Here is a 121,896-nt window from a genome sequence, read left to right as displayed (position 1 = left end):
GCTTATGGAGTTGTGATGAGGATTAAGTGAATTAATGGCTCTAAATTTCAAAGCACGGTGCTAGGCACCTAGTACGGCCTCCAAGGCTGGTAGTCCTTGTTACCAGGTGACGGCTAAGCTCTTTTCAAGCTCATAGGTCTCAGATACTTCCCCAGCTCACTTTTTCTCCACTTTGCAGAGATAATCATTGGCTAGAACTACCATGATATGATACTATATAAGTTATTCTAGAACTTCTACTAGGAAATACTTCGTTTACTTTTTTTTTTTTAACATCTTTATTGGAGTATAATTGCTTTACAATGGTGTGTTAGTTTCTGCTTTATAACAAAGTGAATCCGCTATACATATACATATATCCCCATATCTCCTCCCTCTTGCGTCTCCCTCCCACCCTTCCTATCCCATCCCTCTAGGTGGTCACAAAGCACCGAGCTGATCTCCCTGTGCTATGCGGCTGCTTCCCACTAGCTAGCTATTTTACATTTGGTAGTGTATATATGTCCATGACACTCTCTCACTTCGTCCCAGCTTACCCTTCCCCTTCCCCGTGTCCTCAAGTCTGTTCTGTACGTCTGTGTCTTTACTCCTGTCCTGCCCCTAGGTTCATCAGAACCACTTTTTTTTTTTAGATTCCATATATATGTGTTAGCATATGGTACTTGCTTTTCTCTTTCTGACTTCACTCTGTATGACAGACTCTAGGTCCATCCACCTCACTACAAATAACTCAATTTCATTTCTTTTTATGGCTGAGTAATATTCCATTGTATTCATGTGCCACATCTTCTTTATCCATTCATCTGTCGATAGACAGTTTGTATTTTTTACAGATTTTTTCCCCTGTAATTGATATGTAGTCTCATAGCGTTGTGGTCGGAAAAGATACTTGATATGATTTCAATTTTCTTAAATTTACCAAGGCTTGATTTGTGACCCCAGATATGATCTATCTTGGAGAATGTTCCATGAGCACTTGAGAAGAAAGTGTATTCTGTTGTTTTTGAATGGAACATCCTATAAATATCAATTAAGTCCATCTTGTTTAATGTGTCATTTAAAGCTTGTTTTTCCTTACTTATTTTCATTTTGGGCGATCTGTCCATTGGTGAAAGTGGGGTGTTGAAGTCCCCTACTATGATTGTGTTCCTGTCTATTTCCCCTTTTATGGCTGTTAGCATTTGCCTTATGTATTGAGGTGCTCCTATGTTGGGTGCATAAATATTTACAATTGTTATATCTTCTTGGATTGATCCCTTGATCACTATGTAGTGTCCTTCTTTGTCTCTTGTAATAGTCTCTATTTTAAAGTCTATTTTGTCTGGTATGAGAATTGCTACTCCAGGTTTCTTTACTCTGTTTACTTTTATTATTATCCTGTAGACCTTGATGAATTACAGTTTTTGCTGTAATTGTGTTCAATGTGTATTATGAAAAATTCCACCATGTTCACAAATGCAAAATCTATCATCTGACTAAACGTGGGAAATACCTAGATTTTACACTTGGTCAATCTGTAGACAGACAGGTAGTGGGTGCTTTTTTATGCCAGTAACCTGGGAGGGAGCAAAACTGCCCTTTAGTAACCTCACTCGCTTCCTGTTTTCTACAGTAACAATTACACTGGGCAATATTATTACACATATAATTGCATCATGCCTATTGTATAATAATTCTCCTTGTAGTATGAAACAGAAACTGAATCATGGTTTGGGGTTTGGGGTTTTTCACATGTCTACAGTGGTGACAGCTCAAACCTGCCCTACATAAGGCAGGGACTTCTTCCCTTTATTAGTTGCAAGATAAATATACTTCATCTCAGAGGGGTCTGTTTTGCAGCAGAAGGGCTCCTTGGGAAGTGTTTATATCTAAGCTGTGGGTAAGTCACTGACAAAATGCATTTTATGAAAAAATGTTTAATATAAATTCATGGAGTAAATGTAACTAACTAGATGTGTATCAGGGAAAATATGTCATGTCTCCTAGTACACGCAGCCAACAGGAATTTGGAATTTAAACTTTGATGTAAAGTGTCTGAGACTTAAGTCAGCCAGTCAACAAATATTGGAGAGCCTCCTAGGAGGCAGGTACCTGCTAGATGTTGGGGACCAGTGAGAAACAGTCAGAGTGACTCCATCCTCTAGATCCAGAGACCAGTGGGGGACAGAACAAATGTGTAAATTCAGATGAGTTAAGAGTCAGCAAAAATATTTTTTTCCAGGTGTACTGAGAAATCATTGATATATAACATTATATTAGTTTAAGGTGAACAAGATAATGCTTTGATATAGGTATAGACTGCAATATGATCACCACAATAAGTTTAGTTAACGTCAGTCACCTCACATAGTTACAGATGCTTTTTCTTGTGATGAGACCTTTTAAGATTTATTCTCTTATCAATTTTCAAATATACAATACAGTATTATTAACTCTAGCCACCATGCTGTACATTAGATCCCCAGGACTTATTTATCTTACAACTGGAAGTTTTTACCTTTGTCCACCATATTGATGTCTTCATATTTAATACTGAAATGTGTCATTCTGAGGTTGGTGACAATGTTCCTTTGTACATTTATCCACATATTTTTTCTTTGCAGGATATCCCACACAGCAGTTCATCATAGGAGGCAAAGAAGAATAAAGCCACTTGGCCAGATGGTGAGCAGTGAAAGCAATGGAGGAAGGAGGAGGGGGGGAGATGGAGGGTCAGGGTCTCAAGATGTGGAAAATGTTAGATGCATACGAAACACCCTCTCTTCTTGGCTCCCAGGCACCTTAACTACCCTATCTTATTTTTATTATTGCTTTTTAATTTTTTGGCCACACTGTGTGGCATATGGGATCTTAGTTCCCCGACCAGGGATCGAACCCGTGCCCCCTGCAGTGGAAGTGCGGAGTCTTAACCACTGTACCGCCGGGGAAACCCCCTTAACTACCCTATCTTATTCAACCACCACAGTGGTACCCTTTTTATTCCCATTTTATCGATGAAGATGAAGGCTTTGAGAGGTTAGGTACCAGCTCAGCACCACAGACAGCCAGTGATGGGGCTGCCATCCCACCCACCGCTGTCTGTCTGCAGATGCCTGGGCGTGGGTGCGTGTGTGCGCGTGCACACACACACACACACACACACTCAGAGTTCTAGGGAGGGGGAAGAGCATCATCCCTGGTCTTCACCTTCTCAAGCTGACAGTTGACAAAGAATGGTCACAAACAGGCCCTTGCCCTGCAGACCAGTTGTCTGGTTCTGGGTGAGCTGAAGCCCTCTCATTCTGGGTCCTCTCCCTGTTCGTCTCCAAAGCTCCTCCACGCACTTTCTTCCTCCTCACACTCCATGTAAGTCCCCCCACTGCCAGAGTGGCCTCACTCAGGACTGTCCTGCGACTTGAAAAAATTAATGTTTGTACTTTGAGACAGTTGTAGTTGTAAGAAAGAACACAGAGAGATCCCAGGTAGCCTTTACCTTGTTTCCCCCAGTGGTAACACTTGTAACACTGTAGCACAGTTTTATCACAACTGGGATGCTGACCTTGATGCAGCCCAGATACAGAACATTCCACGCCCACAGAGATGCCTCCTATGGTCCTCTTATAGTCACATCATCTGTGCTTCCACTCCAGCCCCTCCTTAACCTCTGACAGTCACTAACTTCTTCCCCATTTGTATAATTTTGTCATTTCAAGAATCTTACATCAGTGGAACCACACAATGTATAACCTCTTGGGATTGGCTTTTCCATGAGAATTCTCTGGTGATCCATCCAGGTGGTTGCATGTGTCAATAGTTGATTCCTTTTTATGGCTGAGTAATGTTCCATGGTGTGGATGGGCCACACTTGGTTTAACCATTCACCTGTTGAAGGACATCTGGGTCGTTGGCAGGTTTTGGTTATTACACATAAAACTGCTGTAAACATCTGTGTTCAGATTTTTGTGTGAATGTAAGTTTTTGTGTCTCTGGGATAAATGTCCAGTAGTGCAATGGCTGGGTCGAATGGTAGTTGAATGCTCAGTTTTTGAAGAAACTACCAGACTGCTTTCCAGAGTGGCTGTATATTTTACGTTCCCACCACCGTAAGGTACTGGTGATCCAGCTTATCTACATACTCCAATTTGGTGGTGTTGCACCATTTTTTATCCTAGCCATTCCTATAGGCGTGTAGTGTCATCTAATTGTGATTTTAACTTGCATTTCTTTAATGGTTAATGATGCTGAACTTCTGTTCATGTGCGTATTTGCTGTATGTATATCTTTTTGGGTGAAAAGTCTATTCATGTCTTTTGCCCATTTTCTATTGGATTGTTTGGGTTTTTTCACTGTTGAGTGTTGAGAGTGCTTTATACATTCTAGATACTAGTTCTTTGTTGGATATGAGGTTTAGACCTATTTTCTCCCAGGCTGTAGCTTGTCTTTTCATCTTTCTAACAGGGTCTTTGTCCAAATCAAGGTTTTTCATATTGATGTAGTTCAATTTACTAATATTTTATTCCATGGATCATGCTTTTGATATTTAAAACCTCCTTGCCTTGCCCTAGATCCCAGATTTTCTCCTACTTTTTTCTGAAAAGGTTTATTGTTTTATATTTAAATCTGTGATCCATTTTGAGTTAATTTTTACACAAGGCATGAGACTTAGACCCAGTTTCTTTTTCTTCCTGCCTATGGATGTCCAGTTGCTTCAGCACTATTTATTGAAAAAGCTGTCCTTCTTCCACTGAAGTGCTTTGAACCTATGTCAAAATCAGCTGGGCATGTCTGTGTGGGTACAGTTCCAGATTTCCTATTCTGCTCCATTGATCTTTGTGTCTCTCCCTTTGCCAATACCAAACAGTCTTGATTCCTGTAGCTATAATTAGTTTTGAAATCAGGTAGAACAATTTCCCCTACTTTATTCTTCTTCCATAAAAAATGTTTTAACTATTCTAATTCTAAGGCAAAGTCTTTTCCAAAAATTTTAGACTACTCATGTTTATGTCTACAAAAAAAATGTCGGGATTTTGATAAGAATTGTATCAAACCTATATATCAATCTGGGAATAATTGACATCTTTACTATGTTAAGTCTTCCAACCCATGAACATGATCTGTCTCTCCATTTTAAAATATTTTCTTTGATTTCTTCCATTACCATTTTGTAGTTTTTAGTACACAAGCCCTCTACATGTTTTCATTAAGTTTATTCCTAAGTATTTACTTTTGTTTGAACAATTGTAAATCACACACTATTGTTAATATCAGTGTCCATATGTTAATTGTTAAGATATAGAAATAAAATTTATTTTTGTACATTTATCTTATATACTGCAAGCTTGCTGGTCTCACTTATTGTTCTAGGGGTGTTTTTGTTGATTCCTTGGAATTTCCTATGAAGACAAGGATGTCATTTGCAGATGGAGACAGTTTTATATTCTCCTTTCCAATCTGTATGCCTTTTACTTCTTTTTTCCTTACCACAGTGGCTAGAACTTCCAGTGCTATGTTGCATAAGAGTGGTGATTGCATTATTCTTGATCTTAAGGGGAAAGCATTCAGTCTTTCACCATTCATTAGAATGTTAGCTGTAGGTTTCTTATAGATGTCCTTTATCAAGTTAAGGAAATTGCCCTCTACTCCTCTTTTCCTGATAGCCTTTTTAAAAACATAATAAATGGGTCTTGAATTCTGCCAAGTGGGTTTTCTGCATCAAATGGCAAGATCGTGTGATTTTTCTTCTTTACTCTGTTAATACAATGTACTACATTAAGTGACTTTCAAACATTGAAGCAGCCTGGTAAGCCCAGAATAAACCCCACTTGAGCATATTCTTAAGTTTTAAAATATATTGTTGAATTCTACTTTCTAATATTTTGTTAAGGATTTTTGCATCTATATTTATAAGGGATATTGGTCTGTAGTTTTCTTTTTTTCATACTATCATTGTCTGGTGCCAGAGTAATACTAGCCAAATTAAATGAATTGGGAAATATTCCTTCCTAAGCCATCTGGGCCTGGAGAGTTCTTTATTTGGTGTTTTAAAATTATTAATTTAATTTCCTTAATAGTTATAGGGCTATTCAAATAACCTATTTTATGTTCAGTGAATTGTAGTTTTTAGAGGAATTGGTTCATTTCATCTAAGTTGTCAAAACTATGTGTGTAGAGTTATTGGTACTCTTCCCTTATTACCCTTTGGATGCCTGTGGGATATGTAATGATATCCCCTGTTCCATCTTTAATATTGGTAATTTGTGTCCTCTCTCTCTCTCTCTTTTTTTTTGTCAGTCTTGATAAAGTTTTGTCAATTATATTGATCACTTCTAAGAACCAGCTTTGTGTTTCATTGACTTTCTTTAATGTTCTTCTATTTTTAATTTGATTGTTTTCTGCTCTTATCTTTATTATTTTCTTTTGGCTTATTTAGCCCTTTTTTTTTCCTGCATTCCTGAAGTGGGAGTTTAGATTATTGATTTGAAACTTTTAGATTATTGATTTGAAACTTTTAGATTATTGATTTGAAAAAGTTTCGTTTGGATCAGAGAACACACTCTGTATAATTTCAGTTCTTTTATGTTTGTTGAGGTTTGTCTTATGGCCCAGGATAGAGTCTGTCTTGCTATACGTTCTAGGAACATTTGAAAAGAATGTGTATTCTCCTGCTGTTGAGTGGAGTGTTCTATAAATGTTATTGGATCCTCTTGTCCAGTGGTGTTGTTGAGTACTTCTCTATACTTGCTGATTTTCTGTCTAGTTGTTCTAGCAATTATTGAGAGAGAGGTGTTGAAATGTCCAACTGTAATTGTCGGTTTATCTATTTCTCTTTTCAGTTCTATCAGTTTTTGCTTCACGTATTTTATAGTTGTTTGGTTCATGCATATTTAGAATTGCTATATTTTCATGGTGGATTGGTCATTTTATAATTATATAATGTCCCTTTCTATCTCTGGTAATTTTCTTTGCCTGAAGTCTACTTTATATGGTATTAATATAGCCATCCCTGATTTCTTTTGATTAATATTTGCACGATACACCATTTCCATCTTTTTACTTTCAAACTGCTTATAACATTATATTTGAAGTGAATTTCTTATAGATAGTATGTAGTTGGGACATGTTTTTAACCCACTCTGCCAATCATTCTTTTTTTTTTTCTTTTTAAAGCAAGCAAATTTTTTTTTTATTAAGTATAGTTGGTTTACATAAAGGGAACAATTTTTTTTTTTTTGATGGACATAGTGGTTCTTTTTTATTTATTTATTTATTTTTGGCTGTGTTGGGTCTTCGTTTCTGTGCGAGGGCTTTCTCTAGCTGTGGCAAGCGGGGGCCACTCTTCATCGCGGTGCGCGGGCCTTTCACTATCGCGGCCTCTCTTGTTGCGGAGCACAGGCTCCAGACGCGCAGGCTCAATAGTTGTGGCTCACGGGCCTAGTTGCTCCGCGGCATGTGGGATCTTCCCAGACCAGGGCTCGAACCCGTGTCCCCTGCATTGGCAGGCAGATTCTCAACCACTGTGCCACCAGGGAAGCCCCATTCTGTTTTTTTGATTGGTGTAGTCTATTTACATTTAATGTAAGTACTAACACGGTACGCTTAGGTATGCATTTAAATTTTTGTTTTCTCTGTGTTCTCCCTTTTTCAATGCCCTGCTTTCTTTTTTCTGCTCTCATGTTTATTGTTATCTATATAACTCCTTCTTGGGACTTGAACATTTTTAAAAATTCCATTTTGATTTATCTATAGTGTTTTTGAGTGTACCTCTTTGTATAGCTCTTTTACTGGTTTCTTGGTATTTTATTACATATACATGACTTATCAGTCTACTGGTGTTATAGTTTTATAAGTTTGAGTGCTGTGTAGAAATCTTACCTCCCTTTATATGTATTTACTCTCCTTTGTTTATAATATAATTGTCTTAACTATTTACACACATTTAGAAGCACATCGGAGAGTATTACCATTTTTGCTTTAACCAGCAAACAAAATTTGGAAAATTCAATAGCAGAAGGAAAATCCACCTTACTTACTCATTTTCATTTATAGTGTTCTCTCTTCCTCCTTGATGTGCAAAGTTTCCTTATTTTACCATTTTATTTATGTTTAAAGAACTTCCTTTAACTTTTCTTTTATGGTATGTCTACTGGTGACAAATTCTCTTAGCTTTCCTTCATCTGAGAATGTCTTGATTTCCCCTTCATTCCTGGATATTTTTCCTGGATATAGGAATCTGAGCTGGCAGGTTTTTTTCTTTCAACAGGTGAAAAGTGTTGTGCTAATTCCTTCTGACCTCTATTATTTTTAATGAGAAATCTGCTGTCATTGGAGTGGCTTTTCCCCTCCGGGTAAGATACCATGTCTCTCTCACTGCCTTCAAGACTACTTCTTTGTCTTTAGTTCTCAGAAGTTTGACTATAGTGTGTCTTGTTGTAGATTGCTTTAGGTTATCATGTTTGGAGTTCACCCAACTTCTTGAATCTGTAGGTTTCTGTCTTCTGCCAAATTTAGGAAGTTTTTTGCCATTATTTCTTTGAGTACATTTTCAGCCTCCCAACCCCCTTCTGGGACTGTCAGATCTTCTGTTAGATCTTCTGTTATGGTCCCACAGGTCCCTCAGACTCTGCCCAATTTTTGTACAGCCTATTTTCCCTATGTTGTTCAGACTGGGTAATTTATATTGTTCTACTTTCCAATTCATCGATTCTTTCCTTTCTCCCCTCCATTCTGCTGTTGAGCCCATCCACTGAGTTTTTCATTTTGGTTATTGTATTTTTCAGTTCTAAAATGTCCATTTTATTCTTCTTTACATCTTCTATTTCTCTGCTGAGACTTTCTGTTTTTTCATTTGTTTCAAGTGTGTTCCCAATTGCTCACTAAAGCATTTTTATGATGGCTGCTTTTAAATCTTTGTTGGGTAATTGTGACATTTTTTCATCTTGGTGTTGGTGTCTATTGATCGGCTTTTATTTTTTTTTCATTTAAATTGTGATTCTCTCTCTCTCTTTTTTTTTTAATGTTTCTGAAAAGATCTTTATTCCAACAGGGCTCTTTATAGCAGTTATTTTTTTTTTAGCATCTTTATTGGAGTATAATTGCTTTACAATGGTGTGTTAGTTTCTGCTTTACAACAAAGTGAATCAGCTATACATATACATGTATCCCCATATCTCCTCCCTCTTGCATCTCCCTCCCATCCTCCAAATCCCATCCCTCTAGGTGGTCACAAAGCACCGAGCTGATCTCCCTGTGCTATGCAGCTGCTTCCCACTAGCTATCTATTTTACATTTGGTAGTGTATGTATGTCCATGCCACTCTCTCACTTCGTCCCAGCTTACCCATCCTCCTCCCTGTGTCCTCAAGTCCATTTTCTACATCTGTCTTTATACCTGTCCTGCCCCGAGGTTCTACAGAACCATTTTTTTTTTGTTTTTTAAGATTCCATATATATGTGTTAGCATACGGTATTTGCATTTCTCTTTCTGACTTACTTCACTCTGTGTGACAGACTCTAGGTCCATCCACCTCACTACAAATAAGTCAATTTCATTTCTTTTTATGGCTGAGTAATATTCCATTGTATACATGTGCCACATCTTCTTTATCCATTCATCTGTCAATGGACACTTAGGTTGCTTCCACGTTTTGGCTATTGTAAATAGAGCTGCAATGAACATTGTGGTATATGACTCTTTTTGAATTATGGTTTTCTCAGGGTATATGCCCAGTAGTGGGACTGCTGGGTTGTATGGTAGTTCTATTTTTAGTTTTTTAAGGAACCTCCATACTGTTCTCCATAGTGGCTGTGTCAATTTACATTCCCACCAACAGTGCAAGAGGGTCCCCTTTTCTCCACACCCTCTCCAGCATTTATTGTTTGTAGATTTTTTGATGATGACCATTTTGACTGGTGTGAGGTGATACCTCATTGTAGTTTTGATTTGCATTTCTCTAATGATTAGTGATGTTGAGCATCCTTTCATGTGTTTGTTGGCCATCTGTATATCTTCTTTGGAGAAATGTCTATTTAGGTCTTCTGCCCATTTTTGGATTGGGTTGTTTGTTTTTTTGATATTGATATAGCAGTTAATTTTAGAATTAAAATGGGCAAAAATTCAAAGAGTCATGCTCCAATTATAAACCTCTGTTATCTAAATTGTGAATCCCTTGGGTTTTAGATGATGAATGATTTTTGATGGAAACCTAGATATTTTTGGTGTTATGTTACAAGACGCTAGATCTTATTTAAGCCTTCTGTTTTAGCTGGCTTCTTCTGACGTCACTAGGGCAGGGGAGGGAGAAGGAGCACTGCCTCATTACTGACAGGTGAGGATAGAAGTCCAGGCTCCCTGTTCAGCCTTTTTTGACATCCAAGGGAGGGACTCCTCGTTACTGCTGGGAAGGGCTGGAGTCCTGGCTCTCCACCTGGTCACCACCCACACCCCCCTGGCTGCGAGAGGTGAACCTCATTACTGCTCCCCACATGCTATCCACTGGCATCACGGCTTGGGGGGTAGTATTGTGTTCTTGTTACCACTGAACGGTGGTGAGAGTCCTGATTCTGCTGGGTCTCCTCAGCCACCACCCCCGTGAGAAGGGGAGGGGCTCCTCATTCCTGCCAGTAGGGGTGTGGTCCAGACTCCCTGTTTGGCCTGCTCTGACACCACTTTAAATGGGGATGGGGCAGGTTTTGGTGCCTCATTACAGCTTGAGGAGGGTGGACATCTAGACTCCCCCTTCATCTTTGCTGGTGTGGGTGGTGCGGGGAGTTTATTGCATGGTATTTGGCTGGAATAGAGCAGTAATTGGCTACCAATTTTCTATAGTGCTAGGCTGCTCCTTTTCTATTCCCATGGTGAGAGAGGACAGTCTTTTGTGGGGGCTTTTGTTGTTCGTGTCCATTGGCACTTCCAGGTTATTGCTTTCTTCAGCGGAAATTCTGAAGACTATCTATGTGGCAAAAAGAAAACCCGGGACCTCACCATCGTGTGCTTCCTTGGGTCCCAGGGTCCTGACCACCCTGTCTTCTCCTCTCCACCTTTCAGAGTCTCCTTGGGTTTGTTTGGCATAATGTCCAGAGTTTTTAGTTGTGTTGGGGGGAAGAAGAGAGAAAAGCATGTCTACTCCATCTCCCTACTAGCTTGCCTGTGACTTTTAAAAGATTGAACTTGGACTTCTTGTAGCTGTCTCCCTATTTGAAATAGGTTTGGGTTATTCTCAACAAACGTTTGGCAGCTGTAAAAAAGTGGAAAATGTGCTCAGCCGGAGTTGGGAGAGCTGGGTCCTTGCCTGGGCATCATGGCCCTGGGCAGGTTTCAAACCTTATGCTCCATCTCCTTATTTTCTGTGGCAGGAAATAATTTGCTGAAATAATCTCTGACACTGATTTCCCTGCTCAAGCTATTTTCCCTTCCCCTCCCTTAAAAAGTAGCCAAGACTTTTTTTTTTTTTAATTAAATTGATTCTCTCTCACCCTGGGGACTTTTGAGTTGCAGGGCTCTGCCCAGAAGTTTCCAAGCATGCAGAAGATAATCTCCCTAACCAGACTTTTGCTTTCAAAAGCCAAGGCTCAACAAAGTGACCGCCAGGTCTTCCTGGAGGGGAGGGGATGGGATGGAGCTGGGGCTCTGGAGGGGAGAGGCAGGAGGTAGAGGAAGCATTTTCCAGGCCTGGAGAGGGGAGAGGTGGGTGGGCAGACGCCAGGAGAGCTCAGTTGTCTTGTGGGGGCAAGAGGGCTTCTGCCCGTGGCCAGGATGCTGAGCACACTGGACTTGAGCTGTGGTCTTTGGAGGCGCGGAGAGTCTCTTTGGGTCCCGGGGGGCATGGCCTGTGCTGCATCTGTGGCTTGGGAATCAAATTCACACGTGTTCCGGTGATGGCATCTGCCCTCCGATCCCGCAGGGGTAATGCATGTTACAGCGTTTTTCAAACCATTAGATGGCATCATCCAATGGATCTGGGTAGGGGTTGCTTTGTAGGACTGAGCACATGGAGTCTGAGAGGGCAGCTTCCCAGAGGACAAGTGGGTGCCCAGTGGCCTGGGGGTTCCAGCTATGTCCCAGCTGGGACCTTTTGTGGGGGATGGGAGGCCTCTGGTAATTTTCCAGGGTCCACCTCTGAGACTTCTCTCCTAATCTTCAGCTTTGAAGGTCATCTCATTGCCAGATGCTATTCCCTCTTCATTTGTCTCCTGCATCTTTCCCACCACTCTGTGTTTCATGCTAACAGAAGAAAGCAGAAATAATCTGTTTGCAATGGTGAACTTGCCTCTTGCTAACCTAGCTTATGAAATACTTACTTGCCTTGTCCTCTCCCTCATTCATCTCAACCTTCCTTCTTACCTTCTGGGCTCTTCCCTCTCTCTCCTTCCACTCTGCGCTGCACTCTCAGCCGATGGCCCCTCCTCTGCCCCCACCTCCGGGCAGGCTGGGGAGGGAGGGGCCCCTCTCTGGAGCTGGGCCGGCGCCCACACGTGATGGAAGCAACTGGGTGGAGACAGAAGCTGGAGGAGTCAGGAGGGCCAGCAAACTAGGGATCAAGCAAACCACAGAGAGGGAAATAACGTTGCTTTATAATACGCCAATTTACAGAGTCCCCATTTAGTGTGTGACTTGACCTCAGGCTGTCACCCTCCCTGACGGACTGTCTCTGCGTCTGTCTGCTCAGCTGCTCCGCTTTCTACCCTTTCCCCGTCAAGGGCTAAGGCGCCTATTCTCACCACTTAAGGGTCTTTTTTCTCTCCCTCCCCTCTCTTCCTTCTTTCCTGTGTTCCTCCCTCCCTCCCTCCCTCCCACCTCCTCTCTCTGTCTTTCTCATTCTCTCTCTCTCTTCCTTTTTAAAAGTGGAGGCAATGGCTTCCTTGTGAACAGAGCTAGAAAGGGCCTGATGGCCACTAATTCTCTGCTAACACAAGTAGAAGTATCAGAGAAGCCGAGAAGGCAGGGGCCATGACCCGAAGGCAGGTCTCCAGCCCAGATAAGGGCAAGTGTCCCCCAGCGAAGCCTCTGGTACCTGTTGTGTTGTCGTGAGCCTGGGGATATAATAGGGCAGGGTTCCTCCCCACCCCCACACCTCCCAGGAGTCCCCACCATGTCTCCCACCACTGCCAGCCTGGGGAAGGGACTAGCCCCTCTTTATTACTGGCTGTGGCGGCACCAGATTTTGCTTTCATTTGACTGAAAACATTTACTTTCAGAGTCAGAGCTTTGGGTTGGGGTCGACGTGGTGAGAGGAGCTGGGGATGGGGCAGGGGGACCAGGCTTCTGCGGGTTTTTATTTTCCTCTCGGAAATGGTGGGGTACCAGAGAAGTTCCCCTGATGGAACATTGCAGGGCAGGCACTTTCCACACTGGGGGCTTCATGCACACTGGAAACAGCCAGGCTGGGGGACCCAGAGGGATGGGGGTGGGAGGTATCAACCAAATAGTTGATGAGCCGGGACAAAATCCCTTACCAGGCACCGTTCTTGGGGCTGGAGATCCATCAGTGGATGGACATTCCTGCCGGTGTGGAGCTTACATTCTCAAGGGGTATGGTGGGCAGTAAGCACAATCAATAGTAAATTAATTATGTGATATGTGATGCCTAGATTACAAGGGGGCATAGCATTGGGGATGAGGCAGTTTGGGGGGATGCAACTGCAGATATCAAGTCTCTAGGGTGGGACACCTGAAAGGCTGACTCCAAAAGGGCTGGACCGCGGTAAACCAAGAGGCCCCTGTGGCACCAGTTTACCTCTGGCAGGGTCTCCCTTAAACTACACAGCGAGAGTTCCTCTAACGATTTACAAAATACGTTGAGCTCATGGAACAAGTTAAAAACATACCCAATTTAGATAAGAATGTCAGCTTTCCAATCTCTCCCCGTTACTGTCTGACCACACCTGAGGCCTGGTTTCCCCCATCTCGTCCACCCTGGGTTCCCAGCGTTGAGGCCAGATGCCAGTGAAGCAGGTATTTCTGTCTGCTGAAAGGCATGGCTGAAATCGTAGGTCTTGGAAGGAAAACAAAGCTCAGGTTGGTGGAGCTCTACAGTCGAACAGAAGAAAGTCAGCCGAGCAGGGTCCACTTAGGTTAATCACTTAGGTTAATTCAGAGCTGGCCACCCTGTAATCAAATAAGGCTCAAGGTCAAATTATCGAAAGCCAGATCACCCAGATGTGAAGAAGACTGTGTTCATTAGATTTCTTCCTAGCCAGCTGGGAGCGGGGAGGCCGGGAAGCCATGGGATGTGCCCAAAGGTTCCTCTGGAGGGATCAGAGACCTTTTGTTCTGGACCTCCAGTGCTGGGGCCATCCAAGATGCCAAGCCATGCTCACCCCCTGTGGCCAGCTCCCTGCAGAAGTACACCTGGGTCAATCCACAGACCTGCCGCAAGGCCACCTGGACATCTGATTTACCTGAACCCGCCCCCCCTCCCCAGGCACCAAGAGCAGAATCCTTGCACCAGAGACGAAGTCCTCAGGGTGTCCCCTCCATTTCCCAGCCTCGGGGGCTGTATGTCTGGCATAGATAAATTGGACACTCCTTAACATGGGATTTGGGGGATAAAGTGCAAACCAGGCAACTGAAACTACACAATTACAAGGAAAGTGAATTGAGTTGGCTGCTGATTGAGTCCACTGACCTGCTTGCTCCCAGGACATCAGGCAGTTGGTTCTGCAGCATGGAAGCAGGTCCTTACCAACAATTTGAGGGAGCAAATGCTCATTAGCGAGGGGAGGAGTTACCTGGAGTAGGTGCTTGGTTGTGGACCCCAAGTTTCACAGGGGACACTGAGAAAACGAACTCACAGAGAGAAAGGTGAACAGGAAGAAGGGGCGTCTTCTACAGAACAATGTCGGAGGGACCAGGCACGATCTGTCCAGGGAAGCTAAGGCCTGGAGAGAAATATGGCGCCATGATTGAAGAGCTCAAGGCCTGTTGTGTGGAGGCAGGGCTCACTGACACGGTGGAACACAGAGCCCTCGGGGCGACAGGGAGTCCCATTAGGCACAGGGACCGCTCCCGGCAATGACAACTACTTCAAACTGGTACGGGCTGCCCTTTGAGGCAGAAAGTGCTTTCCCACTGGACATTCTCAAGCCCAGCCTGGTCCACCTGCCTGTGATGTCCTGTCGAAATTCCTGTTGGGGTTGGGGTCTGGACTGGGCAGTCCTGTGATGAGGCCCTCTTATGTTTGCCTGCTTGGCACCCACATTGGGCTCTGAGTTCCCCAAAATGGTCTTGAGGAAGCACCCATGTCCCAATCTTTCTGCATGTTTCCATTAGGGCCGGCATTCCCTTTGGCCTGTTTGGTTCCCTGGGATTCAAGCCGGGCCAGTCAGTGTTTGGTTCCCCCTCACTGGGCATCGTGGTTGGTTGCCAGCTGATGAAACCCAGTTCCCTAAAACCAAGTTCCTTTACCAAGTTTAGGATTCATCTCTCTATCCAAAACTTTATCTCCTTTCTGTCCCCTCTGACCTCAAGCCTGGGCTAACAACACTGGTCACCAGAGTCAGATGCTTAAGGTTACTGTTGCCCATAACATCGTTAACGTACTTAAATTGCTATTATAGATTCGTCATTAATGTACAAACTCAGGTTGTTTCTCCAGGGCAAGGTGAGCTCACAGACCCCTGGGGTCTGAGCTGGGGACCACCTGGGACACCCTGACTCCCAAAACCATGATTCAGAAATGTCACAAGAAGAGGATTCACCCCAGTTTCTTTGTTCTTCCCCTTAAACACATCCCCCAACCCAAAGACCAGGTGGGAGTGGCTCTGAGGCTTGTCTCCCCTTCCCTCGCTTGATGCCCTGCAATTAATGCTGTACTTTCCTTCACCACAACCCAGTGTCAGTAGATTGGCTTTGCTGTGTGGCAGGCGAGTGGACCCGAATTTGGTTTGGTAATACTGATGGGATGCAGGCTTGGAGCTGCCAGGAGGGCCATGGTGACAGCCTCACGGAGCAGAAAGCCAGCAGATGGAAGGCAGAGCCATGGAGAGAGCTAGAGATCAAGGGATGAAAACCCAGAATGGGTGCTTGGTCCTGGCAGGCCTGAAACCAGTGCACCCTGAGCCTTCCCTTTAGCCATTTGGAGCAGAGTTTTGGTCACTTACAACCAAAAGTTCCAATAGCAATGTCACAGATCCGACCTACTTTACCATTTGCTTATTCTCAGCTTTGGCACAAGGGGGATAACATTGGTAAGGATTGGAACTGGAGTGCTAGCTATGTGCCATGCACAGCGCAGAGCACTTGACAGGCACTATTTCCCATGTGGCTGAGATGATTATTACCCCAACGTATAGATGTATAAGTGGGACTCTTTCCATGCCTGTAAGTGGAAAGCCAGCAGCTCAAGCCACGGCAATAAGGACCCACTTTATCACTGTCTGCCCTCTCTGGCTTCATCCTAGGCTCTACGTATTGTCCCCCTGGCTATTCCCAGGAGCCCGGCAAGCATCGCCTTACACTTCTGGTTCCTGACCAACCACTGAACAGATCACATGGTGTAGAACTGGGGGCAAGGGGAGTTCCAGAAGGAAATTCTGAACACATTCCTAGCAGCATGGAGAATGGATATTGGGCAGAGAATAGATGCCAGTGCAACAGGACCACACTGTCACTTGTCCCAGCCACACAGCTGGGCAGTGACCAGCCGGGTTCTCATAGAGAATCTCTCCCCGGCCGCGTTCTGTGTCTTTCTCCCCTGCTTTATGTCCCATCTGCCCCTGGAGCAAGTGGTGGGCTTCAGTGCCGGCCACCAATCCTGGGTCCCAGAGATGAGGCACCTCTGTCTCTGCCTTTTGGCCTAAACTCTCCCAGGGAGGTTTGTGGATTTGAATCCTCTTTCCAGAACACTCAGAGTTTGTTGGCCTCCCTGTTCAGCATGTTTAAGGCACCACACAGCCCCGTGGGCCCAGCATGTAGAGGGTGGCACCTGGAAATGCAGCAGTCAGATTTCCTAACAATAGAATAGAGGTAATGCGTGGACTCTTCAAGTGAACTATGCAGACAAAAGCAGGGCCCTCTCCCCCTTGAAATCATTCATTATACTTCCTTGCCCTCCTTTGATTTGAGGGGAGAATTTGCCTGTGGTCATCAGGCTGTGGTGTGAAGTCCTCCTGCCTGGCATGAAAAGCCGTGCTCTCTTTCTAGGTGAGGAGAAGGACAGGGGCTTTGCTCATCTGAGGGGTAGTGGGGAGGGGCGATCCAGGTGTGCTGGAGGGGAGAAGAGATGCATTCCTACCTGCGGTCCCCACATGCAAACCACTGAATAAAAGCATTAGCCTCTGAGATTGGGAGTAAGGAATGTCTTATCACCATGGTTACCGGGAAATGGTCCCACTTATATATAATAAGGGCTTTAGCAGAGGCCAGGCCATCTGATGCTCCCATCTGGGGCCAAATGACAGGGTGCCTGAAGTGTCACTCCTTATGAAGTTACATGAACACAGCTCTGGGCCAGGTGCTGGGCCACGTACTGGGAACATCGTGTCTGAAAAAAAAAAAAAAAGGCTTTTCTCTTTTTGTTGGGGTCGGGGGGTGGGAGCCAGGGGAGGACAGAGGCCTGGGCATCTTCACCTAGTCACCCCTTTGCTACCCAGCACTTGGCTCTGCGTCTGGCACACAGCAATGCTGCATTAATGAGTGAGTGTGCTGCCTCAGTATGGGGGTACCACCCCAGATATGGAGCTGCAGTGGCGGGGGAGGGGGCGTTGGAGCGGCCATCTCTCCTTTAGTTCTCACGCTCCTACGTGGCAGAGAGATGCCCAACAAGGAAAAATGTGCCCCTCCACCCTCCCCCGCCAGACGCCTCCCCTGGCCCCCCCTGGCCCAGCACTGCAGGCTTTGAGGTGGCAGTTCTGGAGGGGGACCCCCACTGACTGACCGCAGGGGGCCCGGGGTCGCTGGCCCAGGCCCCGCGAGTTTCCGAGCTCGGCGCCTCCGGGGCCGGGGCGGACCCTCGGCACCTGCCAGGCCAGGGGCGCGGGCAGCGGGAGGAGCTGGACTGCCTGGAACTGGGGCAGCCGCGCCGCACAGGAGCAAAACAAGAGCACGCGCACCTGCCGGCTCCGCCCCGCCCCTGCGCGCCGGCCAATCGCGGGTCGTGGGCGGGTCCGACGCGGGCGGGTCGTGGGCGGGGCCGGGGCCCCAGCTGCGGCCGGTGCTGGAGCCGGAGCCGGAGCCCGCGTCGGGCGCAGCCGCCGAGCCTGGGGCGAGCGCAGCCTTTTGCCCGCTGCCCGTCCCCGCCGCCCGCAGCCTCGTCCCCGCAGCCGCCGCCCCCGGGGCATGGCCTGTCTGACGGCCGCTTTCTCGGTCGGCACCGCCATGGTGAGTGAGCGCATCCTTCGGCCTCGGGGCTTGGTTCTGTTCTCTAGAAGAATAAGAAACGCACAAAGACCTGCACCCGCACCCTGACACCTGTCCCCCGAGACCCGGGAGAGGCGCCCGGCTCCCATCGCCCCCCGCCCTGGCTACCTGGCTCCTCGGGATGCCCCTTGCAGCCGAGGATGCGGGGAAGGCGGAGGGGCCAGGAGAGGCAGGGAGGAAGGAGGCCAGCAGCCTCACAAGTGTACTGATGGCCTTGACCTCGTCTGCCTCCGGGTGAGGGGCCTGGGGACCCGGAGTGTACAGGCGCGGGGCGGCAGCCTGGGCCAGAGGGAAAGGGGGCCCCATCCCTCTGCCGGCGCGAGCGGCCAGAGCCTGGGGAGCGGGCGCCTCTCGCGCTACTCTCCGGAGCGCCGGCACTGTCTGGGGGAACAAAAGAGAGAGGCGGTGGAGAGCCGGAGCCCGCGCTGCCCCGTCGCCCTCGGGGACAGCCTCTCCCGAACCTGCTCAGGAGGGGGCGGCGGAGTCATGGGGAGGCACATGAGGGGCGAGCCTGGGTACCTCTGGCCACATTTCTGCACCCTGTAGAGAGAATAGGGTGGGGACAGAGGCACGCATCTCACTTCTCCCAAGGGTGCCAGCTCCGTAGGGGGACCACCGGCTGCAGGCGCATTCTTTGCTAGACACTCTTACAGTAAGTGCTATTCCTCTGAGTGGTCAAGAGTCTCCTCTTGCCCCTTTAAAATAGCTCCATAAAGTCACATTAGGGGAAAAAAAAAAAACTAACCATCTTCTCACCCATCCTAGGGCCTTTCTATGCCTAGCACGCCGACAGTGCAGTTAGGCACCTCTGGACCGATTTCAGGTCATCTAAAGTACAAATAGAAAGCATTCCGTATTCCAAGCCCTCTCGCCCTCCCTATCCATCCCCCTTCTATCCTTTGTCTATGTATTTACTATCCTGCTAGTCACTTCCCATGAGCTGTAACCCCACCATGCACATCGGGTTTTCACCTCCACCCCTCGCCTTTATTTCATTTTTAGCATCCTGTATTTGAAGTCAGCAGGGCTCAGCAGGATTTGACCGACAGTTACCTCTTGCCTTGAGCTCAAGAAAAAAAAAAAGTAGCCGGGTTTCTGCGCATGCTCTGCTCTGACAACTGCATCCTATGATTCCAAACAGGTTACTGTAGAACATACCGAGCCTCGGCAGCTCATTATATAATGATTTTGTGTAAACCGATAGAATGGGGCCTCGGACACATTAAGGAGGTTGGTAGAGCAGGAAAAAGCCAGGGGCAGGGGGACCCACAGGCCGGGTCCCATCTCTGGGCATGTTCTGCCTTTATGACTTAGCTTCTTCCATATAAGAGGGATCAAAAAATAAAAGAGGCAGTCCCCTCCTCATGACATTTGCTTTTATCTGGTTTCATGTTTGGGTAACACTTGGCCATTCTTCATTTTACCCGTGTTCATTTCTTTGGGATTCCTAAATGATGGTGGTAATGGAAAATGAAGGAGGTTAGTATTGTTAGTTGTGGGTAAAGAAAGTTTCAGGTCTTGGAGGTACTGGGTAACTAACTCTTGAAGCCCTTTCAGAGCTGCAAAAGTAGCTCATAGATGTGGGACAATAATGAAGCAGAATGTTTTAAGGTACAGGTGTTTCTATGTCAAGATATTTTGGATGTTACGTTATGGTTTGAGACAGCCCCAGAACTCAGGTGTTTTCGTTCGTGTGGAGGTGCTAATGGCTGAGCTCATTTTTTCAGAGAATGTTGTTTTGTGTGAAAACCATTCTCCCTGAAAACCTTGTGCTTTTTTTTTTTTTTTAAACAGAAAGCCTTATTTCTATTTTTTTTTTTTAAATTTATTTATTTATTTATTTTTGGCTGTGTTGGGTCTTTGTTTCTGTGCGAGGGCTTTCTCTAGTTGCGGCAAGCGGGGGCCACTCTTCATCACGGTGTGCGGGCCTCTCACTATCGCGGCCTCTCTTGTTGCGGGGCACAGGCTCCACACGCGCAGGCTGAGTAATTGTGGCTCACGGGCCCAGCTGCTCCGCGGCATGTGGGATCTTCCCAGACCAGAGCTCGAACCCGTGTCCCCTGCATTAGCAGGCAGATTCTCAACCACTGCGCCACCAGGGAAGCCCTGCTTTTTTGTTTTTAATTTAAAAAATTCTACCCAAGTCATAAACAGAGCCCTTGAGAGATACCCAGGATCCTAAACTTTGCTCTGCGGTCCAGCCCGGGACTGACTGCCAGGTGTGAGTCTGGAGAAGGTGCCTTGGAGGATGGAAGAAGCACCCACATGGTGTTTCAGAATCCCTGAGCTGGGCCGGGCAGGGCAGGCAAGGGCTCCCAATGGGACTGGTATTTGGGGCTGTTAGAAGCCAGATTTTGGAGACAATGAGGTTGGCATTCTGAGTGACCATGCCAGTGACACCTACCCTTTGCTTAGTTAAGGGCGTGACGTTTGGGTTCTTTTCCCTTAGGCGGTGGCCTTGAGGATTCTGGACCAGTATGTTTTCCTCTCATGTGCCCAGGGTCCCAGGGAGGGATCTGCCCTTCAACTGCAGGGTCCGCTGGTCTAGGTGGGCACCATAGCTGGCAGCAGTGAGAGAAGTGAGAGAGAGTGAATGCCTGGAGCCTGTGAGTTCCCCTTGGCTTTCCTCCCTTCCCCAAGATGCTGTGGGGAAAGTTTCTATCTCCAACTGGACTTCCCTGGGTAAAGGAGAGTGAAGCAGCCTCACAATGGCTCAGGGGCTCTCTGACCATTAGAGACCCTCCCCAGCTAAACAAGCATCTCAATATATTAGCATTCAAATTGAAGTCAGTGCCCAAGAAAATATTCTTACCAACAGCAGGCAGAAACAGTCCAAATAGGGTCTCCTCTGCATTCAACACCTATGAATGGACTCACTAGTATTTACCACTTATTATGCAGCACAAATTGTGTGTGGAAGGGGAGGTCAAAGAGAATGCTTCAGCAAGATAGGGAAGCAAACAAAGAAAGGGAACGAATGGGGAGGGAGGGTGTATTTGTTTCATCTTTAATGAGCTCAGGAGGCTGAGGACAAGCTAGCTGTAACCTGCATCGCCAGCGGCTCTCATCTGAGGATGTGTTTCCAGAGAGCTGGTCTATTTTGGGGTGACAGCCACTGCCACCCATCAGACAGGATTTCAGGATTTTATTAATTGGACACCCATGGCGGAAAGGTGGGTGATGGCATGCACCGCTTTGGTGTCGGTTGCTTTGCGGGTATAGGGTTGTGTGGTTTCCCCATTCTCTTGTGGATTTCCCTGTAAGGGCTGGGGGCTGGGGTGACCCAGGGTCCACTACAGCTTGCCTACAGAAAGCCAAGCAACGTCCCAGCACTGCTGGGGACTGTTTGGGAGGACCCGTGCCGGCAGGGAAGCCGCACAGAGCTGGACCCCAGCTTGGCTACTCCTTAACGGTGGGGTCTCAGGCAGGCGAGGTGGTCTCCTTGTGAAATGGAGCGGAAGAGGGTCATACCCCACCCGGCCCCCGCCCACGGAGAGCTGTGGAGACAGAGGAGGAGTAACCTGTGCAGTCTGGAGTTTAAGGAGCGCATTGTAATTGTGCGTTGCTGAATGAATAGTCGCTACTGTTCATAATTGCTTACCTACTACGCGGGAGGTATTATAATGCAAAACTGTAATTATAAGTACGGGCCTCTGGCTTCACTCTCTCGCTCCTAAATCAGTTTACTCCCCCAGCTTTGTCCCACTGGCCCGTCCACTTGTCTCCCTCCCCACTGCCCCCCGCTGGTGAAGGCCACGCACCCTCCCCACTGCAGGCTGCTGCAGGAGACGGTTCTCACCGGCCGGCTGGTCTGCTACTTCCGCCATGAGATGCCTCCTCGGCCCCACAGAGACCTCGGGATAAAGTGCACATCCCCTAACAAGCTTTGCAAGCCCTCCACCGTGCGGACCCCGTGTGCCTCGCTAGTCCCACCTTGTTCCAAAAGCCCCTCCCCCCCGCCCCAAATCGGAGCTCCAGCCCCTGAATTTCAGATCTCCAGCTGTTCTGCTCTCTTGCTGCCAAGCCTTTGCACATGCTGTTCCCTCGCAGGGAATGACGGTCGTGAACGAGCACCCCTTCCCCACCCCACCTCGCTAAGCTCAGCTTACAGTTTATTTCCGCAGAAACACCGTGTATCCCCACCCAGGGCCCCCACTGCATTGCGTGACCCTCGTGGGTCCCTGCATCGTCTTGTTCTAGCTCTTGCCCCTTGGTATTGAAATTGCTTGCGGCCCAGTCTTGGACTTGAGCTTGCTGAGGCCACAGGCCAGGTCTGTCTGGCTGACTACTGATCCCCAGGGCTTTATCTGGGCTGTGAGTGAGTGAGTGAGAGGATAGATAGGCTTGGAGTCTAGACGGGCAAGTCAGACCCTCTTCATAATCCAGGTCTGGCATCTGCTCCAGCTGGCAGGTGGGTGGAGTCATGGCTGTTCGTCCCTGTATTCGTGTAGGTTTCATTAAAGAGGGAAGACCCGACCTGTCCCTGGGCTTCCTCGGGGTGATGCGAGTGGTGGGTGCTGGGGGAGGGTGTGGATGGTCCAAGGTGGTTGGAGGTGGAGGGGGCCACGCCCTGGGGAGGGGCTGCTGGAAGCTCCCGCCCCCAACTGAACACAGAGCAATTGGCTCTCCCGGCGTTAGAGCCAGTGCCCCGGCAGGACGTGGGTCCGGAAGCAGACGTCTCACCTTTCCAGGTGGGGGTGAGGATGGACTTTGGGGACCAGGCCTGGAGCTAACTGTCTCACCCATTGCTCTGTCCACTACCCACCCCGCCCCCAGCAAAGCCAGGATTTGGTGCTTCCGGGGGCCCTTGTGGAGTCAAACGGGGTTATAACCCTGGGACAGCAGCTCGTGTTCCCCAAGAGCAAGACAGGTGGGCCCAGGGATGGCATTTGGTGCTGCTCTGGGTGCTGGAGCTGCAGGTGCACGTTCTTACCCGCAGGTCAAAGCCAAGAGCGTGCTGAGCTGGGGCAGGGTCTCCGGTTGCTCCTTCAAGGGGCCCTGACGCAGAAGGCACCAGACGAGCCCGGATGCAGAGGCCGCGCCCTGCAGCGCCCTCCCGGGAGCAGGAGAGGCTCGTTCTCAGCCCAGGCTCTGAGGAGGCCCGTTGTCAGGCTAAGACAAACCTCCCCAATTATGCGGAGGGTGCACGAACCTACTCCTGCTTGTGTTTGAAGCATTTCTCATGCTCCGTGCCAGCGGCAAACCAAGACTAATTTTGTCAGAATTTTACTCCGCACTTTAATTTTTAGCCACAGAATGTTAGAATCAGTGAGCTAAGACTTGATGCGGTGAAGCTTTCCAGAGGTAGGAGATGCCTGGGAGGTGTGTGTCTTTTTCTTAAACAGCAAAAAGCAACATTTTCAAACAGCACAAGAACCGGAAACCCCTGTGCCCACAGCTCCCCATCCCATTTGTGTTTTAAAGATTCAAAACCTCCAAATCGTCCAAGGTTTCCACGATGGAAATAATGTGGAATAATAATAATGGAAATCCTCTTCAAGGATGCAGTCACGTACCCTCAAGAGGCCACTCTAACGCGGGGGAGGGCTTGTTCAGGTCACTAGAGTTGCTGGAGTTTATAAGGATGTTTATAAACATGGATGATCCAGTCTCTGGTTTTGTTTTAGCTTTTTGTTGGGAACAATAATGATCAAAAAGCCATCAACTTTAAAGAAGTACCTCACAAGCTGTGGAAAAATAACAGTATGATGTTATTTAGAACAAATAGCAGTATGGCAGTGTCTCCCCAGTCCTACGGCCATCAGAAGGGCCTGAATTATCAGAGGTGGTTGTGCACGGGCTCTCTGGATCAGGCTGACTGCCTTCAACAGTATGGAGGAGTGTCGCCAGAGGCCCACGCTTTTGGCACTGTGGAATGTTCTGTCTTGATTCAAGAGGCAGCTGGAAAAAGCACAGCACATTATTCATCCACCCCAGGGTTCTTCTGTGTTTTGGAGGTGCCTGAAGCATATTGACTTGTCCAGCGTTGCCAAGCCATTAGAAAGGATATTCCTTTCTTTGCTTAAATACCTTTGGTTCTTGGCTTATCTGTAACAGTTCAGTGGGCTCCCATGGAAGCTTGAAAAGCCAATGTAGCTACGTATTAGGTATCCAGGTGATGCAGTGGAAGAGGCACCTGTTGTTTTTTTTTTTTTAATTTTTTTATAGCAACTTTATTTATTTATTATTTATTTTTGGCTGTGTTGGGTCTTCGGTTCGTGCGAGGGCTTTCTCTAGTTGCGGCAAGCGGGGGCCACTCTTTATCGCGGTGCGGGGACCGCTCTTCATCGCGGTGCGCGGGCCTTTCACTATCGCGGCCCCTCCCGTTGCGGGGCACAGGCTCCAGATGCGCAGGCTCAGTAGTTGTGGCTCACGGGCCTAGTTGCTCCGCGGCATGTGGGATCTTCCCAGGCCAGGGCTCGAACCCGTGTCCCCTGCATTAGCAGGCAGATTCTCAACCACTGCGCCACCAGGGAAGCCCGAGGCACCTGTTTTTTAAGTGACTCATACCCTGGGATCACTTCTGCCCCTCACTTGATCGTAGAGCTCAGAGCAAGTTCCTTAAAGTAGTCTGTGCCTCAGTTTCCTTGTCTGTATCCCAGAGAAAAACAAATTAACCTTTCCAACACTTCAGTGCTATTATGAAGATACAGTGAGAGAGGAGCGCTGTAAGGGATTTGGAAAATTTACAAGGAGAACACAAAGGCCATCTCCTACAAGCCCCATCGGTCCAAGTGGTATCATTGCTCTTGAGAAATGTTTATGAGATTACGCCAGGAAGGGACTAAAAGAGCTCATTGTAAAGCTTTTTCAGTTGTGCATTTCTTAGCAGCCTCATGCATTTTCATGGGATTTTTTTAATGAGTGGACTGTAGGTAGATCATTTTTAGGGTGGCTGGTGTTTCATTCTTTGAGACAGGTGATGTGTTTATCAGTTTTATGATCAGATGTTATGATTCCTAAATAAGACGGTAGATCATAGTTTATCTTTAGCACGTTTTTAGTAGAAGAATAAGTGAGGGCTGGGGAGGAGGAATTCCTCTAGGTGAGCATTCTTCCTGTGATGCTGAGGGCACCGTGGAGGGTGAGAAGCATTGATCGATGACGCTGACTGATCGATGGCCCTGAGCCTAATGGTGAGTACCTGTGGTCCTTCCCGTGATGCAACTTATACCTGCCCTTGGTGCTTCCTCCCCATCTTTCTAGAATGGCACCAGTTACTCTGCAGCAATGACAGAGCCCAAGTCAGTGTGCGTCTCTGTGGACGAGGTGGTCTCCAGCAACAGGGAGGTCACGGAGACGGAGCTGCTGAACGGACATCTGAAGAAAGAGGACAACAATCTCACAGAGGCCCAGCGCCTCTCCTCCCTGCCGCGGAGGGCGGCTGTGAACATCGAATTCAAGGACCTTTCCTACTCGGTCCCAGAAGGCCCCTGGTGGAGGAAGAAAGGTAGGGCGGGGGCTGCTGTGTGCATCCAGAGGCGCAGGCACCTCGGAGGAAGGAACAGGTTGTTTGGGAAGATCTGGGTCTGGAAGCTGGGGGGCTGATTTCTCTTTCCAGACTCTGGCTCTGCTGTGGCCAATGTATGTAATTGCTTTATGCCCGATTTTTCCTCACTTATGATACGAACAGATCAGATTAGATGACTCAAGATTCACAGCGTTTGTTTTTTTTTGACTGAAGTATAGTTGATTTACAATGTTGTGTTAGTTTCAGGTGTATAGAAAGGTGACCAGTTATACGTATATATATATGCACTTTTCCAGATTCTTTTCCATTATAGGTTATTACAAGATATTGAATATAGTTCCCTGTGCTATACAGTAGGTCCTTGTTGTTTATCCATTTTATATATAGTAGCGTGTATCTGTTAACCCCAAACTCCTAATTTATCCCCCCCCCGTTTCCCCTTTGGTAACCATAAGATTGTTTTCTATGTCTGTGAGTCACACACTGGTTCTTAAACTCTGATATGATCACAGACTTTGACCAGGGTCCATGTGTGCTGGTTTCCTGTCTGCACTCGGAGGGTCCTCTTTACTGGATGCTGTTAATGTTAGTCTTTCGAGATAGGACTCTTTTTTTAATGTTTCAGAGCAAAGTGGAAGCCAGGTGTTTCCTCCCAAGCTTGAAGTGTTGAAAAGTAACCAGTGACCTATAGTAACCTCTCTGGAAACCAGTCACGTATGTTTACAGATCTTGAAAGGACTGTCTCATGGGGGGCGTTGGTGGGCTGTCCATAAAAACAGAAGAGATGATGGAGCAGGTGGGACTCGGAGGTCTCGGGAGAGCCGCACACACAGGAGTTTGCCGCCGGCCTGTTGCATGTTAATGGGAATTGATGACTGATGGTATTTTGAGTTTTCTTAGCAACGTGGATGCTCCTTTGCCAGCTCTAGATTTTCAACGTGTGTAGAGTTAATGCCTCCCTGGGTTGGTATTTCTTTCTCGAGCCTGACCGACTTCTTCCCGTGGAACTCAACCCTCATCCCCCCCTGCTCCGTGCACCCTCCATCTGTCCATCTTTGAGGGGGGGTGACTGGGAGAGGACGTGTTACACATCACCCAGAAACAGTGGTCCTCAGTTTCTAATGAATCATTTAAAACAACTTGAAAATCTATGAGGAATTTGGAACAAAGTGACTCAGGTACCCCCGGAATATCCTGGAATATTGGGGTTTAGAGCTCTCAACTTAAATCTAGATTCAGTCCTTCTTCCTTTTTGAAGAAGATCCACCAAGACTCACTTGTTTACTTTTCATCTTTCTGCCCCTTATTGCCTTCATTTTGCTTCCTACTCTCTTGACGTGAAGCAGTTGAGACGGTTGGCGTGGGCACCCTGGAATTCCTTGGAGCCATGATTTTAGAACCTTGATTGACTGGTCCCTGGGACCTTTGAGCCAAGCTGGTTGTGGGATGATTTTGTGTCTGTTTGCACAAATGGGAACAGATCCCAAACCTTCTCAGCGGCTGATACTATAGCATTGTTATCTGAGACTCAACATTTTCAGAGTGTGCCGGCCTGTTTTGTTAACAAAGAAATTCTGTGAGAGGCTCAGGGTTGGGCCCATTTGTTTGAGCCTCTTGAAATTTCAACGTAAGATTCCAGCCTTTTCCTTCTCCACTTGAACAAAGATCTTACCAAAAAAAATGCACTGAGCGACCAGGAGGGTGTTGTGAGGTTTTGGCCTGATATGTCTCTGTAGATAAACTGAGGCAGACATGTGGGCCACGTGGGCAGGTTTCTGTCCACGTGTTACGTGTGGCCTTAGAAACGTGGTCCTGATGCTGAAAACGCTTGGATGGGTATCCTCTCAGGTGAAGGCTTGAAATGCAGAAATGCACATATTTGAAAACCATGGCAGAATCTTGGTTTGAAATCCAACCCAGCAGGTGTTCACCTGGGGCTGGCAGGTGAAGAATACCATTTCCTGGTCAGGTGTGCGGCTTGCCCACCCTATGTTCTCTACATGTTAGAACTGGTCACACTGATTGTCAACGGCGAAGGCCTCTTAATTAATGAGGGAGGGGCCACTACTGTCCATGGCCGGTTGCCTCCTAGGGAGCCCCGCTCAGATGGCTGCCGGATAGACACTTGCCCTGCAGTAACCTCTGTGGGCTCAAGCAGGGAGGCGTAGAAAGTGGGCCCCAGGGACCTGCCTGTGAGTCAGAGATGGCTACGGCTGGAGAGGAAGTCAGGCACCATCAGTCTGGTGTGTCCAGGTTTTTGGTTTCTCAACCAACGGGGCCCTGACTTCTCTGTCTGGCTTCCTCCTGGCCTCTTTCTCAGCCCCAGCGCCTGTGTCCACTTCCCTCTTTGTGCCCCTCCTCCCGTGCCGCCCATCGTTTCCTTTGTTCTTGGTACCCTCGCAGTTCAGAATTTAGATGGTTTATCACTCCCGCATACCTTGAGGGTGTGGGATACTCGTCCACCTTCACACTGAATAGAAAGGAAGCCACGTGTGAAGGGCTTGCCCCCAGCCTGAGCTGGGGGGTAGGCCGGGGGCTGGGTGGTGGTTTCCGACTCTGTGGTCCAGCTTGGGCCCCCGGGCAGCGCCTGGTGCAGGGCCTCAGGGTGCCAGGGTCCCCACGGCCATGGGGAAGCTGTGCTCCTTCTCCAGGCTTGGTGCCCACAAATGCTTGCCGAGCTGGCAAGCATTTCCCTTTTCTCTTGGCAGTTTTGTATTTCGTGTCGCCTCTGTGTGATGCCCAGCGTGATGCCAAGTGTGACCAAACTTCGGGGCAGGAGCTTTTGTTCTTACGTCTCTGACCATATTCTGTTTTTCTGTCTGTATCAAGTCATTAGCGTTTTTTTTTGTTTTTTTTAATTCAACCTTATGTGCTGAGCTCATTGTAATGACCACAGTGAAGTGTGTAGTGAAGGACAAAGGAGCCTGAGGGCTGGAGGGATTCGCTCAAGGTCGGAGCCAGCAAGGTCCGCCACCCAGCCGTCGGATTCCTAGTCCAGGCGTCTTTCCATCACGAAGACACTGGGCCACTCCAGTAAACTCTAGGAAAGCCTTTTTTCTCCCAGAACATGGTGCTACAACACAAACTCAACACAGAATGCTGTAGCAAAGCCTGGCACTGGGATTAGAATAATATTAAAAACTCCTACACAATTATTTTAAAGAAAGAAGACGGAGAAAGAGAGCTTCATAATCCTCAGTAGAAAGGTCATAAGTGACTCCATAGCGGTGTTTTTAAGAAGGCAGTGTCAGGCACTGATGCTTTATAATTCTCGAGCTTGACAATTGCCAGGCAGTGACTTCAGCGTCTCAGAAAACATCTTGTATTTTCAATTGTAGCTCCATTTTCACCATATGATTAATGATGTCTTGAGAGGAAAAACTGGATCGTATAATAGATTCCTAGTAGACAACATAATTGTGAAAGGAACTGTTCTCAGGAGAAAAAAAGTACACCCCAAGGATGATTTCCCTGGCTTCTGATACAGTAATGACTTTCCCTCAAGGAATTCACTCACGTAGCCTAAGTTGATGGGACAGATGATTTGGAACAATGTGGAGTCTGGTGCCGTTACACAAACTATTGTGTCGAGGGACGTAGGGGAACAATCTGGTTTGATTGTCCTCACTCACCCCAGTGTGACTTATTTTTGAAAGCAGCTGTTGCTGCCTGGATGGTAGACACTGCGTTGGTGTTGGTAACATTTAGGACCCCTTGTGAAGAAGAGAATCCACGTTGTGAAATGCTGAGGTGGAGCGGAGAAAATTCTACACTCAGACAGCACTCTCTGTCTTTCAGAGCTCGCCCACACAGTGGAGTTAAGGGGGTACTCTGTCCCCCAAGGAGACTGGAGCCATTTCCATTTATACAATTCAAGCAGTCCTTTGGTCCAGTTGGCTCAGGGGCCAATTCTGTCCTTCCAATGTGTGGAGTACACGAGGCTCAGAGATATATCCCGGGTCACAGGAGCAGGGGAGGTGGGACGTGAAGGCAGGTCTGGGGGGCTTGAGGCTAGGACCTGACAAGACACCTAGTAAACATCCGGCCCTGACGTGGGCACACAACGGGACCATGATGGCACGGATGTGCCTTACCCCATTTTACAAAACCACTGGGGGTGGCCTTGACTGTTACCTCTGACTCATTTCCCCTTTAATCGGCCTGCTTGGATGTCAGTCACCTCTGCCTTTCACAAGGACCCATAAAGAGGTTTCCTAATCCCATGGAGACGCTTGGCTGTCCTGTCTCCTCCCCAGGGAGGTGAGGCTGGCACGTATGGCATGCTTTGCACAAACAGGTGACATGATTCTTAGAAATGAAATAACACCTCCCAAGATTACCTTGTGGGTTGAGAACAAAAGTAATCATATCTGAGGGTTTGGAGAGTTTTCTTTACTCTTCCCCAGCCCGGCTGGGGCCTCAACACAGTAACACTCCGATGGAATGGGACAGTACCTCCTACTTTGAAACCGGACCCTCCAGCCTCATCCTTGCCAAATGCCAGGATGGAGTTAAATATTCTGGGCAGCCCCACATCAGATTATCTGTATTGGTTTGCTTTGAGCTATAAAAATGCATTGGAACACCCTTCTCAAATTGAAGTTTGCTTTCCCTTAATTTCCATGGCAATTTCACAAGGCCTGCACTGACAGCCTGGCGAAAGTGAGTAGAATGTGCCATTAAAATCCCTTGCAGTGATTCCATTAAGGGAAGACTGGATTCCAACCCAGCGCTGGGTGACTTGATCCAAGCGGCTGGGACAGGGGTGGAGAGGGAAGGCCAGAGAAAGGGGGACTCTAGAAATCCCAGAGCAGAGAGGGGGCTCCAGAGGGTGGGCTGCTCGAGCGCAAAGGTGGCTTTATGCTCCCCTAGCATGAATGAATTACTTTTGTACTTCTTGGAAACCATCATGCTAGGGTGGGCTTTCTTTGGGGTGCAAAAGAAATGGCTTTTGATACTGTGCCTTTGTCTCTATTTGAGGCTCTGACTGGTCTTATAGTGCAGTGTGGCAAACCTAAACCTTGCTTGCCAGGGCTCCCTGCTTGAGGCTGGGGATTTACAGAGCCCAATGACCCCAGGTCACCTTGGTGAACGCAGATGGCTGGAGAGCTCCTCCCATCCCCTCCGGGGCCAGTTCTCAGGCTCTCAGTGGCTTCCTCTCAGGCCCATTTGGTGATGAGGTCTTCTGGAATAGTTCTGTACCTCCGTCTTATATGCTCCGAAAGAGGCTTTGAAAAACTGTGGAGGATGGGCTCTCAGGACAGATGGATGTAGTGTGACCATCTACAAAACCACGAGGGTTTGCTAGTTTACAGGCAGAACTTGAACATCCAAGGGGTCTAGGCGCCCCTTCTCCGGCCAGGCCCCCGTCTCGCCCTTGGAGCACGCTGCATGGAAGCCAGACCGTCACCAGCTGGGACCTGGAATCGGGGGTGCGTGATTCAAGTGTGGCTCCATCAGGCTCAACAGCCCCCGTAGACACGGCACAAGTGGCCCTGCCGACACTCGCTCTCCTCCTTTGCTTCACTGTCAGGCCACCCCCGTTGCCTTCCGATTGGCAAGGCACAGTAACACGTTGCTGTTTTTCCAGAGAGTGTGCCTGGTCTGGAGACATCTGGTCTCTTCAGTGTGACTTTGCAGGACTGTGTTCTGCTCAGTGGGGGGTTGGTGTCACTGTATCACTTTTCAAGGACATTCTCGGACACTCATTTTCACCTGCTGGGGGGGGGTGCCCTCCTGCCTTCCTTTAACACCCCAAATATGCTGACATCTTGAAAACTTCACATGCCGGAACTAACGTCCTCTCTTATAAACCAGAACCGAATCCATCAAGGCCAAGAAATAACACAGGGTGACATTCTGCTGAACACGAAACCATTTCTTTTGTCTATCAATTGGCAGAAGAAAATGTTTAGTAACCATACACCTGCTCTATTTGAGTTTAGTTCTAGAGTCAACAGATTTGCTTATTTAAGGAACAAAGGTAACCACGTGGGTCAGATTAAAAAACATTTGGAAAGACTGAACCGTACAAACCAGGGGTTTGTAGAATGGAGGTACATGCTCTATAAAACCCTTGCTGATGGAGCTCCAAAACCTCTATAGGAAAGCTTACGTTCAAGTAAAATATCTCTGATACTGAGTGTTTTTGCCCCTAATTTGAGAAGAGGCATCAAGAGGAGTTTTCAGAGTGAAGGATGGAGGCTGATGAACCTGCAGGGACCTGGCCTGACCCACAGCCCTTAGTTTTACTTCGCACTTTGTCAGCTGTATTGTCGTTAGTCACCTTTGTGCTTGTGGGGTAAATGGCGTTCGGTGTCAAAATGAAGACATGCCAGAGTGATTTCAAGACTGTGATTATGTCCAGCTGAGACCTATATTTAGAGCCTGAATCTTGGAGCCCAAAGGGGCCTGGGAGCTCCCTCATCTGGCCTCTCACCCGTGGAGCAGTCCCTCTCGCCCCACGACAACGGGCGGCCAGCCTCTGTCTGGGCAGCAGCCAGAGCCTGCCATCTCCCTGCGTGGCCAGGTCCATGTTTGCACAACTCTCATTCTTAGAATTCTGTCTGTTGAGCTGAAATCTCAATTCGAGTCATGTTCATTTGTTGATCCAAGTTCTGCTTTTTGGAATTCTGCAGAACGCGTACAATCTTGGTCTTGAAATGAGCTCACGAATTGGGAGGAGAAAAGCCTAACCATGTACAAAACAGGTACATCAAGATCCAGGGCTACCTGGAAAGGAGGAAATAAGAAGCCTGTGGTTCGTGGAGGAGATGAGGCTGGAGTCCTGCTTTGGGAGTAGGTACCACAGTGGCGTCCCTGGGGGCAGGGCAGTGAGCAGGGGCCCCTGCTGGAATGTTCTTGGTCTTGCTTGTGAACTGGTAAGGGTGGAGATCAACGGAAAAACAGAACCTGAGTGACTCTGTCTGTTTCTTTTACTGTCATAAGGTGAGCTGATGGGCCCCGACAAAAAAGTCCCTCGCCTTGATAGCTCCACTGCCTATCTTGAAAGCGAACCTTTTAGCAGGAATTTTATGGGATTTCTCAGTTTTTATTTCTTCCCTCCCACTTTTTTGGCGGGAGAAGTGTCTATTTATTTCTTAATTAAAAATAACTGTTTACTAAGCAAATGCTGTTTGCTTTAGCACATTGTCTCATTAAGTGTTCCCCGGAAAGCCACGAGGCATTATCAGTGTGGACATTACCCAGGAGGAGAGGAGGCTTAGAAGGAGACAGAGCTCAGGTTCAGGCTTAGACCGCGAGTCCTAACGACCTGCCTCTCAACAAGCTCTGCTGAGAACCCTTCTCCCTTTTGTCATTTCGCAGGTCCACGTAAGATGAAATGTTTTTCTCACCTTTTCTTTGCGGATGACAGACACAACCCCAGACCCCGGCGGCAGCTGGGGTGCCACAAAAGCCCTCATCTGCTGGGGAAGGGGACCCCCAGATTTCCTTCATGAGCTGGGCTGGGGGCAGTTTTGGCTTCCATCGTGAATCAGAACTCCGTCCAGCTGGCTGGGGTCTGTGCGGGGCGCCTCTGCTCGCCCTGCCTCTCCAGGACGGGGTTATCGGGCCCCCTGTCGTCCACCCCTACGTTCCTTCCAAGGGCGACCTGACCGGCTTGTCTCGAAGGAGCGAATTCATTCTGGCCAGTCCCCACCCCCCACCCCCCCCCCCACCCCGCCCGCCGAGAGGGCTCTTCCGCCGGCTTTAAAAATGGAGTAAAAACCCATCTCTTTTCTTGGCCGGGGCGGACGCTGACTCTGCAGGCATGGGGCCCAGGGCGACGTTTGCGCTGTCCCAGCCAAGCGGCAGGGACACACCTGCTTTCAGATATAGATCTGGCTGAGGGTCCGGCAGAGGCTCCCTGGAGGTTTTCGTGCTCCTCGGGAATCCTAAATTTTCAATGGTTGAAAGGGAAGAGCACGGCCGGCCTAGCTGCGGGCCCGGCAGGTGCGCCCCGCTGCGCGTGCGCAGTGGCCGCCGGCGCAGCCACCGCCGCCGCCGCCCGCGCCGGGGTTACTACCGGTCAACGCTCGCGGGTAACCTCGGCGGCGCCGCGCGATTGGCTGCGTGCCGGGCGCTGTTGCTAAGCGCGAGCAGAGGATGCCGAGCTCCTAGATCCGGATGCTGTGGCCCCTCCGAGCCGGCCGGGGTCTCCGCCTACCCCCGACTGGGGCTGCCCTGTGCACAGCGGACCCCCGGGCATGCACTCCCCACTGCTCCAGCCCAGATCCGACGAACACCTGGGCCCGGAAAGTGGGAGAACCTTTCCAGTAGCCTAATTTTGCTCTGGAGGCATCACTAAAATGCATCTGAGGAATGGAGATATTTCGTACCCAGTGATTGTTATTTTGATGTCTTTAAGCATAATTGGGAAACTTCACTGGAATAGAAATAGCACATAGATATTTAGAAAGGCTGTCCTCAGGAAAGTGGCTGGCGTCCTGTGCAGTGAGTGTCTCAGTCCTTATCGCTTTCATCAGAATGGGGAGGCTTCAGGAATTTTCCAGACTTCTATTTAAAGTGGCAAGTGGGGCCATTAGGTCAGGTGCATGCGTTTCCTGTGAGACAACCGATACCTGAATCCTCATGAAATATTCTTGTTTTGCTTTGTTTTAGGTTCTCCCCGTGGGTGAAGTAATGAGAGGCAGGGCCTTCTGGTTTGGGCCAAGCAGATGAAGCAGTCAGCGTTTACAAATGACCAGGGTGGATTTTGGAATCCTGGAATTCCCTTAGGAATCTGAGTGGCAGGTCCAGTAAGTGGGCTGGAATCCAGAGTGTCACGCTGCAAGGCTGCAGCTTCCCTGATCCCTGCTGACTCACTTCCATCCTGGGCATGTTAGCGAAGTTTAAAGAAATAGCAGCTGAACTTTAGGTGTGCTTCCCGTAGCATCCAGTACACATCGTGTGTGTGTGTGTGTGTGTGTGTGTGTGAGAATCCATACATGCGATCATGAATATAAACGTGATTTCTACAAGTTGGGCTCCGTTCCAGCGCCTCAAAGGCCTGGGATGCCTCGATGGGACTGGAGGTGCCATGCTTTGCCTCTCCCTGGGAACCAGGGTCTTCCCTAGACACCCAGCCGGTCTGGTTCCTATGGGCTGAGTTTAGGTGAGTTATGAAACGTTCAATGCCATCATTCATATGGCTCCTGACCAAACACAAGAAGACCGGGAGCTAATGATTGTTCTTATGAGAATAGTCTTGGGTTTTACTTGGTTGCTTATTTGATTTTGTGATTGTACAGTTGACATTTTTATAAACCTACCTAGAAAGTATGGTTCTCAAATCTCTGAGACTCACTGACCTGAAGGTAGGATACAGGAATCAGAGATGGTGGTGGGTAACTTTTACACATAAATTCCCTCTTGTGTTTTCCTGAGGTGCTGCCGGTGAGGTGGGTGAAAAACCTTTGGAATAAAGAAGGAAGTGCACATTTATGAAGCTGAGACGTTCCATTGCTATAAACAATAGCAGTGCTTATTGCCAACACAAGAACAGACTATATCCAAAAGCTGGTTGAAAAGTGGGGAGCCCTTACATTTAGTTTCACATTTCATGAGAGTCCCCATTGAGACCTGGAAAGGAAGCTTGTGGGTTTCCTGTTTCTAAGACCTGCATGTCGGCCTGTCCAGAAAATGGCTATGTCCTAAATGGTATGAGAGGGCGCTGTCTAATCATGGGCTTCTGGTCTACCCTGTAAGTTGTCACAAATGTGCTGCATGCCATGGTCCAAACCCCACACCCTTTCCTCATCTCTGATTTTTGTCTGGCTTAGAGAGGAGGATGACAACTGTCATCTTGTCACTTTGTCTCTTCTTAAGAGTGTTCTTAGTTTCAGGATTGGATAAGTCTCGTGTTCTTAGTTTCAGGATTGGATAAGTCTCTATAAGTCTCAAAGTGCTTAGCCTGGCCGAAAGTCTCTCTGTGGGCCCTTTCCTGCTTGTCTCTTTTCTCCGCAGCCACCCTGCATGTGCCAGCCAGCTGGACCGCCTGCTGCGAAAGGGTCTGCTTACCCAGTATCTGTGTGTTCTCTGCCTGGGCCACACCCTCTGCCAGGAACCCTCCCTGCCTCCCCAAGCTGGCGGAAAGCCTGCCTTCATCCATCCTTACCTCCGGGGCCAGGGTCCTTCCTGGGCACCTCCCTACTCCTCTGCCCTACGATCATAGAACTCAGTGCATGATTTTATGTGTTTCTTCTGAGCTTCCAAGCAGGGGCTGTGTCAGTCACCCCTCATCTCTGCCACCTACCCCAGGCTTCACTCAGAGTCGGCACCCTCTAGGTGTCTGCCAAATGAATGAATGAAATAACAAAAATCTGAATCACAGTAGAAGAGCATATGCTTTTACCCCAGAAGAGGTCTTAGGAGAAGTGGGGAGGAAAAGCAAGAGCCCCGAGGAGATGGAGTGTTTTGATCTTCCCTTGCTGTGTCAAGCCCGTGAGCCATCTCTGACTAGCCATGTAGGAAGTGGTTTCTAGGTGCTGCTTCCTTGGGGCAGCTCAACTGCTGGCCTCAGCTACAGCATCGTGGGTGGGCAGGCGGGGTGCCGGGCAGTGCGGAGAGCCTGGATTCTGGGTCAGGCAGCCTGCTGTTGAAGCCTGGCTCCACATGGTTTGGGGGCCTCGGTTTCTCATCTGCAGAATGGGGCTGATAAGAGTGCCAGTCTCAGAGGGTCGGAGTGGGGAGTGACTGTGACCCACGTGCACACAGTGGGGCTCAATGCTTTTTAGTGTGTGGGTCAAAGGTCTCTGAAGGGTTGGGTTCTTGGCTTCATTAAAGATTTGGTATAATAAAAAAAAATAATAATAATAACACAGCTCATGCGCAGTAACTTACCCCGTCTTCCCAGCAACCCCGTGGGAAGGTTTGCTTACCCTTGCCCTGTGGTTCAGAGCAGTTAAGTCCCTTACGCACTTGCCCAGCAGCACAGAAGTGCCATCTCTTGCACAGCCTCCGGGATCTCTCATCCAAATGCCTGGAGCTTCCTGCCCTCCCAGAGGGAGACAGCTGACAAGCTTCCCCAGAGTTGTTCTCCGAGAGAATTTCTATACTGTTCCTTCTCTACCGTGCCCCTGGGTTTCCTGCTCGTGGCAACAACTAGGACTAAATCAACTGAGCGTTTCAGAGATGTGAACAAATGCCTCTTGTTAAGATGCATGTGCCTTCGTGGACCAGCTAGGTAGAGTTTATTCTATCCGGGAGGTCTTCCAAGAGCTTTAGGTTACCACCCGAGGAGGGTTGCATGGTCCAGACATTTACATGGAAGCATCTACACTTGTCGTTACTGGATGGAAATTTCCACCGTTGGAACGAAGCTCCCCACAACCTTACACTTTAGAGCTTGGCCTCAGGAGTGAGGTTTGTGTAGGTTACCTTAGGAGGATGTGAGATTTTATTAGGTGCCGTGCATTTTAGTCTGGTGGCTAGACTTTGACGACTGAACATTAAGGATGTTGTACCCACTGCTCCAACTGGCAGCCGCGGGGGTGTCGGTGGTGAGCGAGGTCTCAGCGTGGCAGCGGCATGGCCAGCACGTGAAGGCTGTTCTTGGATTTGCAGATATTTAACGTGAAATCCCACTGGCTGTAGTTTTGTAGAAAATGTATTTTCCTTCCTTTACAGTAATTCTGAATTAATGTGTACCAAGAAGGAGACTAAGATGAATTGAATTGTATGTGGGGATTAGTTAACATTTTCCTTCTTTCTCTCTCTGTTTATTTTAATAAAATGATTCCCGGTCTAGCGCCTTTTAGCAACATGCACTCAGCAGAGAAGGGGGTGGGGCTGGAAACGTGGCCTCCAGACTAAAAGAGTCAGGGTTCAAAACCCGGCTCTACTGCTTACTAGCTGGACAACTGACTGAGTCACGTAACCTCCCTGTAGAAAGGGAGGTTATTATTAATAATAATAATACCCATCTTATTGGACCAAATATCTTGATACAGGTGAAGCTCTGTGCCCAACATGTAACATTTAATAAATAGTAGCTACAGTCCTTATGAATGGTATTATATGGGATATAATAAAATAATAATAGCCTAGAGTCAACAGGATGTTATCATTCTAAAAGTAAGTTGGGGGTAAAATCTGAGGCTTTAGAAATAAAAGGAGTGAAGCTGCTGCACAGTTATGGTGAATGTTGACTTAGATGAGCGCTTCCTGGGCGCGAGGGAGGAGGGGGAGGTGTTCGGGACCTCCCGAGGTCACAGGGCTGTAAGTCTTGTGTTAGAGGGAGGGTCCAGCCCTGTGTACCTGCCTTGGGCTGCGAGGCCCCCCAGTGGGCAGAGGAGGATGGCAGTGGTGTGACCAGCCTTGTGGCATCCCCACCGCCTTGTCATTGACGAGGGAACCGCTGCTGGAGAAGCGTGAACGACACATTCAGAGTTCCTACGAGGGCCACTAGGACCCCAGGCTCCTCCTCTCTGTCCTGCATCCTGTCAAAAGATCCTTTGACCTCCCAGGTCCACGGGCATTTTGAATGAACTTGAAACGTTAAAATATTTCCTTCTTTCACGCATGTGCCCTGCTGCGTTGTCTTCATCGAGAACGAGGTAGTGTCATCAGAGAGAAATCTGATGAGCTTGGAGGCTGTGGTGTGGGGATCCTGCAACCAGGGCTCACATCCGGCCCAGATTAAGCCTGCTCTGCGTCTCTGGGGACAGCAGACGGCCGTGACAAGTGGACACCACACTCGCGCACGCAGGGCAGTGCGGGGTGAATCCGCTGCTCTGGGACTTTGTCAGCATCGCGGGGGTGGGGTGGCCACGTGGGCAGACTTCCCAGCGGGAATCGGGGGCCCGGGGGCCTGCAATGGCCAGGAAGGGGCACGTGGATCTCTGGGAGTTTCGTGACTCTGACGCTCAAGGACTTGCTCTGAGAGCCCTGCCCACTTCCAGAAGTGACTGGACGCGGAATGTGAGCCGGACGACCCGGCTGGGCCACCAGGTTTCATGAAAACCTGTGCAAAGTGGGCCTTCTTGGTTCACATGACGTCAGTGAGCTTGCTGTAGACTGAAGGGGGACACATCAGAGCTGTGTTTCTGGGGGGAGTTTGAAAATCCGTAGGGTTTGATAATGTTGTACTGTTTGGTAAATGATTCCGTTGTGTGCAGAAGGCCCCAGGGTGCTGTGGTCACTTGTTTTACAAACGTGCCTGCCATGGACAGTACAGCGGAGCCAGATACCTCCCTAAGGAACGTGGGGCAGTGAGGTTTCATTTTATTTTGTGCAAAATTATCAAAGCATGTGCTATGCTTACTACTATATTTGGACTTTCTGCGTTCCCATGAGGGATTAGTGGCTTTTCAAAAACTGTGCTGTGAGAGGGGAGGAGGGTGCTGGAGCAGTTACGGGCAGCAGTGCCTGGTACCCAGAACCGGGTGGTCAATCTGGGGATGGAGAGAAGTGCCGAGAGGTTAGGGGTGAGTTTGCTGCTGGGAGAAGGCCGACCTCTCGGGGGGCTGTTTCACACCTCACACGTCCACAGCTGCTCTCAGAGCTGGTGAGGGTGCGACGGCCCAGGAGGTGGCACTTTGGCTGTTTCATGCCCCCAGAAGCTGACGTGGCAGGAGTCCATCACAGTGAGCAGCGGTCCCAAACCGAGTGAGCACCAAAGTGGCCCGGAGGGTGACCGGCCCCCTGCCCTGCCCCGAGGCTCTTCTTTGGGGGTCTGAGGCTGGCAAGCCTCGGTGTGTCCTGCAAGTGCCGAGTGACACTGATGCCGGCCCGGGGACCCTGCTCTGAGAGCCGCTGGGGTAGAGCAGAGAAGCTGGCGGCCACTTGAGAACCACACTTGACCTTTTAAAAGCCGGAGCCGGAAACGGCCCTGCCCACACAGTCGGCTTCCCTGGGGATGAGGGTGGTGGGACAAGGAGGCAGACCTTACTTCGTGGGAGATGCAGGGCCAGGCATAGCTTCTGAGCCCCCCACTCTGTGGACTTGGGGAGCCTGCAGGCCCCTCCCCTCCACAGCGACCTGTAGAAGTTCACTGTCCCTCAGGGCGTCTCTGTGCTTCCAGACGCTGGATAACAGGGCAGGAATGCCTGGATTCAGCAATTTATTTATTTATTCATTTTTGGCCACGCCGTGCGGCTTGTGGGATCTTAGTTCCCTGACCAGGGATTGAACCCGGGACCTCGGCAGTGAAAGCGCAGAGTCCTAACCACTGGACCACCAAGGAATTCCCAGGATTTAGCAATTTATACCATTATTTAAGAGAGCACAGATTGTATTTTTATCTTCATCTGATCCAGAGAACCGTGTTCTAGGTACCCATCCCTGTGTGTGTGTGTGTGTGTGTGTGTGTGTGTGTGTGTGTGTGTGTTTATTCATGCTCCCTGGTTTGCAGTATCATCTGTGCGGGATAAAGAAGATAAAGTTTCCTTCTGCTTACTTGCAAAACCTGGTCAAGCCCCCAAGTAAAGCTGTTTTGATCTCTGTCACTGTCTGACTTATCCCCTGGCCAGTTCCTCTGTGAAATCTGGGGAGAGGGCTGGTGGGAAGGACTTCGCAGCACTGCCCAGACGGACGGTGGGAACATGGTCGGCGGGAGCCAGACGCGCGCACTCCTACCCTGGCTGTCCTCTCTCCTTGTCTGTAAACCTCCTTATCTTTGACTGAAAGAAGAATTGTCCTCTTCTGGCTAAAACCGCACAGCAAGTAGCAAAATCATTTGCAGAGGCTGGAGCCTGCGGTCAGTCTGGGGTGGGGAGAGCACGGCAGGAGCAACTGCGGGGCTCGTGGGTGATTAGGATGGGGCACTGGACCTGAGCCTCTCCGTCCCCTCCCGGTGCTGTGTTCTGACATGAGCCTGTCTGAGCCCTTCTCTCGGTATTTTGTATGTGGTGATACCGGTCACTGCAGAATGAGGTCGGCATGTCCACAGTCCTTTGCAGCAGCTCCAGGGACCAGATAGGAAACACGGGCAGCTGATGCTGTCACTGATTTGCCAATCAATCGGCACATCCGAGAGGCCTCAAAAGTCTGTCCTCTTGCGCACCGGGTACCCACAGTCTAACGGACAGCATTGTCTTACTTTGTGATCCCCACTCTCTTTCTGGCAAAGAACTGGAGCCTCTTCCTCGTCTCCCAGATGGCAGATTCTGAATTGCAGGGATAGTAATTCATGAATTTTAAAAATTCTACTTGGAGCACAGAGGTGTCCTAGTGGTTAGAGCATGAGCTGGGTGATTGGAAGCCTTCTTGCCTCTGTGCTGAAGGGAGGGCCTGTTTCCAGGAAGTCCGTTCCCCCAACACAAAAATAATTGACTCTACAAAAGGCTTGGAAAACACCTGCTGAGAGCTGACTGTGACCTGCACCCCTGGGGAAGCACCTTCCCTTTGGGGGGGCGGTGACCTTAGGCAGAGAAAACGCCAAACTTGATGGAGGAGCTTCAGGTTCAGAGAGAGTCATTCCGGGAGGGGGAGGAGAAACCAGAAATGTGGGCGCCATCATTTCCCAACTCACTTGTGGAGGGTGACCTCCAAGGAAGACTACCCCGTGCCTGGCAGGTCCTGAATCCCCCAGTCACCGGCCCGGCTCTGCCCTTCAGGTGCCTCCTGAAATTCAGCCCCATCCTAGGAGCTGACTTTCTGGAGTGTGTCCCCTGGGGCTGCCTCTGGGCCTCCTCCAGTAAATTCTAGACACCCTGTGCTTTGTACCGGAGGGTGTAGGATGAAGCCGACTTTAGGATCAGAAGACTTTTTTTTTTCCTGGCTGCATTGGGTCTTCGTTGCTGTGCGTGGGCTTTCTGTAGTTGCAGCGAGCGGGGGCTACTCTTCGTTGCGGTGCATGTGTTTCTCATTGCGGTGGCTTCTCTTGTTGCATAGCACAGGCTCTAGGCGTGCGGGCTTCAGTAGTTGTGGCACATGGGCTCAGTAGTTGTGGCTCGAGGGCTCTAGAACGCAGGCCTAGTAGTTGTGGCGCACGGGCTTAGTTGCTCTGCGGCATGTGGGATCTTCCCAGGTCAGGGCTCGAACCTGTGTCCCCTGACTTGGCAGACGGATTCTTAACCACTGTGCCACCAGGGAAGCCCCAGGGTCAGAAGACTTTTGAAAGTCCATAGATGGAAGAACCAAAGAAAAAGGGGTTTATGTAAAAGCTTGAGCCTTTCCGTTGGTTTGTGTATAAGCCTGATTCATAAGGGAAACGTTGGTCTGGGGTTTTTGTAGTCATAAAAATTATAAAGACACCGGAAATTGCATTTTTCTCCAGTTGACTTTAGGCATTCGGGCCAGATAAAGGGATTACCCAATGAGGGAAGCAGGACACCTTCATCCTGATTTGCTTCACGACAGTGACATTGCCTGGACGAGGCGCTCTCGTGAACACTGGGGTCCCCTCATTTGTAAGCTGGGCCACACATCCTGCAATCCGGCACAGATGAGATGGCCAGCCAGGGAACAGGACAGATGGCAAAGCAGAAGCAAAAACAAGCCGAGTCCCCTCGTGGGAGGGAGGCATGGAGAGATCCGGGGAGAGGGAGTGGGCTGGACAGGCGGGCGGACGTCCCGTCAGGGCAGGGACGAGAGTGGCTCAGTGGTTCCCCGTTGGGTGGGAACTAAGCTCACTGGCCAAACTCTGGGGGAAGCCAGGCGATCCAGCATTTCCCATCTGTTTCTGAGCACCCCCTTTCTCGAAGGCACCTCCACATCTGAGCGTCTTGTTGGAGCTCTGACGACTGGCAGACGGGGCTCAAGGCGGGGAAAGTGCTAGCGGGGCAGCATGAGACACCTTGCCTGCGTCTGTTCCACAAAATGTCCCGGAATAAGATCAGGGACAGGATCCCTGGGCAGGAGCATCCCAGAGAGGCCAGGGCAGTGGGACACCTGTCACCGGAGGAGGTAGCAGCTCTGGGAGAGGGGACAGGAGCCGATGGCCAGGGGGCAGGAGGTCGCTGTCTCACCAAGTAGCTCCCACCTCTGGGCAGCTCACTGGCTCATCTGTCAGCTTCCAGACTTGGGAGGTGGCAGGGACTGAATTTGCCATCCAAGCGCTTCCGAGGAATTAATATGGGGATTTTTAGAGGCTGTTGCTCGAGGGGGAACATAGTCATCAAGGGATGTAAGATAGCTTTTAAAAGGAATTATTACTATCGAGACATTTTTCACCTAAGATACTGGCAAAGACAATAAAGCTGTTCTAATAATTTGCCTGTGAATGAATATTTTCATAACTGAAGCTCAGTCCAGTGCAAAAAGAGTAAACAGAGCTGCTTTGGTGAAGAGAAAAGTCATCAGGCACGGCTTTTCCTCACTGACATAAAGGAATGAAATACAACTCCATGAGCTTTTTAGTTTCTTTTTCATAAATTTGCCTTGCAGAAAGGAAGAAATGTAACTTCAGGATACAAGAGCATGTGCATATATTTGTGCTTGTATTTATAAATACATTCATGTGTGATTATATTTATATATGAGTATTTTTTTTAAGTTAGGAAAAGCCGTTAAAGATTCCTGTAGTTCGGTCTTCTCATTTTATAGATTAGAAAACCAAGTCGCAGGTTGAGAGATTTTTGGTTTAAGATAAACCAGCTTTTGAGATCAAGTCCTATTTCTGCCACATCTAAATTTGTGTCATATACATGTATTTATTTTGTTCTGAGTGAGAAAGTGAAATATTGATGATTCTTCTGTCAGTACTAAAGCCTCATGTAACCAGATTAGGATAAGTCAAAAAAAATCAAACACCTACAATTACAACAGAGCCACAAAACTGTAGCCTTGACCCTGATTTTACAATGACACTGGGGAAACCTTGTACTTCAGATTAGTCATGAACGTCTAAGGTAAGAAAGTGAGGGATTATAAACTCTCAAGAAGCAATTTCTAGCTGAGTCTTTTCCTACCTCTTGTTGAGTTTGCTTCTTTCTCAATCTGAGTAATTTTCAAGGTAGAAAATATTTGAATTTTTTTTCCATTTTCATTCTGTGGGATAAAGCATCTGTTTGTCATTCAACACGTTTTTATTTTAATTATCTGTTATAAGCAAAGTACTTTTGCTAAGTGTTGGGGAGGAAAAAGTGGATGAACCATGGCCCTCAATGAGTTTCTCTTTGGCACGGAGAAGGTCTCTGGGCATTGGGAGGGGGGACTTGGATGACCTGGGAAGACAGCGCACAGATGCAGTTGGTGAGGAAGAGGGGGCTGGGGACCGAATGTCCAGGGGGAGCAGAGGCCGGCAGCCTCTTTAGAACAGAAGGCGGGTGGGAGCCACATGGAAAGACCCCGCTGAGGGCTTGGCTGTGGAGTTGAGATTTGGTGCTGGGAGAGGTCAGTGGTACCTGGTGATGGAAATGGGCTTTCCGGAGGCTGCCTGATCAGGGTGCAGGGTGCCTGGGAGGAGAGAGGCTGGAGGCCCATTAAAGGTGTTTCACCACAATTCGGGTGAAGATCTTGGACTCGAGTGTGACGTTGATTGAAAAAAAATGCACGACCTAAAGGATGAGAGCTGATTATTTGGTGAACTTTCTGAGGACTCATGCCCGCCTAGGAGGCAGCCTCCCAGATGGATCCGAAGAGGTCAGGGGGGAGCCAGGATATAGAGGAGTTTTTGCAACAAAACCGGGTAGTTGGACCATCAAAAGATTACTGATAATTAAAGAAAACCAGATATCTCAAGTTAATGCATTTAGTGCTTTTCTATGTATGGGAAGATGCTAGAGTCTGGGCTCATGGAAATCGTTCCTTGCATAGGCACCTTAGCTATCTGGGGCCAGCATCCTGTTCTTTCCCATCCTGAGTCCCCTCAGGATGCAAGGTTGGGGTCGCCCGCAGGGGCTGCTGGCTTCATGGCCGCAACATCCTTTGTTTACTCATGTGGCAGGTGACATTCTTCATCCACAGTGACAATGGGGTAGTGGGTTGAATGGTGACCCTGAAAATTGATGACTCTATGTTCTAACCCTGGACCCTGTAAATGGGACCTTACTGGGAATAAGGGTGTTGGCAGATTTATTAAGTTAAGGATCTGGAGGTGAGATCATTCTGGATTAGGGTGGACTTGAAATCCAAAGACAAGGTCTTAGGAGAGAAAGGGACACTCTGAGCTCAAAGACACAGGGACACAGGGCAGAAGGCAGGTGAAGACAGAGGCAGAAATTGAAGATGCGGCCACCAGCCAGGGGGGCATGGAGCCACCGGAGCTGGAAGAGGCAGGAAGGACCCTCCCCTCGAGCCTTTGGAGGGAGCGCGGCCCTGCTCACAGCTTGATTTCAGACTTCTGGCCTCCAGACTGTGAGAGAATACATTTCTGTTGTTTTAAGCAGCAAACTTTGGGGTAACTTATTGAGGCAGCTCCAGGAAACGACTACAAAAGAAAAGAAGGGATCAACATTTTGACAAAGAACCTTACTGCGGAGCGTTGGTGAGGATGTAGAAGGAGCATGCTCTTCCAGACCGGCCCCTCTCTTCCGGGGGCGTGGAGGGGTGCAGCCCCGGGGAACATATCTGGCTCTATGAAGCCAAGTCGAAGACGCATACGCTTGGTGACCCAGCACTTTCCCTCCTAGGTGTGTGCAATGCAGATATGTTTTTCGTAATAGCAGAAAGACTGGAGACAGCCCAAACGCTCATCGAAGGAAGAGTGGGTAACAAACGGTGGTTAACTCCACGGTGGAACATTGTAGAAGTGTGAAAGAAAATGAGCACAGTCATACCATCAACAAGAATGAATCTTACGGACAAAATAAAGTGGAGAGGAGAAAAAAGCAATTCTTGGAAGACACACATTATGATACAATTTATATAAGTCCCCCAAACATGCAAAACTTACCAACATTATTTAAGGATAAATACAAATGTGATACAATAGAGACAAAAGGGAATAATACAATTCAAGACAATGGTGACATTTGGAGTGAGGCAGGGGACTGAGGTCAGGAGGGGCACAGCGTATGTCTTCATTTATTTTTCTTCTTTAAACCTCCCAAACGTGCAATCTGCGTTAGAGAATTAGTATAGTGTCAAGTATGGGCTTAGAGCCTGACTGCTTGGTGTTAAGTTCTGGCCCTCCACCTGTTAGCCATGGTACCTTAAGAAAGTTATTTTAGCTCTCTGTGCCTCAATTTTCTCACCTATAAAATGGGGATATTAAGGTCTGTACCACATAGGGCTGTGGTGAGAGTCAAAGTTAATACGCGTGAGAGCTCAGAAGAGTGCAGGGTATATATAGTGCGTCTGGATACGCCTCGGCTATCGTAGTTGTCATCACATCATCATCGTCATCTTGTAAATGTAAAGTACACTGAAATTTAAAAAAGGAAGGGATGGGACCGTGCAGAAATGAGGTGAGTGCACACGGGGACGGGGCGGTGGGGATCCTGTCAGCCTGGGTGACCAGGAACCACAGGAGGCAGTGACACAAAATGAAGACAGAGGGGTGAGGCCTGGCAGGAGCTGGTGATCCTATTTGGGTGGTGGGCGTTCTCCTGGGGTGAATCCCGCCACTCTGCTGGCCGGTGCTGTAGGGGCCCTGTTGAAGGCATGTTCCCAGGGGAAAGCAGGGGCTGGAGCTGAGCTGGGACTTGCAGGGGTTTGGCCCTTCTGGTCACATTTTGAAAGCATTTAAATGGACAGAAGGCAGCTTGAAACCCAGTTCGCCCTCCCCGTGCTGCTGGGCGCTGCACCGTCCTCTGGTCTCCTCGGGGGCTCCTGTGGATGTCCTGCACCGGGAGGGTGGCTCCGGGCTCCCCAGGGACAGGCAGCTGCCTGCAGTGGCGCTCAGACGTTGAGAAGCCACACGCAAGCTCGCTCCTTGGAAGGGGCGCCTGAAGATGGGCACTGGGGCGTCCGTGGGAATGAGTCAAGGCCATTCGGGAGAAACGCCTCCTCCTGGCCTGCTCGTGGGTTCCCCCGTGGCTGTTCTTGGTCCTCTGGGGTCACTCATGGTGTCAGCAGAAGGCACGCTTGTCTGCATCAGGGTCTCTCACACGGTACCGTGAGCCCAGGCCGGTTCTATGCCTCGTGTTCACCGAACTGAGGGTAACACAAGCTTTTTTGTCTCTCTTGCAATTGTACCTTTCCTCCTATCATGCCTGATTGCTGGCTTGGGGATTTGTTCAGGAGTCAGACCAGGGAACAGACAGCGGTGTGTGGAAGGCCTGCTCCCGGTACCTGGGAGGATTGGGCTTCCAGGGGGAGACCCGCCAGCCACCTGGGAAGGGGAGCCACGGCAGAGCTAATAAGTACACTGCTGCCAGCGATAGATGTGATCGCAACACAAGGTCGATAATAGTAACTAGCGTGATGAGCACCCACTCGGTGCCAGGCTGTGTCCCCGCCTGACACCTGCAGCCTTATTTACCCACCTACAGCCCGGATGGAGCTGTACCGCCCTCCCCTTGAAGGCGAGGAGCCTGGGGCCCAGGGGACTCTGTCACTGGCCCAGGAGGGAGGCGGGCATGGGATCAGCTGGCTTGCCTCCAGGCCTCCCATTTTGACTCTCAAGGTGGTGAAATGATGAATTGGCAAATTGAACAAATGGATGAAAATGGCCCAGTTGCTTGGAGGAAGAAGCCATTGCTTTAGGTTTGTGGGGGGCGGTCTCTGAGACCCAACCACGGATGGAATGCTTCCCAGTCCTCATGTCATTTCATCTTCCAGCAGCACCCAGTGGTAGGAGGTATGTGTATCCCCAATTTATGGATGAGAAAACAGAGGCTCACAGAGCTACATCAAGTTGCCCCAAGTCCTGTGATACGCGAGGGGTGGGTTTAAGATTTGAGCTGTTGTCACCCTATAAAGGTCATTCTCTTCCTCGGGGGCCAGGAAACTGGTTTGAAGAACAGGTAGGCAAGTTTGAGAGAGGACGGTGTGCATTTTCTCAGTGGAGGAAGTGCACCAGCACGGGCGGGTTGCGGAGACCCCAAGCAGACCAGCCCGGCGTGCAGGGAAATTGAGGCAGTGGGTAAAGGGGGGTAAAGGGAGATGGGCCTAGAAGGGCTCACCTGTACTGTGGAAGGAAGGCCGTGAACCCCAGGCTGGGGCACGTAGAGTCGGTCCTGGAGGGAGATGGGGGGCCCCATCCAGGGGGAGCCTTGAGAGGCCCAGCATCCCACCCGGGAGCCCCACTGGTCCAGGATGTGTCCCCGGAGCCCGTCGAGGACACATAACGGACACACAGCCAGCTCTGTGTGCAGCGTTCTCTCCCCAGGACACAGGGCAAGTTCACGACGCAGGTGGCAGCCGCCTCGGCCAGGTCACTGAGCTCTTGAAAATCCCCATTGTGGAAATACAGCAGCTCTCTGAGCTGCTGCTTCTAAAACTGCCCCCAAAATGCTCTCACACAGCAGCCAGTGGCTGAGCCGAGCATCTCCAGCTCTGCCTGGCTACTTGGAGGTGCATCAGCTGGGGGCTGCCGGTCTCTGAAAAATGTCATTAACGTAAACATTCGGGGAAGCGCCAAAGCCCAGTGGTGGTCAGCCAAGCCCTGCTTCCAATGTGCTCTGCACCTGCCTTTGTGTGCGTGCTGATTTTTGCTTTGTTTTCTCTTTCTCTTTCACAGTATGAATTTGGGGCCAGGAGTACAGCCATTGGCTGTATCAGAGCAGTGATCCCGGCTCTCGTGAAATAGAGACCCCCTACTGCGAATCGGCCAGCGGGGCTGGGAAGCCGAGCTCAGAGGCACAGAGCCTGGGTGGCTGTTGGGTGCGGGGCATTTTGGCTCACCTTCTGGGCTGTCCTGTTCGAGAGTCTTACCTGTGCCTTTCTTGAGAGTCTGTGGCTTCTGGTTGGGGTTGCACTGTGATCTTCCTTTAATAGAAGGTGGCTCCGATGTCATTCAGCTTTGAAATGCGTCCCAAGAGAAAGCTTTATTCACAGATGAGTTGCTTGGGGACCTGGAGCATCTCCCCGGCTGGGTGACTGCAGGTTGAAGGTGACCTTTCCTCCCTCCTCCCGGCAACCTTGGATTTCAAGGTTCACCGCTTGGATTTTAACCCGCTTTGGGGACGGGGTTTGGGAAGTCATTGGAGGGAAGGCCACCTCTCGATGTCGTCCCAGGCCAGGTGGTGGCGGCAGTGAGCGAGGTTCAGGGGCAGCTGCTGCTTGGGCACAGCAGTGGAAGGGACTTTTGTGCTGGGGCTGCCACCTGTGTGCTCTGCCTTCCAGAGTCCCCACATGCCCGCATGTGACAGCGACACGTGGGGACGGGTGTGGCCAGAGCTTCAGGAAGCAGCAGACGAGACATCTAAATCCAGATCCCAGCCTGGGGGCAGCTGGTCCCCAGGGAGTACGCCTGCTCTGCCCTGAATCGAGGGCTGGTCACTGCTCCAGCGGGAGACGCCAGGGTCGGCGTGGGCATGTCAGCCGGGAGCACAGGCGAGGGGCAGAGACCACAGCACCTGTCAGGCAGGTGCCCAGAGCAGGTCGCAGGATCAGACCAGGGGAGCGCAGGTGCCCCCTCGGCGGGTGGGGAGTGGGCCAGAACAGTGCCGGGCTCAGCTCAGCAAGGCCTGGGATGCAGCCCACTGCATCGTTTGCTCACAGAGCCCCTTGGATCCTGGTAGGGAGGGAGGCCCCCATCTGATGGGACCCGTCGGGCAGTTGCAGCCAGCATCCCACTGTCCCCAGGCCAGGAGCCCGCCTGGGAGGAGCTGGGCTCCACCCTCGGTGCTATGACTTTTTTCTGGGGAACACGAAAGGGAAATTGCATTTTAGCGACTCTGCCGAGTGGCCCCTGACGTGCCACTGTCCTCCAGGTCTGCAGAGTAGTGGGCTTTGAAGGACAGGCAATCAGCTCTGTGTTGCAGGGGTGCATTTTAAGGTGGTGGGTTTCCCAGCAGTGTTGTGGGATGAGAGGCGAGAGGAGGTCGTGTGCGCCCCCTTGGCGGTGCTGTGGGCACAGCATCATTGTGCACGATACCTACTGACGTGATAATGGCCAGCGAAATTCAGAGTACTTAGACCCCCTCAGCAGAAGGATGAGAGGCTGTTTCTCCTCGGGGTCGGGGCAGAAGTGGAACCTGGCGGGGCACTGGGTTTGTGGGGGGCGGGGGCAGGCAGACAGACTGACAGGGACCCCGAAACGTGAGGGAGATTGGGGTGGTGAAGCGGGGAGAGGCTCTCAGGAAAAAAGGAGGGAAAGCATCCCTGAGCTATGGTCAGGGGACCATCTTTTTTTTAAAAGCGTGGGGACCCACTGTGATTGGGTGTCCCTGGAGGTTTTGTGTGTTTTTAAAAAATATTTATTTATTTAGTCTGTGCCAGGTCTTAGTTGCGGCATTCGGGATCTAGTTCCCTGACCAGGGATTGAACCCAGGCCCCCTGCACTGGGGGCGCGGGGTCTTAACCGCTGGACCGCCAGGGAAGTCCCCAGGGGACCATTTTACGTCCATTAAAGTCGCGCCTCGGGAGAACCGTCCAGAAAGCTTGCCGCCGTGTCTGTTGCCCTGTCGACTTCCAGAGCGTGAGCGCCTGCTAAAAATCCAGGGGTCCGTGTTCACAGCCCGACAGATTGAGCAGCTGTTCTGAAGGCAGAGTGGACTTCCTGCTGTAACTTCCCCCGGGGGTTGGCAGCGGGTGACGTGCTCTCTGCGCGGTTTGGGGACAAATGAAGGTGTCCTCATTTCACGAGTGGTGTTCCCTCCCCGTGACTCAGAAGCCTCCACATGTTATGGTCGGGTCCATGTTGATATTTTTAAGCCCAGCTTCCCAGACCTGGTTCTTGTTGTTATTGTCAGCGAAAAAGCCCCCTTTCAATTTCAGAAGGTGCGAAAAACAAGAAGAGGTCTGAGCTGTGGGTGTGGCTTTGCCCCTTAATAAGGAGAAGTGAGGCATTGATGAGCCGCCCCTTGGGCATTAGGGGGAAGAAGCAGGCGGGGGAGAAGGAAATGTCACCGGTGTTTGGAGTATGGACCTTTGTCCTTTTTGCCTTGAGCTTTCTCTTGGAGAGGGAGGAAGAGGGCTCTGGAGAATAAGGCTGTCTGTTCTCACCAAGAGCCCCTTTCAGCTCCAAGGGGAGACTGATGGGGAGGGGGAAGGGGGAGCGGGTAGGGGTGGGGAGTGCAGCTGGGCTTATCTGGTCAATGTTGGCATCTAGAGGAAAAGCACGACTTTGGGTGCAGAAATGGACCTGCTGTGTTGATTTCAGATTGAAGTTGACGTGATACTAGGAGATTATTTGGCAACCTTATTGGTGCTTTTGGCATAATTTAAGTAATCAGAAGGATGTTTTTTTCTTCATCGTTCTAGCAGGTTTAGAAACTTGTGAAAAAGACCAGTTCTTCTTTTAGAAGGATAAAAATACTGCAGTGATACAAAACTGCTTCATGCCTGACAAGCAGATGTGAATAACTCCCGTCTATATTTTAGTATCTGCACTGGGGCAGGGGCTCCACTGCCAGTGTGCTGATGAACTAGCTGCCTGTGGGGCATGGGCGTGTGTGTACATGGTGTGTGTGTGTACACAGTGTATGTACATGGTGTGTATGTGTACATGGTGTGTGTGTGTGTATATACAGTGTGTGTACAAGGTGTGTGTATGTACAGTGTGTGTATGTACACGGTATGTGTGTGTATGTACATGGTATGTATGGGTACGTGGTGTGTGTGTACACAGTATGTGTGTACACAGTGTGTGTACAAGGTGTGCATATGTACACAGTGTATGTATGTATGCAGTATGTGTGTGTGCATGGTGTGTATGTGTGTACACAGTGTATGTAGTGTGTGTACATGGTATGTGTGTGTACATGGTATGTGTGTACACGGTGTGTGTGTACATGGTGTGTGTATACACATTATGTGTGTGTACACAGTGTGTGGACAAGGTGTGTGTATGTACACAGTGTGTGTGTGTACACGGTATGTGTGTGTGCATGGTGTGTATGTGTGTACACAGTGTATGTAGTGCGTGTACATGGTATGTGTGTGTACACGGTATGTGTGTACATGGTGTGTGTGTGCACGTAGCGGTGCACAGCATGTTGTCTTGGCATTAGCATCAGAGCTGCTCTGAGCACCCAACCCAGCAGTGCTGGCTTGAGGGGGCTGTGATTCCAGGTGACCTGTGTAGCCTGGGTGACAGGAAATGATTTCCCAGCAATGTCCCATCAGTGTTCTCTGGGACCCTGAGCCACTGAGAGACAGCGGTTCTCATGGTGTAAACAGATGCAGGTCCTCTCCTGGGGAGGCTGGGGTCAAGGTTCCCAGGCAGCCCTGTCCCTCCTCACAGAGGCTGACCAGCCTCTTTGCACCCAGCAGCATTTGGAGGCATTCTGGAGCCTTCCAGAAATGGGCTCTGGCTCATTGAAAATGATCACAAGCCTGAGCAGCCAAATCCAGGATGTTAACCCTGAGGTGGGCGCTGTTGGTGGACGCCCCTTCCCCGCAGATGCGCCAGGACACATGTGGCATCCTCAGTCCACGTGAATGAGGATGGTGGTCCAGCTGTTCCTCCTCAGGTGAAGAGACACTGCTGTCACATGGCTTGCGGTTCCCGGGATGCGTTTGGTCCCAGTTGCATCTCTAGCGACCACTGCTTATTACATCATCTACCTGCAGCTCCTTGTGACATTCTTCAAACACGTGATCTCGTTCTATCTTCACAAACACCCTTAAGGTCAAGTACTCTTTCCTGCCCATCACCAGGTGAGGAAGGTGAGTCTAGGAAGCCGAAGAAACTGGCCCCAGTCACACAGCAAACTAGAAGCACAGCTGTAGGGCGATGGAGGGGCCCCTGGGGCCAGACCGACTCCATCAGAATTGTTTCCAAAGCTCCAGGAAGACTCCACATGCAGGCGATATTGGGGACCACGGGGCTGGCGGCTCTGCAGAATTATTTCCCATTCAGTGTCTGGTCTGGATTATCCCTCGTTGTTTACGGAGTTATTATTAAGGAGGCACAGGGCTGGTGAAGAGAGACGCAGCTTCAAGAGGACACATGCTGGAGTTTGCTTGGTGCTGGGGATAGATGAGCTGAGACCCACTGTCCGTCCCCCCTCCTCTAAGCAGCCTCATCCCAAAGCTTGTTGCTGGGTCAGTGTGAGGGCATAGACACCGACCGCGGGAAGGCACGATGCTGGGACATCCAGACTCTGGCCGACCCCTCCCTCAGGCCACCCACCCGCTGTGCTCATCCCCCCACAGTGGATACAACACTCCAGAAATTGGAATGTGTTTAAATTCGTGGTCAAGAAGAATTTCACACACATTAGAATGTGATGGAACTGGCCACCGAAACGCCTGCAGTCCAGAGGTGCTTCCCTGCATGGCGAGAGTGAAACCAGCTATCACACCAGCAAAGGAGTTCTCGAAAATGACGCTTCATGAGGATGGAGCATGTGCATATGGGCTGAATTGCTCCATGCCAGTTGGGTACAATGGACAACACTGGCGAGCACAGGAGACATTTACACTTCCTCCCAGAGGCGACTGGACAACCAGAACACGACTTGTTCTCTCTTGAGCCGCCGAGGCAGCCTCTTCTGTGTCCCGCAGTCCCACTTCCCTCTCCCAGCATTCAGCCGATGTTCCCTTCCTGGTTTCCAAACATTGAGAAGGATCCGGAGTGATTCGTGCTCACCACATCAGACAATCCTTTGATTGCCGTAATTTTCGCATCCCATGACATCGACGTTAATTTTCATCAGCCGGGTAGGAATGTCTGCCTCATTTCTACCTCTCAGCAGAGAAAATACACAGTCAATGAGCACAGTTCCGGGTAGTGGAGAGCCAGTGATGTGTGTGGTATGAGGGCAGTGCATTGGGGTTGGGCAAGTGTTCTTTGGCACAACTAGGAAATGTCTCACTCTAGAATCCTGTGAGTCTGCTGTGCAAAAATTTACCATTTAAAAAAAAAAATTAAAGACACACATCCATTTGAAAATAGTCAGTGATCTGGGTTTATTGCCTGGTTCTTTGTAATTTGCTTGGGCTCCCTTGTTTCTTTTTAGTTGTCATTGTTTAGAACCAACTGAAAAACATCTCTGTGAAATGAAAGACCTGCTTCATATTGAGGAAAGGTTCTGGGCCAGGCTCTGCACGCCGGTAAACTTGGGTTCAGCCTCAATAGCAACGTTTGCCGTGAGCGTTGAGTCTGCAGATGGAATTCCGTGTCTCCGGCCCTTAGGTTGGGACTCTTGGCCGTTTCAATAAAAGCCCACACCTGAACCTCAGCTGACATTTGGTTGTCCAGGGAAGAAAGCCCCACGTGATGCACACCTGGTGAATTCTGGGTCTTTGGAGGGTAGACCTCTTCTTTCATCAGGGGAAACTGAGGCCAGGATGGTGGACGGCCTGTGCGTGGCCACTGTCCAGCCATGAGCACGGCTGGGAATGAGGCCCGGGCTGCCACCCACCCCCGTGCTCCCCCCTCTCCCGAGGTCCCCACTGGAAACTCGAAGGTCGATCATCTTTCCTTTCACATTTAATTGGACAGAGCTTAATCGGCTCCTTTAACCTCATTATGAAAAGCCTGCACTGGCTTCGTGCCCATGTGGGCTGCACAGGAAAGTCTGAGAATGACCCTGGATTGGAGAAGGACCCCTGGAAAAGCTGCAAGATGGCAGCTCTCATTGCCTCTAGAACATTCCTTCTCAGGACACTGCCCCTTGTGAAGGCTTGCTGGCTAAAAAGTGCAACTTTTACATAATGTTCATGTAGGAAGCAGGAAGTTATCTTCAGAGGGAAGTGGTCCCCCAGGGAGGACCCAGGAGGCCTGGCGGGGGCGTGGCTGGTGTGGGCAGTGGGAGGCTGGGCGTGTTCGTTTCGTGTGGCTGCTATAACAAATTGCTGAAAACTAGGTGGCTTAAAAACACACACAAGTTTACTACCTGAAAGTTTCGAAGTTCAGAAATCTAAAATCAAAGTGTTAGCAGGGCTGTGTTCCTCTGCAGGCTTCGGGGAAGAATCCCTTCCCTTCCTCTTCTCCCTCTGGAGGCACCTGCATTCCTGGTCCAGTGGCCTCCTCCTCCACCTTCAAAGCTAACAGAGTTGCATCTTCCAATTTCTCTCTCTTGTTCTCTGCATCTATCGTCATATCTCCGTACTGCTGCCTCTGATTCTCCTGCTACTTCTTTCCCTTGTAAAGACCCTTGTGATGATTTTGGAACCCCCAGGATAATGCAGAATAATCTCTCCATCTCAAGATTCTTCATTTAATCCCATCTGCAAAGTCTCTTTTGCCATGTAAGACAACGTATTCACAGATGCCAAGGGTTAGGATGTGGCCATCCTTGGGGACTATTATTCTGCCCCACCCCCAGTGAGGCAGAGCATGAATCCCACCCCCCCTCCCTCTGTCCATCCACCCACCCATCCATCCTTCCCTCCCTCCTCCCTCCACCCAGAATTCTCCTCACCCTGAGTCTCCAACAATCTGGGCCTGTAAACAACCCTGGGGGTTGCAGTTGGAGATTGCTCTGAACGTGTTCCTGCTGTTGACGGGAAAAAAAAAAAGTGCAATGTAAGAATTGTGAGTTAAGTTTTATTTGGGGCAAAATGAGGACAGCATCTCAGATAGCTCTGAGAAGCTGCTCCAAAGAGGTAGGGGGAAGGTCAGTACATATGTGGTTTTGGTGAAGGGGGAGTCCATGCCATCAAGAGCATATTTTTTGCAGAAGGTTCTACTAGTCTTGTGAAGGTTACTGCTAGGCACGAGGAGCAGATGTCAGCATGAAGGATTTTAGTGCTTTTCTAGATAACGAGGAGATGCCAGAATTGGGCTCATAAAATCTTCTCCCGAAAATATCTAACTATCTGAAGGCCTGTTCTGCCAGTTTTTCCCAGAGCACAGAGTGCCTCATTCCCGTTCTCCACCCTGAACTCCTTTCAGGCGGTGTTGAAGGTCAGTGGCTGCAGTGGCTCATAATTTAATCCTTGTAGAGGTAGATGGCAAGTGACAATTTGTAGGTGACACTGCTGTTCCTGGTGAGCTTTGGAGACACGGTCTAGAACATTCTATCAGAGGAGGGGCCACTGGAGCAGGACAGCTGCAGCACCTGCTCTCAGGATGTCTGATGAGGGCTGCCCCACAGGTGGCCCTCGAGGCCGTGGCTCCGGTGGTGCCCCTGGCAGTGGCTTCGTGTCCCAACTGGGGTGACACAGTGGGGAGTCTGGGAGGGATGGGAGAGCAGCCAGCCCAAAGCGTTCCTAGCGGCTTGTACGCCCGCAGGCCGTCCCCTCTCTCTCTCGTGCTGGCCGAGCTGGCGTCATTCATTCCAGAATGCTGGAGAACGTGCCGTCCAGAGCTCCTTGAGGCCTAGGTGACTGCTCGTCCTTGTTTCTGGGTGTAAAGTGGGCAGCTTGCTCTCAGACCCGCCTCAGCCCTCCTGTTCTGCCCCGAGAACTGGTGCCCCCTCCTTAACTGGAGGGATAACGTGATAGGAAGTGGCTGTAGCTGGTGCTGGACCTCACCCCACGCCAGGGTCCTAGGGCAGGGCCGGCAAACAATGGCCTGGGGACCAAACTGACCCACCGCTTGGTTCTCTAAGTAAAATTTTATGGGAATATAGTTAACGTCTGTTCGTTACATCTGGCTGCTTTTGTGGCAAAACCACAGAGTTGAGTGGTTCTGACAGGCTGTGCATCCTGCAGAGCCTGAAATATTGATGATCCAGCCCCCTACAGGAAAGCGTCACCAACGCCTGGTCTGCAGGGTTCGAACCTTGTCATTGCTGCCACCTGACCGGTCATTCAAGGAGCGCTTCCTGGAGGCCTCCCTGGTAGGGGCGCCGTGCTGGCCTGGGGACTATGGAGGTGACCGGAGCCAGTGTGGTTTTGAGGAGCTGGCCATTGTCTGGCTTACCTAACTGTCACTCATCTTGTGAAATTGGCTGGATTGCTGGAAGCACGTCTTTGCGCTTGTCAGGCAGTTGTACGTGCGTTTATTTACTTATTTATTTTATTTCTTTATTTTTGGCTGCGTTGGGTCTTTGTTGCTGTGTGCGGGCTTTCTCTAGTTGCAGCGAGGGGGGGCTACTCTTCGTTACGGTGCACAGGCTTCTCATTGCGGTGGCTTCTCATGTTGCGGAGCACGGGCTCTAAGTGCGTGGGCTTCAGTAGTTGCAGCACTGGGGCTCAGGAGTTGCGGCTCGCATGCCCTAGCACGCAGGCTTCAGTAGTTGCAGTGCATGGGCTCAGTAGTTGTGGCACGCGAGCTCAATAGCTGTGGTGCACGGGTTTAGTTGCTCCGTGGCATGTGGGATCTTCCCGGACCAGGGCTCGAACCCGTGTCCCCTGCATTGGCAGGCGGATTCTTAACCACTGCGCCACCAGGGAAGTCCCTCTGTGTGCATTTACTGCGCAAGGTCATGGCCTCTGGAGGCACTGCTTCCACGCTGTCAGTCCCCCTACAGTGAGGGTCACTGTATCCCGGACGTGTTGTTCTGTCAACACCAGTCATGCCAGGGCTCACAGGGCAGGAAGGGCAAAGGATTGCGGTTTCCTGGACCAACCCGTGGAGGAAGGTGAGGACCGTGTGCCACCTGTCGGGTAAAGCCGGTGACACGGGCCGCATGTTTAGAGCGGACGCTTACCTCTACCCTGAGGTGAGATCTGGAGATGGGGCAGCGATTATTTCTGGGAACTGGCCCGAGTCCCACAGCTCGATGGTGGCCGAGCTGGGACCAGACTCCTCCCGAAGGGCCTGAGATGTGAGTTGTCAGCACTTGACCAGCCAGGGTCTTGTCCCTGGATGACACATGAACTGTGCTGAAACCGGGAGGTGACTGAAAGTCGCATATTCTCCCCTCCCCCTGTTCCCTCTGAATGATTTTGCTGTGGTCCTTTCAGAGTTGAGACATTTAAAAAGAGCTTGCTTGCTCAAATATCTAAAAGCTCGCTATTTGCAAGGAGGCGGGAGTGTGGATACGCGTGCGTGGAATCCTGGACAATTAGAGACCTGGATCTGAACCCGCCCACCCAGCTGACGGGCGACACCAGAGGTGGCAGCAGAAGGCAGGACGGGGGTCTCCTGTGCCCACCCCTCCTCCTCCCCAGCCCCGCTTCTGCCAGTGAGCCAAGGAGCTGATGGCAGGAAAATATCCATCAGCAGGAAGAAACAACGGAAAGACGTCCCGGGAACGGGGAAAGCACCCAGAGGCCGGCGTCCCTCGATTCGACGTGGGCTGCTGGCCCATCACCAGTGTCCTCCTGCCCCCTCCCCTTCCAACACGGAGTCCCCGAGCACCGTCTTCAGACGGCGCGGGGCACCCCCAGCCCGCCCCGGTAGCTTAGGCGCCTCCTTGTAGCTGCAGGGGGTCTCGACAAGGAGGCATCCGTAGGGGTTTCGGGTGTCCCCGGTGGTCAGGTGGTCAGTGCTGACAGTGATCTGTTTTTTTACTTGGAAAACTGACCTCCTGGATGTGCAGAGATGGGGGTGGGCTTAGAGGGGGCAGTTCGGTGTGTGCTTTAGCCTCTCCCGTGTGAGAGGGGGTCTCCCAGTGAGGGTACGAACCAGCGGGATCTGGAACTCTGTCTCGGAGCCTGGCTGATGGGTGTGGAGACCCTGGGGGTGGATGAGAGGGGACCAGGTGGGGGATGGGAGGGGAATCTGGGAGGCCCCCTCCCCCTCTCCCCTGCAGGCCGGCTTCTCCGCCCACTGGGGACCCTCCTCTGTGATGAAACTCACCTCTTTGCCACGAGGCTCAGAGGAGGAAGGTTCTGTGTGGCCCAGTCACCTCTGTGAGCTGTACACACGCTGGCTGTGGTCCCTGTGGTTTACGTCCAATATTTTTGTGGCACACTTATCCCCCCGATGCCGCCGAGGGTCCCAAGGGCAGAGCTGCCGCTGTGGCACTGGACCTTCAGATAGCCTGCCTGGGAGGGTGCCCGCGGGCCGGCCCGGCCCCGCTGCGCGGTCAGACCACTGGCCTCTGTGCAGTGCGGCTCGGAAACAGACTGACCGACCCTGGCATCTCCCTAGAAGAGCTGCCCCTTGTTACAAAGACCGCAGCTTGTTAAAATGAAACCTGAGTGAGCAGGCCACTGGCTGGAGTCTGAGGGACCAGCCGCTTATTATTTTCTGCAGGTAATGGGGTCGGGGGCCTAACGGTTCCCGAGGGGTTCAGGCAACAGGCCCCAGGTTGCCGGCGACACTGCTGCTCTGCCCCTTCTTCACGAATCTGTATGTGGCCCCCGCCAACCCCGCTCCTGACCGTGAAGGCGAGAGGGGTTCATGAGAAGCAACCACAGGGAGCGTCCACGTGGGCTGGAGACTGGACATGCAGTGAGGGTCCTTAATAGAAGTGGGGCTTGAGTCCCCCGCTCCGGCAAAAGAAGCTTCCCACATCCTGGCAAGAAGCGTTTGGTTTTCTTTCTTTCCTTTTTTTTTTTTTTAAACTTGAGGACATTTCATAAAAATGAAAAAGAAATTGAAAGATGAGGGACGATTGGACGAGTCAGGAGCCCTTTGGACGCACAGAGGGATCTGGGGAGCTTGGCTTTCAGAACATCTTGCCACTGGGAGAGGCTGCTGGCACCCAGGTGGCAACCACGGCCTTCGGTGACCAAGGGCATCTCATGTTTTGGGGAAGGAAGGTGTGTGGTTTCTTCCCATCCTCTGTTAAATATTTCATGCAACAGCAGACTAAATGCGCATTCCCGAATTGAGCTGACCTTCGGGATTCACTGGGAGCAGGCCTGCACGTGGAAGGAGGGACGGGTGAGGCTGCCTGGACCCCCCCGGCTGTGCTCCCCAGGCTGGCAGAGGCTCCTGGCCGTTCTGGAGTCGGGCAGAAGTGGTTGGAATGTTGGCTCCTCTGCTGAGCCGCTGTGTGGCCTCAGGCAGGTCACGAACCCTCTCTGAGCCCTTGTTTCTCCTCTGCGCAATATGGAGAGGCACCCGGGACTCAGCCTGCTGTGGGGCGTGGAGGGGAAGACGTCTCAAAGCTGGCCTGTGCTGACCTTGAGTGAGGGCGCCCAGGGCTGGCGCTTCCCGAGGGTGGGGCTGCCCCCCGGCCCCTCCTTCAAGGGCGCGTGTCTACAGTGAGATCCGTCCCCCTACCCGACCAACCTTACAGAACCTCGGAGGTGTTGACAAGGACCGTTTTTCTTTAAAGCGCCGTTAGCTGACGTAGGAAATGTGACAGTCGCTCTCTCTGTTTCTCCCTGGTTTCCTGACGTACGTTCTGGGCAAGAATCAGCTCATCCCAGGAACTGCTGTCTGGCCGGAGGAGGGCAGGGGCCACACGCCCGCAAACAGGCACTCACCGCCGGACACTGGGAAGTGGTTTCCCATCTAAGGGGTTATCCTTGACTCGTCCGTAGCAAAGGAGGGGTGTCTTCATTTCCAAGGGAGAAAATTACCTTTTTTTTTTCTCTGTTTGGGAAAGATGTGTTCCTGTGATAAAAAATCAACGCCCTAGGGGTTCTATTTAAGATTCAAAAGCAGTTACGCACTGAACGAATGGGACCTGAGGGGCCTCCAGAGGCTCTGTGCCTCCTGCTTCTTGATCTGGGGGCTGGTTCCGTGGGTGGTTCTGTCTGGGGGCGTATATTGAGCCGTGTGTACACTTAAGACATGTGCACTTTTCTCTGTGTATTCTATACTTCAATAAAATTTGCATCAAAAGTGATTACTCAGAAATGATGGAATGTGCACATTTTGATTGCTGTTACGTAAGAGTTTACTGGCCACTGGGCGTGGGTTTATACTTACAGGATGTGAGACACAGGGACACCACGGCCCCTCCATAAGGCAGTGCCCGCCCTGTGAGTTGATCTCAGAGACCATCCAGACAGCTGGTCCTCCGGGAGCTCCTGGCCGCTTTCTGCTGGCCCAGCATTCGCCAGAGGGGTCTGGTCCTGTTGGGGGTGGCTTGGAAAGAAGTGGCAACCAAACGGCAATGCCCGAGGCAGTGGCTGTCACTCTGAATTCACTTGTGCAAAGAGTTCACCTTCTCATTATTAACGTCATAGACGCTTTTTCAGTGACCACTACGTGCCAAGCACCGCTCCACACACAGGACACGGTGCTTCAGAAGGCTGTTCTGGTCATGTCTTCGTGGAGCTGGTGTTCACGGCCTCTAGGGGCAATGCTAGGGCCGGGGCACAAAAGGAGGTGTGCGTTGGGGGCAGGTATCAGGCGCTGGGCTCCTGTCGGGCACTCGGTTTGGCGCTAGCACGCGGGCGTCGCCTTTAGAAGAAGTAGCCTGCTCAGATGTCTCCTTCATTCTCAAAACTCAGGATGTCTGGACAGGTTTTTTCCAAACTGGTAACATTCTAAAAGTAAGTCACTGCAGGCATAACTAAGAAAGCCCTTCAGTTTCACTTAACGCTAGCTGTTAATAAGCATCTTTATCTCCATGTCTTAATAGACAATTACAGCCCCACCAGGTAGGTGCTGAATGGATGTGTGGATTTTCTGTACATGTCACAACTCCCCTTGAAAAGGATTAGATCATGGACAAGTCACTTCCAGTTGGCTTCATTTTCGTGTCACTAGCGGGGTTTATGGAGAAAGCCTTTACCGGTTTTACCATCGTGGTTTTCCTTCCTGATGCCCACTGGGCAAGGCACAGGGCCGGCCCCTCCACCAGCTCCGAGTTTAGTGGATCCGTGGGATAGTTTGAAATGCTGTGGCATGTCTGTCGCTCCCCTTACAAAACACACCGTGTGTAGCAAGGGCATTTGTAAAGCAGAACCCTGGAAAGCGAATCTTGCTTCTCACAGACTATTCTTGAACACCAAAGACGAACCAGGCGAGATGGTCCTTGGGCTGCCCTTAGGGCCAGTGGGGCTGCGAGGATTCTCAGGCACGTCTGCTCCTCTGCATCGGGCCTCTCTTCGCCCTCAGACGCATGGTCCTCCCGTGTGCTGGGTACCTGCTCTAGCCACCCTTCCAACAATAGTATTTCCTCCAAATGTCCGGGTGTGACTGGTCTTTCAGCCAGACCCAAACATCACACTTTACTTTTGTCCTCTTCCCCAGGAAGACCCCTCTCAACATCCCCTAGATGTAAAGCATCGGGGGCTGTGAGACAACCTGACTGATGGGCATTCGTGGCCCTGCCTCTCAGGAGGTTTCTGTGCTTTAGATCCCAAGGGCTCACTGTCCCGACCAGGAGAGCAGCCCAGGACGAGCACCCGTGTAAACAAGCGCCCGCAGCACACAGAGGAGGCGGCTTATCCATTACGCCAAGAACTGGGCTGAGCAGAGCTTATGGCGGGAAAGTAGGGCTGGGGGGGCGGAGCATCTCCATTTCCTATTTCTATGAGGGGACAAGCCGCGAGGCTCTGCAGTGAAGGACGATCTCCTTGCATGAACACAGGGATGCCCCCGTGTTCACAAACTCAGCTCCAACGAGAGAGCCCCTGACCAGCTCCCGGGCCCTCAGCCCGGTTCAGAGCGCGCACTGTCTCCTCGTCCCATCTCTGTGGGTCCGGGAGGACACAGGTGGACGGACGCCTTCTGGACTTCTGAGTCCAGTGCCACTTTAGAGATTCTTCAATCCCAAATGCAAGTCTGTCGTTTTAAAAGAAAAACAGGTTTGTGATATTAGAGAGACACCGCCCGAGAGGGGGGGCTGCACGTGAGGACGCTTCTCAGCTGGCCGGCCTTGCATCACGTCACACATACTCCCTGCCCCTCGCTCCGCGTCCCCCTGGGAGCCCACGCCCCTCCAGAGCAAGAGCTGGGGGGCTGGTAACTCGCTTGGCTCCACGTGTATCACTTTGGCTCTGGGGTCCACAGCCAGACCCCCGACTCCAGTTTGCTGGCTGTAAATGACAAAACCGTGGTCTATAACCCCGGTCTGCCTGCCTTGTCCCCTGAAAGGCCTGACGCTCCCCCAACTCCCAGACCCATGTCTGTTCCTGGCGTCCTGGCCGTGGGTGTCACAGCCTGTGGGAGCTCCCTGGCAGTGTTATTAGCCGGTGCCCCCATGTGGACGCCAACACCACGGGTCACCGTGAGAGCAGCAGCCGTGGGCCCCGCTGGAGGGAAGGGACCCCTCAGATCCCCAAGGTGAGGCTGTCCTCAGGCGTCATGACCCAGGGGCAGGCTGCACGTGGCCTCTAAGTGGCCAGTGGTCACCTCAGCCATCCGTTTCCCTAACTGGGCGGCTCCCGGTTGCCAGGGGACCAGCCGGGGATCGGCTCTGAGCTAGGGGAAGAACAGCCTAAAGGAAGGTTTGCTCCGGAGTAACCCCGATGCCGCCTGAACCCCCAGGAGGCCAGTAATGAGCAGATGCCCGGCATTACTGCTCCCTCGGCAATGTCACACAGGTCCCCTGGGCCCGGGGCCCGGAGCACCTGGCCCCCCTCCGCAGAGCTCCATCCCATGAGGAGCCCACGCTGGGGCTTGGCCCTGCAGAGGAGGGGGCCCTGCTGTCCCCCAGCTCTTCCCTCCATCTGTCCACCACGTGGCAGACATGATCTTTCAGGGTCCCCGACCCCCAACCCTGGTCTCCCTTGGCTTCCCTGCCGTGTGTTTGCCCACCTGCCATCACCCACGTCCCGGGGGTAGGAGTCTGACTCACGTGTGGTCCTGAGCTGCTCCCCCAGGCCCCCCTGCCCCCGTCTGTCTGCTCCGCGGCCCCTTCCCCCCCAGCCTGGGGTGACCGCCGCCCCCCGTAACGAGTCAGCTCGCAGGGCCGCGTGCTTCCTGCCTTTTGCTTCCGCTTCTCTCTGCCTGATTGAAAGGTCCTCAGGGACTTGCCATCCAGATCAGGGAGGCAGCTGGTGACAGGCTGGGTGTTTAGGGTGTCCCATCTGTGAAAGAGGAGAGGCGGCTGGGAGGAGACTCCCCAGACCCAGGCTGGGGCTCGAGTAGACACACAGGTTTGGGGGTCCAGGGAGCGACTAGGTGCAGAGCCCAAGACCAGGGTTCAGTCAAGGGCTCCACAGGCCCTTTCCTCATCAGGCGCCTTTCAGCTCTGTGTGGGAAGCCAAAGTACCGCTTTTGCCCGATTCTGATCATTTAAGGGTATGTCCTTGGAATGTTTCTCAGGGACTGAGAAGTGTTTCTTCTTTTTTTAATTTAATTTTTATTTTATTTTATTGACTGCGCCTCACAGCATGCGGGATCTTAGTTCCCCAACCAGGCATCGAACCTGTGCCCCCTGCAGTGGAAGTGCAGAGTCTTAACCACTGGACCGCCAGGGAAGTCCCTGAAAAATGTTTCTGAATTAGGAGTCTTTAGATGAATCCAGTTGCTTCTATTTGATTCTTTGTAGCTCATTTGAGCAGTCTGCTTGAGAAAAAGTAATGTGACTCCATCTGGCATGTGTAGTTTTTTTTTCCTTTCACAAATCTCTCGGATGGAGATTTGGCAGAAAGTCCAAAGCAATGTGATGCAACTGCAAAATGATAAACTTTGAATTATTAATGAATTATTAATATATGAATCATTTAATTATAAAGTAATGATTTGTGAATAAATTCTATACAAATAATTTATACCGGTAGAGATGAGAAATAGAACATTCATACATGAAATAATAAATTAATCACTTAATTGATAAAGGCATGAGTTGACCATTGTGGTGGGTGGTGCAGCCTTGGGTTAGGATCTGTTCACACTGGCTCTGGGGTCCTGGACAAGTCGCCCAGGCCCACTGGACATCCAGTTCCTCAATCCGAAATGAGAATGGTGGAGTCCTCGTACCCTAGATGATGTCCACGAAAGGGCTTTGTAAACTCTAAAGCGTTGTACGTGCACTGGTACTTATCACTGATACACCCATGACATGCAATCGAGGAAGTAGGCAGAGGCATCCAAAAGACCTGAGGTCCATTTTCTTGCCCAGAACTCAGCATTTTCATAAATACTATGGCAGGGGTCCCCAACCCCGCCCCCCAGCCAGGCCGCAGAGCAGGAGGTGAGCAGCGGGGGAGCGAGCGAAGCTTCATCTGTATTTACAGCTGCTCCCCATGGCTCGCGTTACCGCCTGAGCTCCGCCTCCTGTCAGCCCAGCTGCGGCGTTAGAGTCTCATAGGAGTGCGAACCTTACTGTGAACTGCGCATGTGAGGGATCTAGGATGTGCGCTCCTTATGAGAATCTAACGCCTGATGATCTGAGGTGGAGCCGAGGCAGTGATGCTAGTGCTGGGGAGTGGGTGCAAATACAGATCAGCATCAGCAGAGAAGTTTGACTGCACAGAGACCATAATAAATCAGTTGATTGCAGACTCATATCAAAAGCCTATCAGTGAGTGGCAAGTGACAATCAAGGGGCGTCTTATGGAGTAGACTGAACATAGCAACACACTTCGGGTGTCACTGTCTCCCATCACCCCCAGATGGGACCCTCTAGTTGCAGGAAAACAAGCTCAGGCCTCCCACTGATTCTGCATTGTGGTGAGTTGTATAATTATTTCGCTATATATTACACTGTAATAATAATAGAAATAAAGTGCACAATAAATGGAATGCGCTTGAATCATCCCGAAACCATCCCCCCCACCATCCGTGGAAAAATTGTCTCCCACGAAACCAGTCCCTGGTGCCAAAAAGGTTGGGGAACGCTGTACTATGGTGTGAAAAACCTTGCCTTTGGCCTTGGTTCTGCAGCCAAGTGTACTGCGTGTTTGCCTCTGCGGTACTGGGGGCAAAACCAGTGAGTCCTGGTTTGAAAATGAATGTGATCTGCTTTTCACAGGATACAAGACCCTTCTGAAAGGAATTTCTGGGAAGTTCAACAGTGGAGAGCTGGTGGCCATCATGGGCCCTTCTGGGGCTGGGAAGTCCACGTTCATGAACATCCTGGCCGGATACAGGTGAGCAGACCCTCGCCCAGCGGTCAGCCAGGGGCCAGCAGTATGAATGGTCCATCCCGTCACTTCTTAAGGCTCTGGGCAGGCCCCCGGGAAGCCTGAGGGGTGTCCCACATTAAGAGGCTTTGGAATCTGTGAAGGGAACAGAGCTCCGGCCTTGGGGGCGTCAGAAGGCAGCACCTGCTGGTTGTCACCTGGTGGATACTGTGCTCAGGAGAGGGAGGTCCTGGGGCAGAAGGGCCGGGCCTTACGGGACAGGAAGTAATGGAGAGGTCCAGGCTGGGGAGGGGGACGGCAGGAGAACGCTGAGACAAGTACGAATGAAGGTCAAAGGTAAGATGAGCCATTTTCAGAAGAAAAGCAGCAGCGTCAGGCTGGGGCCCAGAGCTCACGCGACTCTTGCTTGTGGCCACGTTAGCTGCTCCGACGTTTGGTAACCACAGCTCTTGACATCCTGTCCGGTGACATTCCTGTAAGAATGATTTGAAAACTGAATCTTCAGAAGTGTTAACAAAATGCTCTCTTAAAGCCAGTTCTCTTCAGGTCTCATGGCTTCCATTTGCTACTTCAGCAAATACATTTTAAAAATAACTTCATTTCCTGGCAAAGAAAGATAAATTCCACCCCCCCCCTTTCCTTAGGACTTACGAATTACTCTTTAAAGATGAAAATTAGGATTTTTAAAAGTCTCACTTATGGCGGATTCCTGTCTGTTGTATTCACTTCTAAAGGTGAGAGCCAAACTTCCAACACCCAGTGTCATGCTGGGGACACGGGAGGGGAGAGTAGCTTCTGTTCGGTGGGAGCAGCCGTTTCTCAGCTCATCGCACACCCTCAGCTGCTGTCCAACCTGCGTGGCACGTGGCCGTCCTGGAGCCACAGAGGGCAACCTGGAGACAACTGAGCTCCCAGCCTGGTTCCCTGGAACGTCAGTTGATCCCCCCCATTCCCTGGAGGAAAGAAGGGACCCACCACAGGGCCCACGGTCACAGCAGTGGGCTGGAGGAAGTTGGAGACCAGATATAACTGCACTGGTCTCCACAGACCCTCTGTGTTTCTGTTCTTCATGGCATGGAGGAGGCAGGGCTGGAGAAAGGGGATCCTTAGTAGGATGCCCATGGCTCCCACTGTGTCCCTGGGCTGAGATGATGCACCCAGAAGAGCGTCGGGCCATAGCGATGCCCGGTGGGTCTGTGGGTGAGGGAGTGAGCGTGGCTGGCGGGGCCGTGCCCTTCCGTCTCCACAGCACACATAGGATGCCCCGCCTCCACTGTGGTCAGAGAGAACCACTTCCCATCGCTTGGCCGAGGAGGCTCAGGGCGCAGACCCCCTCCTCTTTGAGCCGCCTGGGCCCAGGGGGCCTGCAGTGGTCCTCCCAATCAGCGTCATAGTCGTGCAACCCCCAGGAACTGGTTCTGATGTAGTGGCCACACCCCAGACTGAAGATTCTTGGCCTCTGGGGCCTTTGGGGCGGTTGGTGTAGCCTCGGCTACACACAGGATTGTTCATACGCCCACCTTATAAAACCCTGCAAAGCCAGAGGTGTGCGTGAGACCTCGTGGCTGCGTGTAGCGGTGTCCATGTGTATCTCCATTGGTTTGGTCCACAGGCGCCTGTTACGAGTGTGCTATCCCAGAGAGGCCCCACGCTTGCCTCTCCCTTTCCACGCTGAGTGTTTTCTTCGTGCAGTTCCCTCCTCTGAGTTCTGGTGCTGTTCTGGGCCTCCCGTCCCTGCCTGGCTTGGTGTCCCTACTGGTCCAGTGAGAAGATGCTGGGAGGGGCCGTCCTCTCTCCCCTCCCCAGGCCCTGGAAGAGGAGGAGGAGGAGGTGCAGGAGGGATCGGGCTGATGCGTCCTCTTGCTGGCCTTGCAGGGAGACTGGCATGAAGGGCGAGGTCCTCATCAACGGCCTCCCGCGGGACCTACGCTGCTTCCGGAAGGTGTCCTGTTACATCATGCAGGACGACATGCTGCTGCCACACCTGACCGTGCAGGAGGCCATGATGGTGAGCGTCCTGGGGCCTGCAGTCCCTCACCTGGCCGCCCCCCCCTCCTCGCATGAGACAGCGCGGCGCCCAGCACCCTTCCCTCACACGGAGTCCTGGCACCGGGTGTGCTATTTGGACAGCTTTGCCCAAGGCAACCCCTCAGGGCCCTGGGTTCTATAGACCCTGGATGACGAAATCGAGGTCAGGTTTCTGAGAAGGTTATTAACCTGGCTGATGTGAGGGACCGTTTCCAGGGTGACCACAGTCCTGTGCCCCAGCTGAGGCTCTTCCCTTCTCATCAGGGTTCTGTGGCTTTGGGCCCAAGTTCCAGGCAGTCTGGTGCCTGGGTTAGGGCCCCGAGGGTCTCGTCCTCTGACTCACCTGCCCGCCAGGTGGGGATGAAACCAGAGTTTGCTGCACACCGGTTGGGTCCCAGGCCTTCACCTTCACAGCCCGGCACAGTCATCAGACATGTAATCCTGCAAAAGCACACGAGGAAGGGCGCCTCTGAGAGTTTAGCAGTTAGTCCGGGCGTCCTGTACAGTGTGGTCCAGGATGGCCTGGCCCAGCTGTGCTCTTTGGACAGACCGTGACCCAGCCAAGTGCCAGGGGGACAGGGGCCACACTGACCCACCGTGGGCCACGGGAGCCACTAGAGAGCCTCGCAGCCAGAGGAGATGGGAAGGTCAGGGGGCCGCCCTTGTCCGTCACGGAGCGTGTGCGCCCGGGGCTGCCTGCTGTTCTGCTGCCTCGTCCACGGCACGAGGCGGTGCCTGACCTCTGGGCCTCTCCTGGCACGTTTGGGACCTTCCCAGCTGGTTTGCCTTGTACTTGGGCAGTAGATGGGCATTCCTCTTGGGCTACTACGGGCGAAGTGTTGCCCTGCGCTCTTGACTCGGATGGGGCAAGGCTTCCTCTCTGGGGGGGTCGCATCTTGTCCGAAGGGCAATTCCAGGAGATCCTTAGCTGAGCAAAGAGAAGCAGGGAAGGTGTCGGGTACGTGATCTGCCCTCTAACGGGCTCCCCCGGCAGCCATGAGCGCCGGGCACCCCGACCACGTAGCTTCTCTGGCCTCCAAGTGGGCATACTGATGGGGGCACAGGGAGCTCAGGAGGCATTTGAAAATAGGGTGATAAAGTTAGGAAATACAAGATTTCTACCGACCCTGTGGATTCCTTAATCGCTACTTCACCTTCATCTGGGGTGACCAGAGTTTGGCTTGTCAGAGTTACTGCATGAAGTCCTTGGTTACTTGTTTGAGAAACTTCACTTTGATTTCCAGCTCAATCACTGCTTTCTTTTGCAAACAAGATTGGTGACTCCTGCTGTCACCTCCATCCTCCCCCAACCTGTCACCAGGCTCTGCTGTGAAATCCATTTATTTTTCAGAGTTAAAATCAATTAGATTTTGATTTTGAGAATTTCACGATTCCTTTGATAAATACAGTTAACCTGAGTTAATGAGAAAAAGGGTACCTTTCACTCTGCAAGGTCCTGTGCCACGTGTAGGGATGATATTGGCCACCAGCCATTGGGGGTACATTTCCATGTGCTGCTTCTGACCCGCCACCACCAGGCAAGCCAAGATGTGACACTTGGTGTCACATGGCCAGCGGCTGGCCCTGTCTGACTCTGGGACCATGGCCCTTTGGCCCCTCGCCCCTGCATCTTAGTCTCTCATGGAGCCTCGGGACAACCTCACTAGCTCACCGGCTGGGCAGGTTCTAACCTCGCCACTGTGCTGATGAGGAAGCCAGGGGTCCTTGCTTCCCAAGGTCACAGGCGTTGGCAGAGAAGAACCAAGGCTGATGCTGGGCACGGTGATGGTTACTCAGGGTTTCACCAAGCAGGGTCAGAGGCCCCATGGTGTGCTAGCAGGCAGGATCTCAAACAAAACAAGACAACACAAAACAAAACAACAGCAACAACAAAACTGGAGTTCTTATATGTACCACTTGCCAATTTCTGTGGCATAAGTACTCCGCTATGGATAACTATAAGCTATCAGTGGCTTAGCAGGTGGCTTGTGAAATTCCTGAATATGCACCAGTCGGCTTCAAGCCCTCGATGCCTGGGGATTCCTCATCTCTCAATTGCCCACATCTAGCTTCCCTCGGGGCACAGCAGAGACTCCTGAGGTAACAGGGTGCACCCCAGGCTTCACTGCTCTCCTGGACCTACCTGAGTTAACCAAGGAAGCTTGGAAGCCCAGGCCTCAGAGGATTTCCTCCGTCATCTGGCGGCTCAGCCCCTGGGCACTGGGCCTGTGGTCGCTGAGTGAGTTTGTCCTGTTGCCGGCCACCTGTTCTGATTCCACACTGTTGCCTTCATCCCCTGCAGGTGTCTGCACATCTGAAACTCCAGGAGAAGGACAAAGGCCGAAGGGAGATGGTAAGTGTGTTTGCTTAGGCCACAGGTGGTCCAGAATTGCATGAAATCCACTCAGCGCACACGCGTGGAGGGGCCTTTGGGGGCTGGTTGAGTTTGTGGCTTGGCCCCGGCTGTCCTCGTGTGGGTGACGGTGGCATCGCGGTGTGCGCCTGGGCTGGCACACACCCGGAGTGACCACGCCGCCAGAGGCTCTCAGACGCAGACACACGGACGCAGTGAGGATGTGCAGGACACCGGCCTGAGGACCCAGCCTCAGGGTTAGACCCAGCGCTCTGCCCTTTCAGTGTTTAATACACGTTATGCTCCATTGTTTTTTTTTTTTTTTTTTTTTATACAACACCAACAATGAAGATGCTTAATCATTCATTTAAAAATAACCAGAGTCCACCCCAACACATTTGCAAGAAGAAACTGTGTTCTTACGTGTTATTAACCAGCCTTTTAAAAATAACACAGACAAGTTTCTGGGATGATGGAGATCTCCTAATCCTTTTCATTGCTTGTTTCTGCTTCCCTAAAACCCCAGGGAGCACGAGGGTGTTGGGTAAGCGGACCCCGCAGGGAGTGCCGGAAGCCCCGACTTAGTGGGGAGGCCTGGTTTATATTTACACATCCCTTCACGTTTACGCGTCGTCTAAGGGAAACTCAACTCAACCCTAACCCTGTACTTCTCTGCAGAGGGCTCTGCCGCTGGACTGAACGAGGCCGGGAGCATCCCGCAGGGCACCTGCGCACGCTTCCCACCGGAAGCTCCCAGCTCAGCTGGGCTGACCCCTCCTCCCGGTCCTCAGCGGGGCCTGCCCCCCCCCCCCCCAGAGCCCATCAGCAGGACTGTGTGACTGTCTAAGCAGAGGTCTGCTGCTGAGGGCACGCCCTGACTCATTTCCCTCCAGCCCCTGTGTGTGCCTAGGTCCTGGTTGTTTACTTCTCGAGGAAACACAGTAGAATGGAATGTTCCAGCAGGTGGTAGAATGTTGCGCACCTCCCTCATTTCCCAGAAAAGCAGCCTCAACCCTCGAGAACCCCCAGCGAGGAGCCTTCCTCAGTTCTCCCAAGGCCGGAACATTGTTCTTTCTGATTAATTTTAAAACAAAACCAGCCTTCAGGGCGTCACTCTTGAGAACCCGGGACCAGAGGCCGGCACAGGGCGGAAACGGGAAGAGCTTACCTTGACCTCCACCTCCAGCATCCTTCCGGTGGGGCTGAGGGCAGGTGGGGGTGTGGTCTTCGTTCTGCACCTTCCGCCTGGGTTCCCGGGGACCGCTGGAGCCGTGTTGTCCTGGGAAGGCCAGCAGACGGTCCACGCGAGGGAAAGTGTGCCTGAAAGATGGCCTTTTCTGGGCGACCGCGCTGACCTGCCTTCCGGGGAAGAGGCAGTGGAGCTGGGTTAGGGAGAGGCCAAGCAGGATTCAAACCCAGATCTGTCTGACCCGCCTGCTTCCCGGCCCGTGGAACCGCTATCCCCTGACTCTTCCCGTCACCAAAGCCACATTTTGTCCTGACCATGCAGGTAATTCAGGAGCTGGGGTGGAAATTTTCTTCCTTGTGAGTTTCTTCTCCTTTTGGATAACCTCATCTCCCCAGAGAAGCCGCCGGACTGGGGTCCCCCCCGCTGCTGCCAGGAGCTGGGACGATGGCCCAGTGAATGCTGGCAGGGCCTCCGTGGCAGGCTGTCCCCTGAGAGGTGAACCTGGAGTTGGAGGCAGGGAGGACTGCTGCCCCGGGGAGATGCCGGGATGGACCCTGAATGCTGAACACTGTGGTGGAAACCCACGCCCCAGCCTGCACCGAAGTCCACTGACCTTCCTGCTCCCCGCGTCGATACCGCATCAATGACCGGGAGCAGCCGGGGAGGGCTCAGTGCGCAGCGGGCTGTTTATATCTTGGTGCCCAGGCTGCTTCCAGGGTGGCATCGGCAGGGCCGCTGAGGGAGGTGGGGGCAGCTTTAAGCAGTTTCCTCGGCTTGCTGCTGAATCAGAGACCTTCTTTGCCTGTTTACAAGTGTGAAAGGGGCTTCACCCCTTCTTTCCGAGAGGCCCGGCCTGCGTGATTGTGCCTACAGGAGCTGTGTACACTAGTAACAGTGTCACTAATAGCTGCCTTCAAGTAAATGCTTACTGTGTGCCAAGCATCTTATCCGCTGCGCTGAGTCCCCTACTTACAAACGAGTTCTGTTCCGAGAGCATGTTCGTAAGTCCAATCTGTTCATAAGTCCGACAAAGTTAGCCTAGGGACCCAACTAACATGATAGGCTCTATGGTACTGTACTGTAATAGGTTTATAATACTTTTCACAGAAATAATACATAAAAAACAAACACACACAAAAAATAAAGAAAACATTTTAAATATCACAGTACAGTACCTTGAAAAGTACCGTAGTACAGTATAACAGCTGGCACACAGGGGCACGTTCGCATCTTTGAAAGTTCGCAACTTGAAGGTTCATATGTAGGGGACTTACTGTATTACATCAAACCATCAGGGAGGCCCTCCCCTTTGTGCTGGTCAGACACCTGGTCACTCGTCCACCTATGTGTTCACTGATCCACACTTTCTGCAGTGTTTATCCAACATCTTCCCTGACCCGGGCCCTGAGCGAGGCTTACAAGTGAAGGGACTTGACAGGTGACCGGCAGGGGGCAGGACCAGGACTCCAGCCCGGGACGGGCTGGCCCCAGCACTGCCTCTCAGCCTCCTGGGCTCACGCTTGCCGAGCGTCTGCCGCCTTGGCCAAGGGCAGGCGTGCGAGTGGGCTTGGGGAGGCAGCTGGGGCTTCCACGTGGGCCCTGTAGGTGGCTAGGGGGGCAGGTGATCCCTGACGCCACTCTGGCTCCACTGTCCCCCAGGTCAAGGAGATCCTGACGGCCCTGGGCCTGCTGTCTTGCACCAACACGCGGACCGGCAGCCTCTCGGGCGGCCAGAGGAAGCGCCTGGCCATCGCGCTGGAGCTGGTGAACAACCCTCCGGTCATGTTCTTCGATGAGCCCACCAGGTAAGCAGGAGCCATGGAGGCAGGACCCCTGCCCTCCCTGCCGGCAGGAGGGGATACCTCCTGAATCCCCTCCCCTCCCTGCGCAGACCCAGCCGGGACACTCTAAACGCGGGGTCTGGTTGGGGACCGCAGGCGTCTCACGGTGCCCCTTGCCTTGCAGCGGCCTGGACAGCACCTCCTGCTTCCAGGTGGTCTCCCTGATGAAGGGGCTGGCCCAGGGCGGGCGGTCCATCATCTGCACCATCCACCAGCCCAGCGCCAAGCTCTTTGAGCTGTTCGACCAGGTACGTAGGCCTTGCTGTGATCAGCCCAGGTGAAGCCAAATCCGGGTACTCATGGCTTCCCCTTAGTTCATTGCAGTGTCTTCATTTCTGAGTGGCTTTAAGTGTTATGTTTCTTAAGATTTTGGCTCCATAAGCAGCTCAGGTGGCAGGACCAGAGGGGGTAGGAAGAGTTGGCCAGTATCCTCTCTGGGGTTGGTGTCCGGCTACGGGATCTTGGGCGAGTCACTGACATTACTGTGGCTTCCTTCCCCACCCCCTGGTGACAGTGGGGGAGTACTTGCCATACAGAATTAGATAGCAGGTTGTGATATGTGGACAATATCATCTCTTTTATAAATCTTAGGTTTTGATATTATCATGAGCAAAAGAAATGTCCCAAGGAATGAAATGTGTATAGCTCCAAAATCTTTCCTAAGCAGGTGGTTAGCATGAAGGGAAAAAAGCAACATAATAATAATTCCTGGTCATATGATATCTTCTGTCTTCCCTGACTTATCATGGATTTCCCTTTGAACTTTGAGACCTTGGGAGGTAACATAACGCTCTCCTGAGAGAGAAATTGATGGATTGATGGATGGGTGAATGAATGGCTGGATGAATGTATGGGTGGTTGGGTGGATGGATGGATGGATGGATGGATTGAGAGTTTCTCTTGCTTTACAGAGGAAGGCGGAGTTGATGTTTCCCTTCTCCTTACTCTTTTCCAGCTTTATGTCCTCAGTCAAGGACAGTGTGTGTACCGGGGAAAAGTCTCAAATCTTGTACCGTATTTGAGGGATTTAGGTCTGAATTGCCCAACCTACCACAACCCGGCCGATTTTGGTAAGTAGAGCCTTGACCAGCCGGAAAGAAAAGAAAGGGGGTCTTTTTTATTCTTGGTGGGTTTCTGCTTTTACCTGAAGCCTCCAAATCAAGAATTACTTGAATATTCCACAGATAGCTCAAGTGCCATACTGAGGTAGAACTTTTAGGACCAAGTCAAAAGAGGTTTTGTTTGCTCCAGATAAAATAACCTGGGAACTACAACAAGGGATCTATTGTTAGGAGAAATATTTCCTCATACTTTACTCTGTGATGTTTCTAGTCTAAAGGAAGTTATTTCTGAAAAGAAATAACCTTAGAAAAAAACCCTTTTGCATTGATTAACGGAGACGTTAAAATGCTGATTTAAATTTTGACCAAACCCAACAAAAAATGTGGCCCTGGGAGTCCAGAGACCAGGCTAATGGTCCGAGTTACTCCTCCTGACTCGGAGGTCCTGAGGCTGGCGCTTCCGTGCTTTGCAGCTTGTGATTTATGGGCTCCACCTCCGGTGCCCCCGGGGCTCCTGCTCTGGCCTCCCCTCTTGGCCCAGGCCCTCCAGAGCACTGACACCGACGTCTGAAGTCACTTTCCCACCGGATCTGCCCATTGTGCGGCACACACGTTTACCTGCAAATGACAGCCTTTTCAAGTCCCATACCTCCGTCTTCCTCCTGTCAGATCTGCCCTTCCTCACCCTGCCCTCCAAGCGGGAGACTTTGCACCCCCCTTGCCTTCTCTTTCTCTCGAGCTCATATTTACTAGACCACCAAGTGCTCAAACACCCCGACCCAATCTTGTTCTCTCCCTTTGCCACTGTATCCGGGGTCCCTTCCTGGCCATCGCATCCTGCTTTCCTGGCACTGCTATAACAAAGCACCACGAACTGGGTGGCCTAAAACAAGAGAAATTCATTTGATCATGGCTCTGGAGGTCAGAAGTCAAGGTGTCTACAGGGCGAGGCTCCCTCCTAAGGCTCCGGGGGAGGGTCCTTTCTTGCCTCTTCCAGCTTCTGGAGGCTCCAGCATTCCTTGGCTTGTGGCTGCACCCCTCCAGTCTCTGCCCCTTGTCTTCCCACGGCTCTTTTTCTGTGTGTCCTCTCCTCTTATTATAAGGGCACCAGTCTTTGGATTCAGGGCCCATCCTAAATCCAGGATAATTTCATCTCAAGATCCATAACCATAAAATTACATCTGCAAAGAACCTTCTCCAAATAAGGCCACGTTCTGAGGTTCCAGGTGGACATGAATTTTGGGGGAACACCCTTCAACCCACCACAATTCTCCTCCTTGGTCTCCTGGTCACCAGCCTTTCTCACTCAGTTGTTTTACGCTCAAGCATCCAGACCCCACATTCTCTACATGTCATCTCCCAAATTGTGTTCCACGGGACACTGTTGCTGGGAAATGCTTCTCTCTTAAAAGAAGGGGGCTCTGACGAAGCAGAACCAGAGTGCCGGGAGCTGGAAGGACATGAGAGCCCGGGGAGAGGGGGAGAAGGCTTGAGCATCTTTAAAGGCGGGGATGGATCAGGTTGGTAGCTGCACAGTCGTTCAGGAGCGAGGACGGTCGGGGACAGGTGCTGCTGAACAGGGAAGGGCAGTGAGGTCCGTGACCTGGAAAGAGGTGAGATCCTAGAGAGAAGGATGATGGGAGAAGGAACAGGGCACGTGGGACTGCAAGGGGGGCCCGAGAAGGGGAAGGTGTGCCCTTCTGGTGGCTTCTAGCTCCTCAGTTATCACACCTGAGGAGAGGGGGAGAGATGAGGAGAGAGTGGCCCTTTGGAGGGTGGTGGGTGTGAGTGGCCAGCAGAGTGGTCAGTGCTGGCTCGTTTGGTGTCATCGATCGTGACATTCTGGTGAGGACAGCCTCTCCTGGTGTGTGACCAGATGGAGGATGGCTTAGCGCCCCCCGGGCTCAGGAAACAGATGGCTGGTTTTGCCAGAGGGGGCATCCCTGGGGGCTTTGCATTAGCAAGAGTCTTATTCAGGTGAGGGGCTGGGACCCACACCAGGAGGGACAGGATGGGGGAGAGGAGAGGGCAGGTGGGAGGACAGCAGGAGCAGCGGTCGCCAGGGGGCGTGTGGAGCCAGGAGAGAAGGAGCAGCGTGGGGCCTTGGACAGTTTGGGGTGCAGAGGTGTGACACCGGGGCCAAGGAGGGAAGGCGGAGGAGATGGTCCCTGGGGATCTGAGAGGTGGGGCCTGTGGTCCATGATCTCTAGGTCCCCAGGATGCCGAACGCACCTCCCTCAGGACCCCCGGCACTTCTCCTTGGTCCCAGAGAGCTGCCACAGCGCCCATCACTCACCCCCGCCCTGGGAACTGCCTTCCCAGCAGGAATCCTGCTCCCTTCTGCTCTCCTCCCAGCTTCAACCCTGGTGCTTGAATGCCCGTGGCCGGCACTCAGTACATATTGGACAGATGAATAAGTTAACAGATGCAAGAGCTCCTGACTTCCCGGGCTCTCCGACATCACAATCCAGATTTGCGTTTTCAGGCTCCTGACGTGATAAATGGCCTTGCTGGGCGTTTAGAGCCAAAAGAACATTGGTCACTAAATGGTTTTTATCATATCATTAGCATCATCACACAGCATCTACATAATCAGTTAAAAATATTCCTGCTAGATGAATGATTTTGCTGCAAAGCAAAGAGGCCCGCCGTTCACATGAACGATGCCTAGGGTGACCTTGTCTGTGTCTCATGGTGCAGTCATGGAAGTCGCATCCGGTGAATATGGCGATCAGAACGGCCGCCTGGTGAGAGCCGTCCGGGAGGGCATGTGTGACTCTGAGTACAGGAGAGAGCCCGGAGGTGATGGCGAGGTGAACCCTTTTCTTTGGCACCGGCCCTCTGAAGAGGTAAAGCAGGCAAAACGATTGAAGGGGTGGAGAAAGGTAATGCAAAGCCCCAGCCCCCAGCAGCACTGCACGCCCCCTCGTGCGCCCGCTGCGTGAGAACTTTTCTTAGCCGAGAGGGGAGGCGTCCCAGGGCTGGGGTCTCACCCCTCCTCCCTCCTTGGTGTGTCCTCAGGACTCCACTTCCATGGAAGGCTGTCACAGCTTCTCTGCCAGCTGCCTCACCCAGTTCTGCATCCTCTTCAAAAGGACTTTTCTCAGCATCATGAGGGATTCGGTAAGGCGGTCTGCAGTACTCTCCGTGGCAAAGGAAGCTGTAGGGTCATTTTCAAACACTCCCCAGATGCCAGTGGCTGGGACAGTAAATACTTATGTCTGGTTCGTGTAACGTGTTGTGGGTCATGGCCTTGCCCCACGAGTCTTCTCTTCCTGGGACCCAGAATGGAGGACCGGCTACTTTCTGGAACATGGCAGAGGGAAAGTGCAGGAGAAACCAAATTGCAGCCCTTACAGCTCTGGCTCCTGGAGGGAAACGGTCACTGGTGCTCACATGCCGTTGGCCAAGGCTGACATCGGAAAGTGTGTTCCTCCCTCCAGAAAGCTCCGCCCGACACAGGGCATGGCGGGTTGTGCAGGCACTTACAGGAAGGAGTTGGTGAAGGACTGGGAACCATGACGATATCCACCCTTTCGAGTGGATGATATGACAACCTGTGTAGGGGGCTGAGTGCCCAGGGCCCTCTGGGACCCAGTTCGAAAGACGTAGGGGCTGGTGGCCACCAGGTGGAGCTCTGCACGGGTGGGCCTGTCATGTATCCATTCTTTGCCCCCTTCACCACCATCGTTGTCCTTTGCCCTCCCCTCTGAAGGTACACTGCCCTCCCTGGTTTGCCACTTTTGAAGGGGATTTCACAAAGGATGGCAATTCCTTCTGTTTTAACAGCAGTAAAATGCTTCCATGCGTGTGTGTGTGTGTGTGCGCGCGAGCTGGTTTAGGGTCGGGGGATTGTTTCGTGGGGGGAAGGGGCAGGACAGAGCTTGTGATCCGCCTTGGCCGCCGCCTCGGGGGACCTTGGCCGCCTTGTTCTTTCACCGCCCACCTCCGAGCTTCCGCACACCTGAGTGTGAACCACTTCTGCCCCCAGGTCCTGACGCACCTGCGGATCACCTCCCACATTGGCATCGGCCTCCTCATTGGGCTGCTCTACTTGGGGATCGGGAACGAGGCCAAGAAGGTCCTGAGCAACTCCGGCTTCCTTTTCTTCTCCATGCTCTTCCTCATGTTCGCAGCCCTCATGCCCACCGTCCTCACGTGTGAGTGCCTGGCGGACCCCACGCCCACCTCTCCCTCCTTATCTGCCACGGAGGCCATGGCTTGCTTGGCCACGAACACATAGCATCTTATGTTTTTAACTACCGTTTTCTTTGTTGACAGGTGTAGGTATTATTGTATTTTCTGTTAGACAAGAAAATACATGCCATGTTTAAGCCAAAGAAATGAACCACTAGGAAGACTTGTAAGCCTGGTGGAAGGCTGATGAGATATTTCTAAAAGGTTTTCTAATCAGGATCCCCTTAAACACTACTGCATGAGCATTACCTCGTTCAGTTAAGACAGCCCTGGTGCGGCCAAGTTTGTGAATGGGTAAAGCTATTCTAGGTGGATTTCCATGCAATTCTAGACTGTTTGCAAAGTTGGCTGCCCTTGGCCAATTCAGGGAGACAGTGTAGAAAGCTGTTGCTTCACCAGCTCTCCAGCCTAAACACCCGCTCCCGGCAATGCCTCCTCCTTAAATTGCCCTGAATTTCCAAGAGCAGCTTGCGAGGTCTTGTCCAGGAAGGGAATCACATGGTTACAGTTGCTCAGTGAAAATAAGGGCAAAACCGTAGATATTTGCACCCATCACTACAGCGATGCTCCCCACTTGGATTCTCCCCTTCATGACGCTTCCGTTCTAGAAACGATGGGCAGTTTTTCCAGACGGGTAAATCATTTCACACCTTTGCATTCAAACTTCAGGTGCTTTTAGTACTGCATGGTCCACAGGGAGGTGTAGGACAGGTTGGGGCTACAGAGGGCTCGGCAGGAGACCACCTGTTTGAGGTGGTGATCCCACTGCGATGTCTGCCTGACCCTCTCCGTTTTCCCGCCCCCTAGTTCCCCTGGAGATGGGAGTGTTTCTTCGAGAACACCTGAATTACTGGTACAGCCTGAAGGCCTACTACCTGGCCAAGACCATGGCCGACGTGCCCTTCCAGGTATGCGAGTGGCAGTGGCAGGATGTGAAGAGGGGCGGGGGTTCTCCAGTACCCCCCGTGGGGGAGAGGGAGGTACGGCTTGCAGGAGAGGGTGACAGGCCCTGTGTTTCCAGATCATGTTCCCCGTGGCCTACTGCAGCATCGTGTACTGGATGACGTCCCAGCCGTCCGACGCCGTGCGCTTCGTCCTCTTCGCGGCCCTGGGCACCATGACCTCGCTGGTGGCGCAGTCTCTGGGCCTGCTGATCGGAGCCGCCTCCACGTCCCTGCAGGTACCAGCCGAGGACGCACCCCAGGACAGGCCTCGCTTCTCCACCCTGGCCCGTGCGACCAGGGCTGTGGCTCTGGTGGGGCTCAGCACCCGCTCCTGTGACCCTCCTCCTGATTCTGCCCTAAGTTCCTAGACTGGCTTCAGTAGGTCGATTGACCCCCCAGGGAAGGGATCGAGTGGTCCTGGCTGCTCAGGATGGGCAGATTGACAGCAGCAGGTGCCCTTGTGTGGAGCCTGGGGCACACCCGGTGCTGGTCCCAGTGCTTTCTGAACGTCAGCTCATCGAGTCCAAGCACACCCGTGAGCTACGTGCAATGCTCCCCATTTCACAGATGGGGAGACTGAGGCCCAGAGGGGCAACGTGATTTTGTCAGAGTCGCACAGCCGGCTCAGAGGCCAAGCTCTCAATGCCTACGTTTTGTTGCCTCTGCGGGATCCACTCAGCTGTCCCCTAGACGCTCCCCTTTGCACCCCATGCTCCCACCCTCCTGAGCCCCTCCAGGTGTCCCTTCTGGATGCCTGGTACCACCCACCCGCAACCTGCCAAACCCGCTGCGTTTGCAGTTTCTGCACCTCTGGGGCTTCCTGGTGCTCAGGCCAGTCCGAACCTTAGAAAACAAAGCCAGAACCCTGGGGAGTCAGCACCACCGTGGCCTTCTGACGCCCCCCTCCCCGGCGTGTGATGGACTCCTTCCTGTGTTCAGAGCCTCTGGGCGGTACCCTCATCTGTGGATGGGAATAGCGATGGCATCCACCCCACAGCCGACAGCCGTAGAAAGTGCTCGGCCCACGCCAGCTGCAGTCAGCACCCAGGGAATCGCGCTCCCGACCCTTCCTCCCTGACACGCTTCCTTCCTCCCTGACACGCTGACGTCAGGTCCTGGGATGCTGTGCCTCCCTCACAACCATGTCCAGCGTCATGCTACCCCTGCTCTGTGGGGTTTCTACTCTTTTTTACCTTCTGTCCCCTCTGCTGGGCCCAGCTGGGCCTCTGGGCACAAACCCCAGCCCCTCCCTGTGCCAGAGACCAGCCAGCTCGCTCCCCAAACAGGGTGCTTCTCTGCGCCGTCCTGGCCCTGCTGTGACCCGTCCTGAAATCTCTGGCCCTTTCCCAGCTGCTGACGACTGTCCAGAAACATGGGCTGTGGCCTCTGGGCCACCTGAGCAGGAGGTGGAGGATGGGAGTAAGTCCCCTTTGTGTCCCCTCTCAGGTGGCAACCTTCGTGGGCCCCGTCACAGCCATCCCTGTCCTCCTCTTCTCAGGATTCTTCGTCAGCTTCGACACAATCCCCACCTACCTGCAGTGGATGTCCTACATTTCCTACGTCAGGTAACGTGCGGGGGCCCCTTACGACTCAGGGACTTTAGGGCGACAGAGAGAAGGGACTGGGGGACGTGCAGAGGCTCACAAAAGCCCCTTGTTAGCTGTCAGCTAGATGACGGCATGTTTCTTGGATCATGAACCCAAAGAGTATCGGTGCCTTTTGGTTTTTTCCTAGTTGTGCGTGTGCCTCACACACACACACACACACTCGTGGCTCCGTGTCCTGCACGCTTTGGAGAGCTGCCTTGCGTATTTCCACCTTTTAGGAACTTCATTCCTCTCTGGGATAAACACTGCTTATAACAAGGTCCTGAACTCGTAAAACCTTAGAAAGCAATCCAGTGGAAAACAGGTCACATTTCAAGCGTCCTAATATTCTTGAACAAGACGGTTCTGGTGCCTCAGCACTTAGGCGATCAGATTTCACACTCTCGGCTCAGAGGTGCTTCGGCACATTGGCCCTCGGCAGGCGGGGCCGGTCGTTAGAGCTTTTTTCCCCAGCCACAGCCATTCCACGTGAGAGCCAGAGTCCCCAGTTGTGAACAAGCTTGTCTTCTCTAGAATGTCAATTCAGACCCAGGTATATTGTTCCGGAGAACAAAATCAAAACAAAGCACTTGTACAGAGTTTCAGCCATCGGTGCACTTTCCAAGACCAAGAAATCAGAAACCCGTGTCTTTCTTCTCAGAATTAGCGTTTTTGTTCTGATGATGCAGGGCTGGAACAGAATGAAAGGTGATGCAGAAATGTTTTATTTAAATGCTCCCCAGTCCTTGGAAAGCTGTCGGACCCTTTATTATATTTAACTGTTAAAAAAAAAAGTATGATATCAGAAGTAATCAAAGCGCTTTTCCATTCGTAAAACCCTTGAACAATACCTACTCTTGGTTCAATTTGTTTTTTTGGTGTTTTTTTGTGGGTTTTTTTTTGTGGAGACTTTGGAGGAAACAAAATTGGAAAACACGTCGTCAAGCCGTTGGATGGATTTATCTTAGGAAGGTGTGGAGCGGTTAGGAAGTGTTCCAGGGAGAAAGATCTCCGGGGAGGGAGGGGAGTCAGGCTGAGGATGGGGGGATGGTGGTGGTACCTTACCCTCCGCAGACGTGGGCAGAGGCCGGGGTGAGGGTACCTGAGCCGTCCTCACGCTGGCACTTCCCTCCTCAGGTATGGGTTTGAAGGGGTCATCCTCTCCATCTATGGCCTCGACCGGGAAGACCTACACTGTGACATCGATGATACGTGCCACTTCCAGAAGTCGGAGGCCATTCTCAGAGAGCTGGACGTGGAGAACGCCAAGCTCTACCTGGACTTCATCGTCCTGGGGATTTTCTTCATCTCCCTGCGTCTCATTGCCTACTTTGTGCTGAGATACAAAATCCGGGCAGAGAGGTAAAGCACTGGAAAGCCAGAGAGAGGAAAATTGGACACAGTGGCCAAGGGCCACTTGCAGAACCTGTGGCAAGCCCGGGCCCGAGGACACAGACACTCCTGGGACCCAACCCCTGGGACCACGTTTGGTTGTTGGGCGTCCAGTGCTGGACATCGCCGCCCTGCTGGGTTGGGCCTTCTCTCCATTACCCTTTCTAGCTGTAACTAAGAAGAAGATGTAGAAAGGTTTTTTTTCCCACGTGCAGGATTTTAGAATACCACCCCTCAGGCAGAATTTAAAACTGCAACAAAGCTGGTGACGAGGGGGTTCCTCGGCAAAATTCTTCCTTCTGACCAGGGAGCTCTGGTCCTGGACGGGGGATTCAGGCAGCTTCCTGGGGATCCCTGTGCAGTCAGACGTCCAGGGGCAGAAAGGCGAAGCCAGGAGCCGATTCCATTCTGTGACTGGTGTTTTCGTAGTTTCACCTTTCTACGGTTTGTCTCTTTTTCCAGTGAGGTCATTTTCCAAGCCAAAAGTCGATAAATTTCATTCATTTCCAGAAACTGTACCTTTTTAGTACTTGGTGAAGAAAATTATTCAGGGTAAATACACTTTGTTTAGAGATGAGAGGGGTTTGACTTGATCGCTGAGCTGGTCTCATTTACAGACAGAACTTGGGAAAGACGCAGATGCCGGCTCCAGGTTGAAGGATGACCTTGGAACCGTATGCACTAAGCCGTGTGGAAATCTTTTAAAGTTACACAGAAAGTTGTAAGGTGAAATTGGCCATCTCTTTCAAAGTCTTTTATTTTCCCCATGCTTCTTACTTTAAGCAAAATATATTGGTTTTTTTTTCTTCGTAACTTTCCAAGGACCTTAATTTTGCCTAAAAAAAAAAATTCTGGAAAATCAATCCTGTTGATTTTTTACAAACATTTCTCTTCCCTGACATATCACATCAACTACCTCCACTGAACCTGGGGAAGCTGGGCTTAGAGAAACTCCAGGTGTGAACGTTGTGGTATCTGCAGGTGTAGCCCGCAAAAGATGCGCTAACTTCACAGGAGGGAAGATGGTGAGATTTCCTGAGAATCCAAGGCCTTTGCCAGAAACTGGCGAAGACTTAGTGTGGCCGAGGTGTCTGGAGCTCCATCAAATCATGCACTGAGAGCCGTGGGAGATTCCGTCTCCCACATCTTGTTTCCATGGCATCTCAGCGGCACCTTCACCTTCTCAGCGCCGGGCTAGCATAGTCTTTCCACACCAGAAACTCCTTTCCAGTGATGCAGTCACATAAGTAAAATCCCTCTAGCACAGTGGGATTTTACTTATGTGACTAGGAGCAGTGGGCATATCTGCAGGGTAAACGGCCTTTGAATTCATGGCGGGCACCCGTGTGCTTGTTGGCGGCAGTATGACCCCAGGGTGGAAGGGGACTCTGGCCAAAGAAGGTCCTCGGAAGGAAAATGGAATCGCTTTCCCCTTCTCGAATGCCGTGAACCTGGAATCAGGGTCTCCTAATGAAAGACTGTATTTTTTGTGGACAGATTCATTCATCTCCCTGAGCCTCAGTTTCCCCACCTGTAAAGAACAGCACGAGATCGTCCTCAAGGTCATGTTCAGCTCTGAAAGGTTCTGAGATTCCTAGGTTGTGTTCCAGAAATTTTATTTCCTATTTAAGAGAATGAGAAAGGTGCAAATTTTACTCACACGTGGATTTGATTTGCAAGTGCTTAGGGGCCTCTTTGTCACCCTTAGATCCCTTTTAGTAAACACAATTGAAGTATTTTAAGTGTAATTTTACGTTTGCCTGTTTTACACCAATGTGGCGTTGCCTTCCAGATTAAGTTACTTAACCAGGGTCAAACTTAGCCTTTATAAAAAGTCTTTATTCAGTTTCAAGATAGACTTGCCTGTACGAATGTCACACGCAGGAAGACACACATGGGAACAGCCTGGTGAAATAGAGAGTTGGGAAGAGGAAAGGTCCTGGACCATGCCTCAGAATTACATCAGCTGAGGCCAGTGTTGAAAGATTTTTCCCTCCAGGTGAGTCCTTCCGGTCATGGGTCTGTGAGCCCAGGAAGGACATGCACACGGGTATTTTTTAAAGGATGCCACCTGGAGTGCAGCGAGTACACTGAGGTCACCACCGCAGGACAACCTGATTAGGAGGACCTGAGGCCGGGTCCAGTGAGGATGTCGACCTAGGAAGCTGCCTTCATCACTCTTCAAGTGTTAGCGACGCCCGTCACCCCTCGCTCCAGCTTTCTCATCCTAAACCCTCGGCAGCATAGACCCAGACGCTGCAGTTTGGATCTCCAGATGCTTCCCCTCTGCTTTTTGCCGTAGGGAAGATTGATACAACACCTTATTGCAATGGCCCAAGAAAACATGCAAGTACCTTGTTGATTTTATTTTTCTAAGTAGGTGTCGTTAAGAAGTGGGGCCGGGGTGACGTGCCGTCTTTCATACACTGGAATTTAAACCAGGCCGACTTCCCAAATCTACTCCTTTTAATTTCTGAATGTAATGACTCGGATCTTCCTTTCGTCTCTGATTGCGCTTCTTCGTTTAGAAGGAAGGAGGAAACATTGGATGAACAACGTGCAGCCTTTCCAGTTGTTAGTAGAGATGAAAGTGGAAGTCCAAAGACGATCACTGTTAATGGAACTGGGGAGAGGAAGGGCCTCCGCTGGGTTCTAGTGCCCGCTCCGCGGAGGCGTCAGGGCCTGGGTCTGCTGACCAGCCCTGTCTCGGGGGCCGTGCACCTCTGTCCACGTTCATAGCATTTTGTGCCTCCGTTTCTTTTACCCTTGCTGGGTATCAGCTCAAGAATTAAATGCTTCAAAAGCTCCTGTGTGGGTGACATGGGAAGGAAAGAAATCAGGTAAACATTTTACATAGAAGATGCTGGAATCATCAGCATCAATCACCTTGTGGGGAGGGGCCTTCAGAACCAAGAAATAGGACTTAAGCTTTTAGGTAAAAACTCATCCTGGAGACCCACAAAAAGGTCATTTTCCCACCTGAGAAAGGCACTGCCAGGAGGTCAGGGGCGGGCTGGATCCATGGGGTAGAAAGCCCTCCTGTGGGTTCACTGAGGAGGGAGCAGCTTGGGCCTCAGTGCCCCGAGCACCCTTCCTTGCCGGGTGGCCCGGGAGCTGGCTGGGTGCCTTACCAACGCCTCTGTTCAATTACTCACTCAGCAGACGTGTGTTGACCCATCCCTGCGTGCTTGGTGTGGCCCAGGCACAGGGGCTTGGAGCTCAGACCGGGCTCACCCTGCAGTGCTGGCAGGCCGTAGGGGATCTTGTTCTGCAGACGCAGGGCGCCGAGGCTGGAGAGGGTCCGTGAGACGCCGGGTCCAGGGCCGGGAAAGGGCCCAAGTCTGACCCCAAATTCTCTGGTTTTTGTTTTGCCGTATTGCCTCCTGTTCATAGTGTGCAAATGTACGTGAAAACGCTTTGCAAGGTCTGAAGTGCAATACTAGGTTAGCTCTGGACTTGCTGTCACCAAATGGACAGCTGAGATGGGGGGTAGCCTGCGCCCCTTTCCTCAATTGCCTGGCGTAGGGGTGTCCCGAGCTGGCCTGGGGGTCTAGCTTCTTACCCCTGTGTCTCAGTGGAGAGGTGCCTTCCTCTGCCCTTGCTCAGCCTTGGCTTCTTAACTCAGTGTACCTGTGGGCTGGCTGGGGCCCGAGAGGGGCTGGTGTGTGTGTGTGTGTGTGTGTGTGTGTGTGCATGCGTGCGTGCCTATGAGCGTGTGCATGCACACACGTGTGCACACACACAAGGGCACGTGTCAGCTCGATCCGGGTATGTATCTCATAGTATTATCTGTGGTGTTTCTAAATCCTCCGTCGTCCTTTACTGCAAGAAAGAAAGAGAAAATTCCCTCACTTCATGCCTGCCGAGCAGATAAAGTGTAGTCAGAACCCAGTAAGTCTTTCAGCAAATGCCAGCTCAACTAGAATGCGTCAAAAACCAAAACAAAACAACCCAGCAGGGCGGAGGGTGGTGCAGCGTGTATGGCTATAAAGTTAGATGCTCTGAAGAAATAAGACTGCTAATAAAATATTTTATATAAAACTTTTTACTTGTGTTCAGAGTTAAATGCTTCAAATTCAAAATAACTGGCTTGAACTGTACCAGGTAAAGGGGATTTTTAGGTTGTATTTGGAATATCTTCATTGTACGTCTAGCGTGGGTTCTGGTTCATTCCTCAGTGTTCTGGTCTAACACCCCATTGTCAATAGTCACCTTTCTCTCTTGGTAACTTTCATGTTTTAGGTTGAACTGTCTTAAAGTTTTGTGTTTTTCCTCCATTTTCCAGCCTCCTCACCTATGTCTTCCCTCTTGTTAATGTCGGCCGGGGCTTTAAGAAATGCCCAGAGCCCAGATGCACGGGCCCCACGTGTGCCTCCCTTGCGATGGTCCTCAGGGACACGGGCGCTGGGCGGGAGGACCTAGGAGCCGGGTGTAGGGTGTTGTCTTAGCTCAGCTCCCCAACTTCGGTGGGTAAAGTACACTGAGCCGCGCTTCCGAGGGCCAGGCTGTCACCCCCGGCTTGCCTTCCTCCCCAGGGACACAGGGCAGGACGCGGTGCTGGGCCAAGTCCCAGAGTGGACGGCCCCTGCAGTCCCGCCAAGTGACAGGGAGAGAGGGTGCGGGGAGCATCAGAGAGCACCCTGGGGTGGGGCAAGCTCACGAGGCTCCCTTGGCCTCCGCTCTGCACCCCTCCTGCCCTGCGGACCCCGCCCTTCTTCTGTGCGGCTTCCATTAAGGTCGTGGTCCTTCAGGTCCCTGCGCTTGGCCTCCTGACTCAGGGAGATTCCCCGGAGACAGTCATCCTCTGCCAAAGCCAGATGTTCCTGACGTCCCTGTTGGCGCCTCCCTGGGACCAGAAGCAGGAAGAAGTCGGGGAGCCCCGCACCCCCATTGCACAGTCCAATTTTCACACCTGCAGGCTCTGCTCAGCCTGTGCTGAAAAGCCAGCCTCCTGGGCAGGAAGTCGGCGTGAAGGTGATGCACTCACACCCGTCCTTCTGCGGGCCTAGCCTAGGTTTTCTGTTAACTATCGCGTATCCTTCCCTTCTTCTCCCCATCTTTAAGGAAACGAGGGTTTAGCATTAGCTTAATTTTTTATGTTACCTCTGAACAGTCCACTTGGAATCATTCCTCAAACTGACATTCTGTGGTCTGGTCGAGCGGGCCCTGAGGCCAGCCAAGGAAGCCAGGTTTCTACAAATGACTAAAGTGAGCATAGGTCAGGCTCAGAGCCCTTGACCACCTCCCTCTTCTCAAAATAGTCCCTTGGTGTCAAAAAGGAGAAAGTACCCCAGGCACACTGGCCGTCACATTCTGTCCAGCCAAGGGGTCATCACTGGTGGAGGCATGGCTTCGGGGCTTTTCCACAATATAATGACCATTGTAAAGCTGAAGAGAAAGGGACAGGAGCACATAAGTGCCCTTGTGTTGTCACAGGCCGGGTCTGAGCCCTGCTTTGGGAAGGAGGGTGGTGGGTTGTGCGTACACAGCTGGAGGGCCCGGCCCACCGGTTCCCAGGGAGACACCCCAAGCCAGGGACGTGGCCACAGGCACGTGTGTTTCTCCCTGGGGTTCGTGGTTTGACCCAGATGTTGGGAACGGCATGAGCCCAAGCCACACAAGCGAAAAATAGCAAAGCTGGAAATGATTACATTCAGCTGAAGTGTTCTCTCAGTGGCGTCGCCCCACCCTCTGCTTGGTGTGTCTGAATAAGCATGAAAGAGAGCCCTGTTGATCACCTGTGGGCGCCTTTGGCCTGTACTTTGCACGTGAATCTAACCGTGGCCCTGATGCTGTGTACAGTTAAATGGTATCTCCTACGTTCACTGATGTTCGGACGCCTGATTCTGGGGAACTTGTAAGCCACCTGCTGGTACCTCTGCAGGACGGGCGTCATCCCTCACCTGCAGCGGGCACCTGAGCTGGGACGGAGATGCTGAGGCTTGGCCGGCAAGCGTCGGAGTGATGAGGTGTGACCCTCCCTGCCGCCTGCTTGGGGGCCGGTTCTCAAGTCCCCCAGGGCATCTCCTGGAAGGAGGGCTCAGGGAGCCCTTGCTGCCAGCACTGGGCGTGGAGTGTTCTTTCATCTCCCCTGCCGTGAGGTGATTGTCCAGCGTCAGCCCCTTCCTTCCATCACAGCCCTGGATCGGCACGGTGGAGCTTTCTAGAAAACGGTGTTTACCCAACAGGGCTTTGCTGAAGCAGAGGAAACAACAGGTTCATCCATTTCTGGGGGAGAAGTTACCAAACCGACCTCCGCTCTTGGGGCCCCAGCATGTGCTCTCTTGTGCTGGGTGGAATGGATCAGGCCTTGAAGGGAAAGGCTGAAAGTCATGGGTACCTGGGTCAAGGTTAAGGTCCCTATATTCATGGGTTCCTGGACATCCTGGGTGCAACCTGATCTGAAAGGTACCACGGTTGGTTTCTTTGAGAATATGTCAGTGGCCATGGTAGATATTTTGTTTTTATATCTTTACATGTTTTCACAATTCTGTCATCATGTACCTTGGGGGTCTCTTTTCCACAACCTTTGGGACACGGGTTGTCCAAGCTTCATCATAAATGTCTCATTTCAAGTCCTCGGCCAGTGAAAAATGGTAGCCGAAGGTCCTATCATCCAAACTGCTAACAAAATGGACCACCCACCCCACACAAGGAGTTTTCAGTTTCTCTAGTCAAATGCTCCCTGGGGAAGGGGGTCACCAGAAATGAGTTTCTCATAGAATGTGTATGTTTAAAAAGTTAGCATGTGTAGCTGACCCCCTTACCCGGGTTTGTTTTTCCTTTGCAGACATAGTGGCTTAATACCTGCTCATAGCTGAATCTGAATCGCTGCCTTTTACTTAATGGTTAGCTATTTAACATTTTTCCTTTGTTCTTCCTTCCAAAGCAAGAGTCAATGCAAATAACATTTTTAATCATCGTGTAAAGATGTGCATATATCTGTATATCTAATATGTAATTATGTAATGTCTGGTTTTTATAATGCTGTGTGTATAACCTTACATTGATTTAGCCACATGACTTTAGGAAATACTGTGCTTGCACTCTGGGAGAGGTGTGCACTGTCCCAGATGAGAATGACATCTATACATACGTGCATATATGTGTGTGTGTGTGTGTGTATATATATATATATAAAATAACAGCGGCTCCATTGGGTACTTGTCTCCTTGGCTGTTTCCCTTGGGTCTATTGGAACATAGACCCAAGCAGACCCTAAGATGTGAGCTTTCTGACTCTACAGACCGTGGTCCTGGTTTGTATATTTCTGCAGAGATCTCCTTAGAAAATTTGTATGTGCATTTTTTGCAGACTTGAACTTTGTTTTCTGAAGTTAGATGCCATTTATGAAAATGTGACATAAATCAAAATAAAGCATCGTTCTTTTCAGATTTCTGTTTCTCTCTCCATTTTGCTTTTAACAACAGCAGCCTGCAGACCAGCCAGGAGAATTGGGCCTGGGGTCTGGCGGAGCCTGTGGGGAATTTTCTCCTTCTTGCTCTGCCCTCTCTTTTAATGAAAAACTTCCTCTGGTAGGTGTTACAATGGCTTTGGATGAAATTGGAAAGAAAAATAAGAGTGATGGTGGCGATGTGCAAGCCCCGCTTGTTAGGTGATGTGGTAGCACAGGGTCAGGTGCCTTTTTTTTAAAATAATTTTATTTATTTATTTATTTATTTATCTTTGGCTGTGTTGGGTCTTTGTTTCTGTGCGAGGGCTCTCTCCAGTTGCGGCGAGCGGGGGCCACTCTTCATCACGGTGCGCGGGCCTCTCACTATTGCAGCCTCTCTTGTTGCGGAGCACAGGCTCCAGACGCGCAGGCTCAGTAGTTGTGGCTCACAGGCCTAGCCGCTCCGCGGCATGTGGGATCTTCCCGAACCGGGGCACGAACCCGTGTCCCCTGCGTTGGCAGGCAGATTCCCAACCACTGTGCCACCAGGGAAGCCCCCAGGTGCCTTTTATATGTGGTCTCATTTCACTGCCATCCTTGGGGCCAGCGTGTCACTGCCAGCCCATTTCACAGGCCAGGGAACTGAGGCTCAGAGAGATTAGACAAGTGGCCCGAGGCAAGTGATGGAGGCAGAATCCAGACGGTGACAGTAGCCGGGGAACCGGCGCTCCGACCCCTGCTTCGCATTCTCTCGTTTGGAAGAAGACACTGAAGAACTGACAGTGAAGAATCCACCGGGTCACAGGAAGTGGCCTGGGGGAGTCCGTGCCCCACACCCAGGGGAAATTTCTCCCAGACGCTTTGCTTAGGGCAGGGTGATGGGCGAACACCCCCAGGAGTCAGCTTTGGGGGCCTTTGTGCTGTCAGGGCCCCATGTGGGTCAGCACTGGGGTTCAGGCGTCACTCTGGCATTAATCACCCGGTGTGGCCGTAATGGGGTTGGACTAGGTTACCTTTGCAGCTGTGGAGGAAGGTGTGCGTGCAGGGACAGGACAGAGGAACCACACTGAGGACCTGGCGCCCCCGTTCCTTCTGCCTGCCCAAGCTTCTCTGTCCCTGGATGCTGTCGTGTGCTCCCGAACCACCTGCCACCTTCCCCACCAAAATCCCCACTCCTTCCCCACTCCTTCCCAAATGATCTTTATTAGAAATTTTAATTTACAAATGTTCTGCACACTTCTTTGAACAAATAATGCAAAAGTTAGTAATCTCAGCCCCAAACCATCCTTCCCCAAGCCCACCCCCTCGAGGTAACCAGAGCTGACGACCAGACGGCAGGTTCTCACCAGCCCCTCATCCCACCCAGAAAGACATTCTTCACGCCACGCTTCCCGCCCCTCGTCCCAGATTGCCAACAGCGCCCTGGCCCAGAAGATACAGCACTCACGCCTTCGTCAGAATGTTCCAGAATCCGTAGAGCCATGTCCCTTCTGAGCCCTGCTGTGGTTGTTTCTACCATAACAACCATGCTTCAGTAAGTCTGAAAATTTGGAAAACATCCTTATACTTATATCCTTACAACCTACCATTTAAACCACAGAAGCTTTTCTGGAAACTCAAGCGGAAGGAAATCCAAAATGCGAAACAGGCACGCAGAGAAGGTCTCCCACTGGAGGTGGAACTGCAGACCCCACGGGTGCCCCCCACTCTCACAGTGCTTTCAAGGCAGCCCCATCCAGCACCCACATGCTGCCTCCGGTCCCATGTCACCTACACCAGGACGCTTCCCCCTGGCCTCTCCCAACCAGGCCATTCCTGCCCCAAACGGGATTCCCCTACAGGGCACCTTGGTTTAGGGACCGTCCATCCACCTGTTGGAGACCTTGTCTAAGTTGTCTGTGGCCTGAGACCCTGCCCCCCCAGTCCTTCCTTCCCCGCCCCATTCAGTGGTGTCAGATCCGCAGTGAGATCTGAGACCTCCTGCTGCACCCGTTTTCCTCCCTCACAGGGTCCCCCCACCATGAGTCTGCTGACTATCTGACCCTGTGCGGGTATCTGAGTTTGAAGCTAAATCCCTCCTCTCCATGCCACTGAATGTTCAAGAATTCTTGGAATAGCATGATAAATTCCAGTGAATTTTCGACATATTCTGGAACAGTGCAGAGGGAACCATTGCCAAATAAGAAATGCTGAAGCGACGCTCTTACAGACCAACCGTACTGACACAAGAGGAGGGAGAAGCATATAAACACCCCAAGAAGTTATCAGTAGGTTTAGTGGCCGCGCTGTGTGCTGGGGGCTGGTGGGGGGGAAGCCTGGTGTTATCTTCCTTTTCCACCAACAGCACTGGGCTTCTGGCTTCTCCTTGGCAAGTCAAAGCTCTCATTCCATGGTTTCTGGAAGGTTCTACAAATATGCACCATTAGTCAGTGAGGAAGGTACTTGATATCAAAGTGATCCCTGGATCCTGTGAAACTCAATTGATAATTTGAATTCACCCTGAGCCACTTGTGGATTCAAATTTTAGAGGCGCACTGACCAGGAGGTGTGGAGGTTTAAGGGCAGTGTAAAGGCCACGTGGGCCGTGGGCAGTCAGTGTCAGCTAAGTGCCTTTAGGGGGGCTGAAGTCCACCGATGATGATGATATTAGATGCAGCCCAGCAAAAGCGGCCAGCCCACCCCGGGTTTGAGTCTTAGCAAGGCCGTGTCCTTGAGCAAATTTGTCTCAGTGTCCTCATTGGTGAAGTAAGGTAAATATCAACTTACTCACTGCACTCTGGATAAAAGAAAAAAAAGTTTCCGGTCCACACTGTAGTACTTCTTATCCCAGAATTTTAAAATCGGTTAGCACTCTCTGGGTACTTAATTGACATCCGCTGTCCAGAGCCAAGAAGGTTGTTTAAAATTCCCAAGGGAGACCACCCCCCGCCCGAGAGACCCCCATCGAGTCACAGAGAACGCAAGGACAGAAGAGGGCTCAGTGGGATCATCTGCTGGCTCCTGGAAAGCCAGTAATTAGAATAATTATTCTAGTTTATCGGCATTTCAGTGTTTCCTTTCTAAACCTAGCCAGTTATTATGGACCTTTACACAAGGTTGGAAACATATTAACTATTTAATTTCCTTATCCCAAATCTATTGTGACTTACAAACTGAATTAGATGGGAATGACCATTGGGAGGGGCTATGCTTCAGCCACAACCTTCTAGAAGGGCTCTGAACCCTCCCCGCCTCCTGCTGTTGGCCTGTCCTCACAGGCTGCCTCTGGGCGCCACTCCCTGACCAAGTTACTGTAGGGGTCCGTGGAGAGTTTCCTCTTCTGGAAATGAAAATGGGGATGGTGGTACCCCTCACCGCGTGGGCTTTCGAGGAGTTAGCAAATCTCAAGCACCTGATGGGCGTCTGACGCATGCCAAGTGCTTGATCATCTCATTAGCTTTGATTATCTTTACAGATTCCTCTGGGTGTCCGCCAGGGACTCCTGGCTGGCTGCACCATGAGATGTCCATACCTGGGGGAAGGATAAAGGCAGAAACCACCCTGCCCCCAACACAGAGCACCCCGGGAACCGCATCTCCCCAAGTTCCTTCCACCCCCAGATGTCACCCTGAGATGCTGGGCTTCACGCAGACCCTTCGTGTGTCTGCCCAAAGGGTGAAACGAGAGGCAACCACACCGTTAGGGCAGACACACAAAATGTGGTACACACGTGTTTCAGCGTCACCCCAAAATTCATTTGCGATGTGCACGTCAGTGACTTGAGTTTTCTCTATTGCTGAACTTAAAATCCCCACCCAGGCACTTTGGGGCAAATTCCATCCCGTTCCCTGCTGAGCGAGCTGGGGCTTGCTGGGGTCCGGGCTTCCATGCTGGGCAGGGTTGTGTGGACCTCTGCAAGCCCCCCGCCCCCGGGCTGGCGTGCACCGAGGTGGGGTGCCGATGGGACACTCTCCCAGACCCTTCTGGAACCTGCGGGTTCAGCGGGGCTGCTTCCAGCTCTCTTTGGCAGGACACACAGCAGACCGGGGTCCTCACTGACCTGAGGGCACTGGAGTCTCCCACCACCCCCACGCATCTTCCCCTCCCCCCCACGCTGGGAACAGAGAAAGAGCCCCCTCTACTGTGAGAGCTCAGAGCTGCTGGGGTGGGTGAGTGTCTTCGGATGCTGGAACCAGATCTCCCTGCACTGCGTGTGACCCTGGGGTCCTGACCTAACCTCTCTGTGCCTCTGCTTGTTCACTTGCAAAAATGGAGATGATCATCCGTACTTTGCTGTGGGAATTAAAGGAAGTCAAATGTGTAAAACCCCGCAGGGCTGCGGCAGTGGGCACTAAAGGAGGGTGAGCGGCTCTTTCAGTATTTTTAGGGGGAGACAGGGCGCTTCCCTGAGATGCCCGCCTCTCTCTCTCCCCACCCACCGGGCCCAGAGGACATCTCCGGAGGCGGAAAATGAAGGGCACTGGGCCATGCCTTGGGTTAGACTTAACCACGAGAGAAAAGAGAATGAGAAAAAAATTCAAAATTCTCTGCAAAGACGGAGATTTCCCTTAATCGGTGGACACTGGGGGTCAGCTTTGCTCAGCCTTGCGCATGCTGTCAGCAGGCAAGGTAGCTGGGGGGTGGGGTATCGTAATAAATCTTATCTAGGAGGCGGATGGCTTGAAGCCAGGCTACCGCTGGGACTGCAGGAAGCCATCATCACCCAGGTCAGCCAGCACAGGGTGCTGATGGTCGCTGAGGTTTGGGCCAGGTTGGACGGGGAAGTAGGCTTGCTTGTGTCCGGCTCCATCGTGGTCAGGGTGGTCCGGCCTGATGGTGGTCTGTGAGCACATTTATGAGACTACCACAGCCTCCCACACCGTGTGGCTAGGGCGAGGTCTGGGATCGAAGGGGGTGCCCATAACTCAGTAACGATATTTTAACGTAATTTTTTTAAAAGTGGCCTGGCGGGGTGCCCACATGTCTGTGGTCTTCATGGCTCAGGGGACAAGTGAGCCACCGGTTTTGCTTGTTTATTTCACTTTTACCGCAGGCTGGAGAGTGCAAGTCTCAGAGCCTGGGTCAGCGTCTGCCTGGTCAGGCCAGTCTCTGGAGACCTGGTCCTTCCCCCTCACAGCCCCTCACTTCACATCCGTTGTCAGGTGTCTGCCCTGCACAGATGGGCGTGCCCGGCTTCTCTGCCCGGCTGGACATCACTGGGGCTGTGCTCCGCCCTAGACACCCTGACCTAATCACCAGACTCTGAGATTTTTGAAAACTCCTTGGGTGATTCTAACATCCACGTCCATTGTTTCAACCACTTGTGAAGCACTGGCTTTGGGGAGGGGCTGGTATTCCCGTTCACCGGGACCCCAGGGCACACGGGGCCCGGCTTGCACGACGACGCCCCCTGCCCCCTGCACGAACAACGGAGCGAAGGTTGGGGAGAGAGGTGTGCGCCCCAGGACGGGAAGATTAAGGCCCACCTCCCCATCCTCCCACCTGTGGACGATTCTCCTGAGCAGGGATGAAGGTCTCTCCAGTGTCTGAGTCTGGCCTGGGGTCTTCCCAAGTCCCCGGGAAAGCACACTCGCAAGACGGGACCCTGAACAGCCAGCAAAGGAACAGAAGCCGCCGTCTGGGGCCTGGGGGTGGGGGGTGAGGACCGTCTCCCTTGATGGTGTCGGTGGCCTTGACACAGAAGCAGTGGCTCAGATCTGACCACGGGAGTGACGGGTGGGTGGTGGCAGCAGCGTCTGTGAGGGGAGATAGCAGCTCCCCTGGGCCTCGAGCTCCATCCAGAAGGGCGGGTGCAGGGGCCTGGGATGCTGGGACCTCTGAGGTGGTGTCCCCTCAGCGGGGGCTTTGAGATGAGTTACTTATCCTACAACAAAGGTAATATCTCACTTCAAGGATGTTCATAGGATCTCACTCGAGAGACCTGGCCCAAAGTGCAAGCTTAAAAACAAAGCCTTTTGTTTTGAAAAGGAGCCAGTGTCTCTTTTCCAGCGGGAAGGATGGCTCAGACCCAGAAACCCCCCCTCCGGAGGCTGCGCTGCTTTCTGGCCCCCGTGCGGCCTAAACAAGCCCTGTGGTAGAATCAGTAGAATTGTCTGTGCAACCTTAACAGAGTCCTGTCAGCAGAAGGAGAGCAGGACACTCAGCGTGGACAGCTGAGAACACTCCCGGTGTCCCTGGAGACCCTCCCGGTGTCCGTGGAAACCCTCCCGGTGTCCGTGGAGAGCTGCGTGTCCCCAAGAGTGAGGGAGGGGACAACTCTCCATCTCGGGGTTACTAAGACTTCATGAGCGTTCGTGGTGACACTTGCTCATTTATCCACAAAGCTGCATCCATTTTCAGAGGAAAGAAGCAAAAGGAGGCCACCCAAGCTGTCACAGATGGTAAACTCGACTTACAAAGAAATACCAAAAAGTGCCAATTGGTAAGATGGTTTTATTGGCTTTCTCTTCGCCAAGAAAGACATTAATAATCTTTTTTTTTTTTTGGAACTTATATTTGAAACGATGTTTCTCAAGTGACACTTAGAAGGTGGCTTGCCCTCCCCGTCAGGTCAGCACTAGATGTGAGGTTTGCTGCACCCTCACAGCTAGGGAGCTACTTTGGGGTCCTTCCCTCCTCCCCAGGCCTGGGGGAGACCCTCTGCTGGGAGATGCTAAGACACCCTCCGCTGCCCCCGTCTGTGAAATGCTCAGAAGGGAGAGAGTGACTGGGCAGAAATAAAACACAACAGCAGGAAGTCTCAGCAAGACGTGTCCTCATGCTGAGTACGGGAGCTTTATTCTTTAAGGCATCAGGCCTCGCACGTTAGGGGCGGCGCTTGCCGGGAGCAGGTGATAGAACAGGAGCGGCTCCAGCACCAGGCAGAGAGTCCCCCTCCCACCCATCCGGCAGCAGCATGGCCTCAGAAGGTGCATTCTGGAAACAAAGCACAGACATGCGTTACCCTGAGCCGTCTCGTCCCTGCCCTCCCGCTGCCCCGCTTCTCCAGCTCCAGACAGGCTCCAAGGTCAGCGCCGTTTGCTGCTTTCCACACCAAGTCCCTGGGGAAGGGTTGAGTTCCCCCCGACCCTCGTGGGACAATAGCCACATGCCCCACGGGGACCCAGGTTGTCGGGGCAGATGGCACTGGAGACGGGCCCAGGCAGGGCCACTGCCAGAGTTCAAGGAAGTGTCGTCTCAGGCCGAGGAGCCGGCAGAGCAGGGACGGCCAGCGCAGGGGTGACTCTCCCTCCTGGGCCCAGAGCCTTATCTGGACCTCTGCCCGGGTTTGCTGGGAAGGGGAGGAGCCCCTGGACAGTGGGCGGGGGCCCCGTGCTGATTAGGGAGCCGGGATCAGGCTGAGATGCGGCCTCCTTTGTCGAGGACGAAGGGCAAGAGTGGCCCCCCCGGGTGCTCATTCCAGGAAGGGGCCTTAGGTAGCTACGTTCATCTTAGATGGTGAGCTGGCACTGGGGCTGCCAGATGGCTCACGGCCACCTCCACGCCCCCCGTGTGATGGGTGAGGCATGGCGCCAAGACAGCAAATCCCCCGTGCACAGCCTGCTCCTGACACGCGGTTCCCCAGGGGCTGTCCTGCACCCCACCGCTCCAGCGATGGAGGGGTGAGCACCTCGTGCTGGGGGCAGGGGTGGGGGATGGCAGGGCGGGGAGAGGTGCCAGGACTCCAGCCCAGCCGAGAGCATGTCGCCAGTCGCAAAGGACAGAGACTCTGCAGGGGTCGTGTGCTGAAAATGACCTTGAAATCCGCCCAGCTTTCCAAACCTACGTATTGTCCATTTCTCTCCAGAGTAGTTTTTAAACTAGTTCCCTCTGCATAGGGCCTCGACTTTGAACACGTTTCTGGAATGATTAGAGTTTGCACAGAACTCCTCGGCCAACTGACAGCCGTGGCACAGGGGGTCCCACCCAGGGCCCAGGTGTGTGTGGCTTCCTGGGGGCCCGGAAAGGTCCCCCGTGCACGTGGGGCTGACTCACCTGTTTCCTGCAGGGGCTTGAAGCACCAGGGCACCCCGGAGATGCTGGAGTCGAAGCAGCAGCCCCGGTTGTTGCACTGCTCGGGGGTGACCTCGGGGTAGCCGCAGTCTACCCTCTCCTTGGCCGGGACCTTGCACTGGTTCGGCGCTGTCCCAAACAAAGCCCAGTCAGAACACTTGCTGGCTTGGGGTTGGTCTACCGGCTGCACTTTGCAGGTCTGCACCCTCCCGCAGCTCCTGAGTTCAGAGGCTGTGATCTCACCCCTCCCATAACCTGTGCTTGTCTGCGTGTCGAGGACACTCTCCCCTTAAATGTTTAAAGAGAAACGTTCTGTCGGAGATCTGGCTGGCTACCTGGTGCCTCTCACTTGGGTGCTCCTAGCACCCTGTCAGGAAGTCAATAGGGCTTGGATTCCTTCCAGCTGGGAGGTACCCATGGGAATCCAGGGCCCCTGAACCCGGAAGCAATGTTCCCCTTCATTGTCTTATCAAAAAAATCTCCCCCTTAAAACAAAAGAAGGCGGCGGGCATTCAAAAGAGGAAATCACAATGCATGTTATTTTCTGTTTCTTCTCTGCATCTCCCTACCCCCCCGTCAAACCTTCCCTGTACATCCTTGGGCCTCTAATATTCATTTTCCAAGTAAGTCTTTATGTCTGAAGTTCAGCAAAAGTCCACTTTGCCTCATTTCTTAAACTGGATTTTTCCTTAGGGAAATAGAAATCACGTGACATCTCAGATCCTCTCCTATGGCTGCCAATTCATAATTCCTTATTCCACCGCTTCCCAAACTTTGTTCACATTGGGATCAGCCGGGGATCTTGAAAAACCACTGATACCTCCTCCCACCCGGAGACTCTCTGATATAGTTGGCATATCCTGGGCTTTGAGGGTTTTAAAATCTTCCAGGTGATTCTGATGGGTGACGAGTTTGAGACCTCTCAGTAGATAACTGCCACACCCTGATTTCTTCACACCCTGGTTAATGGAGCAGCCACATTCCATTGGAACTGCGGTGCGATGGCTAAATGAAAACTGTGTTTGTAGGTATGGAAAATGTTCTGGAAGTGATCGTTTTCATTTGTCTCTTCTTTTTGTTTTGCAAATGTGCCAGAATAATGCACAAAGACCTATATTGTAATTCGGAAATCTCCAGCAAGGAAGGCAGTGGGATAGTGGGCTTCGGTGTTGGCTGCCAGCCAGGTGGACCTGCGTTCCAATCCTGATTTCCACACTGCCCGAGAGGGTCAGTTATAAACTTTCTGAGCCTCAGTTTCCTTGTCTGTAAAATGGGGACAGCAAGACCCAATTTGTAGAGCTGTTGAGAGAAAATGTGTGTGTCTGGTAGGTGGCAATTATTAAATTATTAAGGGACCTGGTCACTCTCCTCAAGCCACAGGAAGCCCCCAGCCTGGCTCTTCCACGTCCCGTCCCCTCGTCATGTGCTCCCACCCCGCCACCCGGCCCCTCCTCCTTCCTGCTGAGTGGGAGGAGGTCAGAGCGGTACTCACACAGGCCCACGTACTGCCCAGTAGAGCTGGAGGACACCAAGGCCAGGACCATCACCAGCAGCCAGAACTTTCTGGCCTCCATGGTCACGGGCGGGCTCTGGGGACCTGTCGGCTCAGAGAACATGCCACGTCGGCCGAGAAGACTCATTTATACCCCTGTGTTTACACAGGCACTCCGGATTCTGTTTGTCTGGGGAGCCCTTCCCTCTAGGTCCGGCCCCACCTGCTTCTCCCCTGCACAAGATGGTACAACCCCCAGAGCGTCGTCCATTCCAAAGGGGAGAGGCTGCTTCCAACCCCACTTTTTTGGTAGCAAGCCAGCGGTGGTAGCAGATTCCAGTTGCCTGTGAATACCTCTCTGTCAGGGGGCAGGGCCATGTCAATGCCTGTGTTAGCCTGGCTGGGAGAAAAGGATAAAGGCTCAGCGTGGGGCTGGAGGGCAGGGTCAACAGGCCTGGGCATCAATCCTGCAACCCGCCCAGCAGCAGGCCACCAGGGTTCCTGCTCAGCGACAAGAGCTTAGCTTAATCGCAGACCAGCCTCGGGTACTTGAAAAGACAGGTGACGGCGCAAGTGCGGTATGTGGTGCGTGCAGATTTCACAACTCTTGAAAGGTAGAAGTTCCTTTTCTTTCTTTTTTGCTTTTCTGCAGCAAAAAAATTGTTTTTATCATCAGCTACACGTTAACAAATGTATTAAATAAACTTATTCAATACATTTTCATAAAAATATAATACCTGCAGCTGGTTTTTATTTTTTTTAATATTTTCTTGCCATGGACCTTTTTTTTTTTTTTTTAAGTCTTTATTGAATTTGTTACCATATTGCCCCTGTTTTATGTTTTGGTTTCTTGGCCAGGAGCCATGTGGGATCTTAGCTCCCTGACCAGGGATTGAACCCGCACCCCCTGTAATGGAAGGTGAAGTCCTAACCACTGGACGGCCAGGGAAGTCCCTGCAGTAGGTTTTTAAAATCAGACAGTACAGAAGACTCTCCCCCTTTTGTATGGCGCTGTCCATGTTTAACACGTTCTTAGGTGTTTTCCAGAATGTTTTCTGTACATTTAAGCACATTTTTAACACAAAGGCGAATTTACACCTTGCCCAGCTGGCTTTTTTTTTTTAAGTGAAGGCTGTATCTTGGAAATTATTTTATAACAGCATATCTAAATAAGACGGGTATAATTTTACCCATTTTCTGGAGGAACAAACCAAGGCTCAAAATGTTACTGAATCCAAGCTCATACTTCTGACCACACAACAGACCAATAAATCGAGAGACAGGTTGGGGCAGGAATAGTGGCTTTATTGGGAAAGCCAGCAGACACAGGAGAGGGTGGACTCGTGTCCCAAAGAAGCATCTTACCCGAGTTAGAATTCGGGCTTCTTTTATTCTAAAAGGGGAGGGGGTGTGGTTGTTTGCCTCAAACTTCTTAGTGCCACCAGACCCAGACCTTTGTTCTTGCAGCTTTCCACGCAGGTCTAGTCACCGCGTTCCTGTAAACTTCCAACAAGACAAGTGTTATTCTCTATTGTGCAACTTTTTATCCCTATGTGAATGAAAAGGGTTTTACCTTTAAAGGTCAAGCCTGGGAGGCAGAGCCTTGAGAAAGGGCTGTTATGTATATTTCAGGCTATAGGTGACATTCCGGTGCCCAGGTGAAGAGGCAACATGGTTAAGCACAGAGCACAAAGGTTAGAGCTGAGGGCACAGATCCCACATGGAGTCAGGTTTGTTCTTCTCTGTTACAGGATGGCTGTCAAAGGTTACCTAGGGGACCCGGCGGAGCTGGGATTCGACCTGCCTCTGTGGGACCCTGCGGTCTCCACTCTCCATTCAGGGTGCCCGCCCCGCCCTGCAGCTGGCTGACTGGGGAGAGAGGGAGCCCCTGGGGTCCAGTTATCGTGTGATCTTCAGGCTTCCTTCCTGGCTGGGCTATTCTTCTCTCTGTTCAGCTCTGACCCAGGAACCGTGGGGTAGGTTTTGTACACCATCCCAGGGCGGACCCACCTGCTGGCCACACTTTAATCCCCAGGCGGGGGTACGGTGTTGGCGGGGGTCCCCAAACCACCCAGGGGTTCCTCCTCAGATCTGTCCTCCCCTGAGCGACCGATAGGGCCAGACTGTGCGCGCACTGGGAACGGGAACCCTGTCCCGCTGCGCGACTCCCCTGGCCCAGCCCTGCTACCCAGTGAGCCCTGGGGGAATCCACAGGCGGTGACACCCGCATTTGGTTTGCTCCCCGCTCCAAGGCTTGGAGACAGAGCGGGTCCTGCATCGTCTTCACGCCACTTGCTCTGTTCCCAGAGGGAGAGAGTCGTCCCAGCTAACACATGGCATGATTGTTATGTCATCGTAGGGGAAATTCCTGGGAGCCTTTTCTGGCCAGACTGCTGCCACAGCCCCCGCCCTCCCACTCCCCATAGTAACCCCAGGCCAGGCCAGGCTGGGGTTGGACCAGGTTTCAGGAAAGCACAGACCCCCAGAAACGGGCTTAGAAGGGACAGTTATTTGAAGGCCGCCCTGGCAGGGAGCCCGCCTGGCTGCCCTTGGAATCGCCTGGAGGGCCGGACCGGCGTGGACCCCCGGGCCCTGCCTGCGAGACCGCTGAGTTCTCCCGGCAGCAGCGCCAGCCACCGCCTGATGCTCTGCTTCAGTTTCACTCGGTGAATGTGGATGGAGCCCTCGCTGCAGGAGCCTGGGGCTTCGGGCTGAGGAAGGAATAACAAGGGGGCAGATCCCCATCCTGAAAGACTCCCTCACAGGGAGACGGGGGTCATCGTTACAATGATGAAGCCGCGAGACCTGGTCCTAAGTCTGGGGCTGCGTGACCTTGGACGCTTCACTTCCTGCCGGTGCCCCAGCTTCCCTGCCTGTCACACAGAGCCTCATCTGCAGGTTTGCCTGAGCTGGTGAGCCCGAACCGGGTGCTGGGGTCACACTTGACCACTTGCCAGCTGCGGTGCAGCAGCTACAGGGGCAGAGGGTCCAGCCTCGCAGACTCCAGGTCTTGATAGAAGCGGCGGCTGTGGGAAGCAGGGTGGGGGGGATGGAGCACAGGCTTCTTAGAGGGAAGGGGGTGAGGCCGGCCTCGGAGCCTCGAGAACTGAGCGCATGTTGCTGGGGGAAGTTCAGCCGTGTGTGTTCTCTTTGTTCTGTTCTGGGGACCCTGGGCTGTCCACCAGGGGCAGAAGATGGAGGCAGAGAGCCCATCCTGCCCTCCAGAGCGCACAGGCCCATAGCCATCCGCGTTCCCCCGGGGGAGTTCAAGTTCCGGGAATGAAGTAACACCAGTGCCAGAGCGGCAGGCCCCAGGGTCACCTGTGTTGGCCCAGCCTTGACAGACGGCTCGCCCAGTGGTCCCAGAGACCAGGGGGAAGCGCTGCCTGGGCCGTCCTGGGAGCCTGCCCTGCGTCCCTCCGTCCCTGGGCTTTGTACGCTGGTGCCCAGGGAAGGCGAGGACCAAGAAGCAGGCTGTCTGGCCCCAAGTGCTGGGGTTGCAACCTCCCACCTGCAGGATGCATGGCCCCTGGCGCGTATACAACAAGCACGGACCGAGCGTGATCACAGGCCTGGTACTTGTCCTGTAATGTTGGGCCCTGAGGACACCAGGCAGAGTCCTGCCCTCGGAGCCCGCAGTCCTGTGAGGGCGAACCAGCCTTGAAGTGTGAACTGTGGTATGATGCCACAAGACCTGGCAGAATGTTACCCAGCAGGCTTCTCATCTGGGGTGAAATCTGCGCTGGGTCTTGAGGGATGAGTAGGAGTTCACAGATGGGTGAAGGTCAGAAGAGTGTTCCAGGTAGTCACTATGAACTCACCACCTCACAGAAATTACAGTCAGGGCTATATACTCCATGTCACCTCTCAGCTTTCTAATATTGTCCCTCTTGGTTAATCAAGCCGGCAGAGAGCCACACAGAGATAGAAGGTACAAAGTCACATTGATCGACACACCTAGGGTAGCCCTGGGGCCACAGACCTCCCCAGGGAGCTTCCTGCTGACCAGCTGTCGCATCGCTCTGCAGCTGCCTTGGGTGTGGGCCTGCCCTCTGTGTTCTGTACAGAGTTCCCTCCAGCCGGCCCCTTCCTGGGGAGCCAGACCTGAGTGTGGATGCTTTGGGGACGCAACCACGGACTGATTCAGGGAGGCTCCTGGTTTACACTGAGGACAAACGGGGGGCTTAGAGTCGTGCACATGTATCGCCCACCAGCTGTGGGGGAGGGGTAGAGAACAGCGGGTCCTGAGTTGAGACAGAGGTTATGGGCCCGAGTACGCCCCTCATGGACCCTGGATCTCTTGCCCCCAGTCCTGGGCCAGCACCCATCATACCACATACAGGGGCATGTGACAGCCACTGCGGGTTTCAGGGAAAGCAGCGTCCAGCTCAAGGTACATATCCGGTGATGCTGCCACAGTGACCTCTACGTCCAGGGCTCTTTTGGGTTTGGAGCTATTGCGTCAGCCCCAGGTGCTGTGACACCAAGGAAAGGTTCCCAAGAACAAGTCAGCTGACGACCAGGGCACCCAAAGGAACAGAGATAAGTCAGAAATAAACAGAGCTGAGAGCCAGAAGCGGATGTGCCCGGCCGGGAGGCACCAGGCCCCTCGTGGACAGCCCTGCCTTTTGGACCCAGACGGCCTTCCTCTGCAGCTGGACGGGCTCCAGCAGGAAGCTGAGGCCTGGCAGCCACTGAGGTGGCACCTGGGTGTGCCTCCACTTGAGCCTGACGAACACCAGCCCCTGGCCCTGCTCTGTGTCCCAGGAGGACAGCCATGGAAGACAGAGGTGGTCCCTGAGAGCCCCCGGTACAGGCGGGGCAGGACAAAAGTCCAGCAGCAGCAGGAGACCCTGGGGAGCCCCATCCTCCCACCAGCCAAGTTGGATAAGCCACCATGCTCGTCTTCCCTGTGAATCAAGCCACTGTCACTGACTGACTTGCAGGTGTGCTGGGTGCAAGAGTGTCCTCCCCAGATTCACGTCCTTCCTGGAAACTCAGAGCGTGGCTTTATCTGGAACAGAGTTGTTGCAGATGTAAGTGTTTCAGTTAAGACGAGGTCAGGCTGGAGTAGGGTGGGTCCCTGGTCCAATCTGACTGGTGTCCTTATAAGAGGGGAGGAGATGCAGAGACAGACACACAGAAAGGAGACGATGTGAACATGGACAGGCAAGGAGATGCCCTTGACTACGGGGACCGAGACCGGGAGATGCCGCTAGGATCCAAGGAATGCGGGCAGACCCGAGGAGACCGGGAGATGCCGCTAAGATCCAAGGAACGCGGGCAGACCCGAGGAGCCCGGGAGACGCCGCTAAGATCCAAGGAACGCGGGCAGACCCGAGGAGCCCGGAGAGGGGGGGAGAGCCCTCAGAGGGAGCCCAGCCCACCGACACTTCCAGCCTCCAGACTGTGGGAGAAGGGATTTCTGTGGTTTAAACCACCCAGTTTGTGATACTTTGTTATGGTCGCCCCAAGGGACACCTGGCTCTGAGGGTCTATTTTAACTTGTACTTTCTTGGGTGAGGGGCGGGGAGGGGAAGACAAAGCTAAAGATCTTGACAGTCGTCTTGAAAAGAGGCCCTCTCCTTCCCTACCCTGACTCTCCCCTGGTGAACTGGATGAACTCTGCCCAGTGCCCATTGCCCCCCGGCGCCTGGGACCCTGGCCCTCCTGCTGTGCAGGCTGCGACTCCACCCCCGTCTCGGGCCCCTGCCTTTGTCCTCGCTGTGCGCATGTGATTGTTGGTCCCTATGAATCACGGGCTATAATCAATCACCACGTGCTTGTTGAATCCCTTCCCATGCTTCCACACATCACCCAAATAATCCCCACGGGTCCTTTATTCCAATTTCCTTGTCTTGGGGGGGCTGGACCACACTGACCAGCAGGGAAGTGCAGGGGTCTCACTTCCCAATCAGGGCCTCAAGGGCCAGGGCAGGGAGCAGCCCACGCCAGGGGAGGCCCAAAGGGAGGTGACCATGTCGTGAGTCGTCCAAACTGGGACATGTTCAGAGAGTATGGGGTGCTCTTAGCGATTATGCCAGGATAGCAGGTGTGGGGTCCCAAGCCACCCACCAAGAGGGCACTCAACCAGCCCCTCACCGGTGGCAGTCACTTCTGAGTCTGATTTGAACAGCGTGTGGCTTTGATGGGGCACTGGCAAGGCGCTCTCTAAAGCTCTGGAAACAGACACAAAGCCAAGGGGTGCAAACATGAGTGCGTCATGGTCCGTCACGCTCTGACCTGCATGCCTGTGCACTGGCGGGCAGTGTGCATGTGGGTATGAGTGTGAATATCCAGCCCTGTCTTAGTGTGTTCAGGCTGCTGTAACAGCACCACAGACTGAGCGGCTTATAAACAACACTTATTTCTCACAGCTCTGAAGGCTGGAAGCCCAGGATCATGGCACCAAGGCCTTCTGTGGAGGGCCATTGTCCTGGTGCATAGATGGGCCTTCTTGCTCAGAGACATCTGCACTTCACATGGCGGGAGGGGCTGGGGATCTCCGGAGCCTCATTTATAAGGCCACTGATCCCATTCATGAGGGCTCCACCCTCATGACCTCATCACCTCCCAAAGGCCATCACATGGAGCATTAGGATTTCAACACAGGAGCTTGGGAGGGACACAAACATTCAGGCCATTGCAGGCCCTAATCAGTAGTCAGTGAGCAGAGTAACCACACAGGGCCCGTGGGATTGCATCATTAAGTGTCTTTGTTTTCATTTCCCATTCAGCGGGGACCGATTCTTTTCCTTTTGGGATGAAAACTCAGGTGATCCCATGATTCCTAAAGTCACAAAACTTAGTTGTCAGGAAGCCTAATACTCAAACCTGACAAATACATTATGAATTATGAAAGACCATTGTGAATATAGATGCAAAATTACCTAACAAAATATTAGTAAATTGAATCCAGCAAGATACAAAAATAATGATACATCAGGATTTAGGTGGATTTATCTAAGGAAAACAAGGTAGGTTTAACATCAGATAATTAATGCAATTTACCACACTAATAGAAAAATGAAAATAAAAACATGCAATCATTTTAATAAATGCATAAAAAGCGTTCAGCAAAATTCACACCCATGCATGATAGAAACTCTCAGCAACTAGGAATACAACGGAACATTCTTAAGCTGATAAAGGGTATCGGCAAAAGAAGCCCCACAACTAACATCGTACCTTGAGGTGAAATAGTGGACATTCTCATTCTAAGATTGGGACCAAAGCAAGAATTCTCAGTCTCACCACTTCTTTTAACATTATGATGGTGGTTCCAGAAAATGTAATAAGGCAAGGTAAAAAAATAGTAGAGATCACAAAGGAAGAAGTAAAATTGTCTTTATTCACAGAAGATAATCTTATTTCCAACTGCTTGTGGCTAATATATAAAACCACAATTGATTTTTTATATTAACTTTGTATCCTATAACTTTTTTGTTTCAAAGGTTTCTTAGGATTTTCTAAAACAGCACAAATTGTGAAGGCACAGTTGATAAATATGACTCAATTAAAATCAAGACTACATATTTATCAGTATGTGACAGATGAGTAAAGAGTCAAGTCTTGAACTCGGAGAAGATATTTGGAGCCCACATAATTGACAAAGGATTGCTATCAAGGATACACAAAGAGCTCCTACAAACTAAGGCCACAAAGGACAAACATGGTTTTTAGAATACACAAATAGGAAGTGTAAGGTAAGGGAAACCTAAGTAGTCAATAAGGAAGTGGAAAGAGGCTCCACCTCACTCATAATTGATAATTACAAAATAAACTAACATTAGAATGACATATCACCAAATGTTGATAAGGGTGTGGAGAATTAGGAACTCTTAAAGTTGGTAGGGCATAATTGACACATCCACCCTGGCAAGCATTTGGGCAATACCTAGGAAACTGAACAAGTCCATATCATTTCGAAAGGAAGAAACTGGGAATAATATACCTAATTGCCTATCAGTAGGGGAATGCACTCTATGTTAAATTAAATTAAATGAATAAACTGTAATAGAAATGACTGCAGTTTTAAGGAAACACCTAAAAGAAAATATTTTCATGTCAATTCACTTTATCCTACACCATACAAAGTTACTACGACTTATTTTTTTGTAATTCCTAGAAAAGCGTTTGAGGGTTTTTATTTTTTGCCGTGAAAAGGGCTGGGAAGCCCAGCTCCTGTGCCTGCCTCCACAATTCCTTATCACTCTGAACCTCAGAATCACCCCACCAGTTATTCATTAGCTACAGAATCTCTGAATTTTTCTGCTTTAAGGCTACATCATTCTGCAAAAGGTACCTTGGCGCAGTGAGTGTATTGAATTATGGTCCAAATGACCCTCATTAAGGCAGATAAACCCAGCACACAGATCCTGCCTGCCTGCTCTCAGTTCACTTTATTAGAGTCTATAAAAGTGGGATGATAAGCAAGGGCCCAGCTGATGGTTCTCCAATCATTTAATAGCCTTTGGGCACTCGCCCGGAGCTGTGCAATCTGCTGGACTGCTAACTGCTGGCCTCAGGGTACAGCCCTCGGTTACAGGGCTCCTCATCCATGAGCTCCAGGCCAGGTCACCTCCTTCCTTCTCCTCCGTTACCCATCCCACTTCCACACTCACCTACCGGGAGGACTCCCATCCCCCGCAGCTGGGGTGCCAAGGAATTGAGCAGACAGCAGCTTCCAGCTCAGGGAGAAGAGCTAGCAGGGCGGGGGTGCCAAGGGTCTGGTCCAGGACTGGACAGCTGCTCTGGGCACGAAACCTAGAGTGGGACCCAGTCCCTGAGGCCAAGTCAAGCTGAACTGAGTCTTGAGGGATGGAGTTAGGGAAGAAGGAAACAGAGATGAGTACAGATGTAAATAAAAGCCTTGCCAAATAAAAAAATAAAAATAAAAAAAAAGGGTAGGGTTTTATAGGGTTTGCACCTCCAGATTGTCACAACTGCACTAAAGCAGTCGCCTTGTATAGGACTCCTGTAATGATGGCAATACCACCCACGACCAGCATGGGAATGACGCTTCGCCCATTAGATTATCCTGACATCACTGCTCCAGCCTCATACCCACCTCGGAAGGCGTCCTAGTTGCCCATCATGCCCCCCGGGGGACACCCACGAAAGCTTGAATCCAGTTTTCCGTCTCTAGATCCCACAGGACCATCCTCTCTCAACGTTCCTGCACGACAGCAAAGATGACATCATGGAGGGTCCAGGTCACGACCACTGTGCTTGGTCCTGGAGCTGCTGCCACATGGACACCAAGTGCTGGGAACCCTTCTGCCCAGGGCTATCCAGAGTCTCTCTCACCACGTATGCTCCAGTGTCAGGGCTGTCTCACTCTGCCCTGATGCCCTGGAAAGAGGCGTGTTCTCGCTACATCTTCATCTTCCTCTTCCTCACATTTCGGACAACACACCTCCATGGCCCCCTGCCTGGCAGAGCCCAATTCAGGGTTTCCTGTATCTTTCATATTGATATATCCTCTGTTAGGAAGTGTGATGTGCAGACCTCGGGGCCCCAACGCTCACACATCTTTTCCTCCCACACGACTGCCTGTGTGTTTTGAATTTATTTTTGAAATCAGCATATTCACCCACTCAATCCTTCCTAATATAACGAATATGAAAAAGAATGTATATATGTGTGTGTGTGTGTGTGTGTGTGTGTGTATAACTGAATCACTGTGCTGTGCAGTAGAAATTAACACAGCAGAGTAAATCAACTGTACTTCAATAAAATAAATTTTTAAAAAAATGAGTAAGTTTGGGGAATGATAATGGCTTCCTTTTATGCAAATCGATGTCGGATTAATTTAATTATTCATGAAAGGCTATGTGTTATTCACCTCTATTCAGATAGAATTAAAAGGTATATATATAATAGAAAACAAAGCACAAAGTTGACTATAGAAGTTTTTCAATTAATTTCAGGAGGAAAGAATTCTAAGGTGAAATTAAACTTTGAGACAATGTTACACCATTTCAATACACATACGACCATGTAAAAATAAAGAAATATGGATTATAGAAAAATAAATAAGTTGTTGTATTGTGTGTACTTTTAAAGATATAAGCTATTTGGAGTATAATGGAGTCTTTCATGTCATGTTAACAATTTACTTAGTAAAATACCCCCCAAAAATCTAAACAAAATATTCCTAACGTTTGGAGCCGCTGGAGGGAAGTAGCTGCAGCAGAAGGAATGCTGGATGGAATCCGTAATGAGGCATTTGAGTTGAGTTCATGATGCTCCCTTCATGACCACAGCTTCCCTATCAACTGTGACCACATCATCTTCTCCCTTTGGAACCTCCCAGGGTATCTGGGCCAAAGGCTGTGCACACGATGGATGTTTAGTAAATATTGACTGATTTTTCTTTGCTGAATAATGTATCGGCCTATGGGAGTTGAACAAATATGAACGCTTTGGTAAAACCCCTCAAGACAGTCAAACACAAGCTATCATGTGAGTGCTGCGGATATGAATCATCTATTAATGAGCCTTGGTTTTAGCTTCTTTACATTTAATATGCGAAACAGGGCTATTCTGAGCCCTGAGAACATGTGAGCCCCTTTATAACTAAGAGCTACATGTAGGGAGGCTTCGGCGGTTGAAGTAGGCTCTGGCCTGTTGATGTTGCCATTCTTGATGGTCTCACACTTTGCTTTCAATTCCCTGGTGGACTGAATTCTTAATGAGGAGAATATATTACAGCCGGGGAAATGCATTCTCTGAAACATTGAAATGATGGTGAGTATGAAGGGTCAACCTGAGAGATATGCTTGCTTCAAACCCATGTGGCACCTTAGCACAGGCCAGCCAGAATCCCTGTGAGCAGCAGCCCTGGAGAGGTGGCAACCATGAGGAATTCTCCATGCAGATAAAGCTCCTTTCCCCCTGTGTAGACAGCTTCGAGGGATCAGTCGGAGATTCCAGTCTGGGTAGCGGATACATTCTCTTTGCAGTTTTGATGGTCCGGTATGGCTTTGCTTTTGGCGACACGTTTCTCACAGGACGGATCTGCTCTCCACATCTTCTGAATTCCCTACAAACTACTTTCTATGCAGCTGAGCCAACAATGGTTGGGGATGTGGTGGAAAGAGCCAGAGGTGAGATATGGCTGCAGTTTATGAGGTGTAAGTTGCCTTCAATTCTGATCATTCTTATCCTGCACTGTAGTGAAAAATCGAATGGGCCATTTGTTCACCTCTGCTGGAACCACTTGCTTTTTGAACAACTTAGTGGTCATCCCTAAGAAGTCAGAACCACAACCTCCAGTTTATTTTCTCTGACGTACTTTGAGGTGAAGGATAAGCTGGTGCATGGTGTGAGGGTCACACTGAGAGCACATTTGATCCAGGGGTTCATCGTATAAAACATGGTCACTTACTGGATGCTTCCCTGGTGGGATGCCAAGTCACTCTCACAAATGTTGTCCATCCTCACCCAGGGATGTAGCTGGGTCTTCATACCTGGTGAATTTGGCAAATCTACTAATATACAGAGAAAGTTGGGATTGCACTGCAGATGCCCAAGGACCTAGGAATTAAAATAAGAAAACTTGAAATGACTTGAGACTTTTATTTACCCTTAAGCTGGATGCTGGGTGGGATTTCAGTGGTTCCCTCCCTCATCCTTGGGCAGATAAATCTCTTTGGTATTGACCGGGCATCCAGGATGGGACGTTCAAATGGCTCCCAAACCGGGTCTCCAGGGCTCTGACCCTCTTCCAGGTCTGCTCACGCTCAGCCCTTCCTCTCCCTGCTTCCCGGACCACCCTATTTATTTGGATATTTTTAATGAAAATTTTAAGCTGTCATATTTTAAGCCATCATATTTTAAGCCTTTTTCCTCAGATTAACAGTATATAATGTTATGGGCATCTATATATGTGCTACCCAGATTTATCCACCTTGGACTTTGGTTCTATTTGCCTAGATACCTCTCATTTTATAAAAAGAAATACAACAATAAAAGTGCCCCCTTAACCCATCCTTTTCCCCTCCCTCCCCAGAGTCAACTGTCATTCTAAAGTCAGTGTACATTATTCCCATCATATCCCTAAGCAATCTATAGTATTTGTTGTTGTTTTAAAAATAATCAGAAATGGTAGGGACTTACCCGGCAGTCCAGTGGTTAAGACTCCGTGCTTCCACTGCAGGGAGCATGGGTTGGATCCCTGGTCAGGGAACTAGGATCTCACATGTCGCACAGCGCGACCAAAAAAAAAAAAAAAAAATCAGAAATGGTACCATAATATGCAGGCTTTTCATCTTATATTTTACAGTTAAATTTTGAAACTTATTTCTATTGATAAATAAGTCTGATTCATTTAATTTTTTGAATTCATTTAATTCAGTTTATTTCTTAACATTTTTACTTTCTGGAGAAATTTGATGTTCTCTGTAAGATTTTTATATCAATTCATCAGATAACTTCTCTGCTGAAGATCTGAAGATGAATTTTCAGTATTATTACTTTTATGATTTTTCTCCTCATTAGCTTCTTGTATTTCTTGACCAGTATGCTCTTGCTTCTTGTTTTTAACTAGTAGTCATTATGATTAAAAATTAGTCAATATATTGCTAATAACTGTAAACTTGAAACCACTAAGGATCAAAAGTGATTTAACTGATGTGACATTAAGCAGGGGATGTGTCTTGACCTCAGTTGAAATAGAATTCAGGACAAAGCACTTACACATGACGAAGAGGGACACTTTATAAGTCACAATTCACAATGAAGGTATACCAGTTACAAATATCTTTGTACCAATAAGGGGCTGGGCAAAGGTATTCTACTTTACTAACCAGAAAGCATAGGTGATGCAGAAAGAGAGAAAAACACAGCTGATGTTGAGTTGGGAACACCATGCTGTGTTGATGGGGACACCATTCTGGGTATGTCATGTGAACAAAAATATAAGTAAGAAAAGATAGACAAACAGTATAATCAATAAGGTAGATCTTATGGACATACATATGTCGAAATTAAGGCCTGATAATACAACTGGAACCGAGCAGAACCCTGAAGCCCCTGCACCCTCCAAGTACAAAACCGAGTAGTTAATAATTAGGTCAATAGAGTCACAGACTCATTGTCTGATGCACATTCCTGAATTGCTTTTACAGATACTGTAACTGCCACTGGAGGGGAAAAGCTAACTGCATGATGACCAGACTGTAGCCATGACATAAGCTGCTCCATCTTGAGCAGTGCTGAGTCTGTGGCTAGCACAATTCCAAGAACTGGTCTCAAGAGAATGGGATTAACCTGATTGCTCATAGTAATCTATATTTTTGTGGGCATCAAAATAATTGTAGCTTGCTCTGCCCGTGTCTGTAAGCGGGCAACTAAAATTGTCAGCCAAGAGATGCTACAGACCCATGTTGACATCTTCCACTCTGAGAATATGGCATCCTATGTTAGCATGAAGAAGTGACAGAAGATGCACTTTTGCCCATAAGTTACAGAAGGCGGACATTTGCCCATAACCCTTTAGAACTGGAGTGACGTCTGACAAGTGGGGATCTGTTAAGCAGCTCTTTTGCCCCTTTCCTGTTTCCCCTTTTCTGTTCCCCTCTAACCTTACAAAGAACCTAATTACAGGAATGAGATCACTAAGCAATTGAAACTAACTCCTGACGTGTGCTCTCCTCAATACCCACCATGCCGTGTCTGACCTGTTGATTCTTTCCCTAGATGAGAATAAGTAAGGATGAAGAAGTAAGCAGTCAAAGGGTGACCAGCTCTCTGCCCCAACAGCCCCTCAGCAATCCTGCAGACCACTTGGGCAAGATGACATCTGAAGAGTCATCCAGTCTGCGCGCAATGGAGAAGGATGCAGAACCCAACCTCCTGACTCCATAATTCACTGAGATTCCGCCCCTCCCCCCACCCCGGTTTTTTTTTTTTTTCCATTAAAAACTGCAATGGCTGAGCAGAATCTCTGGAGTTGGTCTCTGGACACGAGTCCACCTTCTCCCCAGATTGCTGGCTTTTCTGATTAAAGCACCTTTCCTTTCTACTGGCACTTGCCTCTCGAATTATTGGCTTAGGAGCAGCGAGCAGCCGAACGTGGGTTCCATAACACAACTTCCTAAGTGCTTGTGAAATATTTAATCATATGTTTGTTCACAAAGAAAGCGTTGTATTCCATACGGTGGACATGTGACAATCACTCTACAGTCAAATGTAAAAAAAGCTAGAAAATAATGACAACACTTCTGAAGGTTCTTGCATAAGGAAATTTAAATATCTCTACTAAACACTTGTGGCTAAAAGATTAACTACAAACCAAAATTACAGACTTTCTTAAAAATCATGGTAATAAAAACACGACATTTCTGTATCTATGAAGAGTATTTAAAATAGTGATCAAAAGAAAATGTATAGCTTTAAACACATATCAGTAATAATGGAAGTAAATTCCCAACTCAGAAAGCTAGGAAAAGAATAGGAATGCAAGCCAAAATAACACAAAGACGAAGAAATTAATGAAGTAGCTAAGAGAAAAAGAATAAAGTAATAAATCAAAATCTTGGTTCTTTTGAAAAATAAACAAAACATGCAAACCACTAGCCAACTTAATAAAGAAAATGGAAAAAAAAAAAAGAGAGAGAGAGAGAGAAAAACCCAAATAAAAATAAGAATTCTTTGGGAAACACCTATTACAATAGAGGAAACTTTAAAAATTATAAGAGGCTGCTCTGAATAACTTTATGCAGCTAATTTTGAAAATCTAGATGAAATAGACAAGTTCCTAGGAAAATCACACTTTACCCAAAGTGATCTGGTAGAGGCATGAAGCTCAAATCAACCATAGAGGAAAGAAAGAACGTTATCAAGTTTTACAGATTTGTTCTGTAAAATTCTCCATGCCCAGATGGTCTCACAGAGAAATTCTAACAAAGCTGCAAATACCAAATAGTCCCAATGCAACATATATTGTTCCAGAGAATTAAAAAAAAAGCAAAGGAAAATGCCAAAATTCACACTGAAAAAATTACCTCAAAATGTGTCATAAACCCAAAATATAGGATCTAAGGCTATAAAACTCCTGGAAGAAAACATACTAGAAAATCTTTGTGGTCTTGGATTAGGCAAATAATTTTTTCAGCTAGGGCACATAAAGTGTGAATCATGAAAGAAAAATTGAAAACATTGGACTTCTACAAAATTAAAAACATCTGTTCTTTGAAAGATACTTAAGGAAATGAAAAGGCAAGTCTCAGACTTGGAGGAAATATCTGCACAACATAAATCTGATAAAGGATTTGTATGCAGAATGGATAAAGAGCTCTTACAACTCAATATAAAGAAGACAAAACACCTTATGAAAACCGTAGGATTGACATATACACACTACCATATATAAAATAGATAACTAGTAAGAACCTACTGTATAGCACAGGGAACTCTACTCAATACTCTGTAATGATCTATACGGGAAAAGAATCTAAAAAAAGAGTAGATATATGTATGTGTATAACTGACTCACTTTGCTGTACAGCAGAAGCGAACACAACATTGTAAATCAACTCTACCCCAATAAAAATCAATTTAAAATAAAAAGACTTGAACGGATGCTTAACCAGAGAAAAAGTAAAAAAAAAAAAGGATAAGCCCATGAAAAGATACTCTATATCATTAGCTACTAGGGAAATGTAAGTTAAAGTGGAAATGAGATGCGCATCACATAGCAGCACGACTCAAAGTAAAAGTTAACAACATCGTGCTGGAGAGGGTGTGGGAAACCTCCGGATTCTCATGCTTTGTTGGTGGGAAGGCAAAATGGCACAACCATTTTGCAAGAAGAATTTGTTAGATTCTTATCAAGTCCAACAGAACAGTTGCCATATGACCCAGCGATCCTACTTAGAAGATATTTTCCAAGAGAAAAGGTATTTACACAGCCAACTCCAGACTCGTACACACTTGTCCCCAGCAGGTCTGTCCCTAACAGTGAAGCCCTGGAAACAACCCAAATGCCCATCGACTGGGGGCTGGTAAACACACAGTGAAATGCCCCCCTGCAGAATCCTACTCAGCAAGCAACAGGCATGGACAACCCAGATAAATCTCATAAAGAAAGATGCAAAGGATCATGCACAACGTGACTAAACTTACAGGAAATTCTAGAAGAGGCAAAACTATAGTGAAAGGAAGCAGATTCATTGGTTACTTGGGGCTGGAAGTGGGAGGAGGGCATTGACTACAAACGGGCATGAGGGAATTGAGGGGGGGAATGAAGATCTTCTATATCTTCCTTGTGGTAGTGTTTACACAACTGCAAACATTTTTCAAAACTCACTGATTCAGTTAAAATAGACAAATTTTATGGCCTTGAATTATACCTCAATAAGGCTAATTAAAAAAAAAACAAACCACGTCAAGGTATAACAATTATCAGTATTACTGGTGTAAAGACAGTGAGCTGAATGAAAGGTCAATGCTATGACAAAATTGTGTCCCCAAATTCACCTGTTGAAGCCCTAACCTCAATGTGACTGTATTTGGAGATGGAGCCTTTATGGAAGTAATTAAGCTTAAATGAGGTCATCAGGGTAGGGTCTTGACCTGATAGGATTAGGCCTTATAGCTTTTTCTCTCCCTGTCCCACTCTGTCTCTATCTCAGTCTCTGCCTCTCTCTCCATGTATATACACCTAGGAAAGTCCCTGTAAGGACAGCCAGAAGGTGGTCGTCTTCAAACCAGCAAGAGAGCCCTTTCCAAGTTCCTAGGCTGCAACACTACATGCAGCATTTCTGCTTCGTGAACGCATATCAGTAAATTCAGCCTGATCCAACTTTATAAGTTTAGCAACTTACAATCTTTTTTAAAAAATTTTTTTATTGGCGTACAGTTGCTTTACAATGTTGTGTTAGTTTCTACTGTACAGCAAAGTGAATCAGCTCTACGTATGCATATATCCCCTCTTTTTTGGATTTCCTTCCCATTTAGGTCCCCACAGAGCACTGAGTAGTTTCCTGTGCTATACAGCAGGTTCTCATTAGTTATCTATTTTATATATAGTATCAGTAGTGTATATATGTCAACCCCAATCTCCCAGTTCCTCCCACTCCCCCCTTACCCCTTTACAATAGTTATTGAGGCCAATCTCTGGACATAGGAGGCTACCTATTGTCAGACAAATCCCTGCCCCCTGGTGAAGGCGGGTGCGTCAGTCCCCAGGGTGGCCAGCAGAGGGCACTGGAGGACAGACAGCCCTGCGAGCATCCTGGGCCTGAAAGTTCTTCATGGGGAAACACCTTCCGTTCATTAAACCTGTGTCCTGAGATGAACAGGACACAGGACGGGCCTTCCTTCCTTGAAGCCACGTTTCTGACTGTGTTAAATTAAGGTCAAGTCTTCATTAAGTGCTGAGCTCTCTTTGGATCCCAGGAAATAAATACAGAAGTTGCCACCCACGGGTTCTTCTGGAAACCCTGCCCCTCAGCCCCAGAACAATATCAGCCCAGGTGCCTGACACCTGGGCGTGTGTCTGAGCTGCCACGGAGGCCCGGCTGGGCTGGAGCGGGGGTCCGGCCCCCAGGGCCTGTGGAGTGAGGCGGCTCCTCTTGTCCCCACCCGTCTGGGCCGCAGGGAAGCCCAGGAAGCTCCCAGCATGTCCTGGAACCTCCCACAACTGTTCACACAGATGCAGACAAACCCTGGGGAAGGGACAGAGGCTGTGGAAAGGGAAGGGCCCAGGAGGTTGAAGGGGAGGGCTTGACCAGTGGGGAGGGGCACTGGGACACCGGGCACGGGAGAGCGGTGGTCCGTGAGGGCGCCACCCCGAGCCAGCCTGGCTGGGAGGCACGGTGTCACCTCACTGTAGCAGGACAGGCCACCAGCCAGGGGAAGGGGCACTGCTCACCACCCAGGTGATGCTTAGGTGTGCAAACCCCAGAAACACGCTGCACTCTGTGTGTGTGACCCTGAAGCGGTGGCCTCGGGGATCGCAGAGGACACTATGCTTCAGCCACTTTCTCAAGGCTGTGGGGTGCCAAGGCTCAGCATCCCTTCCGGGGTCCCCACCAAGTGTAGCGAGAGAGAAGATGAAGCTTCTCCTCATTTCACGGGAACGCTGCTGGCCAGGCCAACTCCCAGGGTGTTCCCAGGAGGGCCAGCAGTTGGGGCCCAGCCTGCTGTGGGTACGCTGTCCACTAGGACCATGGCATTAACCAGGGCCACAGCAGGACCCCCGGGGAGGGGACCTGGCAGGGATTAGCCTTCCTGCATCAGCAGGGGCGACCTCGGAGAGGCTGATGGTCGGGCACTGAGGTAAGGAGATCCCATCTGTCCCCCCACTTAATAGGGCCTGGACCATCGGGGTCAGTATGTGTGAATATAACAATAACTGGCACTAATCGTCATGAAGCCCTCGCCACGTGCCCGACACTGTTCTAACCACATCTCAGGAGATGTGGAGAACCTCCCCAAGGTCACACACGAGCACTGTGATGTCTCCTGTTGTGTCTGCCCCAAAGACCTGGCCCATCCCCTCTCCTGTGACTGCCTCTCAAAGCACCTTCATTACCTGAAGCAGCCGGGCAAGGACCTGGGTGAAGCCCCGGAGCCGGGGGACCAGGACAGTGGGAGTGAGGGGCGGAGCTGCCGTCCCCTCCCCCTGCCAGACCCTCTGCACCCAGCCTGCCCTTCTCCACCATCAGCTATGTCCCAGCTGAGCCCAGCGGGGCTATGGGTGCCCCTGGAGGGCCTAGGCCCAGCAGAGGAGGGGATGGAGGGGGGAGGAAGAAAGGTCGGTTGTCTGACGGAGGGGGGTCGGATGTCACCAGCTGCTGCTCCGGGGACAACAAGGACACTCCCCATGGGCCACCTACAGAAGGGGGACGGGGATGGTCTGAACCACTCTGGGCGGCCACGCCGTTCTCTGTAATCAATGGCGCTGGGGCAAGAGGAGTTATCAAAATAACGTCAAACAGATTTAAATGGCCTAAGGATCCCCGCCCGGGGAACGCCACTGAAATTGCTTCAAAATCTAAAAGTCTGTGCTCAGTTATCAGAAGGGCCATCAGGAGCCGGCTGGGAAATGAGGGCGTCAATGCGTCAGAGAGAATGTACGAGAGGAGGTGGGATCGGGGTCGTGCGCGAGGACTCCTGAGAAAGAGCCAGGGCTCCCACACCTGCAGCCCTGGAACAGGAGGCCTGAGACCAAAAGCTTCCACCAGACCCCACATCCAAGACAGCCGGGGCCGCTCTGGGAGCAGCACAACCCAATTCCCAGCCCGGGGGTGTGGGTACGAAGAATTCATGTGTCAAAGACCCTTTCCCCAATGTGCCAATACCAGGGCCGGCCTTGGCTCGGCGGGGGCGGAGGGCGGGGCTGAGTCGGAACAGGCGAACCACACGTGAGGACACGGCTCCCGGTGAGGGATCAGTTCACTAAGGCCGCGCCTGTCTCCACCGGCCACTTGTCTCGAGTGTTTCAGACCCCGTGTTCCAGCAAGAGCCGTTGTTTCATGGAGCTTATGTGTGTGTTATCAGCAAGATAAAGATGCAACAGTGACCTAAGACTGTATGGGGCTCCCTTCTCAAAGTAGGGGTCCCGAGAGGGGATGTGAGGCCAAGTCCCTTCCTGAAAGAAACACTTTTTAAAATTCCCTCCTTTCAATGCAAAGCCAGTGCCGCCTAGAAGGAGAGGCCCTGGGTTTCCAGGGTGACCATAGGCCCCTGGCTGTAGGAGGGTTAGGGAGGAGGGACAGGCCACAGAAAGTCTGGCCTGGGGTCACCCACCTGCACTTCCACCCTTGAGCCGAAGAATGCCAGGACCCCTTCACCCAGATGCCTGAAATATCTTTCACGCAACGACTTTCCCACAAGCTTCAGAAAAGCCTTGATGGAAGCTGTCAACTACCTCTTTGGAACAGCTTTCAAATCGCAACACGATGGACGCTGCAGCTGTGTGCTCCCAAGCCTAGGGGAGAACTCATAGGAGCTAATCTGGCACAAGCCCCGACTCACCTTTGGAAGAGGTATTTGGGTGCCTGGCACGAATTTCAAAAGCAAGTGGTCTGTGATGCATTTGTAAAAGCAAAGCAGTTTTGTAATTGCAATCTGAAATTATATGTTGCTGCAAGAGCAGCATATAATTTTTAGTATGATTTTTGAGGTAAAATCATTTGAATTTTTATACAGTGATTTAGTATGAGAGTTATAAAGGGATCATGGATTCTGAAATTCCTTACATGCAATACTTTTTCACTGTCAGAGTAGCCTGAACGTATTAGATGAATTCTTGCTCTTCTAGCAAATGAAAGAATATTAAAATTACACACACACTCATACTTGTACTCTCAACCTCTCTCTCTCTCTCTCTCTCACACACACACACACACACACACACACACACACACACACACACACTGCTATGGCCACCTCTGTGTCAATGAAGCCAAAATGAAATTTAGCAGAGTTTAAGGGTTTTCTTTATTTGAAGAAATTGCATGCGAAGCCATTGAAAAGGATAAAAAGCAGATTAAGAAAACCCAGGAATTCGGGAAACATGAAATCTGCAACCGTAAGATGGTGCATATTCTTCTTTTGTTTCAGGACATCCAAGGAGCCTGAGGGGTTCTCTGAAGCCACTGCCTCTTAATAATGACAGTCTAGAAATTTAAACGCGACATGGTTGGTGAGGGCGTCAGAGAGCCAAGGGAGCCTGCGCTAGGAGGCCCCGTGGGTTCACGGGGCTACAGCCCTTAGTCCAGCCGTCCCTGCTGGAGAAGGAGCTGCCTGCGGGGCACCTCCCCTGGGGCCAGATGCCCTCTGGGAGTCCATTCTCCCCAGATAACTGGTAATTTTCCAGGTAGACACTTAGGTCACACAAAACATCACTTGGAAATTTCTGAAAGTAGAGGCCATGCTCTTTAGAGCACACTGATTTCCTCAAAATGGGAAGAGGCATCCTTGAAGGATCAGTGCATTCCTCCCATCTTTTGGAATACCAGGTCTTCCCTTTCTCTTATCAAACTCAGTGTCAGGGACACACTGTAACTGAGGGGTGGGGGAGGGCAGATGGGCTCTCTTGGGACTGGCGCTGGGGCAGGACCTGTCACTCGTGGTCACGGGAGAGAACAGAGGGGTCCACGAGAGAAGAGAACACATCTGCTTCACTCTGGGTCCCTCTCACTATGCCAGCACAGCACGTGGCATTCAAAGCATCCAAAATAGTGACACCACCCGACTGTGCTGGGACCTGGCGGGGGGAGGGGGCGGCTGAGAAAGGGATGCTTTTTACAACCATCCAAAAGACACAGTGGGAAGGCTGGAGGGCTTAACGTACTAAAAAGAAGCTGTCGTTGTTGAGAACATTCTGGAATTGCCTTTTGAGCTGGTTCACAGTAAAGGTGGCTTCCTACACGAGTACACTTTTTCCTGAACTGGTCACCCACCGGGTCCAGGGGCCTGGCCGGGATGGCATCAGGCATCCTGTCCAGCCTAGGACCTCCCCACCCCCAGCTCCCACCGCCCTCAAGAATCATGCTTGTCCAGGAACCAGACATTACCGTGCACGGAGAGCGGGAAGAAGCACCAGGGCACTTGGGGGATGGCGTTGGAGAAGCAACACTTCCTGGAGGCGCAGTCCTGGGGGCTGATGCCTGGGTAGCCGCAGTCCTTGCGGGCCGAGACCTCCATGACACACTCCTCTGACTCTGCCGTGCGCCACCGGATTTGGGGACAACACGGGGACTCAGTTAGGCCAGCTAGCTAACCGGACACATCCATCCCATCCTCCCAGGGGAGCACCGCTGGGCTCACAGGCTCGGGGTAGCACGAGGGGCTTCTGAGACTGTCACCCCTGGACTAAGAGTGGGCGCCAGCAGGTGGCCACCGCTTCCTCCTGATGCCAAAAGTCAGAAGGTCTGGAGGGAAAATCGTCTCACCTCCCTGGACTTGACATTGCTCTGTAAAGTGGGGTGGCCCACTGTACCTCCTGTGGGGACCCTTTAAGGATGTAAAGCATTAGACCAAAGAATTGAAACCCAGCGATGCTTCCACTACCGGGAGAGCCCTGGCTACAACCAGCCAACCAACAGCCAGCCATCGGGCCTGTTTTCCCCAGAGCCTGGGAGCCTCTGACCGGCAGCCTCGGGGGGGGTGTGGACGGGAGGCCAGGGTCCTCAGTTCTACACACACGGATCAGCTCCTCACACAGACCTTCTAAATTGATAATAGGCACAGGCACAAAACTCACTCTCAAAAGGTAACTCAAGAAGATTTAAGTGAATTTCTTAACATTTGGGGTCTGTTTGCAGTTATGCTAATAATGCCCTGATTTTAATGCTAATGTCCCTTAGAAGCTTCTTCAGGAGCCACAGCGAAGAGGGGCCTCAGAGTTGTTTTTTCTTCAAGTACAGTCAAACGGATTCCCACAAGTCTCCCCAAAAGGGCAAACGGCGGCTGGCCCTTGGGGTCCAGTGTGGACATGGGGGTCGGGCCACGTTTTCCCTTCCCTGGGGCTGGCCCAGGTGGTATTGGAGCCCTAAGAAACCAGGTCCTGGGCTGCCAGCCGGGGCACAGGAGGGGGTCCCAGCTCTCCTGGACGTTACCTTGCTTGGGGAGGGGCTTGAAACACCAGGGGACCCCGGGGATGCTGGAGTCGAAGCAGCAGCTGGCAGAGAAGCACTGGTCGCTGGTGATACCCGGGAAGCCGCAATTCACCCTGTTCTTGGGGCTCAGGCGTGAGCACTGGCAGGGGTCTGCGGAGAGGCCCTGGGTCAGCCAACCCCCCGCGCTCGCCCCCCAGCCCTCGGGCACACCCGGGGCCCCCATCAGTGCCACTCCCACCCTGGGAAAGGCCGGCTTCTCTTGCTCGTATTTGAAGCAGCCAGTGTCCTTCGGAGGAACTGACAGGGCTTGGCTGGAAAGTGTTTTCTTAGTTTAAAAATAAAACCTTCTGGCAAGAAGGTGGACAGCTGCACTCAGGCCAAGGTCGGGATGAA

At 51.1% G+C, this 121,896-nt stretch overlaps 3 protein-coding genes across 8 annotated transcripts in view; 1 reads left to right on the top strand and 2 right to left on the bottom strand.

The window, feature by feature from the left end:
- The first annotated feature begins 1,171 nt into the window (after nucleotides 1-1,171).
- On the top strand, nucleotides 1,172-86,094 carry ABCG1 (ATP binding cassette subfamily G member 1). 5 transcript variants are annotated; one of them, XM_082393531.1, is made up of 15 exons: nucleotides 1,172-2,664; nucleotides 25,540-25,783; nucleotides 65,347-65,464; nucleotides 67,334-67,466; nucleotides 69,789-69,839; nucleotides 72,688-72,833; nucleotides 72,994-73,117; nucleotides 73,825-73,939; nucleotides 76,631-76,779; nucleotides 76,952-77,053; nucleotides 77,922-78,090; nucleotides 78,935-79,035; nucleotides 79,149-79,307; nucleotides 80,518-80,636; nucleotides 81,795-86,094. In XM_082393531.1, exons 1-15 carry the CDS (start codon nucleotides 2,515-2,517, stop codon nucleotides 82,021-82,023), a joined length of 2,109 nt encoding a protein of 702 aa, XP_082249657.1. In that variant the 5' UTR covers nucleotides 1,172-2,514; the 3' UTR covers nucleotides 82,024-86,094. The 5 variants fall into 5 exon arrangements, with proteins under 5 accessions (XP_082249657.1, XP_082249656.1, XP_082249660.1 ...); XM_082393530.1 differs by having other exon boundaries at nucleotides 76,631-76,815; XM_082393534.1 differs by lacking the exon at nucleotides 1,172-2,664 and adding an exon at nucleotides 18,122-18,294.
- Nucleotides 86,095-96,197: 10,103 nt separating this feature from the next.
- On the bottom strand, nucleotides 96,198-99,099 carry TFF3 (trefoil factor 3). The gene is made up of 3 exons (XM_082392889.1): nucleotides 98,927-99,099; nucleotides 97,417-97,563; nucleotides 96,198-96,357 (listed from the first exon to the last, which is right to left on the bottom strand). Exons 1-3 carry the CDS (start codon nucleotides 99,072-99,074, stop codon nucleotides 96,344-96,346), a joined length of 309 nt encoding a protein of 102 aa, XP_082249015.1. The 5' UTR covers nucleotides 99,075-99,099; the 3' UTR covers nucleotides 96,198-96,343.
- A 19,226-nt stretch (nucleotides 99,100-118,325) lies between these two features.
- The window catches only part of TFF2 (trefoil factor 2), a 4,323-nt gene continuing 752 nt past the window's right edge, over nucleotides 118,326-121,896 (bottom strand). The window contains exons 2-4 of one of the 2 annotated variants that reach the window (XM_082395128.1): nucleotides 121,504-121,653; nucleotides 120,460-120,606; nucleotides 118,326-119,559 (exon numbers count right to left, since the gene is read on the bottom strand). In XM_082395128.1, coding sequence (XP_082251254.1) covers nucleotides 119,546-119,559; nucleotides 120,460-120,606; nucleotides 121,504-121,653 — 311 coding nt within the window. In that variant the 3' untranslated portion in view covers nucleotides 118,326-119,545. Of the gene's footprint in view, nucleotides 120,607-121,503; nucleotides 121,654-121,896 lie in introns of both variants that reach the window. The other variant, XM_082395127.1, reaches the window with a different exon arrangement.

The sequence above is a fragment of the Balaenoptera borealis genome (assembly GCF_965194805.1).
Source record: "Balaenoptera borealis genome assembly, chromosome: 5".
Lineage (NCBI taxonomy): Eukaryota > Metazoa > Chordata > Mammalia > Artiodactyla > Balaenopteridae > Balaenoptera > Balaenoptera borealis.
The sequence above is the reverse complement of the archived record's forward strand: the minus strand, read 5'-3'. Positions and strand labels throughout refer to the sequence as shown.

What these genes read in the sequence shown, in the direction of transcription:
- TFF3 (XM_082392889.1), bottom strand. Translation starts at nt 99,074, where the DNA reads ATGAGTCTTCTCGGCCGACGTGGCATGTTCTCTGAGCCGACAGGTCCC. An exon ending in TGGGCAGTACGTGGGCCTGT is followed by an intron (nt 97,564 to 98,926) that starts GTGAGTACCGCT and finishes TGTTTGGGACAG; the next exon opens with CGCCGAACCAGTGCAAGGTC.
- ABCG1 (XM_082393530.1), top strand. Translation starts at nt 2,515, where the DNA reads ATGTCTTCATATTTAATACTGAAATGTGTCATTCTGAGGTTGGTGACA. An exon ending in TAAAGCCACTTGGCCAGATG is followed by an intron (nt 2,665 to 25,539) that starts GTGAGCAGTGAA and finishes CCATCTTTCTAG; the next exon opens with AATGGCACCAGTTACTCTGC. An exon ending in CCCCTGGTGGAGGAAGAAAG is followed by an intron (nt 25,784 to 65,346) that starts GTAGGGCGGGGG and finishes TGCTTTTCACAG; the next exon opens with GATACAAGACCCTTCTGAAA.